At 43.3% G+C, this 142,425-nt stretch overlaps 9 protein-coding genes across 22 annotated transcripts in view; 5 read left to right on the top strand and 4 right to left on the bottom strand.

Moving 5' to 3' along the window:
- The first annotated feature begins 40,462 nt into the window (after positions 1-40,462).
- dll4 (delta-like 4 (Drosophila)) lies at positions 40,463-48,555 on the top strand. Its single transcript, XM_026999697.2, has 11 exons — positions 40,463-40,919; positions 41,059-41,316; positions 41,676-41,733; positions 42,353-42,616; positions 43,966-44,026; positions 44,541-44,671; positions 45,023-45,192; positions 45,434-45,653; positions 46,061-46,787; positions 47,208-47,316; positions 47,483-48,555. The coding sequence occupies exons 1-11, from the start codon at positions 40,866-40,868 to the stop codon at positions 47,486-47,488; spliced, it is 2,058 nt and encodes a 685-aa protein (XP_026855498.2). The 5' UTR covers positions 40,463-40,865; the 3' UTR covers positions 47,489-48,555.
- Positions 48,556-53,501: 4,946 nt separating this feature from the next.
- chac1 (ChaC, cation transport regulator homolog 1 (E. coli)) lies at positions 53,502-55,323 on the top strand. Its single transcript, XM_026997921.2, has 3 exons — positions 53,502-54,223; positions 54,332-54,367; positions 54,490-55,323. Exons 1-3 carry the CDS (start codon positions 54,053-54,055, stop codon positions 54,892-54,894), a joined length of 612 nt encoding a protein of 203 aa, XP_026853722.1. The 5' UTR covers positions 53,502-54,052; the 3' UTR covers positions 54,895-55,323.
- A 942-nt stretch (positions 55,324-56,265) lies between these two features.
- ino80 (INO80 complex ATPase subunit) lies at positions 56,266-89,547 on the bottom strand. Of its 2 annotated transcripts, none has more exons than XM_026998703.2 (37): positions 89,393-89,547; positions 86,968-87,029; positions 86,457-86,638; positions 85,084-85,265; positions 84,927-84,994; positions 84,652-84,798; positions 84,416-84,536; positions 84,133-84,335; positions 83,931-83,984; positions 81,185-81,388; positions 80,890-81,088; positions 80,716-80,783; positions 80,387-80,590; positions 80,212-80,292; positions 79,564-79,659; positions 78,895-78,954; positions 78,651-78,793; positions 77,957-78,041; positions 77,728-77,845; positions 77,487-77,572; positions 77,183-77,350; positions 76,932-77,065; positions 76,767-76,834; positions 74,798-74,891; positions 74,139-74,325; positions 71,720-71,860; positions 69,675-69,900; positions 64,936-65,063; positions 63,173-63,267; positions 62,526-62,598; positions 61,373-61,531; positions 60,770-60,872; positions 60,314-60,402; positions 60,051-60,212; positions 59,552-59,711; positions 58,190-58,408; positions 56,266-57,792 (listed from the first exon to the last, which is right to left on the bottom strand). In XM_026998703.2, exons 3-37 carry the CDS (start codon positions 86,597-86,599, stop codon positions 57,593-57,595), a joined length of 4,668 nt encoding a protein of 1,555 aa, XP_026854504.2. In that variant the 5' UTR covers positions 86,600-86,638; positions 86,968-87,029; positions 89,393-89,547; the 3' UTR covers positions 56,266-57,592. The 2 variants fall into 2 exon arrangements, with proteins under 2 accessions (XP_026854504.2, XP_026854513.2); XM_026998712.2 differs by having other exon boundaries at positions 85,096-85,265.
- A 561-nt stretch (positions 89,548-90,108) lies between these two features.
- On the bottom strand, positions 90,109-95,140 carry vps18 (VPS18 core subunit of CORVET and HOPS complexes). The gene is made up of 5 exons (XM_026999393.2): positions 94,705-95,140; positions 94,371-94,512; positions 93,915-94,006; positions 91,317-93,184; positions 90,109-91,213 (listed from the first exon to the last, which is right to left on the bottom strand). Exons 1-5 carry the CDS (start codon positions 94,805-94,807, stop codon positions 90,485-90,487), a joined length of 2,934 nt encoding a protein of 977 aa, XP_026855194.2. The 5' UTR covers positions 94,808-95,140; the 3' UTR covers positions 90,109-90,484.
- Positions 95,141-96,097: 957 nt separating this feature from the next.
- On the top strand, positions 96,098-97,286 carry rhov (ras homolog family member V). Its single transcript, XM_026999482.2, has 3 exons — positions 96,098-96,369; positions 96,534-96,592; positions 96,840-97,286. The coding sequence occupies exons 1-3, from the start codon at positions 96,171-96,173 to the stop codon at positions 97,284-97,286; spliced, it is 705 nt and encodes a 234-aa protein (XP_026855283.2). The 5' UTR covers positions 96,098-96,170.
- An 11,543-nt stretch (positions 97,287-108,829) lies between these two features.
- pigh (phosphatidylinositol glycan anchor biosynthesis, class H) lies at positions 108,830-111,452 on the bottom strand. 2 transcript variants are annotated; one of them, XM_026998989.2, is made up of 5 exons: positions 111,034-111,452; positions 110,717-110,926; positions 110,479-110,562; positions 110,220-110,307; positions 108,830-110,117 (listed from the first exon to the last, which is right to left on the bottom strand). In XM_026998989.2, exons 1-4 carry the CDS (start codon positions 111,211-111,213, stop codon positions 110,233-110,235), a joined length of 549 nt encoding a protein of 182 aa, XP_026854790.1. In that variant the 5' UTR covers positions 111,214-111,452; the 3' UTR covers positions 108,830-110,117; positions 110,220-110,232. The 2 variants fall into 2 exon arrangements, with proteins under 2 accessions (XP_026854790.1, XP_026854781.1); XM_026998980.2 differs by having other exon boundaries at positions 108,833-110,117; positions 110,226-110,307.
- A 292-nt stretch (positions 111,453-111,744) lies between these two features.
- zfyve1 (zinc finger, FYVE domain containing 1) lies at positions 111,745-118,285 on the top strand. The gene is made up of 11 exons (XM_026998431.2): positions 111,745-113,238; positions 113,332-113,836; positions 114,067-114,281; positions 114,698-114,804; positions 114,897-115,005; positions 115,115-115,212; positions 115,310-115,427; positions 115,527-115,697; positions 115,967-116,147; positions 116,335-116,451; positions 116,935-118,285. The coding sequence occupies exons 1-11, from the start codon at positions 112,756-112,758 to the stop codon at positions 117,165-117,167; spliced, it is 2,337 nt and encodes a 778-aa protein (XP_026854232.2). The 5' UTR covers positions 111,745-112,755; the 3' UTR covers positions 117,168-118,285.
- A 192-nt stretch (positions 118,286-118,477) lies between these two features.
- On the bottom strand, positions 118,478-123,393 carry wdr21 (WD repeat domain 21). Its single transcript, XM_026998446.2, has 13 exons — positions 122,648-123,393; positions 122,260-122,357; positions 121,999-122,156; positions 121,773-121,855; positions 121,522-121,624; positions 121,196-121,339; positions 121,010-121,059; positions 120,823-120,902; positions 120,584-120,676; positions 120,404-120,501; positions 119,689-119,868; positions 119,410-119,524; positions 118,478-119,274 (listed from the first exon to the last, which is right to left on the bottom strand). Exons 1-13 carry the CDS (start codon positions 122,746-122,748, stop codon positions 119,042-119,044), a joined length of 1,536 nt encoding a protein of 511 aa, XP_026854247.2. The 5' UTR covers positions 122,749-123,393; the 3' UTR covers positions 118,478-119,041.
- Positions 123,394-123,788: 395 nt separating this feature from the next.
- The window catches only part of dpf3 (D4, zinc and double PHD fingers, family 3), a 21,560-nt gene continuing 2,923 nt past the window's right edge, over positions 123,789-142,425 (top strand). For 4 of the 12 annotated variants that reach the window (XM_026998568.2, XM_035524309.1, XM_026998546.2 and 1 more), the window contains exons 1-9: positions 123,789-123,840; positions 130,664-130,824; positions 131,949-132,056; positions 134,635-134,768; positions 135,028-135,123; positions 135,348-135,420; positions 136,825-136,866; positions 138,274-138,414; positions 138,554-138,682. In XM_026998568.2, coding sequence (XP_026854369.2) covers positions 123,809-123,840; positions 130,664-130,824; positions 131,949-132,056; positions 134,635-134,768; positions 135,028-135,123; positions 135,348-135,420; positions 136,825-136,866; positions 138,274-138,414; positions 138,554-138,682 — 916 coding nt within the window. In that variant the 5' untranslated portion in view covers positions 123,789-123,808. Of the gene's footprint in view, positions 123,841-130,663; positions 130,825-131,948; positions 132,057-134,634; positions 134,769-135,027; positions 135,124-135,347; positions 135,421-136,824; positions 136,867-138,273; positions 138,415-138,553; positions 138,683-140,330; positions 141,034-142,425 lie in introns of all 12 variants that reach the window. The other 8 variants (XM_026998574.2, XM_026998528.2, XR_003409879.2 and 5 more) reach the window with 7 other exon arrangements.

The following is a 142,425-nucleotide window of genomic DNA, read 5'->3' as shown; positions in this document are numbered from 1 at the left end:
TAGACGAGCCATAAAATAGAATAGCATCATATAGAGCACCTGATGCATGCATACACACGTCATTTCATTTTTTGTCATCTTATTGATAAGAATGGTTTTCTCGGCCAGAATGATAAGTATAATGTTTTATCAGTTTGTTCCTCTCCCATACTAATGGTTGGGAGCAAATGAAAGGGTACCACACCATTCAGGCTGAATTGCTTTTATGACGGAAACTTTTACACCTTCCTCAATGCACACTGTTTTCTTGTTTTATTTCGAGCCATTACATTTTACACATTTATGACAGTGAAATGATGTTTGCTTCAGTATAGCTATAACACCTCACATGGCACTGTCTGGGCTCTGGTAGGCTAGAGTGAACATGTGTTTGTTGCTAGTATTTGTAGTTGTGCACCACATTGTTAGTAGAAGAATTTAGTTTTTTGTTGAACCAGTCTTGTGAATTACTTCAGCCACTTCCTATTTGCTTATATTTCCAATGATTTGGTTTTTCTTTAAGGTTTTGTTTTTACAGAAATAATGGAATTTTATCTTATTCACAATATAGCACCTTTCACACATGACTGTAAATGTAGCCATGAATGTAACAAGAACAGTGATATGGAGATGGGTGCAAAGCTTCTAAAATGGCATATCATATTATCTGTCCTTTAATAGTGTATGCTATAAGCTTTAACTGCTTTTTTGGTTTTCTCTGTTGTTTTTTCTCCACATAAAGCTGTGTCCTGTCTCCATTGTTTGAGCACTTCAAATGTGTAGACTTGCATTCTCCAGTCCTGGTCAGTTCCTAATATAACATTGGCCACCCAAGCGTTATCTGAAAGTCCAGCACAATGTGCAGTTAGGCATGGTCTGTGCCCTGCCAAGGCTTCAGCTCAGCAGTGTTCTGGTTCCTCTGCTCTCTGGGCCACAGACCAATGTGGTCGGCCAGATGCAGAGTTCTGATTCCAGAGACAGTGGTGGGCTATCCACAGACCTCCAGCTACCCACTGATATCGCACCAACACCAGCCAGATGTGTGTGAATATTCATTAAGGCAAGCTTCTTAGATGCAGACTTACAAGTGCCTGCGGCTATCCCAGGCTCTTTCATCTGAATGAACATACCAGGCTATTGTTCCTAATTAGTTCAAATGTACAAAGAGAGCAATATTCTAACTTTGTTATTTAATTGCTTCAAATGACAGAAATTAGGTAAGACATCGTTGCCATAACAAACGAATGCATGGACAATAAAAACAAAAAAAAACAATAAAAACAGAAGCCTTGGGACCACTGCAGAACACCTCCCTGAATAACTGGCAATGAATACACCAGAACAGATGCCACTGGGCTTGGCAGCAAGCTCTGCCCCAAAAGCATGGGGGAAGGGGAGGGTTGGGAGGGGAGGGGCTTCAGATGGCAACAAAGTTATATTGTGCCCACACTTGCTCTGGTGAAGCAAGTAATTCCCTGCCAGCAGGAGAGTGAGTGAGAGGGCATTGCCTGGAAGAGGTCTGCAGTGGCAGTGACCGGACAAATCGCTGCTTTCACAGGCACAGCACCGCTCTGAGGGACACCCTACTCCCCTCAGCCTCCCCCCACTTCTGCTGGGAGGCAGAAGGAGGCAGTTCAGGGGTGTCTTTTGCCCACTCTGGGTGATGAAATGGAGGCCAGTGATGGGGTAAGAAGAGCTCTATATTTGGAAAACAGGAGCAGATGGTCAAATGCCTGTGATCTGTACACCCCCTTTTGCTTCCTCTCTCCTCAAATTAACTGCACGAGGTGGCATCAAGCAATACAGGGTTTTAGGGAATAGATATGAAAAATTGCATGCTTAAAGTGTTGCTTTTTAAATATCCAGAATATCTCTCTTTTACTGTTTGTTTATTTTTTCTCTTTGTCTCAGTCTAGGTTGGTGAAACCATGAATCCTAATTACAGACCAGATACCACAAGTCTGATTTCAATGTGCTTTCTGTGGTCCCAAAACCCATCTTCAATCCCTGGTCTAATGTTTCCTTTTGCATGCTCAGGCAGTCATGCCGTCCAAAAACAGTCTGCTCTCCAATCCCAGCATGGCATGTGCACTGTCACAAGCCACGCCTTCCGGCCCGAAGCCGTGTGGCAAGCACCACCATCCACTGCACATTTAGGACCCCTAAGATGATCAGATGTTTAGCCCTGGTACCTTGAATAATTAACCGCCCTGTTGGGTGAGCCTGCTCAGGTTTCATGGCTGATTCGGATTACCGCCATGTGCACATGTACGCATGCGTACATACATATTTCTCAATGTGCCATGTGTTTGACAGAGAAGGGTATCAAAAGCTATTATCAGCATCAGCGTGGCTACCAGTCTGTTCTGTCTGGCAAATCAGCTGCAGCCTCAGAACAACTTAATCCTCTAGGCTGGCACTGCGTTCATAGACTGGGTATGAAAATGAAATCACCAGGTCATGTTACTCAGTGCCTTCCATCTCTGCTGGGACGATGCTCACTGCAGGTGTGAAATTTCACACCATGTCCCACTGCTGGAGCTGTTTGCTTTCCAACACTTCGAAAAAGCATTTTATATCACTGGGTGCTGGGTTGGGGACATCCCATTCCACAACATGCAAGTTCAAACAAAGTCATGCTATTACTACAAGCCAACTTGAAACTGCTGATTTAGGTATCGCTTTGAATGTTCAATCAATATATTCTATTAAAGCAATGATAAGTAATTAAATTGTTGCTTGGCACAGCAGAACTGATTGCTGCTGTAATAATGAAGGTTTGGATTTGAATCCCAGTAGCACCATGTAGGGAGCAAATGGCTGGCAGGATCTTTCACTCTTCTGTGTTGTTACATGTGCCAGGCGGTATGTATGGTAATATGACAGAGCTGTGTGCTTAGTGTTCTCCTTGTTCTCCATGATGAGATGCTAGGCAGATGCTCTGCTCCATGTAGCATGTGGGGTGAGGCCATGCAGGGACTGTTTTATATATATATATATATATATATATATATATATATATATATATAAATTTTTATTTTTATTTTTTTTTTTCCCCTTGTCGCCCACAACCAGGTAGTCTTATTCCTCCAAGCTTGGGTTCTCTTAGCTGTTCTCAGACCTGCACTCTTCTGGATGGAGATCTTGGATGTTTTTCATGGGATCTGCTGGAGCCAGTTTAGGTCAATTTGGGGGGTCACAGACTTTTCTCAGCTCTTGGTATTTCTCATTCTTTTTGTGTTCCTTGTTCCTGATGTTGCTATCACTTTGGATTGCTACATCTATCACTAAAGGCCTCTTCTGCTGTTTGTCCATCACTACTATGTCCGGTTGGTTAGCCATTTTGTCAGGTCATTCTCCTTTCATCCTTTGATGGTATATCCCATTTTGACCTTGGAAATTCCAGGCCATACTCAGCACAGATATTTCTGTATCCTATGCCTGCCACTTGATTGTGGCCTTCCACCTGCTAGAATCTTGCATCACTCTATCTGCTAGCATCTTGCATCCCATTGTTAGGTATTGGATTGTTTCTGAGGCATTTTTGCATTTTCCTGTGCTGTCATGATTGGTGCCTCCATGCTGTCTTTCAATCCAGCCTTTTCCAGCCATTGGTAGGATTTTTCCATATCAGCCACTTCCATTATATTCTGGTGGTACATACTGTGCAGAGGTTTAACCTCGCATGATGTTTACCGCCTCATTCCTATCCTCCTCAGGTTTCTGCTGTCTGAGGTATTCACTAAGCACTTCAACACTTGGTACCATCTTTTTGGTGTACTCTGGGATCTTGGCTGTTTCATGCTGAATAGTGGCTCTGATGCTCACTAGTCCTTGGCCCCCTCCCTTTCACTTAGCATACAGCCTTAGAGTGCTGGATTTGGGATGAAACCCCCCTCATTTTGAGGAGTTTCCTTGAGGACATGCCAGTGGCTTCTATCTCCTCCTTTTGCCAACTTATTATGCCAGCGGGGTATCTGATAAGTGGTAGAGAATAGATGTTGATAGCCGTGCCTCACTCTTTGTAAGCATTTGGCTGTAGCTGCTTTCCTTGTAGTCTCTTCATGACTCTCATTTGCCTGTGGAATTCCAAGGTATTTGCTTCCTTCAATATCTGTTTTGATGCCATCTGGTAGTACGAACCCCCCAGTTCTAGTTCTACCTTCCTTCTCCTTATAACCAACTGACCACATTTATGTACTGTAGTCCAAATGACATTCCAGTGTTGTTGCTGTATATCCTGGTGAGATGGATTAGTGAGTGAGTGTCTTGATCACTTCTGGCGTACATGTAGAGGAGATGGCTGATGATTGCTCCATTCCATATTCAGTATCCATAGCCACTTTGGTGATGATTGGTAGGAGTTAAGGCCTATGCAGAATAGCAGCGGGAATAGGGCATCTCCTTGGTAAATCCTGCACTTGATGGTGACTCATGCTATTGGCCTGAAGCTGGCCTCTAGGATTGTCTTCCACAGCACCATTGAGTTATTGCTGAAGACTCTTAGAGTCCTGTTGATGTCATACAGCCTCAAGCTTTCCAGCTCAGTGTTCCGACCTCCACAAGCAGCAATCTGCTTGTGCAGTTTGGTTTTAGAGGCTGTAAACTAAGAGTAGCTTTGAAGGAGTTATTGGAAGTAGCTGAAATAACTAGTCAGTGGTTGTGGAGGACAGACTAGTTGGAGAAATGCTCTATAAAGGTGGAATGGCTGAGAGTATGTTATGTCCTGGCAGTGATTGGAAGTGGATGTAATGGCTAGTACTATTTCACCATTAGCATTTACAATGGAAAGGGAGGTGATTAGGGCTTCTAAGTGGGTTGTAGGTAGGGAGAGGCTACAGGACAGTTGAAAATGGATTTGATTTGCATTGCATTTTTGCTTGGAATGACTTATAACATCCTTAGAACTCTGCAGTTGGTAGATGAAGATGAAGATGCTAGTTGTAAATTATTTGTACGCTGAGGATTGGCTTGCTAAAGTATATTTGATTAGCCTGTAAGCTTAGTCATGGACATTATACATGGAGACAAAATCAGGTTCTTACCTTATTAGCATGTTTATTCAATAATAAACACTTAGAGGTTAATGCTTTGTGTGATTTGAATGAAGCAATTAGGTTTGTGCATTAGGGGCAGTTTATTGAAGAGTGCGTGCAGACTATAAATATTGGTCGATTGGTTGAAGCACAAGATTGGAAATTGCTAGAGGATGCAGGTAATAAAAACTACAGGTGATAGTTTGTTTTATAACAATTCCATTTGAGGACGCAGTGGATGAAGCTGTTGAAAGAAAGAAGCTGAAGTACACAAATTTGATAGCTGAGGTGAGAGAACAAGGGTGTCAGCTGCATACAAGACGACTAAAGATAGGTGTTAGGGAATTTGTATCTAAGTCTGCCACATCATACTTTGTGCAGCTTGGTTTTAGAGGCTGTAAACTAAGGGTGGCTGTGAAGGAGTTATCAAACATAACTGGAAGGGCTAATCAGGGGTTGTGGATGAGGAGATCACAGACTAGCTGGGTAAATGCTGGTGGAATGGCTGAGGTATTTGGTGTTCTAGGTACATGGAGGACTGGGTAGGTGAGTGAGTTGCTGTGTTGTGTCATTGTGTAATGTGTTAGATCCAGATGAAACTTGTGGTATTGAACATGCGTTAACATAGCCAGTGAGGTTGGGTATGACCTTAGTCACCAGGGAGGCCAGGTTGGATTTATATTTAAAGAAGCGCAGCTTGGTTTAAAAGTGAACTTGGAGGGGAATGGGACTGGGATTCCAGACTTACTGTTGAGCCTTCTAGTGATGTCATGGGCTTCATTCAGTGAAACAGCAAGGAAAGGAGGTGCTTACCTGATGATCCCTGAAAAGAGCTCATGATGTTGTGGTTTCTGTTATGAATGAGTGGGCTGGGCCCTATGTGAAGTTCTAATGGTTTGATATAGGGTATTTGATATAGGTATAGGTATTGGTATAGGGTATTTGACATCTGTGTATAATTATAATTACACTTATGATTTTGGAATTGTATATTGGTTATCTGTTTTTTACAATTTTTGCATCATTAATTACCTACTGCAAATAAACTAAAATTATTTTTGCTCAGTATTTGTAGTCTAGATATAAAGACTACTGTTTATTGATCTGTTTATTTTTCTAACCCACAAAACAATACTCAATGCAATTGATGATGTAACTCTCTGGGATCAGCTGACACCATAGAGCAAACAAATACAGACTCATAGTTAATCCAACTTTTGCTAACTGGACACCCGATCCGGCTTGGCGTGAAGCAGATCATGGGGGTAGTGCATGTTTAATGCGACAGCTTGTACTTGTCCTATTACATCGATTCCAGCAGCATCCTGATAGTTAGCACTACAGGTCTGATTTACTATTTATCTCTTGCAGGCATACCGAACAGATGAAAGTAGTACTCTAGGCTTTTATCAAGCCATTATTGGGCCAGTGGGAGTGATTTTCAGTATAATATATTCATAAAGCAAAAAGAAATGTTGGTCATTTGTATAGCATGGTGGTGGCCAAGGGACTAGTCCAAAAACTGTGGTGGTTCAAAATAAATCAAAGTGGCATCAATTTGTAAATTATTTTTGGCAAATTCCAGTCAGAATTTGTAAATGTGAAAATGACTGTAACTGTAGCATTTGCGCAAACCTTTAAGATTTGCAAGTATACAATTTCCAATTATATGTTACAGATTTTACAAATCCAAACAGCAGCTGCTGATGAGTACTAGTAATTTGAACACAATTTACACATACCAATCCTCACAGCCCTCACCCTTACAGAAAAAGCAGCGTGTGCTTTCTGTTTCACTCTGAGTCATAAATTGTGACTGACTCAGAGAAAGATAGGTTCACAACATGCCTGGAAAAATGTAAATGGACTTTTCCTACAACCAAAAACCCCTTTTCAATCTGCCAAAAGTCCATCTAAAATCCTCTTTCTAAAACTCTAGTAAATAACATCATGGTAAAATACAATAAAATTGTGGCATTACTGTTAATCCTAATGGGTGAACGGTCAAAAAAGGAGACGAACCAGTGTTTATCTAATCCTCACTGTTTAATTTCCAGATGTTCAAAGACACCTTTGATGTAATGGACATACTGATCATCTATCAAGCATTGGAACACGATACATCAAAGCATCTGAAATACACTGATTAATGTAACTCATAAACAAATCTAATTTTCTGGCTTTAGGAGTTCCATCTGACAGTGTGACAGGGCAAAGTGATGTCTCATGTGCTCGAGCAGTCAAGAGAAACATGACTATATGAGAGACTCATGTCATCATTAAATATGTTTCATGATGGCTTAAACGTGTTTAAATATGGTTCTGTATTTGAATTTATTGTTGCTTTGTTTTCTTTTTGAAGAGCACCCCTGACATTATCAATGGTACAATCTGTTGCTGGATATCGGCCTTGACCAAACACCATACTAAAGGGCTCTCTGCATGAGTGACAACCAGACATCTGGGTCAAAGACATCTGGACTGTTCCTCTTCTTCTCAAATGAATTTGAGGAGAAGTCACTCGAGAGTTACCAAGAACAGACTGCCAATAATAATGCCTACTCTCTAAGTAGATGGCTATTAACAGCCCACCCATTCCAGTAAGTGTAAATTATTTCCCAGGGAAGTGAAAGGGAATTTTACTTCATAAAAAAGTGAACCTGTTTATAGATGCATAAAAAAACTTTTTGTCATGTTGCATAACTCTAGATGAAATGGTATGCAGTAAACAGTAGTCTAAGGGTCTAAGGGAACCCAAGGGGAATGTCCAAATGTTCCTTCAAAACAGCTACAGTGACAAGCGACAACAACAGGAACGCTGCTTCCCCACAAATGCAGGCCGGTTTCCTGATGCTCGAGTGTTTCCTGCTCCTCCACGCTGAGATTTCTCAGGGCTCAGGGAGGAAGAGAGGAAGGTGAGGGGGTGGAGGAGAGTCCAACACTGAGGTCTGCACGGGGGTTGGTCCATCACAGCGGCCCCCCCATGCTCATCAAAGGGGCAAAACACCAGTGCCACAAACAACAGTAGGTAGGCACTGGGGACCTACGTGGCTATGGATAACATAGGCCGGAACCTTTCATGGGGAGTGTAGGGTGAGGAGGGGGCACTAATGGAGCACAATGAGGGCTTTTAAAGGTCTTTATAGTATGACGATGCCCAGGGAGAACAGGCGGCCCTGCTGACTGACCGAAGCACTAGAGAGAACATTAGAGAGATCCTGAGCGTTTTCCAGCCGCAACACATCCCAGCCCTAATCATATAATAACATGTTTCAGTCAACAACATAGCTTTTCCCCCACCACAAGTGAAACCTAGGGTGAGTGTAATCAGAGACTTGTCAAAAAGCAGTGCAGAGTTCAGGGCCAGTGTGGCAAGGAGTCCCTGTGACATGTTCACGTGTACTTAGACTTGCCACTAGTAGGAAAATACATGAGAGTTCAAGTCACTTTTAACATTTATCTAATAATTTAATGTGTTTTCAATAATATGTGCTTGCCTAAACAATGCCAAAGAACTGTGTAAAGTGCTGAGAAATTGCAAATTTAGATTATGGCCCCTAAAATCACTTCCTATCAATATTAGTGTATATATCATTTATATATACTTTTTTTTTTCTTGTGCTCACTCTTTTTATGTAACTATATATTACTACCCTGAAGCAACGTCCTGTAACTGTTACAATGCACATCTTAAAAACACACAGGGCGTAGGCTACATTATTATTGTATACGTGACCGATCAAATATTATCATCTATAATCACCAGAAATATACACTGATCCGATTAATGGTAGGTCGCAGGTCTCCAGACATACTGAGGATGTATTAATTGGCTCCTTGAGAAATTGCTTTGACGTTTTATTCCTGCGTTGAAGCGGTCTTCGAGGCATATGCAAACTGATTAAACTGGCAGAGAGAGCGCTTGCATTAGTTAAGAAAACAAGAGGGGGAGCGTCCCGGCTTATCGGCGCTGCAAGCAGCTCTGTTAATTCATCACGAATTAGCCCTCGCGTGTGCGCTGCAATAATCAGACGCATGTTTGTTTGCTCAGGCTGGCGAGTCCTTTTATTTGACGTCCGAGCCTCTGTGCGCGTTAAAACTCTCGTCTGGATGGAAATGGTCATTTGCCAGGAAACGCCCGTATGACTGTTGAAATATACCAACCCTGACTTGGCACTCGTATCTGGGCCCCATTTAGCATCTGGTACAGCGGCTGAGTTGGGTAACCTGAGCTCCCTGTCAAATCCCTCCTCTGGTGTCTAATGGAGGTGTAACACTTGGCAGAAAGACACTAGCCACGGGCACACCTGACAGCAATTTACAGACATGATCTACCGACCTTTCCCTGTAGTTTCTCTGATTGGGGATGTAATTGTGGAATAAAGTATGTTGAGGAATTCACAAATTTATTTTGTTTTGTTTTTTTTATTGTGCAAACCAAGGTTAAAAAAAAATGTTAAATCATAACGAGCAATTTTTCTTGTTTTCAAAGTTTAAAGCATGCTGATATAATCTTTGAAGGTGTAATAACAGACTGTGACATAGCATCATATCAAAACAAATTAAATGAAATTAAAAAATAATTAGTATTTTTTTTAAAAGAATTTTAGCTAAACAAATTCTGAGAAAGAAAAAAATTGCAAAGTTTGCAAAACTTTACAGGGCATGATTGTTTTGTCTTATAATAACCTAAATATCATTTTCACTTTCCCATTTCCTCCAAATAACTCCAAATTGGGAGAATACCAACATATCTGCAGGGATGGAAGATGCATTATTATAGTGCTATACTGGTAGTCTTTGCTTCAAATGAATGTTGTACTATGTTGTATGCTTCATTTGAATGTTGTACTATGTTGTATGCTTCTTGTAAACAAACATTTAATAGAGTGAAGTGTATTCACAGGATTGATCTCATAACCTCCTCCCACGTACTGTATGAACCATCCATACATGGGTTTGCCCAGAGTTGGCCCACACGCTCTAAATCTCATTGTGGCCAAGTCTGTCATTATGAGGAGCTAGAACAATAGTGAACCTCAGTTGTGCCACATTATATGTGTCCCAAGTGAGTTGAACATAACGGTTCTCCAATACGGGAACAAGCATGCAGGCAGCACGCCACAATCGTATGAGGGCTCAATCACTTGCCCACATTGTGGTGGCCATAAATGTGGTTCCTGGACAATACCCTCGTATTTCAGTGATGAGGAAGCCATAGGGTAGGCCTAAGGCAAAACAGGTGGGGGAGTAAATAATGGTGTGGCTGAACCAAACGTGAACTCTCTGTGGTCAAAGGATGTAAAGAGCGGCACTTGGCGCTCTCCGGATCATGGCATGTCCCACATGCTTGAGTTAACAAAGGCCATGCAGTGAAGCCGCCAGTTAATTAATTTCTACAGCGTTGACTTTAGACCCCAGTAGTTAAAATAGAGTAAGTTTAACTATGTGGAAGTTAATCCAGCACTGGTGATTTTCCGGTGTAAGCGATCGCTTGTGCTCTGCTCATTCATTACTCTCGGCTTTTCCCGCGTCTCTGCCCGCTATCGGTGCAGTTAGTCTGCCCGCAGTTAGTCCACGTCTCTGCCTGCTATCGGCCCCAGCAGTGAGACAAGAGGCCTGTGACAGCAGACTCTTGAACTTGCCATTTTTTCGCTCACAGTTTGTGACCTTAGTGTTGGGGGATTTGTGTACACTCAACGGACCAGAAAACTATTGGCCACTCAATGAGCCGCATTGCAATTTTGAAATGCTTATACTCTCTCTCTCACAAGCGTGCACACACACACACATAGCCCTGAAATCCTGATAGGACCCTACTGCACCACAATTTTCAACACTGAAGAATTACTGAAGAGTTCATGCAGGCCAGCTCAGACGGAACCCGCACAGAATTCCACAGCACTAGTATGCTCTCTCTGCCCAAAGCTGTCTGATCTGCATGTTAGGGAGACATTCTGTTGTTTTTGCAACAACTCACAGGTCTGCTAAATGCCGTAAATGTAAATGTAAATGTGAGGCCATATGACAGGGAGGTCATAGAAGTATGCTAAATTACTTGCCAGTGAGACAGAAATGCAGTCGATAGAACAATGGATTACATAACATGTAACTTAATGTGAGTCTTCATCAACATCTTTCAGAATGCACTGGACATTTTGTATGCCATAAAGAAAAGTTGATGTTTTAAAAGTAGAGTCAAAGTTTTGTTTGTTTTTGGTTTTGGTGTTTTGGTTTCGGTTGGTTTTTGTATCCATTTTGGGGAGGATGTTTTTCCAAAGGGTTATATAAATTATATTTTCTACATTTTTCATATTTAGTTAGAAGATAGTTAGAAGTGGTACCTTTCTTATTTGTTCATTCTGAATTGGAGTTATGCAAAATCTGAAACAGATAGAAACTCCTCCATCCCAGCTAGTACATTCCCTATAGTCACATGCACTGTCCTCTGGGACAAGTTTTCTCATCCTCACTCTCACATTGGGCTAAAAAGTCCACACATCAGGGTAAAAACAATGCTCAGAACTTCAAATTGTTCCCATATATAATAGTGATGGTTAATATTAACAAAGGCACCAGAAGGATTACTTTCTTTATACTACTTTACATCCACTACTTATGGCTTTTTGGATGTCTTGACCTTGGCTTCTTCAAGCCTTTTTATTTTTCTTTAGGGCTCATTAAGAATATGCAGTGTTAGGCCATGCCACTTGTAGTGCATACATATATAATATATAGATCAAAAGAAGATTCCAGGTGAATATCTTTTTGCATTGCCAGTTGGTGCTATTTACACAATTAAATCAGGAAACTCAAAAAAAGAACTGATCTACAGTCTCATAATGAAAGCCATGGAATGAATGTTGCAATTTAAACATCTACTTTTTCAAACTGGTTCATTCTTTTACAAATTCAGAAGCACTTTGCTTGCACATCTGATCATCTTTTGCAGGATGGGCACTGTAGTTTAGTGAGCAACCAAATTAGATGCATTATAGATGGGAGATTAAATTCAAACCTATCTGCCAAAATATGATGCTACTATGCCATCTGAGGTTAAATTACAGACAAGGTTGGATTAAATTATAATGTCAGTACTACAAGCCTGGCTACATGCAAAATATCATGTCTCTAAGACACTCTATGTCATAGCGTTTACTTTTAGGTACTGGTCTTTAAAATGCTGCATTATGTAAATGCTGCAGTAATGCTTTGTTTATGTTTCAAATATGTTCATAATTATATACAAAAAGGTGAAGACAGTATCACAGACAGATCCTGTCAGATTAGGTAATTGCTTCCACTTACTATTTCCACTCATATCTGTAATGCATTTCAGCAATTTGACTACAAGCCTATAGCTTCAGAATCACTATGCCAAGCCCTTGTTTACCTTAAGTCATGAATCAAAACAGCATGTCATTTTTACAAAAGGGCCGACCTCACCAACAGAGTTCACAATGTATGGTATGGCCATACTGCAAGGTATGAAGTAAAACATCATCCTCATTGCCATGAAATATTTGAAAAGAATAACATTCATGTTTCTGCACAAAAAAGCACTTTTTAGTGGTATTTGGAAGATATGCTAGCTTTAATTAGACCTACGTCCAGTGAGACAACCCCATCAAATCCTATTTCTTATTGCATGCAGGTGAGAACACGTAATATAACTGACTACTTCTAAAGGTCTCCCTTAAAATGGATACAGCCAGGTGCCAGGCTTGAAGTTACATCAAAAACTGTAAAAACATTTTTCTATTGTTGCATGAGCACCTGGTTTCCATCCATATGTCTCTGAAAACAACATGCCCAATGAAGAGAATTAAATCTCAGTGCTGACTGCTGGCCCCATTAGTAGAACTTTGCTGAGCCATGTATAGTTGGAAAAGTATTGGATGTCAGGGCTTTGTTGTACCATAATGCATGTCTATAATATTCCAATAAAGAACAATTTTTCTGCGTTGTATAATGCTGTTTTATGATTTGCTAGTAGTGAGGAAATAAATACAATAAAAATATCACAACTGTTTTTCTTATTTAATATGAACTAATAAAAAATGTACTAAAGGATATGAATGTATTGCTTATGGTGTTTCATTTGGCAAATGCTCTAAAGGTCAATGGGGGGTTAATGGTGGATGGAAATATTGAAGCAGCTGTCTAAAGCTTTGCTCATGGTGAAAGTTAATCCAAGAATTAAGGGAAGTGATGTGCTTGCCCTGTGAGTTAGAAGTTCTTTTAGTGAGTTTCCATCCAAGCATGACAGACTAAGGCTACTCAAAATGCACTTCACGTAACATATGAACATTGGGACAGTAAAAGGTTAATTTCTTAAGTTAAAATTTCTTAAGCATTACCTTTTCGACTATACTGTCTCGGGCAGCTTGAAAGACCTCCTGTTGACAGACTAGGAGGTCACAGTATGCTTGAGAACAAGGAAAACAAGCTCTCATCTGTTTGGATGAGCGTCACTGTGTTGTTTATTTCCTCACTGTGTCCATGGAGTTGGTTCATGTCATCATGTTCATGTTGGTGGGTTCTGCAGCCTCATCCTCGACTGTTTCCCATAAACACAGTAGGTAGCCTTACTTACCGTAGCATATTTTATACACAGCGAAGCGTGCTTGTTATGCTTGAATGTCCTGGACGGGCACCCATGGATTCATAACACAAATGAACCAATTTGCCTCATGCAGAGAGTCACTGAGTGTAGTTATGACAACAAAATAAAAAATTCAGTGGCCCACACCTTAGCTGTCATTACCATCAACAAAAAAGGCAGGCCAACAGAGTACCAAGGGCACCTGGAGAGAGGAACTACATGTGTCATATGTCAACATGCTTTTGGCATTGTTTGGTTCACAAGCAGAAAGCATTCATAAAGCATTGGTAGATCAAAAAGACTTGGCATTGAGTTTACATTCAGCAGCTACTTTATTAGAAACACTGCTTTGTTTGAGAAACCTTGTAGAAGAACAGTTAGATTATATAGCCTTTCTGTTGCTGTGCACAATTTGTTAGAAAGATCAACAGAAATTCCGTCACTTCGTTTTTTTACCATAAAGGTTTCATTTTAAGTTTAGTCATAATCTAGAATGTAATACTCATTTGAAATGCAAATTATTGTAGGTGTCCACAAAGCTTTCAACATAATGACTGAGAGAAGGTAATAGGGAGGCATTAATGCTGTACCACATAGACTTACAGGGCTCCATGCCATCGCTGGCACTCGCTGTGTAAGCCCGCCTGGTCCCCCACCTGAGGCTAACGCCAGCCTTCTATTGTGCTTCTATTCATTTCCATTCTATTTGTGCTCTCTCTCTCTCTCTCTCACTCTCTCTCTCTCTATCTATCTATCTATCTATCTATCTATCTATCTAGCTATCTATCCGTGTGTCACTCTCTCTCCAGATTGCATCTGCAGAGATGGGCAATAAACAATCTAAAAACTTCCCAAACATACTCTGAGTACTCTGGCAACAGAATAACCCATGCCAGCTATGAAGAGAGAGATGTATAATATTAATTTGGAAATAATGCCATATAGTTGCAGACTGGTTTATATGCCGGACTGGAGGATATGTGGGGAAGAAGAATTTGAATAGACAAGCTACATATTAATGTCTGTCGTAAACAGTAATCTTTTCTGTGTTGGTGCACTGCTGGAAAAAATAAGAATGATCATTTATTTTTTTTAAATGCATATCCCATTTATTTTATGATGAATATCTTGGGTTTTAATCTGTTCATAATTTTCAACTACAACAGCAAAGGTGGTCATAGTCCCCCTTCACAGTCGCAAGGAGATGGTGATTAATGGTGAATTAGAGTGATCCACTATCACTCTGCCTTGGACACCACAGGCTGAGCCAATCCTGGCAGTAGAGGCAGACCTGTAGTGTAGATGTGAAACTCGGGGTGTACACAGTCACAGATTTATGAGCTTTCCAATGAGCAGTTCAGCGCAGTAATGACCAGAAATCTATTTGGGCCATATTGGTTAAGACTACACACAGCAGGAAAACATATGCAAAACCAGACACATGTCTGAGCCTGTACAACAGAACCATTTACAATTGCAGCTTAAGATCTCAGTATGAGAACTGCACTGCACTGTTAATGAATGACAAGAGAAAAACATATGTCAGGGCTTAAATGGCTTTTTGAGAATTTCTCTTCTTTGTCCTTGTCATTTTGGAATAATAGGACAGAATGGATCAAATCGGCTTCCGCAATGTTACATGGCGTCATCTGCACATTGTTACCTGTTACCTATCAGATGCTACTTTGTTACCTGTTACCTATAGAGGTTACCTATCCATGTAGATGTCTAAAATTCAGAGGTGACTGGGGAAATAGAGGCCATTTTAGTATGAGGGTTAGGCCAATTTTTTTTTTTTAAACTAAAAACAAATTAGTTAAGTATTTACTTATAGTACAGCTGATGATGAACATCTACTTAACCAGTAGAACAAATGTATATAAGAAGTGCTTTCTTTCTTACATATTGCTGAGTGCTCTGCATTTGTGTGAGGTCATGGCTCATGCAAAAAGCAGCCCTGTATGCTGGCCTCAGCAGATCCACCTCCTTTGTGTTCCTCTGAGCATGCCGAGAGACATTATGGCCAGCAATAATAGACACAAGCTCAAAAAGCTGTTTAAATAGAAGGCCGTATTGATCTTGAGGTTGTGCCACAGAGAGGAATGTGGAGGAAGCCTGAAGCTCTACCACACAGCAAAGGCAGTGAAGACAGATAAATAAACACCCTCTGAATCAGCAGCACAATGTTTTCTGACTCTGCAAAGAGGAGGACTCCGATAACATGGCACCTTGACGCAAGAGAAACTGCTTCTTCATCAGGTGTTTTTTGATGCTGCCGGCGTCTCGGATGAGCACATCACCGCATGCAGGCGAGGTCTTTGGGCATCCTTCCAAGCACACACCCTTGGATGGTCCAATGTCCTTTGGAAGGAGACCAAATGCAGCATGGGTTAAATTTTAAAAACGACACAGTCACACTATTGTGAGAACCGCCACCCTTGCCAAGCTGTGTCGATGTAAAGCAGTCACGTTCCCTGCCATTCCTCTGATTTAGACATTCTCATGACCCATCGATGCTGCTGTGCATATTGCCATGACAATGGGATAAAATCCTTCCTGAGGATCCTTCCATCATCTCTACCACTTCATGAGATTGAAGGGGATGAATAGTCAATGGTCAGAATGTTTGAAGACTGCAGGACAGCACTTCAGGGCAGCAGTGCAGATGTGTACACAGCACCTCTGAGGCTGCAGGCATTTCCTCCGCACGCCACCCAGTTTGCTTCTCCCGTCTACAAGTAGTTTATGCCTCAAAAACAGCACTGCATGGTATTAACAGCAGTGATGAGAACAGCAGGAGAGGCATAAGGCCTGTGTTTGGAACAAATTGAGACATCAATGCTCTGCTGTTTCTGGTTTCTGGAATAAAGCATCTGGAATAAAGGAGCTGATATCAGGGCCAAGCTAGCCTAGAGAAGAAGAGCAAGGAGAAGCAGTTTTTTGGCAGTCTTAGCTCTGTCTGTGCTGAATCATTTTAGCTCAGGTCTATATCCAAGTGGCCATATGTGCTCTCTTTCTATACCATTATGGTATGGAACATGGTGACCTGTCCCATATAAGCCTAATCACAGCAGTTCCCCACACTTCTAAAGAACTGCATGGGGTCCATGTTCCTCAGAAAACAAACACAGAAGTGACAAATTGAATGCAAATGCTCATATAATAAACCCAGAGTGACTGAGTAAATACACACAAACACTGAGACTGAATAAGAAGCATGACTGCAGCTTTTCCATGCTCCTGCTCTCCATGTCTGCCAATTTTTGCTGATTTTATTTATTTCATGTAAAGTGGGAAACACACATGCAGTACCTGCTGTGAGAGCCAGGGTTCTGTGGATCTGCATGAAGCTCGTCCCACTCTATGATGTCAGTGTGCTGTATTTCTCCCTGGGCCCTGGTCAATGTCACTGCCTCCCCTGGAGTGGGATATCCATGGGAACTATGCCCCTGTTATCAGACCCCCACAAAATGTGGCACTCACAGAAAGGAAATGAGGCAGAGGGGGAAAAAAGGCCAAGGAGGACAGGTTTAGATGGGTGGGGGAGGTGGGTTGGTGCAGAGAGAGTGTGGGGAGGGGGTCGCGGAGGGGCAGCGGGGTGGGGGGATAATGTAATGACAGGAAAGCAGCTATTGAACCAGCTCTAAGGGCACAGCATCAGAAAGCCATTCACAAAGTGCATGAACGGGGCCACCTCCCATCAGGCGGCCCTTTGTAAGGGCCACAGCTGATGGGAGTGATGGGTACATATGACAGGCCGCCCTTCCTGCAAAGGGGGTACGGCCAAGAGAAACGATGTGCGATGGATGCTCAGCATGAGCATTCACTGAGACATAATCCAAAGCTAATACTCTGCGAGCAATTAGGCATTTGGCATTGCAGAGAGCTACTCGGATAATTTAAAGGGCACATGGCCTGTGGTACAAGAGTGACAGGCCTTGGCCTTTATCCATAGAGCAGGACCATTAAAGCACAAGCCACTTACCTCAACAAAAGCCATCAAATGCATAACTATCAAACAGGAAATTATCTTGCAAATTACCCCTCTGTGTCATTACACTCGGTATGGTCTTCTTGTAGATCCAGGGCTAGGAACGGCAAAGCAAACAACTGCTGTGAGCAGACACAACAAAGTGGGAATGTTATGAGGCTTTGAAGGGAAAGAAACACCTGCTGAAAAACAAGATAGATAAAAGAGCCATTTATGGCACGGGTAATGGTAACGCTTGCAATCGTTTCCATCTGTGATGTCCCTTGTAAAACCCACTGCAACATTGCCTGCCTGGGAGTAAACATTACTCCTGATTGTTCACTCTGATAAAGCAGTGATAAGGAGAAGCAGTATGTGTTTAACATCCCCACATTATGTGATAACAGATGCTGGCAAAGGGTTGAGGTTCATGACGTAAATGCTGCATAATCTTTGGCAAGACTTTTGGAGTTGGCAGAGGGAGGCAGAGGTTGGCAGAAGGAGGCAAACCCAAGGATCACTAATAACTTAATAATAACCAAAAGTAAAAACAGGAGTGGACAAAGATGAGCATTGTTATAAACATATATGCATTAGAAAATATATTTATGTTTGACTTTGATTATTTTAAGTGACAAATGGAAGAATAAGATTTTCAGAAGGTGAAAAACCACTATCCAATAAGAAAAAAATTGCAGAGAAGTCTTTACTGAAAACAACAGGCATAATAACAATGCCTAAAGAGGTATTATACTTCTCTCCAGCATCTCTATTTACAGCAACATGATAACAGACTAAAATAAGCATTAGCATAACACCTGCTCACATCATACTTGGACTTAGTGTCAGGTTTTCTAGTTGCTTAATATTTTATTGCATATATGATTTGTTTTGTTTTAGTCTGGTTTGATTTATGGTGTTTCTTGGGGGGGTTACTATTTAGAGTGCTGGGGAAGTGGCAACTACAACCAGAAATGTGCATCATAAACAGATGTATACTCACAAATATAGAGTAATAAAGTGCACACTGCTCAGTAAACGTCAACCTGCAATTCATCACAAGGTACAGTGTGTACAATGAATGGATTTCACTCCAAATGTTAGCAGCTGAATAGGCTACTAGGTTAATGTGCCTTACTGGCATAGAGTTTAAGTGACAATAAAACTAGTCCATGAGAACCATTCACTTATTATGTAATTAAAGAAAAGCTGTGCACTCAGGACTTCACCCGTAACGAGGGCCACTTCAGTGCCACAGAGGGAGGTGCGGTAATTGAATTGCCTCACGGAGCCCATATTCCATTACTGTCTTTCAGAAAGACCCCACTGACTATTGACATGAGTGCGCTTGATGCATAAAAACAATTTCTTCAGAGAATGCTTTCCTAATCCACTAAGAAAGGGTTTTTTTCATTGTGTTTTGGGGGGGTTTTTTGGAGGGGGGAGTGATGGAAACCCTGTGGATTTTACCACACACTTCGTCTTGAGATTTTGCCTGTTCTTCGTACTGGCGCGGCCCCGGCCCCAGGCCTTCAGAGGGAGCCTAATGAAGAGCAGCCGTCTAAGGCAGCGGGGTGTATATAAATGCTGGATGTGGTGTGTTTACTGCTGCTCTGGATCCTTCATTTCATTTATGAAATGTTCTGCAGCGCATTAAACAGAGGAACAGCCTGCTTTCGAGGAGCTCGGCACCGGCCCCTCATGCTGATAAACAAGCAGGCTTGACGCTGCAGCTACTCGAGGAGGCATGTAGATAATAGATCTCCCTGAACTCTCCCCTCCCTGCCCCCTTTTCATTATCTCTCTCCAAAGGCAAGATGCATGCTGAAATTCTATTCCAGACTAAATGAAAATCAAGTTATTTGTTCCCTTCAGTTTAAGGGAAGGGACTTAATCTCTGCAAAAGGGGATAAGCAAGATTTTGTGTGTGTGTGTGTGTGTGTGTGTGTGTGTGTGTGTGTGTGTGTGTGTGTGTGTGTGTGTGTGTGTGTGTGTGTGTATGTGTGTGTGTTCAAGTTGGAGTGGGATGTGTATGTGCGTAAGAAAGACACATGGGAGATGTTCAGGGCGTAGAATTCCACTGAAGACAAACCCCACCAGACAGATCTCCAGAAGCAAACCTCCTGTCCGCCACGAAACCAGGAAGCAACAAGGCTGGCAAGATCAATGAGCATGGCGGCAGCAGGAAGAGGAGGAGCAAAAGCCGGCCAATGACAGCTAGGCCTTAGGGAGCAACGACTGACGCACACCAGGAAGCCACCTGATGTGACTGGGGTCAGATAAATGCAGCAGCGGCCGGCGTGGAAGAACAGGTGCTTCCTCTGAGCTTCGCTGCCTGTTTCAGCCATGTCAGACCCAGCTTTTCCCAGCAACCCCCACACACTGTGTGTGTGTGTGTGTGTGTGTGTGTGTGTGTGTGTGTGTGTGTGTGTGTGTGTGTGTGTGTGTGTGCGCGCACTGACGGAGCAGCATCCTCAGGCAGGCTGAGACGAAGGGGAGGGCACGCACGCAGGCTGGAGTAAACTGCGCAATATAGGATGCTTGTGTTTTCCGGTTCTCCGGTTCTCTGCTTTCGTGCACGACTTGTATGCCGACCCTGCACGGGTCGTATGGCAGCCCTGCCAATCCCACTGGCACGCTGATCCCACTGGCATGTTTCTCCCTGAAAAGCAGCTGAAAGCATTTCCAAGCCCCGCTCCCAAGTGTATGCTGCTAGTATCACTTCAGTTGCTTCCCAGTTCCGGGCCAACCGTGGTAGGGAACGCAGTGGCAGTGGAGAATGTGTCGCAGCGTCCGTACGTGCCGACCCCATCACGAGAGGAAACAATGGGATGATGAGAGGTGAGGATATCAGGCGGGAGAAAGGGGGAGGCAGAGCGGGGAAAAGGCACGTATGCAGCCCCTGCCTGGCCCTACGCGCACATTTGGAACTCGTTAAACTCCTGACCTGAGAACGGGTCTGCAAAAACTGAAGACGTCCAGGGCTGACTCCGTCATCTTTGCACAGACATTCTCCCAGGCTGACTGCTGCAAGCTGCTCTTGGGGGGGAGGGTCCTTTGCACAGATGATACAATCCGTAGAGTTCCTCATTATTTAACTACTATTATAGTACACTCATCAACTCTGGGTGAAAATGCTTAAAAGTTTTATCAGTTCTTTGAAAGTGAACAGATGTTAAGATGATGGTATATTACTGGTTAATGAAGTAAAGTTTAAATAAGAGATTCTTTGTTTTGCTAAGTCAGACACAGAGAGAGAGTGACAAACTAAGGGAAATTAGATAATGCAAAGATTTGTTTTTTTCTCATTTTGCGCACTCTCTGTATTCCTGCCCCTGTCCATCATACATTTCAGACACACACACTCATACACACACACACACACACACACACACACATCCTGTTTTTTGTCTAAACATTTGTTGTTGTTGTTGTTGTTGTTGACACAGCTTAAGAGCACAGAGAAGATACCTTCCAGCAATTCAACATTGTCATTATAGAAATACTTCAAGGTTTTTGCAGTAAGCTTGAATCCAAAAATGTAATCAGCAACCCTCCCATTGAGTTGTTTCTCAATAACATAATGCCAGTTCAGCTCTTGTTGAGTTACTGTAAGTTGATGGCAGTGTGTGTGTGTGTGTGTGTGTATGTGTGTGTGTGTGTGTGTGTGTGTGTGTGTGTGTGTGTGTGTGTGTGTGTCTGTGTCTGTGTGTGTGTCTGTGTGTGTCAGGTGGGGGGGGTGTTTGTTTTCAGTGGCTCATAAACAGTCTGCATTAACTGATAGAAAATATCCCGCTTCCCTTTTGCTCTACACGCGGCTGATTCCTCGTTCACACTCCTCAGTCCTTGCAACTCTGGGATTGTTTTGAGCTGTCCAGCGAGGAAGGAAGCCAGTGTGAGAAAGTGCCTGTTTTTTTGGAGCGGACAGGAATTAGCCTCATCGCGCGCGGTTCCTCTTTTCGCCAGCCGAAACAATGCCGTGGCGTCACACCCCTCCACTGGAGCTCAGCTTTTCACATGGAAAAATGTTCCCAGAATTCCGCTCCCAGGCTCAAAGGTAAGACTGGGAATGGAGGGGGGGAGGGAGAGAGTGAGAGGGAGAGAGACAGAAAGAGAGAGAGACAGAGAGAGAGGGAGAGAAAGATAGGCAGAGAAAGAGTTGAATTGCCAAAAGAACTGTCCACAGGTCACATGACACTATGAGTCCATGTATCCATGGAAACACCTCTATTGTACAGCCAATGACTAAGTGAGCAATTGGACCTGGAAATTTCAAGCAGGCAGGACAGGTCAGTTCATTATGTTTAAGCAATGAAATGCAAGAAGCATAATCCAAATTCCACATTACATTCAGGAGTAAAAAAGTTCACCACCCCCAACACTTTTCACTGAGCTTAAGGAACTCAGCATTTTTTTTTTTTTTATGTTTAAGAAGGTTATATTCAAGGCAGCAATGGAACAAGCCTCAATTATGTTGGCACATAAAAGTCATTTATGACAAAAAAAAAAAAAAAAAGAATGAGATCCAGGCCCACCAAGAATGTCTGGAACTGCTTAATGTGAGTTGAAGGAGGACGAGCTCGGGCGTAAGGAGCAAAGCCTTGTGGGCTCCCCGTCCAGCCCACTGCAGGGGGTGTAGTCCACACCCTTCATCTTAGCACCAGTGAGAAAAGGGCCTGGGAAGTAATCAGATCAAGCAGCCATCTGTCCAGCATCCACCTCGGCCATGCTGCGCTTGGAACATGGGGCTGGAGGGCCGATTAAGTCATCTACAATGGACAGAGGCAAGGTTCCTGGCAGAGAGGAAGTGACATCGATCAAATGAGCCAGGGAAGTGTGGCTGAAAATTCGGTTGGAAGAATCTGTTCACCCATTGAACATTTCTAAAGTTAAATTTGCAGCATTGGTTGCCTGACAAAGACAAGTCTGGACCTCAGTGCCAAAATAATGGGTGCCAGAAAGAACCACTCTTTTCATTTTCCGATGGTTATATGCACACTGAAATAGTTCCTTCTTCTGTCAATGTGCCCACCACAAACCAAGAACCACTAAGTGAAGGGCCCCTGCCAGTGGTGAAACGCTAGTGCAACCAGCCACTGCAACAGAACAGTCTTACTGACACCCAGCAGTCAATGAGTGTGGAGAGATGTGATTCTAAAAATGAATGTGTGTAAGCCAGAGTGTGTGAATCATGTGATGAGAGATGCCAGATTGCCTGGGTGTGTGCAGTGGTCTGGACAGCAAATGATGCACTCCCAAAACTCATTTCATGCCCTACGCAGCCTTGGGATGTTTACATGGTCAGACCATGGACAACACCACATGGTGTTCCATGTGTTTGTTGTATTTGTGGGGGCTTGTGTGTGCGTGTGAGTATCTATGTGTATGCTAACATATGAACATGTGTCTATGTGTATGTTTGTTTGTTTATGTGTGTGTGTGTGTGTGTGTGTGTGTGTGTGTGTGTGTGTGTGTGTGTGCATGAATGTTGAGGGAAATCTGGTTTCTAAGTGGGCACAACCGATGCTGACCTGACCAATGTTACCTGGAGGCTGAAAAACTGTGCTTCTGTAGATATTAATTCATTCATTACAAGAGGAAGTAACAGAGGACACTAAGATGTGCTGAGAGCCTGTATATTTAAGTAGAAAAAAGCAGTCCGGTTCAGAGACTGAAAATAAACCTTAAACAGCTGTTCCTGTCCACTCCCTCCCGTACTGGGAAGGGAACTAGGGTGACAGAGGCATAGCAGTTTGAAGTTTCTCAATAAAGATCATACGCAGCAGCATCAGGAAGCATCTTTTTTTGGGGGGTGGGAGGGGGGGGGGTTCCAGTTGGGCCCTATTGGTTGGGAAGAGGAAGCTGACTCAGAGTCGCAAGGAAATGAGGCAAGCAGGGAGTGGGAGGGGAGGCGGTGTCAGGCTCTCCGGTGCTGTCCATACACCTGGGTACATTTGAGACAGAGAGCAAGTTAGCCTACCACTTCAAGCAAGGGGCATGGCAGTGTTCTGTGCAACTGCAAATGCAAATTCCATAATTTAAAAAATGTGTAAAAATATACTTGATCAAAATCTCATTCTAATTCAATAATGTTATTAATCATGTTGCAAGCAGAGTGTTCCAACAGAAAAAAAGTTCAATATTTACATTTAAAGGTTTATCTTCACATATAAACATATGCACACACATGCACATACACATACACTTACACACATTATGCAAGCATAGTGAAGTACCTCTGTGTGAAACATCCTGTTTCTCTGAAAGCCTTAGGTACTTTCTATATATCTGTAACTACAGTATATATATATATATATATATATATATATATATATATATATATATATATATATATATATATATAAATCTGAAGACGAGTCTAGCTTAGTAACTGCAGTGTAGTGCACTGTAGTAAGAGATAATTAAAATTAAATATATATATATATATATATATATATATATATATATATATATATATATATATATATGAGAGAGAGAGAGAGAGAGAGAGAGAGAGAGAGAGAGAGAGAGAGAGAGCAGCATGCAAAGTGGAGGTGGAGGTTTTGCTCAAATGAATTTCCCACAGCCGTTCACCGCAGTAATGACCTGTGATGAGTAGTTGCTGGCACAGGTCCCAGGAGTTCCTGTTCATTTTCTGATCATTGATTTTTTATTAGCACTGTTAAACTTTATTTTGTTTTGGCCCATTTTTTCCCAGGAGTGTATATCTATCTATCTATAAATGCTTGGTAGAATATCCACCAGAAGCTTTGCACTTCTATTCATGTACAACAATGAAAATCAGCACTACACCACAGCATGAGGGTGATTGTGAGCCTTATCAGTATGCTTTTATCCGCTATCTGCACCTAGCATCCGTTCCTCAAATGCATTTGTGTATCTGCAGAAGGTTCTTCAGAAGCAGGCATACATACCAGTGCTAGTCATTCCTCCACACAGCTGACTGAAGATCCGTTTGACTGTGCCGGTGACAGGCACGTGCAAGTGTGTGCATGTATCTTTCTCTCTAATTGCACATCTTATGCTACATTTTCGAGGACTAAAACATCCATTCCAAAAAGAGCGACGCCAAACCAGCCTTAAGCAAAAAATGATTCAAAGCTGGAGCTGGAAACTGCTGGCATTTTTATTGCTTGAGTGGGCTTGGAAAAATGTGTTCTTGTTTCTGCTTTTAACTCTTTCATTCCTGGGTGTGGAGCAAGAAAATCTGTTGATATGCATATTACTTATGTATTTTTGGACATTATTTGTTTGTTAATGTGCTATGCAGCAGAAACAGTTTGTTCATCGAGAACAAAAACAGTGATATCAAATAAGCTAAAATTTGACACCAGCCCGCAGCAGTACGCATCATGAGAATGATTCACAATCTATGCATCATTATATATATCATACCCACAGCCAAGGCAGCAATCAGGAAGAGCATCAGACACTGGCCTCGTAAAATGTTCACCTTGAATCCAGCCATAAACAATAACGTGATGTCAAAGACGATCCTAAAGACAGGAAGGTCACAGTAAACAGGATATGTCTCAGCAGCAAGCTGCATCCCATATCTAAAAGTAAACTCGAGCTACTATTCTAAATCCAAGCTACATGATACTATACTGAGCTGACATTTACATTTAGCCTTGTAGCATTAGCAGATGCTTTTGTCCAGAGCAACTTACAGGCCTTCTTTGTTGCCTCCTTAGAGAACATTTGCTTGTGCTCACACAGCTAGACTGGAGCCAAGGATAACATCAGGCTAAAGGACTGCTGTTATGAAATACTCAAAATAAATGTAAAGTTCTGGTTGGATTTTGCAGTGAATTGAAATTTTGTTGTGAAAGTAATTCTGAAAGCATATAAAGTTCTATCATATAAAGTTCTATCTGTATCTCCCAGCCATACACTCTCTTTGTGAAAACCCAAGTATTCTGTTTTTGTACAGTTCAAATAGTCTTGTAAGTTCAATCTTGTTTTGCAGTGTTAGGTCACCCAAAAAGCTTGCTGAAGTAGGTTATACTACCTTTGTATAGTTCAAGTTAAGCTACAGACATATTGGCAGGCTACAGATGTATTGGCAGGTGGCTTCTGAACCATCGCATACCTGTTCATGTTCTCACAAAAATACCATCACACGCACACACTGAGCTTTCTGGGGACCTCAGATAAGAGGGCCATGCCTTGCAGAGGCAGGATGGGCGAAGACTGGAAGGTGGAGTCTCTGGGAGATGGACTGCAAGAGAGGCCAATCAGCTGTAAATGGACTGAAGGACAGACCAATCAGTTGTGAAATATGCAGGCTAGTCAGCATTTTGGGCATATGTTAGGCAATGACTCTCCCAGATATGTTTAATGTTCCTATTAATGCACTGCGGTGAGTAAGATGAAATGGCACTTTCCTATTGTCACTGTTTCTATGACTCTGAGTCTGACATCCTGCTGTGAACCTACTGGCTTACCATGCAGTTGTGTGTAATGGCTTATTGGGGTGAATTATATCGCTAACAATAGTGCTGATAAACTAAACAATTCCCATGCAGTACTTGAGGTGAAAAAGCAGTTTGGAAGTATAGACGGAACACCCCTTTCATTTCCCTAACAAGGCCACAATGGGAAGAGAGGCATGGCCTTCTCAGTATTGTGTTCTCTGTGTCGTTTGCTCAGACATTCTAGTCCCGATGTAGACACAGGAGGTACTTCCAGGCTGACAAAGGCCTCTAGCAGCTGAGAGCGCAAACACCACCCTGTTTACCGTAAAGGCGAAGGGGGACTTTTATCAAGCGTCAAGTCAGATGTGTCATGCAGCGTCACCGTAAAGCTTCCAACAAGTATTCAGAAAGGTCTGGGCATTCTTTTTAGCTCAGACTAGCCTAGCACTGACACAGATGGACTGAAAGGCCTAGCATGTTAGGGCAATTATTTTTATGAGCAGGTGCACCTTTGAAAGGAGATTTTAAAAAACACCTGCCAATATATGGACACAATAGTCAATCAGATACGTAACCACATACTCTTCACTCTATTCTAATCTGCCGTTGTTGCTCTGGTCAGATCAAGTGACGTGTGTTTATGAGTGAGAATGGGCAACTGAGAATCTCTGTGCCTAGCCACACCAAGATCTCCTCACAACCCCCCCCCCCCCCCCCCCCCCCATGAGAGGACAAGCAACCTGCACCATGTCTGCAGCACCCATCCCACCTGGAGCTTCCCATCAGCTCCTTGTGGCAGCTCTTACAGCATGAGTCATGTAAGACGTGTTTCACCAATGGCTAAAATAAAATCTAATTCTACCTCACATGGATTCTCACTTTTTTTTATTATTATTATGTACTGAATGAGGTCATTTTGCTCTGACTTGGTAAAGCTCCAGTTCAGAGTTTCAGATCCAAGGAACTATGAGAGAGGTTTAAGTAAAGTGAATAGCATACTGCAACATCTTAAGTTTGATCTATTGACAGGAGTGTCCTCTAACCATGAAAACTGCCCAAATGACTTTTATCCTTTAACCTCTCCAAGATCCCCTCACATAACTATTAACCCAAAGAATGCATAATTCGTGCTCTAAATTTAATATGACCTGAGAACACATCCAAGAACAAGTCTCAAAAGTTGAAAATCACCCATGACGATGAGTCGTAGAGGCCACGTAAACATTCCTCCTCTGTGATAAGCGCTTGGTGCCTGAGATTAATCACCAAGGCTGTGTAGCTCTGGTTTTCATTACAAGTGCAAATGTTCAGACAAATCTGGACGAGACAAGAAATGTATGGCCAAGAAAACAGAACTAAGCAGGAAGAGAGTTGTGAATGGTCACAATGGTCACAATCATTTAAAACAGAACAAGTGGAAGAGAGGGCACTTTTGACATCACTGTCCATGTTAATCAGTTACAGAGTCTTGCAGTGGACAAAAGGAGAAGGCTCTGAAATGTATTGGCCTATCAAACGGTACTGTGACACTGTAAAGTTGGGAGTACTTCTTACATTTTCATGCTTGTTGATGCTAATGGCAAATGGCAGGGCCAAATGTTACACAAGATTTGTGCACAGAATTTGCCTGACAAGTCTGTGATAAATATCTGAGCTCTAGCAATTTCATATACATTCCATGAGTAACTGAGATGAAAAAACAGGTGGGGGTGAAGGGGACTCAACCACAGTTAACTACAATTGAAAAGCAGAAAGGCATAAAAGCCTCCACTTACCAAACAGCTGCTGTACTGAGTTAATGTCTTTAGAAAGTTGTGAACTGTACCAGCAAACAGGAAAAACTAAGAAAATCCGCCTCGCCTTCCCATCTCCTCCGCACTCTGGGCTTCAGACGTAAACACATGGTACGTTACTTGTGTGCCTTAACCTGAAATGTACCCCACATAAATATTTACACCCCAAGTATTCCTATCTGAGACTGAAGATTAATTCCAGGCAAACCGCTGACAAGCCAAGAGATAACTTATTGTGGGATACACTATCCATGTCTGAAAATGAAGCATTTTCTCAAAAATTAATTATTGCATCCCTCAGGCCCATCAAACAAATACCTATGATATCAGCATCCCAGATAGCATTTGCAAGGACTGATTGGGTTTACTGTCCAGAGACAGACAGCTCTTATGCTTATAGTCCTCTGATGCAAGGATCAGAATAGGGATCAGCTCAAACTCCTGGAAAATGTATTAATTTATTAATTGAGTGATTGATTGGTTAATTAAAAAAGACACAACTCAGATCATCTGTCTTCCAGAAATATCTTCCAGACCGGTTTCTGTGATTCATGCAACTGTAATGTTTAGCATGGCAACTCAAGAGTGCAGTAAGATTAATGACATTCTGCAGTGAGACCAGACTGACATATTATTACTGACTATTTTGTTTTCAAGCTGCATTCCAACAGCATGTTTATAACAATGCATGCTCTTTTTAAGAATAAAAGAACAAAAACTGCTGTGCAAGGAATGTTTGAGCAGACGGCTTGCTCTGTAAACATGCAGGACAGCCTTGTGGTTTGAGCTGTTGGTGAGGCACCACAGCTCTGTTTTTATGTCAACAACATGCCTCAAGTAACGACAATGTTTCTAAACATCACAACCTTTGGCATATGGTGCTCAGTGATGGACATATTTGTTATACACACATACTTGTCTCTCCTATTCTGTTAACTGTTAGCATTGCCCAGTGACCCTATTCTGAAAGAGGACTGTCTATGGAACGTGATTACTGAATGTCAGGCATGCCTCAATAAATTCTAAAAATCTAGTCAGCATAAACTGTGGGGGTTGTCGACTTCTGTCAAACGTGCTCGCCCACCAAGGGAAACCGCCATGACGTTCTGTCAGAGTCTTCCATTAAGAGCAGGAAATGTTTCCTCAAAGGTGTATAACCATTTCAGCAGAATAATAACAACAGCTTCATTCTCTCAGCACTTTTGAGAGGATCTTTGGTAGTTTATTGGGAGAAAGAAACACTGCTCTCACTGTCCTGATTTTACAGTAATTTTCCTTCTGAGTATTCCTGCAGAAATGTGTGTGGTCATGTTTGATATATTTTTGCGTTAAATGTTGTTGACCATCAGTTTAAAAAGATTGCTTTATGACGTCACAGAGCAATACATGTGTATCAAATCAGTAACCAGACAACAGTTGTTTAATGCACAAATTAATCTATTCAATCAACACTGACCAAGTTTACTCATTTTCCGAGGATATTTCAGTGCAGAGGAACCTGTCAGCTAGGAGGAAGCTGAAGCCCATCTGCGTGAGTCGGATTAAGCTCTTCCCGCCTCTCCACCCATTCCACACACCTCCCATCAGCAGATGGGGCTGAGAAAGTAGCACTCGTGGAACTGTTGACATGCTCTCCCCAAAGTTTCTAATGGCCATATCCTCCACACCCTACGTACCCTACACACACACACACACACACACACACACACACACACACACACACACACATGCGCACGCGCAGACACACACACACACAAACTTCCTAGCAATCAGAGGCTGAGAATAGGAAGAAGGGAGAGGAAGTGACCGTGCATTCACAGGCTGGGAACAAGGGGTGAAGGGGGGTGGGATGGGGGAGCGGAACCTGGAATTTGCAAAGGAAAAAACAACAGGCTCCCAAAAATACCTCTGACCCATCCCCAACAGCAGATAAACAGAAATATTATTCCTCTGTTTCTCAAGCCATCATCTTGCACTCCGGCCCCCTCCCCACCCCTCCCCTCAGCACTAACCAGGAAACAGAGAGGTGGCTGCTAATTATTGACCTCATTAGCTTCCCGTGTAATGACAGCACAAAACTCAATCAGCATCTGAAGAGGAAGGCTGCATGCTATAGAGATGAGTGCAGGCAGTTTTTCCGTGCAAGAGAATCCTGAGTGTTTTATCCTGTCCCTTCACATGCACCTCTTTGGTTTACATTACGACTTCCTTTATACCACCCCATGACGGCTTGGCTTGGCCGCGGTCACGCGATTCATTCATGATGGCAATGGAATGCCTGATTTGCACCAGCTCCCGTGACCCAGCCTTTTTGGAAAGAGTCCCCCAGAGCATCGCCTTGTACCATCTAATGTTGGGACTTTGGTGCCATCAGCGGAGGTGACATGAAAGTAGTATGAGGTAGGCCACACACTTTGTATTGAGGAGTGAAGGTGGTGTGTATTAGGCCACACACTTTGCCCAGTGTTGCCAATCTGAGTCCTTGCCCTGAGCAATCGGGGGAGGGGGTCATGCCCTGAGGTCACTTCCTTTGACCTCAGCTTCCTAAGTGATTCAATTTTCTACTCGTTGGCCCAGCTATTAGCATTTTCTAAAAGAAAACCTCATCCTAATGTTCTAATGTCTCCTTAATTATGAAAACCTAATTTTCATTCAGAGGAAAAAATCTGATTCATAAGACATATGTTAACATATGGTGCTCGGGCATATCCAACAGCGTCGATGCAGTACTAACCCAAGTAAAACATGAGCAATAAGGAAGAGGACGTGCCTAATGACAGACAGAGTCAGCTCTGTCAGCAAGTCACAGTTCCTCCACAAGGTGAAGGAGAGTCACGCTGAACTCCTAAACTACTATCTACTGTAAACCGCTAGCTATTTAATGAGGGCAGTCCCATGATACCATTGCTACAAGGGAATCAGTCATAATACCATTGTTCCACACCCTGAACAACTTATGTGAGTTGTTACAATTTTTTAATATGAGTGATAATTGTTTAATAAGTATCTAGCATGTCTGTGACAAAGCTATTTCACATTAAAGAAGATTAGATATATTCCACAAATCATAAAGATTTACACACCCTGATTCCTTAATTGCTACCCTACAGTAACACCATGGTGTGCTTCTTGTTGTTGAGAAGTCCAGGGGTGGACCACGCGCATGTACCCGCTGGTGATTTTCCGCCAAGCGTAGCCTACAGTCATCTCGCCTTCATTCTTGACCAGGTTGTCTGTGCCAGTGGAGGTCCACTGTCATGTTTCACAGGGGGATTGATATATTTCAGACTGTGTTGACTTTCCAAACAGTGTTTCTGGTTGTGAAAACTGAATAAGCAATTAGGAGGCCACAATTGGTTTGTAAGTTTTCTAAAAGACACCATTACAGACACCATTACAGATTCTTAAGGACAAAGTAGATTACTATCTTGACCTTCACGGTAATCTATATTTACTTCAGTGTGCAATGACGGGCCCAACATAAAAGGGTGTGTAAACTTAAGACACCTTCTATTTTTGGACAAGCACTTTTTGTTTATTAAATACCATTACATGCATTTCAAGGATGATTAATGCAAATTCCCTGTCTCACACCTTAAAACACTGAGATTTCTTCTGATTGTTATTTTCCTTTCTTTTATTAAACATCAGAAGCCTGATTTTGACATTGATTATGAATTGATAATGTTACAGTAAGAGCTTACATCCCCTGTTGTTACAGCAATGACTGAAGACTGTGCATTATTAGAGTGATTTTAGATGGATCATCCTGAAACTAGTAGGCTATTAAACAGCCCCCATGTCCTTTCATTCAAGGCATTGGTTCCTAACCCATGTGCTTGGGACCTCATCATCTACACATTGTTGGGTTTTCCTAATCTGACATGTCTGACCCAGATAATTGACGATCTGATCATTAGCTAATGAGGGAAATCAAACTGAGGAAAATGCAAAGCCGTGCAGAAAATGGTGTTACCAGGACACAGATTGTGAGCCACCGGTCCAACCACGTACATCCTGTTGCATTGTGGAAGAGTTTTTCTATGCAATAATAAAACTGAAAGCCTCGATTTAGCAGCTGGTTTGTAATTGTTACAGATATACATCTTATTTCATTTTCAGTCACAGCCTGTTCAAGGTGTGTGTGAATACATGATGGTGCGCAGGTCTTATCTAACCCCTATGATCTTTTATGCATAGCCTACTGTACACAAGACAAAGATTAGTGGTAATTTATGAAAACAAAGGATGAAATTTCAAGCTTTCCCTTTACTTCATTATGATGAGAACAATCTTATTATTTTTGGATGTACCCTTGCACTTGGAGTGCTATCAACTACACCATAGTGCAAAATAATTAAGCATCATATAATAATACTGCCATTAGAAATAAAGATTCATAACTAATTTTCCTTTTTAATTTGCATAAAAAATGTGAAAATAAAGATACGGAAATGCCCAAGGTTTGAAGACTTTGTTATCCTAGAGAATAACATGGGAAGCAAAAAGAAACAATGGTAGGCTTTTTCCCTGTAACACACAGCAACCCCCCACAGCCTAATTCTGCCACTTCCCTAATTGCTTTGTTATTATATGTGGTCCAGGGGCCTTCATCAGAACTAAAGACATTTCATTAATTTTGAGTGTTTGACATGTTTTTATTTAAACACTTTATTTAAACAAGCTTTCTTGGTGTTAGGCTTAAAGCAGGGAGTATTGGGGGGGGGGGGATTTACAAATCTAAGCTTTGTTTTTTTACGACACACATGAAACGCTATGGGAGAGCACAGCGAGATGGTTAGGGTGAGAATGCCGCATGTTATATCCTGTTTGAAGTGACCTATAAGGACATGCTCTTGTCCAGAGTAAACAAACATCTAAGTCATCTGATGGATGAATCATACCAGCATGAGATAAAGGCAGGAGGGTTTCCTGAATTCAGAATGAATGGCTGAACTTGAAAGGAAACGGTATTTAGCATGAGGCTGAACTAAGAGTTAATGCACACTTTGTTGACTCATTACTGCTGTATGCTGCTCTGGACAAGAGCATCTGCTAAATGCTGTAAATGTAAAGCATTTTACATTTGATTACTGACCACAGCCACAGATGATTGACAGCGCTCTCCTCTTGCTCCCCTTGTAAAGGAACACTCAAGACATTTTTATGTCTTGCTTCAGTCACACTATCCACTGTTTAACCAATGAACATGGCTATGATACTGTAATAAACCAAAGGGTCCATTATTTACCTGCCACCCCTGTTCTGCCTCTCATCAGCCACCTTTGCTGGGTGGGTCAATATGATGCAGTGGAGACAGCTGGGATTAGTCCTTAATCCTACTGTGTTGAAGGCTTTACACAAACGCGCCCATATCTCCCATGTTCCATGGCTGTGCTCCCGACTCAGATCTGCCCTCCTGTGCCATTCATAATACATGTGGATCAGTAGCCAAAAGTTGCAGGGATGTGCATCCCACTGCAGGTGGTCCTTCTGTTCTACATTGTCGATCTCAGCCCCATGTTTTTCATAATTATCAAGCAGGGCTGAAAGCAGAGGATGGCTGCTCCTGCTATCATCATGCTATCTGGATTTATCAAGTTCATCTGCTACACTGCAGATTTGGGGAAAGCTGGCGGGGGGTGAATATGGCACTTAGAGATTAATTCAGATCTATCCTTAGTCTATAGATTGTTTCCATAGTTACCTGTGTCAAAAGATGTGGTCTCTATATAGGGAAAACCTTGAATATATCTAGGGCTCATCTGTGTCCTTGAAAGATGAGTTATGTGGTTAATTTTGTCTTTATGTTTTTTATTTTTTATGGTTAACTTACTGTTTTCTTTTCTAAGTTTCCAGTCAGCACATCCTCCACTTCTGTAAACAGTACTTGTATGGAGATTCAAAATTAATCAAAAACATAGTGACATTATTTTCCTAAAGTTAGTTTAAATAAAAATATTTCACTATTCTTGATGTTAATTTTAAACTGAAGCTTTAAATAGAACATATTCACATAGTGCATTACTCTATATTATAATCTCAAAAAATAAAACAAAAAGAAATGAAGTTATATTTGAGTAAATATTGGTGACAAAATGTTTGGCAGAATAAATTCCAACTACGTGACATATATTCATGGGTCAGTGTTTCAGTAAATAATATTGTTTCAACTGTTCCCAGTTGAGAGTGTTAGTATTAGGAGCAGGACTGAGCTGACCACAGACACACCACTGTTTGCTAAACACAAGAGGGAAAGCATGGAAGTAAATGGTCCAAGTTTTAAAACGTGCCTTTATGTAAAAGTGATACCCTCTCACACTTTTTCCAGTGTGTGTCTGTGTGTGTGTGTGTGTGTGTGTGTGTGTGTGTGTGTGTGTGTGTGTGTATGTGTGTACACGTTGTGGTGATTCTCTCTTAGAGAGACTTAATAGTTTGCCAATACATATGAGAATGTGGTTGTAGTTTGACAAATATATCATTAGGTGAGCGGGTGTCCATGGTAATGCCATTTTGTTTTACATATATAAATATACATCCATCACCCACTTTTTAGAAGGTATGAAATGTTTATTTGTATAGAAACTTTAAAACAAGCGATGTAACACCAAAGTGCTTTACACAAGGTTTGTAAGAGATCAAGTATAAAAAAAGGAATGCTCTTTTGAAATGGCAATGATCTCAGTGGTGAGATGGCTCCAGAGTCTTGGGGTTCTTGGGGCTCTCTCAGAAGATTTTAGGGTTCTTGGTCTTATAAAGATAAAACAATCAGATATACAAAAGTGATCGGGCTCATTTAGAACTTTAGAAATTGACCATAACACCTTAGATTGAATTCCGAATTGAATTGGACACTAATGCATAGATGCTAGAATTAGTATAATATAATTGGTATAATGCATATATATATACACACACACACACACACTATTAACCAATTAAGTGGTGAAGATCAAATTCCCGACATTTACTGAGAAAGTTTTGTGATTTAAAAATACAAAAGACAAAGCTTTGCCCACCACTCTAAGTACATAGAGGTCCAGCAAGCAACACTGAGATCTAACAAAACTCCAAAGTTTTTGGAAACATTAGAAACGTCTTATACAGTTGCTATGAACTATCCTCCAATTCTTCATCAGTGGTCAGTTATTGAGCAAAGGATTGCTGCGGGCCAGACCACTGACAGCACAGCTGAGAGACTGGCAGCAGTGTCCACAACAGAGACACTCACATGTGCACATGTGCTGCTGTGTCCCATACGCTGCCATGTCACTACTATGAAGGCCAATTTGAGAATGGGCCGCAACTGAAAAAACGTGGTCCTGTTATTCAAAAAACAAACTGATTTGTGATGAACAGAGGAGAGGGTGTGGCTAACAGATGGGCTAATACCCAATATAGTGACATGTACTTTCAACTTAAGTGCTTCTAATAAACTGTATAGTGAGTGTATATATAACTCACACCTTTTTGATTTTGATGAGTATGATTTTACAGGCTTTAGCAAAGCCCATTAGTTTCTGATGAATTGAAACCTCGATGTTTGGAACCCACGTGACAGGCTCTCTAAATGGTATCAGGCCTCTGCTGTAGTACACCAGCCTTCTGATCAATAGATTGAGTGTTTTACAATGGGGCTCAGGCTCACATCAAACACCGCAAAGCCAGCCGTCCATTTGTGGAGCAAATACAGTCTGTAAGTGAAATGAGTGTAACAGGTGGCTTATATTGCTCTGATATGCAGCACCTTAGCAGGGACGTATGCCAGGCGGGCAGCGGATCAGCCAAAAACAGGTTGTGGCTCGGAGATCAAATGTAGCATTAAGTAGTGCGAAACTGCCATGTTTTTAATAGTGGTGTAATTCAAGTTGACCAAGGCCATCTGCCTTCGCTGCCAGGGTGGGATAAAAAAGAAGTGTTGATGGACATTTTCCCTACTGATCTGGAGTCAGCACTTACAATCTGGGATTTGGAAACCTGTTATAGAACAGCACTCAGGGGAGCGTGCACATGGATAATAAAAAAAGCAGTTGTTGCTATGCTACAGTGATAGCCCAAAGTCTCTTTTTGTAGATATAGTAGCCAGTGTCCATATTGTGTCATACTCACACTAATTGCCAAGATAATACTGTTTGACTGGCAAAAAAATATTATTCATTGACAGCAATGGCAATTATTAACTACTATTCTTCTGTATGCTTTTAGATGACTGATCTAACAGCACTATCAGAGGCTGTTATGTAGTGCTGCAGATTACTGCTGGTTTGGTAAGAACTGTAACTCGAATACATTATGTAACATGTTTAATCTTTATGGGTTTTTGGGTCAACAAATGTATGTACCCCCCAAATAAATACACAGAGAACAAACACACACAAACCCTGGCACTTTGTTGCTGCATAATTTACATTCCAAAATTCAAAACAATGTGAATTTATGTGTCCAGTTAACTTCATTTGCACAGCCATAAAAACAACACAGTTGTTGTGAGATTGGCAGCATTCTGAGGAGAGGAGCAGAGTTGAGCGTCCCCCTGTTCCGTTTGCGTTCCTTAGCCACAGACGTCTTCTCCCTATACCGTGCCATAGAGTTAAGGGAAGTGGACTAGACACAGGAGGAAAAGCAGTTACTGATCCTATCTTCCACACTCACTATGGGGTGATGGGGGAATCACAGGAAGTTTGGTCGAAAATCCCAGTTATCCTTCTGTCACAAAGGAACACAGATCAGTTCTGGCATGTATAAGGGTTTGTATAACTCTGTCTTGTGGTTTTGGTCAAAGGAACAAATACTCTTGGCAACAAGAGCATATGGGCTGGTTTCATCTGCTTTCTTGTGTTGGAAGACTGCCTAATAATTCTGTCTCAGACAGACATAGAAGACCATTGTCTTCACTGAGGCATTGAAATAATTGTTGGGGGCAAATGAGCAAGCAACAAGCAAATGCATGGACAAGCATACAACAGATCTGAAACACATCTCACCATTCCAAATCTGCGTTCATCACTTACTTATTAAGACTTCCAAGTGTTCCACGGCAGATATAAACAAAAAGTTTTGATTACATTCTCTGTGTAAATTTAGCAGTATCCACATGTGAAATACAGCTATAAAATACATTGTTGACATGCAATTGTTGACATACGACAGCAATTGTTACTCATTTATGACATTTCAGTTAGAATAGAGACATATGGCGCAAGAATGATAAGATAAAACATATTTATCAGCGAATCCATAATCTAAGATCCTGTCATCACAATCTCTGTAGTGCAAATAATATAAAATTATACCATCTGAATGAAGACCTCCTTTAACAAATTGCAGCATGACTTTTGATACTATACACAATTCTATTTAATCAGGACAAATTAAATTTTGAAAAGCTAACAAGGGCAATGTTCTTTAAACAGGTGCACAATAGTTAGTGCAGTAGCATTTGTAATAAACTCTTTTATACATTTATTTTTAGTTTAAACTAATAGTACATAATAACTTAATCTAAACTCTTTGAGTTTACTTTGCTGGTAACAATGTGCTGTGAACACATCTAAACTATTTTCATTCTGATTCAAAACAACTCTATCTGTATTATCAGCAGGTCAAACATGTCAGAAACACTTACAGATATTTCTAATTGCTTCACTGCCAAAGACAACAGTATTCTCCAAGAGCAGAACACAGCTAAGAAAAGAGATCTGAAACAGGTTTATTATCGCAAGCAATTAAGAAAAGAGATATGAAACAGGTTTATTATCACAACCAGTTCTAGGCAAGCATCTGGAAATGCTAACCTGCATCAAGAATTTCCACAAAAGCATTCCTAAATAAAGCCCTGGAACCTTTATACAATTATGACAACTAAGTTTACTTGAAAGGGGAAAATTGCTTGCAGTTTCAGTTACAACTCTGTTTAATCTTTACTTTTCATGTAGGTGTACATTTCATGCAATACAAACTGTACTAACCATCATGTCTTTTTTATATTTTTATATCAGTAATGTTAAAAATGAATTCCATCAAAATTTTGAAAATCAAATTCACCATTCTGTAATTAAAAGGAATATTCCACAACTGGTAGTTAAATTATCTTTTTAATGTGGCTAAACCTCTTTTACATGACCTAACATAATGAAAACATATTCAAAACAAGAATTATTCGGCATTGTTTAACAGCTTAAACGGCAGTTCCTTTGTATGGTTTCGCTAAGTCTCTCTGAACTAGTATTTCCGTAACCCCTCCTCCTCCTCTGTGTTTCCTAAGAGTCTCCGTGTGTATGTGCCATGATTTACACAGGCTTTAGATCGCAGCATCTGCGCGCGTGTGATAAAAGTTACAATGGGCTGGGGTAAGATCCGTTATATCTTTGAGGAGCAGACGACTATGCAGTACAGTTTTGATGTCAGAAAGTTATGGAACGTTGGAACTGGAGGTAGAATTAATCTGCAGGTAGAATTTATTAAAGCTGTCATTTATCGCCTGACATCACCTGGTGAACTTCAAATACTAAAATGATTATCAACAAGTGTTAGGACATAGGAATGTGATAAATAAGATCATTTCGAAGAATTACAATTTAGGCAACTTATTTATTTCCTTAATGACGTAATAAGCGCTTAATGATCCGTCATGTCTATTCATAGTGGCCCATGATACATAGATGCACCTGCACTACTGTGTATCTTTAAAAGTAGTAGTTTCATAGATCAAAGTACCTAAAATTATTATCTTCTGTAACCAAAGAAACGGGGCAACAGATTATAGCGGTGAAAACAGCTCAAATGTCACTGCTCGCCACAAAGCAATTACACTTTCTTTCATAATCTCTCACCACCTGTGCCTGGGTCCAGCCTTGTCTTCTGACTGTCACATTGCCCCGCTCAAAGTGCCCTGGCGAATGAGCGCACTGGTTAGTGTAATTATACATCATTCCCCATCATTATATTGCAATTAATGTGCTTGTGTTCAGATGAGCTAATTCATTTTCAGTACAACACAAACGAAGCCAACTGGAATTTAAATTAAGTTTTAGCAGCCTACGATTTTCACCGCTCAGGCAGACGTGAGTGATAGAACACGAGCACAGTCTAGCACCAGATGGTAAGTGGAGAATCCTCGAGCGACAGGGCAGTCATATAGCACAACCAATCAAAAATCTCTGTGGATACTGGCAAACTATCGAGACCAAATTACGATTAGAAACTTAAATGAGAGAAGGAGCATGCGGTCAGACTGAACGAATTTCCCCGTCACTTGCAGTAGCCAACTATAGGAATTATTCAGTTTTACATATTATCAAGGAACACCCATATAAGTAACTGTAAAACTGCAATTAAATCTGAAATAATCCATGTATAATGATATATTATATTATATAACTCGTTGTATGTAGTCCTGAATCATAAAAAAGAAAGTGATCATGACGCCTTGGCTGGTTGTATATCATTCCTTTCCCTCACTGCACTTCTAAGATGTGTCTGACCGTGATTTAAAATAAACTACCATTCCACTATGTAGCCTACGTAAAAGACTATATGTTATCCGAGGTCACACGTCATGGCACGACAGGTAGCCTACATTGGCAGCAGAATTAAGAAAATGTATTATTTTACCTAAACTGACGCAGTTATGAAACCTGAAAACACTAAACAATTGCCATTTTACTCTGTCATTCCGAGTCGATTGCAAGGAATATTATACGAATTATGGCAGTTGTGAATTTAAATAAGTGCTCATTAACATACAGCTGAATAGTAATCTCAACCCCCATCGCTGCCACAGGCCCGCATGAAAAGCCACATGAAAGCGCCCTCAGCGCGCTTCTAACGAGAGGCACGCGACTCAACAATAAATGACACGCTGCATTCGAGATAGAAGCTGTTCGTAAGGCGTTATGCGGCACTATCGCTCACTCTCTAGGCAAAATAATCCCATTTCATTTTTTTCAGCCATTTTTATTTTATTCAGGCATACGTTGCAATCCTTTCATTCATTAGAACATACATCTAGTAAGGCAAATAAAATCGTAATTAATTCTGAATGTAAATATATTAAGATAAGACTGTTTCTGTAGCCTAACATATCTTATCTTTAATCGGTAATATTTAACACCTTATTATATGGTACGCACGGTACCAGTGCTTTATATCAGAATTCAATCACGTTATTTACCGTGAAAGGGTGAATTCATTTCGCATTAAACCGAAACTATAGGTCGGGATGTGACCCCGCTGTGGCCGTGCACACATTTAATGATGTAATCATTCATTCAAGTGACTGGACCATACTGACGAAAGTATAGTGACTAGTTTTTGTTTTGTTTTGTTTTTTTTTCCCTCCGAGGTGAGGAGTTTGTCGCTGATATTTATCCAAAACGGTGTTAAATATTTGTACGAAAGATTTGTATTAAAATGCGTCCGTTATAAATATGTCAGCAGATATGTCATTTTTGTTAATAATCACCCGCTCTCAATTGGTGGTCGGCACTGAGGTGGTGGGTATTAAGCGTGGATATCATTGTTGTTCTAGCAAAGGGGCAGTTGAATAAAGTGGGCGGTGTTTACTGATGGACAGTTTATGTAATGAGCAGCGCGGACACAAAGCCCGTATAAATACTCCGGGACGCAAGAAGTAAGAGTTCATTCACGACTTAGAAGAGAAGCGTTGGGACACCCGACGTTACAACCCTAACGCACAAAGTACCAAAACAAGACATTACCACTGACACGACATACATCAAGGAGATCATTGTGGAATACTGATCATGCACGGTGGACAAGCAAAGGATAAGAGGGAAAAGACTGGATATTGATCTTCCGTTTAACCTTCACCTTTCTGGATAACCTGGAAATTTGAATGTGCCCTTTGCGCATAGGAGGGAAGGACGAGGGGAACTCAACGAAGCTGACGTGCAGAGGAATATATTTTGTCGTTCTCGTACTTTTGTGTTTTTGTTTTTTTTAATCGAAACCTTACATTTTGGAGTAGGAGTTTTTAGGGAATATAACCGTGGGTGACGCGGCTGCCCACGAGCATCGGAAAGCATGGCAGCCTGGTTCACCTTATTCATCCCATTTTTCTCGACGCTTTTAACGCAGGTAAATAATTGCAGGTATTAGGTGGGGAGACTAGTTCTTGTCAACAGTCAGAAAAGTATCAGCTAATAACTACAGCACTGTCGTAGTTATGCAGATATTGCAGTGCAATGTTGTGATGCGTGTCATCTTTTCTCTTTAGATATTTGGAACTGGTGTATTCGAACTTGACCTCCACGAATTCAAAAATTTCAAAGGTTTGCTTGCAAATGGAAACTCGTGCAAACCTGACTGCAGGACGTTCTTCCGAGTTTGCCTTAAAAACTACCAAGCGGTCGTATCTCCAGGTGATTGTATCTTTGGAAATGCCATTACACCAGTACTTGGGACAAATTCATTCAGAATTGGAGGTGACGCTCTCAGTACACCGATTCGACTGCCACTGAACTTTGGATGGCTGGTAAGACGCAGAGAAATTGCTTTTAAGAGTAGACTTATGTACTGAAAAGTCCATAAAAGATGATGGCAACAAATGAAAACAGTTTGTAGAAGACAAAAGCAAGTATGTAGATTAGCCAATCGAAACTCATAAACTATTAAAATATTTTACTCACGGCAGAGAAAAATACCGCAAAATCATTTCTATTCCACTTTTGTTTACTTCATTGTCTTTAAGGCATAAATTCTGAAAGTTCGTGTAGTATCCTACGGATGATCCACTCGTGCATATATAAACTAGCTCTTTAATATGCTACTATATGTCATTTTGTGTTCTTTGAAGATGTAATTACAGATTGTTCTATTTTTCTTACCCCTCAGGGATCATTTTCTTTGATTATTGAGGCCTGGTATTCACCTCTTGGGAATCCACCTGTAGGTAAGTGGATCTATTTGTAGCCACTAGAGGGCAACACCACAATATATATACATATACCTTGTAGTGCGCAAAGCATCTTTCTTTTTCTTTTCTTTTTTCATTTATAGTGTAGATTGCCTTAATTAATGTGTCTTTTTAATTTTTTCTATTAAAAGCTTACTTTAATAGAAGTATTTTTTTTCAATAAGAAACGACACTTTCCTCTTGCTTCAAAACACCTTCACGTTCTCATACTCGAACACAATTGAACTTCCTGGGGTTTATTTTTGGCGTGGGAAAGCGCAGAGGACTTTGGTGAGAATACCCAACGCTTGCCAAAACCATCCGACTGCATTTTCCTGTATTTTACACCTTTCTGTGTCCCGCCCTTTGGAATGGGATAATAGCATGGGAATGTTTTGCTTTACTTAAAGGAAAAGGAAATTAATTTTACCCTATATATTTCAGGTGCCCTGAAATAAAAGGCAGTTAGCCAAATTACAAAAGGCCAAACGTTTAACATTTATTTTTAAAATGCATATAATAAAAACTAATATTTTGCGATAGTGTCTAATAAAACTTAAATGATAACACGAACTACGGTCTTAAAATGTGACTGTATGTTTTTCTTTCTCCCTAGACTCAGACAACCCCCATTTACAGATTAGTTCTTTTGCCATCCAAAGAGAGTTGGAAGTAGGGGCTGAGTGGTCTCAGGATGTTCAAACCAGGCAGCAGACGGAGCTAAGGTATTCTTACCGGTTCATCTGCAATGAAAATTACTACGGCGACAGTTGTTCGAAAATATGCACGCCCAGGGACGACCGTTTTGGCCACTACACCTGCAACCCAGATGGGCAGTTATCCTGTCTCCCTGGCTGGAAGGGAGAATACTGCGAAGAACGTAAGCAATCAGAGATCACAATCCACTGGCCTTAAGGCGACTGAGGCTTCACCTTCTGTCATCAAACAGAACAGTTGTTTTCTCATGTGCAAACATGGTCCCTGCTTTTAATAGCCTTTTATATAAATCGTTCGTCTAAGAGTCTTCTTTTAAAAAAGAAAGAAAGAAAGAAAAAACAAAAGAACGGAAAAGGGAAACCCAGTTTATTTATTTTGCATTTTATTCATATCAAGCATTTACCCTGACAATAACTGATGTTTTTCACAAATGTAGGCTAATCTATTTGGGGCATTTGACAAAGTTTAAACAGCGGTATCTTTGTAGGTCCTTGCCAATTTTGGGCGCGCACTGCTTCAGTAGTCTGGCTAGCATCCATACAATGGTGTGCCAGGCCACTTCCACGAGCCATTTGGATTGCCAAAGGTTTAGTTGTCTTGCTTAGTTTATGTTCTGCAAGTTACCAGTTATTCACAGATGTGCATTTGTCTGGACTGCACACATATTCGACCTAATTCTTTTGAAACTAGTCTATGACCAGAGATACAGTTCTTCGAGACATCGCCTGGCAATCACACTGACATACTGGTTTGTGTATACTCCACGCGCGTTCTTAGTAATTTAATCCCAGGCGAGCGGCATGGCAAGGGGGAGGCAAGCACGCGCCGGGTTAATCGCGGTATTATTATCCGCCACGCGCCACGAAATTGTAGTCCCCATTGTTGCTCTGCAGCGTAGCAGCTGCAAATATGGTTCGCACAGACTACATACAACAATAGGGGCAGCTGTCCGTTATTGAGATAGAGCATCTGTTCTGGCCTAACCAGCAGCTCAGTACGGGTCAGATACCAACTCAAAATCAATGTCACATACAGCCCAACACAAACAACAGTAAATCAACCTGCTTCCATAGCAGTTGGCCAGTTTAACAGGTTCTCCTAAATTGTGTGTACTAGCAGGGAAGGCTTTAGTCAAGCTTTTTTGTTTTGTTTTGTTGTTGTTGTTGTTGTCTTGTGTCTTGTTGAAAATAAACCTAAACCCCAGCAATACTTATACTTAGGAGCATCAGTCATGTTAATAAGCCTCAATTCACCAAGATGATATTTTGAATACTATTTAATATTATAATTTTTTAAATAACTTGTAGTACCTTGTGTAATCTGTTTCTGTGAGTGTGATTATGCAGTATGTTGCTTGGTGAACTCAATCTGAGTTAGGCTTTACTTTCAAAGCTAATCCTTTGGCCTCTTCGTTGACTGAGCTTGCAACCATCTATTTAGTCCATTTAGTACTGAAAATGCTGGCACCACTGGAGCCCCTGTACTAACAGCAGTGTCTGTTTGTTGTTGCAGCAATCTGCCTCCAGGGGTGCAGTGAGGCGAACGGCAACTGCTCTAAACCCGGAGAGTGTGTGTAAGTACGCAGTCCAGAAAAATGGGTGTGTGACACACTTTTGAATGAATTATTATTGCTCAAACATCCCTGTGTAATGCCAGGACACTAAATGGGAATCAGATGTTCGTAAAACTCCCATAGCATAATGGCTGCTTGTCAGCATGTCCAGTACGCCTGAGATTCTAGTCCTGACCTCACACCAGAAATCTGTCTCTTCGCCTCGAGTGTCAAGCTCAGGCTGTGTTCATGCTGTCATTTTATTTTCACTCTACTGGCCATTTCTGACCTATTTAGAATACAGATCCCCGCAATGGGAGTTTAGCCAAGATTATCTCATGGTGCTAGATACACAATTTATTTGCAAATCACCATTTGGTTGTGAGTGAGAATAATCCAGCAAAACTGTAATTTGGTAAATATGTGGTTATGATGATTAACATAAACATACAATTATAGCAAATTTAGTTTGAATTTTTTAAATGGGTACTTTAAAAATCCCAGTGTGCTTATGTGGAAATGTTGTGTGTTGCAGCTGCAGAGAGGGTTGGCAGGGCACACTGTGCACAGAGTGCAAGAAACACCCAGTGTGCAAGCATGGCACCTGCCAGCTGCCCTGGCAGTGCGACTGCAAGGAAGGCTGGGGGGGGCTCTTCTGTGACCAAGGTGAGCCTGAACACTGCCTTATTCCCCAAATGATGTTTAACAGCTAACTGAACATATTATTGAATACATTTGAAGATACCTGAGCAAAATGTGATGAAATAATTGAGTATAATTTTATAATTCAAACTGAACACTGTATATATAGGCTTTTTGCATGATGATGAATCGTATAGCAGCTACAGTGGGAATGGGGTAGAAGCCAAGATGGTTATTCACCTACAGTCGGTGATAAGAAGTGACAATTTAGGATTGTAACCACCAGGCACTGTAATTGTGCCAAAACAAACACTCTGAAGTGGAAAGTGGAACGTAGGTCCTATTTTAAGTGGTGTCGTTGGCGTTTGACACTAGATCTGAACTTCTGCACCCACCACAAGCCGTGCATGAATGGAGCCACGTGCATGAACACTGGCCAGGGCAGCTACACATGCACATGCCCACCGGGGTACACTGGAGTCAACTGTGAGCTGGAGGTGCGACACTGCGACAGCAGCCCCTGCCAGAACCAGGGACACTGCACTGTAAGTCAGGCCTCTGCTCAGTCACCAGCTCTGATCCTAAACCAGCACACCATTCTTATGTCTTTGCACTGCTGTTTGTAACTGCATGTACTGTGCCAGCACTGAAATGACATGCTTATCATTTGTTTCCCATGTCCTTGTCAAATTGGCTAAATGTTGTATCCAGTTTTGTATAATGCTTAACAGAACAAAAAGGGATGGAATAGTGCCCTAAAGGCCTGTGTCTTCTGTCTGCCTATAGGAGCTGGATAATGGCTACATCTGTACATGCCTGCCAGGCTTTGAGGGCACATACTGTGAACACAGCCTGCTAACCTGTGCCGACCGACCCTGCTTTCATGGGGGCAAGTGCCATGAGCGTGACAATGGCCGCAGCTACTCCTGCGACTGCCCCCGAGGTTACACTGGGCTCAACTGTGAGAAGAGAGTAGACAAATGCACAACCTGGCCCTGTACCAATGGTACGTCCCACCCCATCTCACCCAACCACTCGGCTAGACACACCAGCAGGACTTAGCTGTTCCTTATCAATTGTCCTTAGAGCTATCTGGGCTTTCCAGAAGTTAGACAGATTATATCTCTACCCAGTAGGTAGCAAACTTGATGTTTTAATGAGCATACATTTCATTACGTTCATATTATGCTAGTGTGTTTCATTATGCTTGTGACTATTACTGTAATATGAAAAGTCTGGAAGCAGAGAGGTTACTGTGGTGGTGCTTGTAGAATTTAAAGTGGAATTTATTTCAGTTCTCCAGTAATATTATCCACTCTGTTACCCCTTCTTCGATTGAATTTAAAGATCAATTAGGGCACGTTTGTGTATTTTGTGTATGTGTAATTGATGCATGCCTGTATGTTCCTGCAGGAGGCACGTGTGTGGTGCTGGCAGGTGTACACATGTGCAGCTGCCGTGCCAGCTTCACAGGCCCGCGCTGCGAGATCAACATCAACGACTGTGCATCCAACCCCTGCGTCAACGGCGGCACCTGCCATGACCGCATGGGCGACTATGTCTGCTCCTGCCCACCGGGTTACAGAGGCCGCAACTGCCACCAGCTCTCCGCCGCATGCCCCTCCCAGCTGTGCCTCAACGGTGGCTCGTGCGGCACCATGCCAGGCGGCCCGCCCGTCTGCTTCTGTCCTGCTGGCTTCACGGGGCCCCGCTGCGAGTACTTCGCCGTCACGCTGCCCATGGCGCCTGCCTCCAGCGAGCCCCAAGACGGCTTCCAGTGGGCGGCCGTCTCTCTGGCTGTGGGCCTGGTGGCCCTGCTTGTGCTCCTGTGCATGGTGGGCATCGCCCTGCGGCAGGTCCACAGGCACGCCAGCACCGAGAGGACTCACATGGACACCATGAACAATCAGTCAGACGCACAGAGGGACAACCTGATACCCACCTCGCAGCTGAAAAACACTAATAAGAGGGTGGGACTGGAGGTAGACTGTGGGTCAGAGAAATCCAATTACATACACAAGAACTACCACTTAGACTACAACTCAACGAAAGATTTCAAAGAGACCCCTTCGCAAGAGGACAAAAGTCACAACTATGAAAAGTGTTTAGAAGACAAAATACCACTGAGTAGAATGTACAGGTAAGAGAGGAGATTTGCCTGTTACGGTGGCAGTTAGAATTATATTAAAGCTTGTGCTGCTGTAGAATATAAGACATAATTTAGATAAATTCTACCATACTACGATACCCTCTGTTACCCACTGTTTTGGTTTCTAGCTGTCTAAATTTAAATGTGTATAATCTCAAAAGCCCTATCCACATTTCAGCCCCTATCCTTATTCACGTGTGTAATTTATGCAGTTGGTCTGGTTTCCATTGATGTGATTAATATAGTTAAAAGGGGATCTCAATCAGAAGCCTTTTAAAGGGGTGAAAATTAAAACTCTCATAATATTTTGAATCCCAACAGTAAATGTCCATCTACTTATAGATCACAGTTGGTTGTGGGACCCATATCCTTTTACACTGATTTAACACTGTGTGTGATTTGTTTGTGCAGTGAAAAGCCAGAGTGTAGGATATCAACGATATGTTCCCCAAGAGACTCCATGTACCAGTCTGTGTTTGTAATAGCAGAGGAGAGAAGTGAATGCGTCATAGCAACTGAGGTAAGAACGGACAGGAAATACCCATAATTCCTTAAAATGGCCATGGTGGTGGGTAATGTAATTTTCATGTTAAGTGCTGTAACTGTTGTTATTTATATAACAACCCCACTGTACATATCAAAGCATGCCTCAAACCCGTGTTCTTCTCTCATTGCTCTCTCCTCAGGTATAAATGACAGGAGGGTGTGAAGAATAGGGTGAGGAAGACACAATCAAAGCAGAACTTTCTGGATTGTTTACAAAGACTGAGAGACTGGAGATGATTAGTTTGTGAGATCCACTGCTGCTCTGAGAAACTTGAGAAACTGGAGAGAGCAGAAGCCTGCTCACTGAACACAACGTTGGTGTTCTGTTGACATGTGTTTGTGTACAAACGTGTACAGACCTGGAAAGTTTGTTTTTTTATCCCTCCTGCTACGGTATGTTTTTCCCTCACAAACTGTAAGTAAAAATGGACTTGCAAGAGGAAAAAAAAATGTCTATGGCAGAGAGAAGTGGTCCCACCCCCACATAGAGTGAGCGTTCTCTCTCTCTCTCTTTCTCTCTCTCTCTCTGTCTCTCTCTATCTTCCCCCCTCCACTCACTCTCCTTCACCCTCTCTCACTCTCTTGTGATAATCATGGACACATTGTCTGCCAACTAATCGTTAGAAGGTGCCAGGGACGTCCAACCCTTCAGCCAGCATTGCCAGCTATGCAAGAAGAGAGCGCGGGGGGGAGGGGGGTGCAATCAAAGACAGCCCACCCCAATCAGGAGAAGAAATGAATGTCTGAAAAAATAAACATGTAGAAATGTCAATCATATCAAAAATGACTGTTGTTCTAAGATTGTATACAGCCCAAATTCACGAAAAAGCCTTAAAAGAATGGGACAGGATGTTCATTTTCTTGGATTGTTTGTAAGAAGGGAAAATGCTTGTGTAAAGAACAGGGGGGAGAGCAGGATTGCAGTATATCGAGCTGTGCCGGCATCCAAGAGGAAGTGTCACTGGCTTCTTTTATGCAATATGGCCCGCAAGTACAAGACTGAAAGGACAAAAACCTGAAATCGTGACTGCTTACCACTGACTGCCTAGCATTCATTTTGAGACCAATAATGTAATTTTTAAGAAAATGATTATGTCCAGAGTTAATTTAATTATGACACACTGCTCTTTATATGTTTTATACTATTATTTTGTATATAATGCATATTTATAAGAACCAAACATCTGAAGAATAAAAATGTTAATTCCTTTGACGTATGATTTTGCTTGCTTTGGGAAACATTTAAGATACTAACATGGATTTTCTGCTTTGCAATTATCTGGATTTCTCTCCATCTAGCAGCTCCTCACAATCCTGTAAAAAACACCCTCAGCACCCCAAACACACACATACACACACACTTCCTCAGTTGTAAATTGGCTTGAAATTCAAATCCGTTGCCTCGGATACAGGCCCCTTGAGCTGGTGATGAGCGTGCGCACCATAGGAGTGGCCCCTCCTCAAAAAGCCGAAACAGATGCCCCAGGGTGCGACCCTGCGTCGCTATAAAAACAGCAGCATATGCCACCCTCTCTCTTTCCACGTGGCCGTGCACATAGCGTGCGGAGTGGCAGTAAGGCGCTCACACGCACCCACGTGTGCTCACACGCACTCACATGCGCTCACACACGAACGGGCTTCAGGCACCAGGCTACTCGGCCAGTCCTCGCCTTCAGAGATAAAGGAGAGATCTGTGCTTCTGCCTCTGCTGCTGCCCCCACCCGCAATAAACCAAAACAAAAGGGTAGGCAGATCCCATTGGCACCATATTCCTTCAGCAAAGAGGAAAAGGCTACAGGCTTTCTAGACGTCCAACTGACCAGTTGGAGCAGTCTGCTGCGAGAAGCAGTATTATTTATTGCCACTTTTCAATACAGTCAAAACAGGGTCACCTGGGGTCTCCACTTAAGGGAGGAAGGGTCAAAATGTCATCTGTCATTTACGTTGGTCATTATGTACTCAGCCAACTTTGGCCTTGACCTAAGCTGAGACTTGGTGAAAAATAAATGAGATATTTTGAAATCACTAAAGAGAAATCCCAGAGTCGGCGATATGGGACAGTTAACCACATTGTAAGACTCAGTGTCAAGCCAGTGACAAGCTCACCTCTCTGGCCAAGACTCACAGAAGCAGACCAGTCCTGCCCTTTAAATCATCACCTGGGTCAATGTCAGCCCTCACAGGACACATGCAAGAGAGGGCATATTAGAAAGCATTAAGGTAACAAAGATAACTACAGACGATGCTCCACAGTAGTCTCTCTCGCAGACACATACGAGTATGGACAGACCAAGAATATGGAAGCAAGCAAGTGATTCTCTGGACTGAGAATATTTGGACTGTACCTCACTACACAACAGGAGAGTAATGATCCAAACGTTGCTTTAAAACCTTTTAGAACGTTTTAAACAGGAACAAACAGCAATGGAAAATCGCCTGACCCACACAGTCAAAAGAATTTTACCATTCACATCGCTAATGAAACTAACATGACCATTCAGTGAGAACAGCAGGAGCTAACTGTCAGAAATGACTTCTGGAAGAACATAAAGGCTTAGAATGCCACTCCAATTACATACTTACAGAAACTTTATGAGGGTATTCTTCAACTATGTCAGACTGTAGCTGAAATATTATGGGGAGATATTTAAAATATGTCAGACTGGAGCTGAAGCCAATAAAGGATATTTTGAAGAATACAAAATTTACAAAACAAATCAACGATCAGTTGAAACCATTTTGTTGTGTGAATAAATATATTATGCTGTTGCGCAAATATAAATGTCATGTTTATTTTGACAAGGGTGCTGTTGTTTCCAAACTGCTGGCCTGTATTATATACATAGTGTCAGTCAGTGTTAGCCAGTCATGTCTTATCATGTGTCTGAGCGAAAAGGATGCCCAGATTGAAACACACACATTTCACAAGGTTAGGAGAGCGCTTCCTTTAGCAGCCTGAGTGTAAAACACACTCGTTATCACAGCAATTAGTCATGAGCCTTCCACTGAAACCTGTTCCCTAACCCTGTTCAGGAGAATGAGTGAGAGAGAGAGTGTGTATGTATGTGTGTGCCACACTCTTTGGCCTCTGGGTCTCCATCACATGGCCAGGCATTCTCATTGTGTTATAATCACAGCATCCTGTTTGTGACCTAGTGACATCATTTCCTGCTTCCTTTCTGATTAAAAAATGCAGAACATGCCGGCACTAGCCAAACGCTTTTCTCACGCATCTTTTTTTTCTGTGCTCCAGGTTTGCGTGGATATCACAGATTTCAGGACACCAATTCATAACAAACAAAAAGGAGGTCATATCAAATTAAGAATATTGTTATTTTATTTCCAGTTCCTATATATATATACATATTGTGTATAAGTGCTGTAGCAAACAAAGGTCAGTCTGACACTTGCACAATTACACTTGTCTTATTCAATGCATTACGAGCAGACAAAAATAGGTCTACAGCAAAGCTGAGTTGGAAATGGTCACCATCACTGCAAGGTTTTTAAATACAGCACACAGGTTTTCAGGTCAAATTACTTCAAATGACTCACAATTAAAAATGACTGTCAACTGATTCAAACCAGGCATCCTCCAATCTGCAGTTACTATTAATTAACACTAGGGGTCAGTAAGATGCTCACTGAGAGACTTACTGAAGGTGTCGTCGGCTCACTGATGATCATTTATTACTGTGATACAAGCTTTGGTTTATCGGATTTGAATAGGTTTTGGGCAGAGATTAAACGAGCTTCTTCCATTTGGATTCGAACTCTCTAAAATCCTATGTCCTGTTACAATTCTTTTTCATATGAATCAATGAAAGAAATAATGTGTTAGCTGTCTTGTGTTTCTAGTGCTTCTCACTTTTATTTTGTGTTTATTCACAGATTACTCTGGGAGCAAATCCCCTAGCCCAGGACCAGTACACCCCATGGAGCCCATTCTTCAGTTTGGTTGATTTTTGAAAGGGATATTTTTACTTTTCTTTCTTTTTATTTCATTTTTTATTTATTTTTTAGAGTGTTCATGTAAAACCTGGTCATGTAAAGCACACCACACCTATCAATCATGTTCACATGGCTTGGACTGAAATGTAAATAAAGAAATGAAAACCATTCTGTGGAATCCGCACGTAGGCTTTTTTCCCGTGCCACGTTTACTGTGTACACAAGGGCACACAGCAGCCTTGAATGTCGAGGCCTAAGGTTACTGGTGGAGAGTGAGTAAACAGGCTGTTCCTTGAAAGGTACAACCATGGGAGAAACACCACCCAGCCTTTCAGCAGGCAGAGAAAGCTCGTGCATCACGTAGACTTTTAAGGAGCTTACATTCGCTTGTATCTTATGATACCAGCTAATGCCTCTATTTATAGATAATCCTATTTTAACTTAAGAGGAAAGGGGACCCTGGACTAAAAACATAAGGAAGTGTTGGGAGAGGTGGGGGTGGGGTACTTTGTTTAGCAAAACCTGAAGTAGGCCAAATTAGGGGAAAGTTCACATGAAAAAAAAGAAAGGGTCAGAGACAGAGGTAAAACCTTGGGGATCTAAGGTTCTAATCTTCAGATTTTGCCCTGTTAAACTTGGGTGTTTCTCAGTAGTTCACCTATGACTATATGTAGTAGGCTTTTTAACATAAGGGTTAATTACCCATAGGGCTAGTGCATTCTGCAAATGTATCAGGCCACCATGCATGCACATGTAATAGACTTAATGATGCCATGTTTTCAGAGAACTGAACATATTTAGCCAGAGTCACCAATAGCAGAGTACAGGGCAATGATGGTGATGCGGGAAGTTTGGTCCTTGGAGAAACCCAGAGATGTTGGCAGAATCTTAAGATGTGAATTACAGTGATGCAACAAATGAACAACTGGCTTCAGTCTTACTCAGACTGTGCTTTCCAGCCCCTGTTCTTAGAGCAGGGTCTCCTAACCCAGTCCACAGTCTACATTTTGGTACATCCCAGGTCACAGCAGCCCTGTACTAGGTATTCAGTTCAGTTCTGTTCAATTCAACAATTCAAAAGACCATTTTAAGTGGTAGACATAAAACAAAATTTTAAAATGTCAGACACCCTACACCACAAAACAATCAGAAAACAATACATGATCTTTCAATAGTCTCATTCTCAGTTTGAAACCAAAGATAAATAAACTTTATTTACATGACGCTTTTATCCAAAGCAACTTACAATTACGACTGAGTACAACTTGAGCAATTGAGGGTTAAGAGCTTTGCTCAGGGGCCCAACAGTACCTTAAACACAAAGCTACCATGAACCTTAAAGGAAACCCTAAACTTTATTTAATTCAGTGTTCTTGGTCACTCAATTCAGGGATCACCAGAAGTGCAGATAAAGCAAAAAAACAAAACAAAACAAAAAAAAAAAAAAACCCATGGCGCTTCAATGGGAATCGGATTGGAAATACTGTCGGTATTTCCTTCTCCAACAAACAAATTCATCAAGAGGTTATCAAGCCTTGCATGTACTGAACCAAGCACCTGAATAAGGAAAGTACTAAATTGTAAGGAAGAAATTCTTTACTATACATCAGGTAGCTATGGCTTTATCAGCTCACTCTTGGGAAGCGATACTAGTCTAGGCCAAAGCCAAAATATTTAGTTAACATCTTTTTAATATTTATAATCTCTCTCTCTCTCTCTCTCTCTCGCTCTCTCTCTCTCTCTCTCTCTCTCTCTCTCATAAGGTATCATCCTAAAATCATAATTCGATCATAAAATTATATTCTTTCTTTCTTTTCCTTTTTCTTATTCCAAAAATACTTGATTTAATACCTAATCAAACCTACTGGTGTTCTAGGAGTGTTTACATGAAATGCTTCTGACAAGTTGCATCAGCCTTCCCGTAGTACAGATGATGCAAATATTTTAAATAGACGTTCTTTTGACGAATAAGCATACGGAGCAAATATGATTGATAGTTCTTTAACCAATAAAATAATCTAGAATGCAGGCTCAAGCTACACTTCTTGCCCAATGAAATGTTCGAATCATGATGTAATCAGGGTCGTTGCACATCTGAAAAATTGTGATTGGACAAGAGGAATTACAGCCCACCTTTTCTAATCTGTCATTGGCACAGAATTTGGGCGTAATGACGTACTCCCATGGACAACTACAGCATATATGTAGCCGTCAGTCCGACCTTCATTTCATCACCCGGCCAGGCAGAGTATCTAACTAGAGGTGGTTAATAATAAAGCTAGCTTGTTAGCTAGCCAGGACAGTATCGATAATTGGTTCTTAACGTCGTCATTACTAAACAGTCAAGTATCTAACGGCTTTTCTTTTCTTTAAGAACTCTACATAGGGCGGCTAGTGCGCTAGCCTGCCAGGCGATTTTCGTTTAGGTTTTGACTTCGCTCGAGCCGAAAAGGCGGAATGGCATTTTAAGGCATTATGCGGCAACACTAATGCGTCGGCATGCACCAGGCAAAGAAAAACGGTTTGCGAAACTCCATCTTCACGACTGCCAAGCAGTTGGGCTCCAATACCGTCCGCGGTATAGCGGTGAGCCAGCCGATACCTCTCCTCCTTGACCGAAGGAAGCTAACGCTAGGGAGTTAGCTGGCTAGCTTTTGAGCCAGCCAGCTAGAGCTAGCTGTTTTACGTCGAGTTATTCCACCAGTTATTGTGAACGTCAGTTATTGTGAACGACCAGAGAAGGTTTCTAATCTCTCGTAATGAAGCCTCAAGACATAGTCGCTGGCAAAAACAGCCTCTGGATTTTCGGGTACGGTTCGCTGGTTTGGAAACCCGATTTCAAGTACAGGAGGAGCAAGGTCGGGTATATTCAGGGCTATAAAAGACGCTTCTGGCACGGGGATAACTTCCATCGTGGAAATGATGAAACGGTGAGTTGATGTTTAGTGATGACTTTATAGTTTAAAATAATGCCTGTCTTTGAGTGCATTTGAACTCTGATGTCATGCTGAAACCTCATTTTTCTGTCGTCATGGCAGCCCGGAAGAGTGGTGACGCTCATTGAGGAGGAAGACGTAAGTGGAATTTACAGTTTGTTTTACATAATGGAGATTCAGATATAGCACAGTTAATTGAGTAAATGTCAGGGTTTGCGTTAGTAGTAGTAAGTAAGATATTTTAATTGCCTCCTACACAGGCCTGCACCTGGGGTGTAGCCTTTGAGGTGACTGGTCCTCAAGTACAAGAATCTCTCAAGTACCTGAATGTCAGGGAGGCGGTGCATGGAGGCTATGTTACACGAGTTGTCGATTTCATGCCACGCGATGAGAACCAGGTGCCCGTCCAGGCCCTGGTTTACATCGCTACAGCTGACAACCCGATTTACCTCGGGCCTGCCAGTGTGGAGGAGATCGCTGCCCAGATATCTGTGTCCAAGGGGAAGACGGGCCACAACATGGAGTACCTGCTTCGCCTGGCTGACTTCATGAGGCAGAGCTGCCCAGATGTGGATGACCCCCACCTGTTCTCCATCGAAGGAGCTTGCCTGGCCATCATTAGGCCCATACTGTTGGTGGCTCCGCTACCTGTACCTGCTCTGTAAAGCTTGGAACAGGCTGCCAACATTCGGTCTGACTCAATAACATGCTTCTGTGTTTATGCTGATTGCATCCCATGCACTACAAATGCATTAATGTGTCTTACTGTACTAAGAGAAAAGTGAGGTCCTTTTTTAATTTTTGTAACTAGTGTGCTGTTCACTGTCCATGTTTCTTAGGTCTCTACTACATAAGATGTCTATGGAGCAAGATAAAAGGATCTGTTGCATAAAAAAAAGATCTTGAGAATCTGCATAATTCCATTGCATGCATAGTGAGTTGGCAACAGATTTCTTAATGCGGTTCTCATTTGATTTGCACTCCAAAGATGACTCGGCCATCCTAATCTGTTAAATTCCCTTTGAGTCCTTTGTTGTAAAAGGTTCCTTAGTTGTCACTCAATGGTGTCCTTAAATAAAATATGTAAATGATAACTATCTAGAGTGTTTAATTATTGTGACCTCTTTTGATATTCCAGTTGAATGTTTTAGGTTCTTTGTGATATTTTTGGTAGCTTTTAACTGGAGGAAAAAAAAAAATTGTTGGTTATTATTCCCAATGGCACCTGTACATTAAAAACATCAGGTGAGCAAGTGAGATGCATTTGCAATAGTGCACCACTGCCTAGCTTTCTTGTTTCCATACAGCTGCCTAACTTGGCAGGTATTTTGGCTATGACTGCCTCCTGTATGCACAAACATCCAGGGTTATGCCAATTGGAGCAAGGAACACACTGCACTTGGAAGACCTGTGTTTACAGTGCTTTGCTCCGAAGGAGCAGGAAGCAGAGACAATGCAGATAAAGCCAGGAGTCTTGTCTTTGCTATGAACCTGCACGCATTAGGGCAAATCCTCACACTGTTCAGGCCATTACTGACAACTCTTGTCAGGAAACTGGAGTACAAGTGCAAAAAAACCCTTTCATCTTTGTGATCTCTTCCGTACATTCTATTAAAATGATTCTGTATGTCACAGAGAAATAAAATTGCACCTATTTCAGTCAGTATGATATCTTACCTGTCTTAATCATAACAAATGTGAGCATGGAATTATAGAATGACACTGTCAGTTTTGATATACCATTTAATCTTTTTTAATTTTACTATTTTTAGCATATACATTAATTTTGAAAGTTCTAAAAATAAAAAGTGGCCCTCATAATGAATGTGCTATAGGACAAACCTAGCATTAACTATCCATTGTGGACTTATGTATGTGACCATATTGAATTTGTCTAGTTAATTTGGTGTTGCTGACAGTCAAAACTTTCACCTGAGGAGATTTTATAACATGCAAATTAGCTTTATTAATTATAGTTAACTGCTTCCCCAGCCATTCTAAAGACAAACGGTGATTTAAAAAATTGGACAAATGCATTTGAAATTATTTTGATTTTTATTTTGGATTTATTCCAAGTTAGTAAAATGACCACTTTTCTCTCACCAGTATGTACACAGTGACCTATAAAAATAGACAAGCATTATGGGAAATATGGAGGGCTCTGAGCAATATCCACTGCATTATTTACAAACACTGGACAATTTTACCACATTTAGAGACAAAATAATCCCCAAAAATCACTGATCCCACAAAAATTACGAACTTTCAACATGTTTATCTTTTAAAAAATAAATGGCTTCAATACAATATACAGGTAGCACAAATTTCATAAATTACCAACTTTTAACTTAAGCTATGATACATTTTACATCCATCAGAGAAGTTGAAGTCAGAACTGACCCCACAGCAAGCAGAGTAGTGATATTTTCAAGCAGTGCTCCCCTCCACTTTTTTCACTCCCTACAAAATACCTGGAACTCTTTCTCCTTTCAGGTCAAAATATATATTAGTATTTAATGGCAAAATCTAATTTGCAGCAAATAACTTTACAAAAAGAAGGCTGTTTGGCATTTTATATAGCTAATTTTGAACCTGGAACACAATCCATGTAGCTGTCCATAATAAACGTCTTATCTTCTTCGGTTCGAGGGGCTGAAATAAATTTTACCCTACAGCTCTGCAATTTGCATGCTCCACTGCACAATGCCCTTCATAACTGGGATCAGATTAAGTGCAAGTAGAGGAGCAAAGTTTTGAATCCATATTCTACTATTACTCACTAAAACACCAGCACCTGTTTTAATGTCAAGACTGTTGAAACTGGATGGGAGAGCAAGTTGTTTACTTATACCGAAGGTTAACTGGGAGAGTGACTGAATTTACTGCTATTCCAGAAAGGGGAGAGCATGTTAGGCAGCCCTTTGTTCAGTGCATGATGGAGTTTTGCAGGGGTTCTCAAGAACATCTGATGCTGTTTTACTACCTCACAGTGCACGTAATATTTCATGTGTTACGGCTATTGGTTGTTTCTTACTCATAGTACTCAAAAATATTTTGTCCTTCACAAAACAAATATATTTAACAAACAAACTTTTTGAAATAAACAGGAATTTGCATTTTACCTCAAATTTCAAGCATTCTTGCCATTTCCAGTCTTCCCCAAATAAGATTCTCCTCTTTGATCTATGGGGTTAAGACCACTGCTAAATACCAGGGAAACGAAGCAAAGGTTCACAGTGACAGCAGGGCTGGTGAAATGTTTTGGGTTGGGTAGGAATCCCCTTAAAATGTGGGGAGCCCTGCCCCAAGACAAACATTACTGGCCAAGCTAGAAGCACAAAACAAGCCTCTCCACACACACTGCTACCGCCCCCCATGACTGCTTGGACCTTTGCCTCTCTTGGAGGGAGTGTGATGGATGTGTGAGCTGCCATGTGCCAGCATCTGCGAGCTGGGGCCCATGGTGCCCCCTTTAGCCTGGGAGGAAGAGGCACCCACAGGGATGAAGGTGGCAGCTGAGGAGCGGGCCAGAGAAGGCTGCAATGGGCCAGAAGCAGCAATACCTGAGAGAAGAGTCAAACAACACAAGGCTCTGTGTACTGCTCAGATAAACCAGTGCTGAAAGGCATGAGGAAGTATTCAAAAGAACGTCTATGACTATTCATTTAATGCAGGGGTGGTCACAGACTGGAATATGTTTAACAATGCATATTAAAGATGGCATATAAAAGGCCAATTCAAACTTCTGGTACCTTTGTAAGCATTACCTATAAGGAATGAGAAGACAATTTGAGGGACCTATTTTATGGTGATTGGCATGTACCTAAATCATTGAGCTGTGTACCTAGAGTACCTTTAAACAGCAGCAGATTGCTAGCATGCACCTTTAATGGCATAATTATAGGATAATGCACAAACATTATAAGTATGAGTGTGTGTGTACGTGCACACAGAACCCACCTTTGGACACACTGTAGCCATACGCAGCATACGCAGCAGCTGAGGCGGCCGCTGCCCCTGCCATTGCTCCAGCCATGGCTGCTGCACTGCCTGCTGTTGACTTCCTCCCGCGGCCCTTCCGGCCTGAGCACTTCCCCGCCCCTCCAGAACCTTTGGGCCGTCCACGGCTCCGGCCGGACCTCCCTCTGCCTGGGCTGGCTGTGTCTTGAGAAGAAACGCCTGAAGGAACATAGCGTGAGTTTCACTGGAAAGCCTGGCCCTAAAACCCCAACGCCATCTACCTGCCTGGCCCCAAAACCCCAACACCATCTACCTGCCTGGCCCCAAAACCCAAATGCCATCTACCAGCCTGGGCCCAAAACCCCAATGCAATCTACCAGCCTGGTCCTAAAACCTAAATGCAATAGATCTACTTGGCCCCAGAAACTAAACCCCACCTTTGGACCCAAAACCCAAATACCATCTATCTGCCTGGCCCCCAAAACTGAACCACGCCTACACACCTGGCCCAGCTCAGCTTTTTTTTTTTTTACAGCAATGAGCCAAACCCAGCAGGCTTGAGGCAATTCTGCCAGAGTGATCATTTTACGAAAGGCTTCTTGCCTTCCAGTGACTTTTTAGGAACTTAACGGGCAGGTTTCTTTCTCTCCCTCTCCTTTTCCTGCCCTCTAATCCTTATGGGTGCCAAGGCAACCCCAGCTGGTGAGAGAGCGAATCCAGCCTAGAGCCGTCATGTTTATATGGTACTTGATTGCAACCACGTGGCGCATCGAACATGTGAGAGAGACGAAAGAACAGAGCGGCTCTACAGCAAATCGAGCAGGCTTGGCAGAGTCCTTCCACAAGTGTGAGACGGTACACCAGTGGGACTGTTAGCTAGCAGACTGGATGTAGTGTCAAACATACAAATCAAGGACAAGGTCTGTGGGAAAAACAGTCCAAAGAGTTCCTCTGAAAACCACAGCAGAGAATGGTTTTATATTGCTTTGACAACCCTCGTGTTTACTTAGCTTTTTAAAGCTTTTTTATAGCTTTTTTGGTCTCTGTAAGGCCATGGGGCCCTTTATATTCGGCCGTTAACTCTCAGACACCATGGACATTTAATATTCACAGCACGAGCCACAGGACTTGCTGTCAGTGTCTCTCATTCTCTCGCACACTCTGCATTAATGATAACAATCGTTATTCGTTATGCCTTATTCACGGCACATCATCACTGATTTCTGTTTATACGGGTGAACACCAAGTTGGCTTTGTTTAACAAAATGAAGACCCAGATGGGACAAAATGTTGGTATTTTAAGAGAAGCGTGCCCAGGAGCGGTTTGATCAGCGTGCAGGCGTCGCCCGCGTTCTCACCCACCGTTCATGTTGTCCGACACGGAGCCGGTGCCAGAGGCGGGCGAGTTGGTGGCACGCGACTGCGGGGCAGAGGACGCCGGCTCATCCACGATCACCAGCATGTCACTGCTGCTCTCGTCGGCCGGGAGGGAGCCTGCCTGCAGCTCGCTGCTCAGGGAGATCTGCGGAGACACACACATGCCGCGACGTGGAGGACGGGAGAGGACGCCAGGAAGGGAAGAGTGAGGATTTTGAAAGCCATGGTGGACACAGGAGTGTGTGAGGGCCTGAGTGATCAAGTGCCAGACTGGACCATATTTGCACACATGAACACACTACACAGCTCAGCACTGGAGAGTAAATTCACTTTACTCTTGGTTTGGATAAATAGTTCAGTTGCCATGACAAAACAGCAAAATTCCAATTAACTGTTCAAACTGCACCCCCTCATGAGCGCCCCCCACAGAGCACCACAGGCTGTACCAGGCACCCAGTCAGCTCTCATCCCCGGAGCACCGCACCTCGCTGAAGGGGCTGGGCATGGCCGAGTCCATGTCCACGCTGATGAACGAGTCCTCGCCGTCTGCCGACAGGTTGGAGTTGTCGGCGGAGGGGGCATAGGGGATGACCAGGGTCCCTCCCTCCTTCCTCCTTTTCCCCTCTACATCGTCCTCCTTTTTCCGCTGCGCAGAGAGAAGCGCGGGGGGGGGGGGGGGGGGCGTTGTAAGAGCACGACCTGCAGGACGTCTTGGTGATGCAAGCGTGCACTGGTGGAGAACGTTACCTTCTCAGCGTACTTCTCCCGTTTCCTCTTGCGCTCCTTCACCTTGCTGCTCTCCTCCTGCTGCCGTTTCTCCTCCTGCCTCAGGCGCACTGCTTGCCAACACGGGCCGATCACCAAAACCACGGGCAGAGAGAAAGCCAATCAGAACAGAGCCAATCAACCTATCAGCATCAGCACGACCTCGTAGAACAAATGCATGCAACAGGAACTAGACAGGACACGAGCAGAGGTGATGAGGGGTCGGGTAGTCAGATGAATTAGAGTTCAACAACCTAGCCATTGTTGTAACATTCTGAGTCAGAAGCAGAGCGTTTTTGTAATCTGAAAGCACAGGAAGAGGCAGGTTGAAATGTGGGTTAAACAAATAAACTAACGTGCCTTTCGCCTGTGATCACTGGAAGCCACACGCCTTCCCCCACCCCCTCACTGCGCTCCTTTATCAGAACATCAACTCACGTTTCTTCTCCAACTCCTCGTCATCCAGCAGCAGACTGACCACCTCCTTGGGCTTAAGCGTGTCGGGTTTGAAGTTGCCACCTGAGATCACCATTCTTTGAATCTGAGACCCAGGAAGCAGGACAGTGATTAGCCAAAATAACACTCAGGTGAACCTTTCACTCAGGGTGATGCTCAAGTGTTAGTCTGTATAGCAGGTATTCAACCCCAGACCCTGAATTCTGGATTTTGTAATCACTGATTACAGATAGCTTTTAATGTGATTTATTCCCCTAAATACAATAATGCAAATCACTTCCCACAAAGTTCAGGCACTATAGATTTTCCATACAGACCGGTGTGATGACAAAGTGACAAATCAGTTTTACAAACTGTTTAAATAACTACCAGCGATTACATCAGTAGTAACTAATCTGTAATTACAGTGTCAGACATTGAACTACAACATTCCAATGGCAAATCAATCATAAATACACTACAATTGTAAAACGACAATGGTATGATTTAAAATAAATTCAATACAATTTTAAGGCATTCTTCAGACATACTTGGCAGACAAGAGATGTGTGAGAAAGGCTTAATTAGAGCGGGGTGTGTAGGTACCTCACTCTTCTCCTTGGCTCTCTGCAGGATACGCTCCTCAATAGTGCCCTTACATATGAGGCGGTAGACTGTGACCTGCTTGGTCTGGCCTAGCCTGTGAGCTCTGTCCATGGCCTGCTGGTCCACGGTAGGGTTCCAGTCACTGTCGTAGAAAATCACCTGCACCGGCACACACAACAGCGTGCTCACCACACACATCCTCTGACAAACTGCCTCACGTAAGCTGCTTCTATACACTACCTTGTTCTTTTTTTTTGGGGGGGGGGGGGGGGGAGATCTACAGTGTAAACGCTCACATTTTCTCTTTCTTTTATAAAAGTGTGAATGGAATTTTGATTTAGGAGCACGCGTACAACAAGACGCATATTTGGATGCTGCTGCTGCTGCTATTTTGTGTGGTGGAAATCTTCCTGGACAGGTTAGAGAAACAATATAATGATTGCAGCAATTGCTGTGCTATGAACTGACTCTGAGGCAGTGGTAAAAAAAAGAAAAAGATAGTTTATTCAAAGACTCAGCCTGAGGACGTCTCAGTTATATACACAAGCATCCGTAAGGCCCTTTCTCAGGCCAACTTTATGCTGTTCACCCATGGGGCATGACAAGAAAATTAGTCTGCGCTTTGTGCATGTCAAATAACATAAATAAAGAATCCTAGCTAACGTGAGTATCAATATGACTGCTTACAGAACCTATGTAAAACTGTTATACATATGACGTGCACACGAGCTGTAACCCGATGGGACGGTTCAATGTTGATTCAAAATTAGATTTGATTCAAGTTCTTGTACTCTAGGTGATTGTTGGTTGATTACTTCATTAGTGTAATTGGATTTGGTTTTCAGTATAGTCTGAATAAATCATTGTCATCTCACTGCATTGTGAATAAAAAGCCATGTCAAATTGATGCTCATAGATGTCTGTGTGAGGTCCTATGTCAGGAGCACCAGTGATCTTTGGCAAAAAGCTTCCCTCAGAACCTTGGCAGGTGGACCAGGGGGGTTCCAGAAGTTCACTAAAAACTACAAGCCATGTGAATTCACACACAAGGTTGGTGTGTGTGCTAATGTTCCACCTGAAGATTCCTGACTCCTGAAACACAGCCCAATTATCATCAATTAAGCCGTTATAGAGGTAAGCTCTGTAGCCTCACCGTATCTGCTGCAGTTAGGTTAATCCCAAGACCTCCCGCTCTTGTGCTGAGAAGGAAGACAAAAATATCCGTCCTGCGAAGGAGAAAGGAAGAGAGATTGAGAGAATGCGTAAAGAAAGGAGGGGCTAAACACGCTACAGCCAGCACACCAGGAGTAACAGCAAGAGACATTTCAGTGTACCACATGGACCTCTGCTAAATACAAAGCAGACCCCACTGAGTCTCCCAGATAATGCAAACCAGAGACTGAGAGGGAGGCTGGTCAGGGGAGAGTGGAGAGAGACAGAGAGACAAAGAAAAAGGCAAGGAGACAGATAGAGAGAAAGAAGGACAGAGATGGACAGAGAGAGAGAGAGAGAGAGAGAAAGAAAGAAAGAATTGTGATACAGAGAGAGGAAAAGAAACAGACAAATTCAGAGAATGAGAAGGAAGACGAGAGACAGGCTGAAATCAAACTCTTCTCGGAGGAGGAGGCACGTTGAGGCTTGGGGGTTTTAGACTCTGTGGAAAATATGCTCAAATTATCTTAAGAAGAGACAGACACTAACGTCTCCATCCGAGCCTGTGGTGAAGGACGGGTCCGAAACCTGAGGTTCACTCCGGTCCCCCCCCCCCCCCCCCACCTTCAGAGTCGACTGTTAGCTCACCGGCTCTGGAAGTCCGCTACCATGTCCCGGCGTTCCGAAATCTTGGATGAGCCATCCAGCCGCATGTAGGTATGTTTGCGGTACACCATGTACTCCTGAGGATCAGCGAGAGGCAATAAAACAAGAGGAATTAGGCTTTAGGAATGTCCTCTTTCAGCTGGCAGCACAAGTCTCATTAGGAGAATAAGCGCATTTCACAGATGACCAAAACAATTCCAGACACATCCCTGGCACGTTATCAACATCCCACCCCCACACATCACCCTCAGTGACGCCGCTACTCCATCAGGTCTACGACTCCTAGGCCGACCCGCCCAAAAGCACTTCTGGGCTGCGGGAAGCATGCGTAAGCCCTCTTGTGGACATTAACATCCTTCGATCAGGCCTTGGGTTCGGACGAAAACAACGTTGCAGCTAAAAACCCAGCCACCCTTTACAGGTCGCAAGCTAGCAGGTCGATGAAGCCATCTCCAAATATACCACAGCACAAAGAGAGTCCCCCTCCCAGCCAGCCAACTGAGCTAAATTAATACAAAGTGAGAAGACCACCATGTCCATATGTAGTCAGGGAACACATGTACACCAAAACTGAAACGGCAGAACGTGGAGTCCAAAATGGCAGGAAATGGCCATCCATGTTCTCTTTATTTCCACCATGTGATGTTGGAGTATAAAGCTAGTCAAATAGTTGTTTGTCATTACACAGATGGAAGATAAGGATGCTGCTTATTCCCAACCGGACTACTGCCCAGGTCATGTGGAACTAGGCAGTGTCAAAGCTGGGCCGGGGGGGTGTGTGTAAAATCAACAACAATAAAGCTAATGGCAACAAAGATTACAATCAGCAAAGCCTCCCCCCACCTCCCTAGAGCCAATATGGGGACTTCAAATGGACTGCAGCTGGGTCTTTTAAACCCTGGCCGAGCCAATTGAGTCAGAGGAAACTGTTCAGGGCATGGCTTCATTTACCAAACAGAACGCAGGCTTCTCAAAGAGATCATTTACAAGAACTCACTACCATCGCACCATCATAACCACAGGCTGGGCGCTAGGGCTTATCACTGTACTGTGCTATGAGAACACAGTGATATACAATGATCCTTCCAAGCGAGTGATTAGTGGAGAAACACGGGAAAAAAATGTTCCCACATCAGAGCTAATAGTCAAAGTCAGCGCATGCTTGTTTTGTCCCATGATTAATTTTTCCCATGGAGCACGTACTACACAAACAGAGGAAGCAAAGTGTGTGGAACCACCTGGTAAGCTCCTTCCAGCCTTCAAGCATGTCTGGAAAAAAAAAACCTTTAATGGAAAAGATCGGAAGGAATTCCCATGGACTCTGCAGAGGTGCTCGCAAACTACAAATGGTGTTGTGCATAAAGTCGGCAAGAAAGAACAATACTTGTAGCAGACTAAAGGCAGCCTTTGTTGGGAATGTTAGTGAAAGGTCTAGTTTTAAGTCTGCTTTACAGCTCAATAGGAGGCAAAACAATTGGCCTTCTCTGGATTCCTTCATTCTCTTTTTAAGTCTTTGTCTTTCTGCCACTGGGTTTCTTGCCAGGTCTTTTAGACCTCTCTTCCCTTCTCATTATTCTCTCCTTGCAGTGCAACAACAGAGAGCGCTACTGTGAGCTACCCAACAGCAAAGAAATATGGCCCACACATGATGAGCCCATTCAGTTCAGCGTTATTGGAGTCTCACGCTTTCCACAAAACCGCAGCGCCGTCGTTCTGGTGGATGAGATGGTTCCAGAAGCACTCACCTCCAGCAGGTCGATCATGCGGGTCATCTGTGAGTAGATGAGGACGCGGTGGCCCTGGGACTTGAGACGCGTCAGCAGCAGGTCCAGGGTGTGAAGCTTGCCACTGTCCGTGATCAGGCTCTCTTTGTCTGGAACACAAAAGGGCAAAAGTAGATTCCATATTGAAACAGGCTGTGACTAACTGGGACAGAAAGGTCCATCAGTTCATACCCTCCTATATTAGGCTAAATACCAGCAGAAACAAGACAAGATCATGAAGAGAATGTATAGGATTAAATCAATTAAGTCATATCTGGTCATCTCAAAACAACAGTCATTGGGTGCTCACTCATTACAAATGTCATAAGCTTCTTTTGAATGGCACCCATGGACAAAAACAACACAAAATGAAGAGGGGGTGAACTTTCCACAGCAGACTCACTCAACCCCCTGACCCAGTGGGTAAAGCAAGGGTTTCGGGGTTGAGTGGGGTTGACCTCTCTGGTCACGGGGCCTCAGGAAGTGATGACAGAGCTGCAGGCCCCAGGAAGGGTACGGAGGTCCCTGGAGAGGTCCAGAGGCCGTAGTCACTTCTACGCTGAACGGACAACACATGTCACAGCACTAGCAATCTGCGGCCATGCTAATGTGACCCAGGGATGAACCGTGACCTGTGATCTCATAATCTGGAGAGGTTAAGAGACATTCTTTCAAGGTTATTAGCTAAAAAGAAACAACTAGCTGTAATGGGGATTGTATAGTCAGAGACTATTGCATTCCCATCACACTTAAAGCTTATGTGCAAATGGCAATCTTCTAATCTAATCAAGCATTTGTCCTGGGAGATGGCATCCAATATTGAACAACCCTTTTTTTTTCTTTTTTAAGATTTACAGACTAAATAAGTGAGTTTGAGTAGCCAATGTGGGCCTATATCACTAGGACAGGAAACTATCTGGCAAAGAGAAGAGCTGTCTGGCAGGCAGACCAAAACCTGCATTTTAAAGATCACACATCTCTCTGAGGAGCCCATCAGTCACTGTCGGCCTGCAGACTTCACCGTTCCTTTGAGGTCAGTGCGGTTTGATGATGAGAACAGACATGTGTCACACGCTGCTCCATGAAAGAGCCTTAATTTAATGTGCTGGAGGGGCAGCAGACCCATTGGCTGCCAGACCTGCCTTTATTCGGCTCCGTAAGCAGAGGACTGTGGGCTGGAGCCGGGATGCGGTTACGCTGGCGACCTGAGCAGCCCGTCGCACTGATAGAGGGTCCCAAATCAAGCCCCATGACCACAGAGCAAGGGGGCTTAGAGGGGGCTTTCCACAGCAGGGAGGCTGTCTCATCAGGGTCTCATGGAAATACTGAACATAAAAAGCCTCAGTTTTGCTGAAAAGCTTGAGTTCAACATGGTACTTGGCGATTATTGGTCAGGAGGATTTTCTGTTACGTTTATTATACGGGAAAAGGAAAATGGAGCAAAAGCCAAATGCATCTTTATGACAGCAGAAAATTAATCAGTCCATTAATTATTGGCCCAAAAATAAAAAATAAAATAAAATCCCACAGTGTGTAGTCTAGTAGATGAGAGGAGCCCAAAAGTATCCACTGTTGTGCTCCACAATCATTACCATGATTACAGTTATCAAACCCAGACACCTGCTGGTTGTAAGCCCCCTCCTCCCAGACACCAGCAAATCCAATCCCTACTGCCCAGGCCTGGGGTCTGACCCTGGAGTGACCCCTAATGTAGGGGCTGCCAGGGAGCCCTGGTTGGGCTAATTAACCCCATAGCCTGACACTGAAATTATTTTTGTGCTCCTCACTAATTTAATTAAGGGGGGGGGGGGGAGAGAGATAGAGGGCATGGCAGATAGATCTGCAACAGCACCACCACTGGCCAGTTACAGGAATCCCAACACGTGATTAAGCTGTTATGCCTGGTAACAAGGCCTTTCAGAGACCCCCTAGTGGCCAAGAGGAAAAGCATCGTTAACTAAAAAAAAACGGTTAAAATTTTGTAGGGGGGAAATAACAAATCACTGTGTACTACAGTGCCAGCGCCCTGTGTGTCTGACCAAGCGAGCACTATACACACAAAACTAAAACAAAGCATTCATTATTCACCAGGGCCAAGAAGTTCTGTCCATCTACTCGAATGCTCTGAAGTTCTAAAGTCATTTCCCACAAAAATCAGTATTTACAAAGGAAAAAAGGCTTGAAATGTCTTTGCCTATCTTGCTGGTTAGTACATCTGCACACATTTATAAGAAGCATTATTCTCTTCAGAAATGTGACTGGTTTGTAAATGCTGATACATTACCCGAGAGGACTATGATTAAACACATTATAGCGGGAGGAAGTGGAACAGTTCAGCAGCGGGGAGTGGGAGAACTTCAGAGGAGTACTCACAAGTCACATGACCGGGCTTAGAAGGTGAAAGGGCCCAGGCTAGTCAGGTTATATGACGATTCCATGACACGCCAGGGGCTTCAGTAGGCTTGAGCAGGATCATGTATACCCGTGGGCGTGGGAGGGTGAAAAGTGAGACTAATGAGGCATGACGGCTGTCCTTATGCTGTCAAATAAATGCTGTACACAATAACTGGTCTGGAGTCAGTTAGAGTAACAGGTTAACCTGTTACTTGGCTCGGCACACAAAACAGGGCAAAGAGCTCCCCCTGCTGGTCACACTGTCAGCGGCATATGGTGTCACCACTCGATCTGGGTGCATAACCGTTCCAAATGAGACCTGTTCAACTATCACCACTGAGATTAACACTATGGATTGCACAAAAAAAAACTGCTCTTCTCTTCTCTACTCTGTGAACCATTTTGAAGGAAGAAATCTGCCCACACCTTGGTGAACTCTGGTCTTTCTTCTTAGCCGAGATAGTAGGGCCAAGGCACAGACCGCAAACAATGACGTAGACACCAATGCTCGGGACGAAAATCAAAAAAGGCCAAGAATGTTTCCGGCCATTTTGCTGGAGAGCAGGAATTCTTTGAAGGAACAGGAAGGGAAAGCAGAGTTTCCCACAGGCTGTCTGTGAACTAAGAGCAATGCCCCACCATCACCTCCACCTCCTCAACAACAGTCTGTAGCAATGCAGTTCCAAATAAAAACAAACAAACAAACAAACAAACAAACACCTCACTGTGCTACTGTGTGAAAAGACCTACAGTGTTTTCACGCTACAGTGCTTTGCCCTCTAATTAGAGAGCAGCACTCAAAACGCACTTCAGCAACATGCTACTACATATACTGTGTTTACACAACTAAGCGGGCGGCTTCGCCGCGTCAAAGATCCACCTCAGAGTCACGGTGGTGTTGGCGCAACAGAGAGGTCACGAGGAGACACACAAAAGGTCGGCAAACTGCAGGCTGCGACAGCCCTCCGGGACAGAGGCAGCCCGACACGATGCGTCCCTCGCGATCGCGGCCGAGCGCAATGCGTCCCGCCCGCGATCGCGGCCCAAGACAATGCGTTCCACGCGCTTGCAAAGAACGATTCGATGGGTCCTGCAGTACAGTGCTCCACGGCCGCCCATGGGCAAGTGTGTGCTTTGTTTTGTGATTATTTGAAATACTTCTGCCGCTTAGCTAACATGTTGATATTGCTGATTAGCAAGAATCACAAAAGGGTATTCAAGCTCTCCTCCACCGTAACTCTGGGTTCCAGGCTCCGGCTGCGAGGCCGGGGTGTGGGCAGTCGCCCTGCAGCAGCACTTCAATGAGCCTGGCTTACTGTTGTGTCACTTCCTTCCCGCGGTACAGTATGACTCTGAGAAAATGGGAAAGCGGCGAGCCTGTGAATGAGCCTTCACAGCCTCTCACACACGCGCTCGCACGCACGCCCGCAGCACTCCGCCTAACAATGTGCCGAAACGATGTCCGACAGTCCCACTTCCTTGCTTTGTCCCCTCCCCATCCCCCAGCCCTCCGCCGCGTACCCCCACTTCACTTGAGTTCACAGACCTGTGTCTCGCAAACTCCAGTGCAAGCAGTCACGCCACACAGGCCAAATCCGCAGCCCTCCGGCCCTGGTCTTCCCCCACAATCCTCCGGCCTGGTCTTCCTCCGATCCTCAGTCTACCTTTCCTGCTAATCACTGCGGTGTTAGACGGCCGCGCGTTGCTAGCGTGCAGAAGCATGCTGGGCCAAAGGGCTGACAGTGACAGAGAGGTGCAGCGCCCTGACCCTGGAGCAGCCAGGGCCCAGAGCCAGCGCGACCCCTGCGATTCTCCCACGGGTGGCCCTCCCTCCCTGGGGGTGGGGGGTCGGAGGGGGGGGCTGGCTGCCTCTCCTGCTCCCTGTGCACCATTTCCTCTGGTTCACACGCACCATGGCCTCTGGGACACAGCTGCGCTGTGGGGCCCGATGAGACTGGCCTATCGAACAAGGTCTGCCAACAGACAGAATTATGGAGTATTGGGGCGGGGCGGGGGTGGATAGGTGTAAGGGTGGGGGTCTGAAAGTGGGCGTGGGTCTGTTAGTGGGCATCGGCTCTCTGTGAAGACTGCTGCAGCCCTGACTAAGACTTGTGGGCCGTTTTTTGAGGAGATTTGTGCATGGACTCAAATGGAGGACCTATGAGAAAGTTTCTTGTCTTAAATAAAACAGTCGACACATGAACAATAGCCGGATACCACTCTGGCAAATGACATAGTGCTGTTAGCTCGCACCTTTCCACCTAAGACCACACTAACAGCCCCCACATCCCCCCACCCAGCCACCCCCTTGGCTGCAGCTCGCTTACCTGGGATCCTGATGAAGGACCAGCCGTGTCTGGGCTGGAGAGCCATCAGGCCGCCGGGGCTCTGTGCGTGGAAGGAGTGGGCGCGCGTGGCCCAGGCAACCGCCAGCTCCGGCAAGCCGTACAGGAAGCACTGTCTAGCGGGGAGACTCCCGCCGTCGCGAAGCCGCCGCCAGTCATACTCAGCGCTACGGTCCGCGCAGTAGCACTCCATGGGGACCGCCGTCACCTAGGAGACAAAGCAATAAATAAACAGACAGACAGACAGACAGACAGACAGACAGACAGACAGACAGACAGACAGACAGACAGATAGATATGGCCAGCGCACATCCTGTCGCTGGTCGCCTGTGGTCGAGGGTGTTTGGGGACTCATGGAGTCGCCTGCATCTCCACTGGGAAGGAACTGGGCAGTGTAAGCACTTTGATTTGTGAGGGGCAATTAATGACGGACTTGGCCCGAGGAAGAGGAGAGTTAGTGAGGAAGCTTTCAGTGAAGCTCCTCGGCTAGCCAGCAAAAACGCAACATGGATAGTGTCATATCCAAAGGGGGCAAACTCCAAAGACTGGAAACTACAGAGAACTTATCTTTAAGTAAACAAACACATTTAAATAAAAAGAACTAATTAAAATGAACAAAAATCAGACCTTTGCTAACAGTTCATTATCCTGAGAATACTGTCACAAGAGCAACAGAGGACACTCTATTCTTTTACTTCTATTTACCAGCAACAGTGGACAAACTGCACGGCAGCTAAGAGTTTCCCACCATTAACGAGCACATACTCGCGGAGATGCACGCGAACACATGTACGTGTGCGCACACACCCCCGCCGTTGCAACGTTGCGCTCGCACCCTGCTCTGACAGGAAAAAGAGGTCTGCAGCGCGAGCCGCACCACCAGGCCTTTGGGTAGCAGACGACCGTTTCCTGTAGTGATTCACCCCACCCTCGCGCCCCCTCCATTCTCTTCTCTCTTTTCTTTCACGTCTCCCTTTCTCGCTCTCTCTTTCAGCTCTGCCGAGAGGTTTACAACTTGCTGACAAGCGGATGATATTATCTTCCTTTCATTCTTATCGCCGCTGAAAAACAGCTCAGCTTGGCGTGGCTTCGAGCTCGGGGGGGGGAGGGGTCCACGCACATGCGACCTTAAAAGCCAACGAGGTCAAGAACCCCCCCCCCCCCGAACAGAGAAAGTGTTAATCTATCTCATCACTTTCCCACAGTGCCCATATGCCGCTGGAGCTTGCGGGCTAGTGCCAAACACTGTGCCAGCTCTCACGGGCAGCGGGTAGGGTCAGGAGTCCGTCCAGCGTCCCAGCGCGCACGCAAGCCTCACAGTGGTGACACCGCCTCCACCGCTGCACCAAATACACCAACCTTCCACGCATCATGCCCTGCTGTGTGAAATTCCATGCGAGTTGAGCACGTTATAGCGAGTGCTTCTGGCATTAATAACCTTCTAAAACGCATAACTAAATGAGGCCATGTCTAAATCGACTCCCAATTTAAAAGGTTCAGTGTGGAATGCAATTGCTGAGATTTAATCTCATTTTAGTCTATGATACAAATGTTGGACTGAAACTTCCTGAAAATGTTATTAACTCTAACAAAGTTTTTTTTTTTTTTTCTGTCTGTGACTAAAATGACTTAAAGAGCTCCAAGAGCCAGTCTGTCCGGGCTGTGCGGATCAGGTCTGTGTTGGGAGCAGCAGTTTTCGCGGCCTGCTCTCTGTCCTCCCTGGTGGCCTGGGGCTGTTTGGTTGCTCCATGGAAGGGTCAGGCCCAGCGGAGCGGCAGGTTGCCAAGGGACTCGGGCTGGGTAAATAAACTGGCCTCGGGGTCAGGGCGAGCAGTGGCTTTAGAGGTTTTATTTTGGCTGGGCCGTTTGTTTGCAGTGCAGCGGGGGGTCACTGTCGGGGGGTGGGCCACACGCGCGCCCTTCTGCAGGCTCTGGTGCCACTGCGAGGCCAGGCTGTGGAAAAGCCCGCCAACAGATGAGTGTGTGTGTGTGTGTGTGTGTGCGTGCGTGTCCGTGAGTGCCCTTACCCTGGGTGCAGCTGCAAGGAGGAACTTGGGAAGCTGGACGGGCTGGCAGGGCCTGAGAGTGGAGGTGGGCAAACGCCGGCCGTGGACCAGCACGTCTGCGTGGGAGAAGAGCCACGGCCTCTGGGCTGTGAAGACCAAGTCCTGCGCCAGAGCAGAACAGAGATTCGCACATCAAACCACAACTCTGGCCATCCAATACCGTCATGTATGCAGGACTGCAGTTGATTTGTGTGGGAGAGTGGGACAAGGAGAAATGAACTTTTCAGCATAAGCAAGACTAAGTGGATATACAGCACCCCCTAGTGTCACTTGTTGTCACTGCGGCCAGTGTCCCTTTGAGCCCCCTTTTGGACTTGACAAGTTCAGCCTTCACAAAGCAAACGTTCATCACTTGTCACAACACCTCCGCAGACAGCACAGTGTCTCCAGATTCAGAATTAGGTCTGTATTTCCAACAATTCACAAACACCAAAACCAGCGCAGAGCTCCAGCTCTCCAACGTATCCCATAAGTGTCAGCCATCAAGGACTGCTTTCCTCACTGGATACTGATGGAGGAGGTGTGAGGAGAAGGTGCGGGGAGCAGGAGGGAATGAGAGGGAGAGAGAGAGAGAAACAATGAGAGAGACAGAGAGAGAGAGAGAGAGATAGAGAGAGAGAGCGAGCGAGCAGGGGGAGCAGGAGTGCTTGTGTCTGGAGACCCGCTGTCTGGGCTATGTTCCCGACCACAAGCACGGAGGGTAGCTCTGTCTGGAAACTCTCACCATGATGAATGCAGACAGAAAAGGAGGCGTCAGCGAGGCACAGGCACCCAGATCTCCAACATTCTCTCTCTCCCTCTCTCTCTCGGAGAACGCTAAATCACGCCTTTGACTATATAATCAAAGCCATGATCAAAAATGTAAGCAGGGAGATGAACAAATAAAACAGAATCTAGCTAAGCAAACTGAGTCTGCATCGCTGTAGCAACAGCAAAGCGCAGGCTCTATGGACGCTTCCTGCTCCTGGATGTCCATGCTATGACAGTGCCAATAAATCTCTCCTCAGAAATCAAACCAGGGACACAGAAGCATGGTTATCGCTAATCTAATCTGTCCCGTGTAAGCACAGTGTAAGCACCAAAACAACTACGGAAGGCATTTTTTATGGCACCTAAACTTGAGTACTTTAACCAGAATCCAAAACATAGCTGAACTGCGCGCTCCCGGAGTTCTCCCCTTAAGCGGCGGCCGGTGTGTCCCACGCTCAATGGATCGCGGCACGCTGCTCCAACAGACAGAAAACCAAGATGCGTGCTGCTCCATGCTGGAACACACAAAGGCTTTCATGGGAGGAGGGGGGCTGGAAGGTGAAGAGTGGGGCAGCTGCTTCCTCTTTCACCCGGAGCAGAGCCAGCAGGCCGGGTGGGGGCGTGTAGGTCAGGTCGGGTAAAGGGTTCCTCCGGGCCCACGAGTGTGGTGGCGCAGGTCCCAGTCCAGGCTTGGCGTGGCGGGGCTGCGTGGTGGTGGCGGGGGGGGGGGGGGGGGGGGGGTGTCTCGCTGTGGTGTAAGGTTGCCGGCCATGCCTCGCTGAAGCTAGGAGACGCGGCGTGAGGGAGGCCCAAAGCAGCCCGGAGTAGGATGACGCCTCCGTCAGCAACTGATGAGTCAGGCTTGCCCCTGCCTGCGCTGCGCTCGCACTGGAGCCCTCTCAGGCCCAGAAGGCCCAGACCACCGGGCCGGTGTCATTTACGTCGCCACTTCAGCCCCGTCTTACGGTCCCTCCCGCCACAGAAAGCTGGAAAGGACGTGCGCCAGAGGCCATCTGCGCTCAGGCGGAGCAAGAGTGGCCCTTCACAGGCGAGACGCCTGGGAGCACGCACGATGAAACCAGACACCCGCCAGCTCGTGACTGATGAGATCCGCTAAGTGCACCCTCAGAGTGGTATTCCGTGAAGGAAACAAACCTGCTCTCCCAGTCAACCTCGAACAGCCCTGTTCACGCTCTCTCTCTCTCTCACACGCACACATATGCATGCACGCACGCACGCAAGCACGCACGCAAGCACACACCCCAACCTCAACACTAACATGCTATTTCCAGCCTGCACAGTTCTGGTCTCCTGTTCAAGGATGTACCTAGTATTCTTCATGTTGTTATTCATAAAGACACTTGTAGCATTTTAGTTATTTAACAGTAATTTAGTATTTAAGTGCACAAACATTATTCCAACAACAGTATTCTTATGCTATGGTAGAGAATCATTAGTAATATTCGTCCTCAGAGAAAGTTTCCAAGGCCTTCATTCTGCATTTAATTCCTAGGCATCCAGCCGGTATCCAAAGTAAAATCTATTAACAGTCAATTTGTCCCGCTGTGACAGCTTTATGGCACCTCTATGTCACCCTTATGAAAACTTTGATGCAGGTGCAGGAACTCACCTGCAGGGCGGCGCTGGTGTGTGTGCTGGGGAAAGACGTGGACCTATCCGGCCACAGGATGAGGTCTCGGTTCGAGAGGCAGCGGGACCCAGGGTTTGCTCCGCGCCCGCCCTCTTCGTCCTCGTCCCACAGCCGGCGGTGATGGAGCCGGTAGGCCGACTTGAAGGAGAGGTAAAGTGCTAGCCATCTGCAGAGGGCCGAGAGGAGCAGCAGCACGTCAGGGCTTGCGTGTGGGCAGTACGGGCGCTGGGAAGCCTCAGACCTCAGCTCACTCTTACCCTTCCACCCCTCTGCTGCTTTCTCATTTGGTTCCAAACGAATTAAGGGACGTCGACGCACGTGTAATGAGATTAAGCACGACCTCTTTACCCTCACGAGCTGCTGCTTGCTCGTACAAAGACATTTTGGAACTGGGCTTCACATTGCAGTGGCTCTCAGGAGGTTAACTAATGTGCTCCAGTGCCGCTCATGGAGTAATCTGTAGCATACCGACCCACAGAAACACCAGAAGAAGTGGACTCGGGGTAGGCATTAACGGAAGGGGCTGATCGGGCCCCAGATAGCGCCGTTCTCGTGGTGCTGGCGCCAGGAGCCTGAAGCGAAGCTGACGTATTGCGTGTGGATGGCCAAGAACAGGGGGGTGGGTGGGGGAAGCAGACCTGGTCAGAGTGCCGCGCTGCATGATGTTTGCCGTCTCCGCCGGCGTCACGTCGATGAAGCGGAGGAATGAGAAAGAGCTGCCCTCATCGCCACCTGAGCGTGTGTAAACGGAGAATGGCGTCAGCACCAACCCCTACGCAGTCTTCTTGGCTAAGTGTTTACATATTAAGTAGTTTAAGTTACATTAACTCTTACCCATTACGCTTTTTTATTATTGTCATTATTGCTGTTGCTGGTGGTGATGGTGCTTTGGCTACTATTATTGCTTTGGCAATGCTCGATTTTGTACAGTGCAATGAAAAATGTTATCGACCTCTTGAACGCTTTGTGCAGCAGGTTAGGATGTTACAGGCGCTTCCTCTCGTCTCTCTGACCACGACCTTGCTCACTATCTGACCCACCCAGCTTCTTGACGCTGGTGTAGGGAAGATAGATGCAGTAGGACAAAAAAACACAACCCCTAGTAGGGAGAAGCTCCTTTTTCTCACTGCTTTGGATGAACAGCATAAAGTTGGCCTGAGAAAGGGCCTTACGGCTGCTTGTGTGTGTAACTGAGACGTCCTCAGGCTGAGTCCTTGAATAAACTAACTTCAGTTCATTCAGTTCATAGCACAGCAATTGCTGCAATCATTATATTGTTTCTCTAACCTGTCCAGGAAGATTTCCACCACAAAGCTTAGCACCCCAGATGGGAGCCCGTGATTGAGGACGGCAGGGGAACCTCAGGGGGTATAGCGCACAATACCCTGGAGGCTGTAACTCCATCCGGCTGACACCAAACCGCCGAAGGACCTGGGCTCGGGTGCCGTCTCAACACCAGGGCCTCACCTTAAAAGGAAATCTCCAGGGCAGTAAGTAAACTTACATAGATCGTCTGAATTAAAATAACCTCATAAACCTGTTAATGGTCTGAGATCATGGGAATAGATTTCAGAGGAATCTAAAATATGGGGTTTTAGACACCCCAACACTTATGCTGACAAGCATTGCGCGAGTAATATCTCTAGAGCAGGGAATTAAAGACAGAATAATTGAGGGGGGAAAAAAATTAAATCAAATATAATAACCTGGACATTTCCTGCATGATCTAATCAGAGGTATAATGGGTAATAATACAAGCAAGCAAGAACAACGCCCTCACTCAAATGAAATATTTATGTTTAAGAATTATGCACAGGAATCGTTAGACCAGTTTGATTTATGGGTAAATAGATGTGGCTTCCCAGATAAGGGTAGTATTTCCATGAGACAGTTAGAAATATTTAAATACAAGTTGGCAGACCTAGACAGAAAAAGAAAGAAAAAATGAACAGGAAGGCTTATGACATGTGGGTCACTGTGGCAAAGGCATGCGAACCGTGATCCACGGGGTTAACACAAGCTTGCAGTACCCCGTGTCTGTTACAGACGCAGACCTAGATGGACGTCCCCGCCGACGCCCCTGACCCTCGGCTCTGCCCGCCCCCCCACCACCACCTCGGCGCCGGCTTCCACTAAAGACGCCAGTAGAGAAACCACAGCCGCGGGGGGGGGGAGTTTCTGCCCTCTCACTTACAGAGGCCAAGCGCCTGTCCCTTAGAGTTGCGCGCGTGTGTGTAACTGAGACGTCCTCGGGCTGATTCTTTGAATAAACTATCTTTTTATTTTTTTTACCACTGCCTCAGAGTCAGTTCATAGCACAGCAAAGACTGCAATCATTATATTGTTTCTCTAACCTGTCCAGGAAGGTTTCCATGACAGTCATGCTAATAATGCCAACCACAAACACATACATTATATATATATATATATATGAGAGAGAGAGAGAGAGAGAGAGAGAGAGAGAGAGAGAGAGAGAGAGAGACAGACAAACCTTTAAGTGCTTAGCTAGTACTGAACATGATTCAATCATTCCAATAAGTTGAGAGGAGAGAGAAGAGGAGTAAAACCTAGGGGGAGGGGCGGACTGAGAGGATGGTAGAGACTCACTTTTTCTGTGGAATAATGACTGCTGGATGTGCTGAGGTGAGAAAGGGGAGAGCAGAACCTGTAGTAGCCTGCAAGGTAAAGAGAAAGAGAAAGAGCAAGAAAGGCAACACATGAGGGGTGCATGTTCACACATGGAGCCATGCTGTCAACTGCTTGTCTACTCACTTGGTTCTTCCCTGGCTGCAGGTGTGGAGGAGGCCGTGCCGGAAGAGGAGCTTTGACATGATGAAGGGCTTCAGAGACATGTGGAAGGGCGAGCGCGTCTCCTGCCGCTCAAACAGGTCGGAGTGGTTACACACCTACACACACACACACACACACACAAATACTCTCAGCTCTGGACTCTGTGTTTGCCTTCAACCTCTCTGCACTGAAACTGCAGCTTTCCTCTTGTAGGGATCAGTGGCGCCCCCTACCTTTCGGAACTGCATGACGAGGTTCATGAGGCTGCTGGTGGTGGTGTGGGCTTGCTGGGCCGTGCCCATGGACGACTGCAGCAGGTCCTCGATGGAGATCTTATTCTTCAGAGCCTGGTAGAGCAGCCTCTGTCTGCTCGTCAGCTGGCAATACGTCAAGATCTCAATCTGGTGAAGAGAAGCGTGGGGACAGCAGGGGTTCACCACCACCACACACAAACACACACACACACACACACACACACACATCAGCAGGAAGGCCTGGATTAAACACTAGGTTGACCTAGGCAGTGTTTTGCGGTACCTTGTCAGAGAGCTCATTCTCTACGTCCTTCTTTATCCTGCGAAGCATGAACGGCTTCAGAATCATGTGTAGTCTGGACAGCTGGTCTGCCGTTCAAGAAAAGGACACAGAGTGCTTTTAACTGGAAGCCCAATCCTGGGTCAGTTTGACAACACACTAAGCAAATGTCTATCAGTTTTGCCAAGAAGATTCTAATGTGGCTTTGGCAAAAGTACTCAAAAGTAAAAACAAAAATACTCACTCTCATCTATGGCCGACTTGTTCTCGGCGTGGCTCTCGATGTCTTTGGAGAACCACTCGTTGAACTCCTCGTGAGAGTCAAACAGAGTCGGCATGATGAAGTGAAGCAAGGCCCACAACTGAGGAGGAGAACAAAGAAGTCAAACAGTGAAAATGCCTCCTCTCACTCTCCCTCTCACACTCACACACACACACACACACACATATATATGCATTTTGTGTGTGCTCACCTCAGCCATTGTGTTCTGAATGGGTGTTCCTGTCAGCAGAAGTCGATTGCGGCACTGGAACTGAAGCAGGATCTTCCACCGCACACTGTGGATCAGAACCCCACACCAAACACACTGTCAGACCATGTACTCCACCCAGACAACATCAGGACACAACCGTGGGGCAGGTCTAGCAGGACCAGAGCGCTCGAGGGGACAGCGCCAGCACCTGGCTGAGATGGTCGGCATGGTAATTAATCACACACTACCACGGGAGAAGCCACGGGTGCGCGTGAGCACCCGTAGCTGGCACACGCGACGGGGGTAGGCGAAGTCCGGAACAGTACTGGAGACTTCCCGTGAGAAACCCCACCCATGCGCAGCCTTTGAGGAGCTTAACAGATAAAAAGCCTGACATCCAGCCACCACTGGGAGACATTCGACATTTGTTTTCACTGTCTGTTTGGAGTATACCAGTCTTTGTGTTTGAGGAAAGGAAAGCAATAAAAAGAGAGCTGGTCATGAGGATTTAACATGCTTCCAAGCGCACAATGCTTCCATTCAAATCCCATCTAATAGTAGCAACTTCGCTTCTGAAACACCATTAGGTCGCCAGCATTAGAGTCTGCAGTGGCTGGCAGGGACATTTCTAGTAGAAACAAACATTTCTGAGCTGAATCTCAGAGAAGGAGGGTTGGGCCCACGGCCTCCCCACCTGGAGCTGCTCTTCAGAGCCTGGGCCTCGTCCAGAACCATGTACTGCCACTTCACCCGCTGGAAGTACTTCACGTCCTGCACCACCAGCTGGTAGCTGGTGATCACCACATGGAAGGGGGCATTCTGGGTGTAAAGGGTTTTCTGGGGAGGACACAAAAGGGGAAAACAAAAGGCGTCCTGTTTCAGCTTGGGCGAAACCCGGCGTTGTCAGTTGTCTGTTGGTTACTTCGCGGAGAGCTCACCTGACTCCAGAACTTTCGGATTACTTTGCGGTCGTGGGGGTTGCCCCAGTATGGAAGCACCTGGGGAGGAGCAGAATGGTGAGATGGCAGAGCGACAGTTAGCCTTAGGGGTACGTTCACAGTGCGTCAGCAACAAACTCAGAACTCATTCTCATAGCCTCAATTTCCAGTGCTTTGGTTGTACATAAATCATAACTCAGTCATGGTCTCCCCCTTACAAGGCCTCAGGGCATTCTACACCTTTAACAGTCAGCTTGAAGATCAAGTCAGGATCAAAATAGCTAAGATACAGCATTGGGCACTTATTTTGGTACTAATGAATCCCACCACCCATGCTCTGGATGAGTATTTCAAATGTAGACAATTTTACTTTAACTGCTGTAATAAATTATATTTTGGAGCACAGAGTTTGATTTCAACAAACACTGGCGATACAACACTGCCCCCTACAGATCAAGAACATTTATACTATTCGGCCAATAGCTGATATGGTACAGGTCTTCTAGAGGGCAAAAATAGAATTAGGTAACCTTGCCTAAGTGCTATTGTTCCTATAATAGATCCAGTTCAATGAGTTTATGAAAGAGAGATACAGAAAAAAAAAAGACAGCAGGGCATTTAAAGGATTCCACGGGACCAGGTGTCTTCCTGCACAGCTGTGACGTTCACCTTGAATTTCGGCACGAAGCGAGCAAACTCCTGGTGCCAGTTGTTGAGTGTCGAGGCCGGAGATATGATCAAGAAGGGTCCCCAAATGTTGTCCCTCTGCAGAACAGGACACACATGTACCCACACACGCGCGCACACACACGAAACACAGCAAATGAGCCTAAAACGCAGGTGCACGACGGGGAGGGGTGGGGGGTCGGCGGCGGGAAAGACCCGGTGAGGAGAGAGGGGTGAAAACAGGAAGCAACGAAGGAGAGAGGCAGCATACGAGCACGGCTTCCTGTGGGCCTGGCACTTTCATATCAAACGCCAAAACTCCCCCAAATTCCATTTCCTCCCCACTCCAGAGGCCTCGGGGGGGGCGGCCGAGCAGCGGAGGCAGCTGGAGGTCTCACGCCGATGCCAGACGACAGACGCTCGCCTTCGGGAGCATGTTTGGGAGAGAGCTGCGTGGTCGACCCAAACTCCACACAGGAAAATGGCCCCTTTTCTGCTCGTGTGTGATTTGTCTGTCGGGTTTCCCGAAAGAAAGCAAAACCCATGCTGTCCCTTTAGGAGTGCGAGTGGCGACCATCCCCGAGCCCAAGCAGGCATTTTGCACCGGCGTGCGCCGTCAAAGTTTCCCACGTTGCTGTAGAAACCGCTTACCTCCGCCAGGTGGGCGAGCAGGGCGATGCTCTGCACCGTTTTGCCGAGGCCCATCTCGTCTGCCAGGATGCCATTGATGCCCTGAGATAGGAAGAGAGCAAGTGGCATTACACACACACACACACACACACACACACACGCGCGCGCGCGCGCAAACATACAGGCACACACACACCTGTTCATAAAGGTTAGCCAGCCAGTTCATGCCTTTCAACTGATAGCCCTTAAGCTTGCCGTTGAAGATGGTGGGCTGTGGGATGTCTTCTCCAGCACTGATGGAGGGGTTGGAGAGGCTGTAGCTCTCGCCGAAGCCCGAGGCGGAGGCGGCGTGCAGCGAGGCGCAGCGGCTGTCCTTCGCCTCCTCGTCAAACTGCCTCGTCTGCAATGGCCACAGTGCAAACACGTTGCTGATGGCACAGAGAAGCCGAAGGCCAAACACTCCCCACCTCAGCCACTCTGGTGAGCGGGTGCGCGCTGCAGATGCCCTCCCTCCCGCTTACTCACCCTGGCCTGGTGGATTAGGTAGGCTTCTTTTGCATTCCTCAAGGCCTGAGATTTGTAGTATTCACTGTCTGCAGACACAGTTGACAAAGAGTTTTCAACCACAGGACAGCACAACTTGTGCCGCCACCCTCTCGCAGGGTGCAAAGCGGGCAACTGACGGTCACTGCGGCCTACCATAGTCCTCCGGACCCACGTTGACCATCACGCCTCCCCCCACATCGATCTGCCGCTGGGCTGAGCTCTCATCCAGCTGCTGCAGGATCTGCTCCTGCGTGCTGTCGCCCCCTGCCATGCTCTGCTTGCCTCCCATGAAGTGAGCATACAGCTCCGTCTGTGTGATGAGGAAGTTCAGCTTCCTCTGCTGCCTCTTGGCCTGATGGGATTGGGTCGGGGGGGGGGGTCGGTTGAGGTCCATCCTCCGTCAACATGCAAATGGCAGCACTCGGTGCGGGTGTGCATGTGCGCGTACCTCTCTCATCTCCTCGTCCAGTTTGCGCTGCTCTAGGGCCTCCTTCTCCGCACGCTTCCGGTGTTCCTTCTCCACCTTCTCGTACTTCTTCCAGTAGAGCAGCATCTCCTTGGTGAGGCGTCGTGCCCGGGGCAGTGTCTCCTTACAGTTCTTCTGGGCCTGGATAGCAGCCCGCCGCACCTCCCGCATGCACTGGTGGGCCAGCTGGACATGTGCACACACACACAGAGACAGAGACACATCCACACACACACACACAGAGACAGAGACACATCCACACACACACACACACACAGACAGAGACACATCCACACACACACACACACACACACAGAGACAGAGACACATCCACACACACACACAGAGAGACAGAGACACATCCACACACACACACAGAGAGACAGAGACACATCCACACACACACACAGAGAGACAGAGACACATCCACACACACACACACACAGAGACAGAGACACATCCACACACACACACACACAGAGACAGAGACACATCCACACACACACACACACAGAGACAGAGACACATCCACACACACACACACACAGAGACAGAGACACATCCACACACACACACACAGAGACAGAGACACATCCACACACACACACACACACACACACACAGAGACAGAGACACATCCACACACACACACACAGAGACAGAGACACATCCACACACACACACACACACACACACACACACACACACACACACACACACACACACACAGAGACACATCCACACACACACACACACAGAGACAGAGACACATCCACACACACACACACACACACACACACAGACAGAGACACATCCACACACACACACACACACACACACACAGACAGAGACACATCCACACACACACACACACACACAGAGACAGAGACACATCCACACACACACACACACACACACACAGAGACACATCCACACACACACAGAGACAGAGACACATCCACACACACAGAGACAGAGACACATCCACACACACACACACACAGAGACAGAGACACATCCACACACACACACACACACACAGAGACAGAGACACATCCACACACACACACACACACACAGAGACAGAGACACATCCACACACACACACACAGAGACAGAGACACATCCACACACACACACACAGAGACAGAGACACATCCACACACACACACACAGAGACAGAGACACATCCACACACACACACACAGAGACAGAGACACATCCACACACACACACACACACAGAGACAGAGACACATCCACACACACACACACAGAGACAGAGACACATCCACACACACAGAGACAGAGACACATCCACACACACAGAGACAGAGACACATCCACACACACACACACAGAGACAGAGACACATCCACACACACACACACAGAGACAGAGACACATCCACACACACACACACACACAGAGACAGAGACACATCCACACACACACACACACACAGACACATCCACACACACACACACACAGAGACAGAGACACATCCACACACACAGAGACAGAGACACATCCACACACACACACACACACAGAGACAGAGACACATCCACACACACACACACACAGAGACAGAGACACATCCACACACACACACACAGAGACAGAGACACATCCACACACACACACACAGAGACAGAGACACATCCACACACACACACAGAGACAGAGACACATCCACACACACACACACAGAGACAGAGACACATCCACACACACACACACAGAGACAGAGACACATCCACACACACACACACAGAGACAGAGACACATCCACACACACAGAGACAGAGACACATCCACACACACACACAGAGACAGAGACACATCCACACACACACACACAGAGACAGAGACACATCCACACACACACACACACAGAGACAGAGACACATCCACACACACACACACAGAGACAGAGACACATCCACACACACACACACACAGAGACAGAGACACATCCACACACACACACACACAGAGACAGAGACACATCCACACACACACACACAGAGACAGAGACACATCCACACACACACACACAGAGACAGAGACACATCCACACACACACACACAGAGACAGAGACACATCCACACACACACACACACAGAGACAGAGACACATCCACACACACACACAGAGACAGAGACACATCCACACACACACACACAGAGACAGAGACACATCCACACACACACACACACAGAGACACATCCACACACACACACACACAGAGACACATCCACACACACACACAGAGACAGACATCCACACACACACACACACAGACAGAGACACATCCACACACACACACACACAGAGACAGAGACACATCCACACACACAGAGACAGAGACACATCCACACACACAGAGACAGAGACACATCCACACACACACACACACACAGAGACAGAGACACATCCACACACACACACAGAGACACATCCACACACACACACACACACACACACACACACAGAGACAGAGACACATCCACACACACACACAGAGACAGAGACACATCCACACACACACACAGAGACAGAGACACATCCACACACACACACACACACACACACACACACACACACACACACACACACAGAGACATAGACACATCCACACACACACAGTCAACCTTCTCCATCGTTCTCAGCAGCAAAGGCACACACAGCAGCCTCAACCAGCAAATGTCTGTAATATCGTTACCTTTTTGGCATTGGTTGAAACAAAGTTCTTCGCTGAGGCTTTCTGTTTAAATGCCTGGAAAAAACAAAACAAACAAAACAAACAAAAAAAAAACAACCACAAAACAAAAATAAAAATGGATCGTGTGTGAGGAACATGGTGACAGCAGTGTGTCATTCACAGAGGATGGCTGTGAAGCGCAGCTCCGGAGGACGCAGCTAACCTTAGGGTTTTCTTTTTTGGCAATGGTGAGCCAGACCTTTCGCCTACGAGCATTGAATTGCTCGACTGTTAAGTGCTTCTTCTTTGTCATGGGCAGAGGTGCATCATGGGAGAACTTGGCAAATATTTTGGTGGCGTATGGCCGGCCCTCCATGGAGTAATCCTCACCTCGTTTCTTCTTCTTCTTCAACTTTTTTAACTTGGCTGTGACAAAACAGAAGATAATTATTAATGTGCATATTAATCAAACAGAAAATTGACCCACATTTTGTCTTCTGCTGTACCTTTAAACTTCTTCTCCTCCTTAATCTTCTTTTTCTTGGGCCCCAGTAGATGGCGCTGTTGCTCATAGAATGGGTCTTGGGTGGACAGAAGCCCTGTGCTGTAGAACTGATATTGTTGCAGCTGTGAACACACATCATTAACAGCCTTCACTGTTACTACCCTTGCAGTAATAGCTGCCCTTCTTTTTGTGTGTGTGTGTGTGTGTGTGTGTGTGTGTGTGTGTGTGTGTGTGTACCTCACGGTCAGCCTGAAACTTGCTCTGGTGCAACCTGGTGAACTTATGCAGCCGCAGCATGTCATGCAATTCCTCGCGGGACAGTGAAAAATCAGAATCATCCGAGTCCGTGTCCGAATCTGTGGTGTCGTCACTTAGCAAGATGGCCTGAGGGTCGCAAGAGACCGGTCACACCCCAAAACACCCGGCAGCTTTGCCTTTTGCAAGAAGCTGGACCGGGTCCAGGTCCTGAGGCCTAACAGTGCCAACACTAATCTACCATGTACTGCACATACCTTTAGCCATTTCCGGCTCTTCCTCAGCTTGGAGAAGTTGTACAGACTGCCTTTGTCAGCTTTGTGTTCTGTGGAGGAGAGTACATAATTGAGAAATGACACGACAAATGAATTACCATTGAAGCGAGCAAGTGAATGGGTGTCTATAGTAACTCGCCAGGTTCCGCACCCTGCAGCAGAGCTCCATTGATAGTTCCACACTCTGTTCCTGCTCCTCCCAAGCCCGAGCCCCTGGCACACTCCTCAGAGTCAAGCTCCTCCTTTCCCACCAGCACGGGGGCATGAGGGTTAGAGGGGGCCAGCGAAGGCCCCTCACCCAAACCATCATCACTGTCATCACTGAAACACACACACGACAACATAAACTGCTTTCCAGTATTATGAGACACACAAAAGGACATGAAACTGACATGATCCTACTGGGATCCACTAAGGAATTAAACATGCAGTGCGTGTACATGCGTGCCATGCATATATAAATATAAAACTGGAAACGAGATGAAAAGAGAAGACTTCAGGTGAGCAACTGCAGTGTACTCTAGTAAAAGATGTAAAGGCGTTCAAAATTGTAGTGATGTTCACAGTTTCCAGAGAAACAGGACATTTCTGATAGTGGTCCTTCATCAGCTGTGCAAGCAAAGTGCAGAACACGCTGATATTTTTATTATCTATCCATCACATTATATGTAGTTTATATATATATATATATATATATATATATATATATATATATAATGTGATAGATAATAAAAATATCTATACACACACACACATACACACACATGTCCAATGACCAGACTATTATTTCTCAGTCTCTCTATTAGAATACAACTAGAAAATACCCCCCCCCCCCCAAAAAAAAACACCCCCCCCCCCAACCAAGAAAAAAACAGATTTTAGATTATAGGCTACAGTGGCAAGTATTTAGTCTGACCTCCCCTTACACTTAGCAGGAACAATAAGTGAGATATAAGAGCAATAGCAGGAACCTGGCACTCTTAAACCTTAATAGAATGGAACCTGAAATGAATGGTACCAGAAGATTACATCAGAAAACTTCAGGACAGTCTCCTCAAAAGACTTCAAGATTTTCTTTAGTGCCAAGGGAGGTCACATTAAATATTGACTTTTGCCCACAGAAGGCATTTTGATCTAAAAATTGTGTTTTTTAATTTTGTGTACACATTTCTTGTACTGTCTGTATCTTAATAAAGAAACTGAAAAATAATTAAATATGGTCATTGCATACTATTGCTAAAATGACAAATCTAATGGTGGCCTAAGACTTTTGCACAGTACTGTAGGTCACAGTTTACACTAGAAGACCTGCATATCAATCTTGCTTGCGCACACACACACACACACACACACACACACACACACACACACACACACACACACACACACATGCACACACACACAGAGAGAGAGAGAACTGTCCAGGGTGGAGGACATTGACCTAATATCATTTGACATGGCCCAGACTAACCCTACTCTGCATGCAACAGCCCCAGTAGTCTGGCACCCTACCTGGATATGTCTCGATTGAACACGGCGGCGGCGTGGCGGAGGAAGGCGTCCAGCCGGAGTGAGCGCTCCAGGCGCTGCAGATGGAGCGGCTTGGCCAGCTGCGAGCGGCCCGAGTCTCCCAGGCCATCCTGCTCTGAGGCCATAGGGAGACAAAAACAGTCCAGCGCCCAACGGGGCGCTCACTGTGGAGAAGAGCAGGGAAAAACTTGAGCAGGTCCCACACATTTTTGCTAAATAATATCTGCTGGTTTGGGATTATAGCTGCTATACACCAAATAGAGACAGGGCAAAGGTTAAACTTTGACAATCCATTAAAACACCTAAATTAACAAATGCTTAAAATGTTATTCGTTGCGATATTGGCTGTCAAATATTGTACTCATAGATATGATGTATGAATACATGGTGTGGAAACCATTCCTCAATTAATTCAATTAAACCTTTGCCAGTGCTACCACTGTGTTACTCCAAAAGCATTGCCTTTGGCTTCAGCATCATACAATTCAAGTACCTTAGGAAAACAAGATGTCATCTTTGCTAGTTCCAAGATCTGGACTTCCGGAAATTGTGACACTGCAGAAGCAAAAGAAGACAGTCACAATAAAATCTGGGCTGTAAGTTGGCTATGAGCAAATCATAAATTACTTTTTTTAAAGCATGAGTTAAGTCTTAACACAACAAAAAGAACTCCAACTAAAACAAAACATGCAGAGTTTTAACATCATATTAAGAACTGACCGTTAAAGGTCATGGGAGATCTTATCTATAAGAAAAGGATATCTAGAGTTGTTAATTAGTGAAATATGTGAACCATAACAAAATGTGACTAAAATTTCATATTCAAATTTACATTCTATTACATCGCATGCAACAGAAATATTTGTGCATTTTGAATATTTGACAAGTTGGTTTTCTTCCTAGGGAGAACTAAGTAATTCAGAAATTATTTAAAATTACATTTGAATAAAACATGATGCATGATTCACAAGTGCACACTCCTATTAACCTCTGTCTCTTTAGTAATGTGTTCTAGGCTTTATATGCTATGTGCACGCAGCACGTGACAAATACAATGGAGATTTATTTCTGGATAGGTAGTATTAACTAGAACGAAACCTGGTCAGTCCCTGGTACAATATGTCAGTGGAAAACACTGAAACACCAAGCAGGATCTGTGTTTGCAGAGTATACAGTGCTGTCTAGAAAAAGAATACCTTCAGTCAGTGCTGAAGGAAGGGAATGGTTACACTGAAAATAATATGCACAAGGACATATAATTGTCACTGACATTAACACCAAGGAACTCAGACTACTTAAATTAACCCAGGGTATTATTTCCATGCAGGTCCTTGGAGCCATTTCTAATTACTAACTAATAAACAGTTAAATTATGTTTACACTGACTGAAAATGACAAGTCCAATATACTTGTTTCCAGAGGCCAAAGACTGTGAATACTCAGGGAGCGGACACAAGTAAATTCAGGCAGTAGCTTTAATTTGACGTGTATATGCAAAATCAGCTGCACTCATTTTAATACATCAAAATATTTGGGTAATTTAAACATTTGTTTGCACAGGTGATGAGTAACAAACATTTCAGACTTTATGGATATTTTACAATAATATCTGCATGTCATCTATGTTCCCTAGTTTGTAGTGACAATTATAGCTATCGTAGTCCTTTAAACTCACGCAGTACCTTCAATTGCTAATTGCATTTTTCTCTAATGTCCTTACAAATTTATCACAAGGGCAACGTTAAACCTGTAAGAAGTTAAACTCTCCCATTGTACTGATAATAGGATGGCGGTTATTCATAATAAATTCTGTATAAAAGTTATGGACTTTACAACCCAAGGGCTCCAATTTCAAATGTGTGCAGTAGATGACTCGTGCAACCTATGCTAGCTAATGTAGCTAGCATAGCTTTTCTAATATATTTTTATGCGATACCCACTGTAAAATTAGCTACATTGTCCAAAAATAGACACATAGCGGACTGTTAACGGAGACTGCTGATCATTCAATTTGATTTCGTGATACAAACTAGTTTATTTCAGATTACCAGCTTCAGCACTTCACAGCTACGACAGCTATTTCTTGCTTGCTAGATAACCTAGCTTAGTCCCTCATAAACAAAATAAACTGTCCAGGCTACCGTTAAGCGTCTAAACCGGCCTGCCAGACACATAGCTAGCTATTAAAATCTTTTAAGGTAAAGTGAATTAGCAACTACCATGCTTAATCCTAAGCATCCTTCTTATCCCAAACCGAAAACGCTAGGATGCGGTAGCTAATTTTAGCTAGCCAATTCATGAGAATCTCCATAGGCTATGTGTACATAGCTACCTAGCCAATTAGCTATATAGGTTAGCTAGCTAACTGGCTAACCGTTAGCCATCCGTCTACCTCGCATACAAAGCTATTTAGTTTGCTAACTGAGTTAGCTATGTGAGTTTAATAGCTGACACTTTGACATGCCGTTGGCTTGATCAATTTTAACGAAGGTAAAATGTTTACCGAGGTTGGGACATAAAAAAAGCACCAAGAAGCCTCGTTACAGGTAGTTTATTAACCTTGAGCAGTTAGCATTAGCTAGCTGGCTAGCTAGCAAGCTAGACTGTTTTGTCCCTTATCAGGTTTGCAAGGTTTTTAGTTTCCATTCCATAATTTTGAATAATTCAAATGGGCTCTGTCTCTTTAAGACATCCTTCAGGGAAAACTATACAAGTTAACCAGCTAGTTAGCGCCATAAATCTTAAGGCCTCTCTGCCTTAAACGCGTGGCCACGGAATCTGCCCCTTATATCTTTCCCATATCGCTTCCACTGAGTCGAGGAGGCCAGCTCTTCGATTCCCGTATTCTAATTCTTTCTCCCTCCCGGCCATCTTACCCCAATGCTCCCCCACCATGTCCCTCATAAACACTAGCTCACCTTGTCCCCCGTGTCCCCCTTTTTCGCTCTGTCTCTGCTGCTGCCGACTCTCAGCTCTCTGTCTCCAAAATGGCGGTTCTGAGCAAGGAGAGAGACTGAGGGTAGAGTCGACAACAGTAGAGAGGCGGCCACTTTCAGTAACTGAGAGAGCAGGGACACGGCGCCATGGCGAGGACAGAGTAGGGAACAGGCATACTAATCAACCCTGGAGTGGTTAAGCTAAATCTCTAATGTTTTGCACGTAATCATAAGATTTCTGTCAGCAAGAAATCAACGCCTCTCATATGTCTCTACATTTTAGTAACACGCATCATGTTTACTTTGAAAATATAGGTTTTATGAAGTTGCATATCAGTATTCATAGTTCTGATATCAATTGTTGATGTCTGAAGATTCGGAAGACTGCCGGGGTGCACATGACGTAATCAACGTCAGTTGAAAATATCGCGTGACTAAGGATGAGAAGTTGTAGGATTTTTTTTTTTACTATAAACGCACCGCTGAACACGTTAGGAAAATACGAAATGTAACTGCTTTAACAATGTCACGTGTTGCTAACAACGAAAACTAATACATTTCAACATGCGGCCAAGATATTTCATTCTTTGGTGCCGTAATGGTTTCTAGTTAAGCAAAAAATAATAATTTTTGCTAAACCCCCTGCAGTTGGTAATCCCACGGTTCTAATTCTACAGTTATACAATAATGCAACGATAACACAATGCCATAGTTTATTAGGTCCGGTTCTTTTATACACAAAGCACTTATGTACGCACACATGCACAGAGTGGTAGATAACTTTACAGACAAGTTATGTTAGAATTATTTCTCCACAAACACGTTTTATCACATTCAACAATAATGAGCCATTCATTCAGGACCACACTTTTGAATTATTAAAATATATTTTGAAAGCACTGAAATATTGATGCATGAGTGGTTACATTAGCACAGGGACTAAACAGCAACAGCATTGTTCACAAACACAAAAACTCCATAATTGCAGCTTTTACACCATAGCACAGTTGACCTTAATCAGTATGCGGAGTCCATCATGTTCATGAGTGCTTCTTTCTAACTCAAAAGTCTGTTTTAAAGCCAGCTGGACATCTCTTCCTCAAATTTCTCTGGATCAATAAAAGGCTTATCAATAGATTTGATCATCAGCTCACCACAGTAGGCACACTCAGAAGCAATGATGTCATCAATGTCTGATTTGAGCTGCTCTCGGCTACCCTGGCCTTTTCCCAGGCTGACTGTATCGTCTTCTTTGGGCCTGTGACGGGACTTGGTGGTCTGGGTGGTCCCTGTGAGTTTTTTCTGAAGTTCCTCCAGCTTACTTTGCTTGAGGGCAGATAGATGAGGAATGACTTCTTGAAAGAGACAGTCATGATGGAACATGTGCCCACACAGGAAGAGATAGAAGGGTCGGTTGAGTAATGGAAAATCACAGGTGGCACATTTCTCCTGAGATTCCACCACGCCGTATTTGTTCCTCATCTCTTGAATGTCCTCACGTATGCGCTTGGCACTTTCTGTGGCCTCTTCCATCTCGTGCTTTAGTTCCTCAATGTGCTGGTTATACTCATCCAAAGAGATGATAATGGCCTCCTTGAAGTGGTCAATTGTGACAAAGTCTGGAAAAAAGGGCAAGATGTCCTCAATCTTAAGCAAGTTGCAACTGGACAAACAGTTCATTGCCTTCTTCACATCCTTCTCCTCCTGAACCACGTGACGAGCAATTTTTAGCCACAGTTTCTTCCTCAGCTCCTCATCATCCTCTGGAAGGTCAGCACATGACTTGGCCAAATCAACATCAACCTTGCCACACACACACACAAACACACACACACACACACACTTTAGATATTGCATATATTTTATTTAAAATATACATTCCATTGATATTGCAATGCATACTTACTTGTAAGGCTAAATCCACAGCTTCCTCATAGAGCTCCATTATCTTGTAAACCAAGACACAGGCTTGAAGATTCCCATGTTCAGCACAAAGGCGTAAAGCATATTTCAGGTCATAGTGGATTTCTGAGGCATGTGTACCTGCCTGCTCAAGATACCATAGCAAAGAATCTGGCTTAGATTTGGCATAGAGAGACAGCAGGTAATTATGGATGGCCTCCTCCTTCACATTCAGCTGATAAACACAGAACTCCATATAACGTATTGTCTCGGTCTGCTGGGTGCTACCTATCTGACTGTAGTTCACCAAAGCAGGGATAAGCTTCTTGGGATCTAGTCGGTTCCCCATTTGAATCCAGGCATCTACCACTTCCTTAGGAATGTGCTGCATAAGAACTGGGGAAAACTTGTAGAAGAGTTTCTCATCACAGTGCTTGGAGAGCACCTCTAGGGCTGCACTGTAGTCATCATGCTGGCAATAATGAGAGATGACCCTCTCATAGTCCTGCATTATAACAGAGAAATAAACCATGTCCTCTACATTACCATGACTTGCCAGGAGATCATAGATGGTGCTGCGGTTGTTGAAGAAGCATTCCTTGAACCTGGTGTTGCCGAGGAAGTTACGGAACTCCTCACGAGTTTCCTGAAAGAAGGCAATCTTTGCGTTATCCAACTCTAGTTGCCCAAGCCGGTTCAAGTACAACTCAGTCAACCAGGTGACAAGCAGGGTGATCTGTGTCTTCTCAGTGGATTTCAGGTTATTTAGCTTCTTAAGAAGAAATTCTTTTAGTGCCTCCTCCTGCTTGGCCTCAATGAATTTCAGTGCAATCTCTTCAAAGTAGTTCTGAGTGAGAGCATAACACTTAGCACTCTCCAGGTACCGTTTGTTATGGAAGCAGTGTTCCGCCTCCTTGGCCAATACCATATCAATGCACTCTGGTCGATCTCTGCAATACTCTTTGGCCAGGTCAAACTTGTTCATGTTCATGTACATCTGCCAGACATCTCTTGACTCCTTCTGAATATGATAGCGAAATACAGCTTTCTCTGTGTATAGCCATACCAGCCCACCAACAGGATCTTTGATCATCTTCTTGAGTGTGCCAAACTTGTCTGGAAACACATCTTCATAGACTACTTGCCCGTTTAAAGTACAAATAGCCTTAACACGGTCAGGGAGTAGAAGGAGGAAATGAAACTGTGTGAGTACAATGGAAATAGGTTTGTTGAGGTTAAAGTCAATATCTGGTGTGTATTCCCAAACCTGTACATCACTAAGGAGAGAGTCAGGCCGCACATAGTCCAACTGTCCATACAAAACCCCATTTCCCATCATCCATGCAAAGGACTTAGGACATGAACGGAGCTTTGAGGTATAGAAAGCGATCTCACTGTAGCCCATATTTACAGGAAACTCCTGAAAGCTGGGTAGGAGATCCTGATTCTGAGCAAAGACGGAACTCAAACCCTGTTGCTCAGTACCTTCTACTAATCTGCCCACAAACTGAAAGAGACGTTTGCGAGTGGTGGCGATAATGTAATACTTCGACTCTACCCCACGTTCCACCTCAAGGCAGCACACAGGTGCTGGATTGCCATCCTCTTCCAAGGAATGAACCTGCCTAAAGTACTGGTCAGGATTAGTGTTGAACAGAGTACCCTCTGAAGCAGAGATTTCTGCCTCAAAGATTATGCCTTGGCTGGTTCCAACCAGAATTGGGCCAGTATTGGTTTCTGTGCCTAATAACTTGTTCCAGCCCACACTTTCTATTAAGTGGCCTCTCCAACGAGAGAGACTGCGAACTTTTTGGGTGTTTCTGTTCAAGTAAACACACTCATTTGTGGTTAGACTGATCACCAAGTGAGATCCTGCAACACACAAAAAAAACAGTTATTTTTAGGTGTACTACATTCATTTGAATCACTGGACGGTTCTGTTTGTATATATTTGTATTGCCATGCGCAATAACCATCCCAGACCTCAGCTGAGCATCAGCCTTTCAAAATCACAAATACTACACATAAAGGAGAACACATGAAAATGTTGATTTATTCTGCAAACTACTACAATATGATCAGAAATTGCAGATCAGAGGTGGTGCTTCTTTACGTCTTTTATATGTCTTTTATGCAGGTCATTACTAAAGAACAGGCAAGTAACTGACAGCTTGGCCTTACTTTTGTGTTGTGTATACTGTTAACTTAAATGCAGGTTTGTCTGTGACTTAAGTTTGTCACTCTAGCATTGCACAGTAGCAATTCTAAGATTATACTGATTTAGCTTTAAAAGTATCTTGAACTCCAACCTACTGTACTGGCTGGATGTATTCTACGAGTAAATGACAGAACCTTTGTAAGTCGCTCTGGATAAGAGCATCTGCCAAATGCTGTAAATGTAAATGGAAAACTTCAGATCTATTTGAAATACATTGAGACAGAGAATTTCAGAAAATGTGTAAATATTCAAGAACATTTTTTAAAAATCATTGGATTTTTGTGTAGTTCAAATCCATGCAAGCAGAAATCTAATATTGCATCCAGGGTACCATGGATGTCTAGGACTAAATATTCTCTATTAAGGCATACAACTGACAATTACCAGTTGGGTCCAAGAACAGTTTGTGTACTTTACTGTCATCCTTCCTCCCCAGTTCAATCTGGTTTGGCTGATCTGGCTTTCCAAGATCAATTCTGTAAGTAAGAATGTAAGTAAGTAAGCAAATAAATACATGCATGCATACAGACATAGACACAACACACACAAAAAAAAACTTATGTAAAATGTATTTTCACAACATGAAGAAAACTGCACAGATCACTTCCAAATCGGCACACATTTACATCTCGGAGCCAGCAAATTAGCACACTTTACAGTTAATTACAGTTCCTAGTCAGACTGCAGAACTGCTTAAATTAACATGCTACTTATAAAGCAGACAATACAAACATAAAGCATGCCAAATATAAAGCACCCCTATTAGCACTACAATATTCAGTAAAGATTAATTGGCTGTTGATAGCAAGGGTTATGTTTGGTGAGGTAAACAACATTTACCTCAAAAGAGCGTCCTTCCCCAAACTCATGCATAACTGGTTGTTGCACACTACAAAGTGATTTATCTTTTCAGGAGGTGAAAAATCGATCCGTTGCTTGTTGAAAATAGGTTTTTCTTCTTCAAGCCTTACGTTCACAAACCCTGTAAAACATGAAGTAGCTCGTGGTTTACATCGTCTCGTTATAACCTTAGTTTACTATACGTAACTTACCGATTTTTATTGTCGTTACCAAAAGCAACAATGGTGAACACACATACATAAGTCTTTATGTATTTTCCACGTCCTGTAGCATTATTTCACAGAATTCAATATTGGGCCTGCTCGCCCTTTACCTGAATGAGTTATCCCAATTATGTTAGCCGCAGACATACGATTCTGTTGCGCAAGGTTCCGGGTGATTTGCGAGTCTTCGTATTCATCGAGAATAGATGCCATTGTATCTCTATTGGTGGATCAATGTAGAATCTACGCCTTAATCGTAAATTAATTTAGTTTGCATTTCGAGATTATCCGTATTCAGAGCTAAGGTTACAAATTAGCTAGCTAGTTAGCTAAGATAGCGAGCGACGGTAGTTTGCTAACATCTGGCATTAGCCAGCTACACTTTTCAACTTCAGTGAGCAGAGAATAAATAATGTCTTATCAAAATAAAGAAAGTTTAAACAAAACACGATGCAAATGAAAGGCTAGATAGCTAGATTATGTAGCGCGCTACCTAAAACCTCGGAACTTCGAACTACTGACCAATGTTACATGCAATGGCCCTTAGTCAGATGACCAAAATCATGTGATTGAATGATTGCCTATAGGTTATGCATCTAAAACGAGAGACATCCTTTTAAACTCATCACCTAATACGAGATGTGATCCCGATAGGACCCAAGACCTAGCTAACTACATGTTTTTCTGCAGAATGCCAGAAGAATCCTCTCTTGACAATGACACCATGAATAAATTGCTAGTGCAAGACTGTATTTCTCAGCTTCACTAGTTTTTTTAACATTTTATTTTACACGATTTCATTGTTATCGATTTATGTTTTAGGTCAATTTATCATTTTTAACTAACTTTATTATTTGTAATAATAAAAATATCATGTTCTACTTGTTTGTTTTGTTTATCTGTTTGAAATGTTAAAATGTACTTTTTACAAAATTTAATTCGCAACTGTTATGTTTTTCAGTCCACAGGAGGACGCAGTTTAGCTGCCTAAGATTTAGTTTTTGAGGTCTTGTTGCATAGTAAAGAAAGCGACCTTCTTCTTGTTCTTGTTCTTCTTCTTCTTCTTCTTCTTCTTCTTCTTCTTCTTATTATTATTATTATTATTATTATTATTATTATTATTATTATTAGTGGTAGTAGTAGTATTGTTGTTGTTGTTCACAAATTAATATTGTTTTTAATATTGTTACACATTTAAGAAATCACAGGCTGGTTTTTTGCTGGTTGGTTGGTTGGTTGGTTTTGCGGGGCGTGGTAAAGTCTATATTCATTGGGTTTTAAGAATGAGGAAAATGTTTCTTCATCTGTTACAGCTAACATAAAAGAGCGGGACTAGAGACTAAAGCTTTCGGTTTGATGGAGGACTTATCAATGGGCGGGGGAGTGGCTATGCAAATGAAAATCTTTTCAAGCAGAGGGCTCATTTAGAAAGCAAAACGTCTGGTGTGATTAGTGTTGATTCAGCCTGGGAGGGATGAGGTGATTTAGTGTGGTTAACAAAGCGCCGTCTTTCAGTGATTTACTTGAGAATCCTAGTGGTTTTCGTGAAGAACCTTTCAGACTTCAGCTGTTGGACATGCCCCCTCAAATGGATTATTTCTACCAAGAACCAAGAGTTCCGTCGGTGAGCCTAGATCAAGACGACGCATTGGAACCTGTCATCAGCTGTATGCTTGTTGGGGACGGTGCGGTAGGAAAAACTAGTATGATTGTCAGCTATACCTCCAATGGATATCCCACGGATTACAAACAGACAGCCTTTGACGTTTTTTCAGGTAGGCTTATGGTAACTCTTTTTACTTTTTCTAGATAAATATTTAAACTAATCTATGCTTCGCCGAGGTTTAATAAAAAGCCTGTTTTGAGTATGTCAGTGACAGTTGTGACAACGAGTAGCATACGCTGATTAACTTTAACTGATTTAATTTCCTTTATTTAGGACAAGTGCAAGTGGATGGAACACCTGTACGGATTCAGTTGATGGACACTGCTGGACAGGTAGCTGATCCTAATTAGCTTAATAGCTCTAAAAATTGTGGGTTTTAATTTGAGTTTTAAACCTTAAGAGAATACATGTTAAATTTTGCCTTCTAAGTTTAGATTGTATGGATTCCCCCCCACCCCCCCCAAAAAAAAATTATAGTAGCCTTCTGAATAAGAACTTCTCTGTAATTTAAGACCTTTTACTGTAAAAAATAAATGCTTAGATTTTTTTTTTTTAATGTATTTGTCTTTGGAATTTCAGGAGGAGTTTGATGGCTTCCGCTCTCTGTCATACGCCCACACCGATGTCTTCCTCCTTTGCTTCAGTGTGGTCAACCCTTCTTCATTCCAGAATATCACTAAAAAATGGATCCCAGAGATCCGCTCCTGTAATCCGTCCTCCCCAATAATATTGGTAGGAACCCAGTCGGACCTGCTTTTGGATGTCAATGTTCTTATAAACTTGGATCGTTACAAGGTCAAGCCTGTGCTCAGCACACGGGCACGGAGTCTGGCCGAGAAGATCAGGGCCATCGAGTACGTAGAGTGCTCAGCCTTAACGCAAAAGAACTTGAAGGAGGCTTTCGATGCTGCCATATTTGCTGCCATCAAACACAAGGCCAGGAAGGCCAAAAAGATGAGGCTGTCGGACAGGACAGCCAAGGCTTTTTCAAAGTGCAGTTGGAAAAAATTCTTCTGCTTCATCTGACCCCATGGGTCAAAATGAGAACTGCCTATGTAATTTATTATTTATTCTGGACATTGAAGTGCAAAGTTGAATTATTTGTGCAGATCTAGTGAGTGACTATGACCAACAAGGGTAATGATCTGTTTTGTTTTTTTGTTGCTGTTGTTTTTTGGTTTAAATAACATGCAACTGTCCCGCAGTGCCAGAATCATCCCATTGCATATGTTAGGCATGTACATCAAAATGTGTACTGGTGGGATGGAGACAGTACATATAAAAGCCAGTTGGCAACCAAATCCCCAGACCCAGATTAGGCCTAGTTACAAACCAAAACCTGGATTTTCAATAGGGAATTTCTATTTCAAGTTTATTCTGGGTTTAGTCATAATTCACACTTGGCAACGTTTTAACTTAAATTACTTTATGAACAATCAACTACCATATGGAAATGTTGTGAATTTGCATTATCTGGATGGGTGCCCAAAGCTTTGTGGAGCTTCCCACATGTAGGCGTTTCTGAGAGAGTAGAATGGGAAAAGAATGGTTTACAGTCTTTCTTTTTGTCTTTAGTGGCACCTTGTCCAACAGGACCTTTTATATGCAACAGCCGAAGCTCAAGCTACAGTGTGACTTGTATTCGTAATCCTTTCTCTGTAAACTCTTAAGTCACATCTTAAGATGTCAATATTCAGTTTGTTCAACCAACCACCATCTTTTGGCAGGCCATTGTATTGCAAATGTGGGTTAGTTTGCTTGCCAGACAGCCTGGTCTTTTGCATTAGGACTTTCCTAACGCTTGTTCTCTAGTATTGTGGAATTTTGGATACACACCCTCTTTCCCTAATTGTCAGCTTTTTTCAGAAATCTTGTATATGCATCTGCAAAGCAAGATGAATGGCTGAAACTACAGACCCCAGCCCGCAGTGATTTGCTGTAGAGCCTTGGTTTGTTGATGTTGATCACAATCTTTATCTTGGGGAGAATTTATTGATTCAATGACAATAATGTATATATGATGGAGTATAAAAAATGCTGTTTTTGCTAAAACACAAATTGTTTATGCTTCTTGTAGAAGATATTAAGATCATTTTAAATGCTGTTTATTTTAAACAGTTTCAACTATTCTGTTTTAATGCTATGGGCAAGAAACATGCTTTCAACACAAAGTACTGCACAATATTCTGACAGCCATTCATTCATGTCAGCTTTGATTTTCATTTTGATCTCAGTCAAGCTGAACATCCAAACAGTGTTTAGTTTCATGCCTTTCTAATAAACTGAAGTAAAAGTGCTTAATTTGTATCTTGCATTTTTTCCATGCTACAGATGTCCAGAAGGTATAATCCTTACTCTGCAGTTATCCAAAGCTACTATATGCAACAACTCATGCCAAAGGTGCAAGACTAATTATTTATTAACAGTTTCAACTCTCCTAATGTTAGTATATGAAAAAGACAGGAAGCAAAATGTCCTAGAGGTTTCCAGAAGCAATGTAAATGTTAAGATTTAAGACTTTTACATTTATAGTAGAAAAACACGTATTGGCAATTTCAACATGAGGGAAAAAATATTTTCTTTTGCAATGTTTGTGTCAGATCAGGATGCTTTACTATGATTTGCCATTCAACCACAACGTTATACCTTATTACCTATACAAAAGTTACCATTGGTATTAGTTCAAGTGACAACACTGTTGTATGCAAAATTAAATAGAAACCTTTGGTAATGAAGACACCTATTTAATATTCCAGTTTCCAATGATCCGCTCGGATGATGCTTGATTACAAAAGTACACAGTATTATATTTACATATGTGATGTGAATGAGTGTTGTCATTAAATCCCTTTTTTTCCTGTGAGGGATTAAATGACTCACTGCTAGACAGTGGCTACAACATATTACATTTTGAATGAGAGCATTCTATGATTATGACATCATGTTTCTGTTGCAATTTTGAATTTAGAATGTGAGGTGAAAATGACTTATCTTAAAGGATAGGTGCTTTAAAAAGTTATTGATCAATAGTATAAGTAACCTAATTAGATATTCTCTCTCATTTTCCACATACACATAAATACACTTACTTTCACTTTTTTAGTAAGTCTGTTCTGACTACCATATACATATTGTGCAACAGGAACCGGACTCGACAAGTTCAGGTTCCCAGGAGTGAGGTGTTCCTCTCACTTGTGGTTGAGGGACGGTTACTCACCTCTTTGTTCGACTTCTTCCCCGCCCCCTTTCCCAGGGCTCAGGCTAAACAGACCAGCACCTTCTCTGGAATTGTGCCAGTTTCAGACTCTGAGTTTCACTGTTGTCACTCATAGCTAGATTGGCCAGGTGGAAGGCACTCTTCTCAGCATGTAGGATGGGCCTAGTCCTGGACGTGTACCTCACACCTTTATCAACACCAGCCGTCTGCCAGTAAAAGATACAATCGGTTTCCTAATGACATTGTTAATATGTCCATGAAAGAAACACAACAACAACAACAACAACAATAATAATAAATATTCCTTCAAACAGGGAATTGAGTTCAAAGTGCTTTACGAGGAATTTTTTAAAAAGAGAAGCAGAGGAAAAAATTTAAAAAATACACTGATTATTAAAAAACTTAACCTGAAATATACTGGCTGTCAAAAAGAACTGATCACATTTTGTTTGCTATATTATCACAGATGCACACCAAAAATGCAAATAGCAACTAAAAGTGTTTATCAGTATTTGAAGGTTTTTTTCCTGCCTTGATTACTGTCTCATACTGCTTTGTAGAACAGAAGGAGCTGTTTCCCATGTATTACACTCGTCTCTTTCTCTCCAGTTTACACTCCAATGTAATGAAAAATTTCTTTCTCTGCCAACATATTGATTCATACACTGATTTTAGGCTTCATTTCAGGATTAGGAGCCATTTTGTCATTTTTTTCTGCAGTACCACTAAATCATAAAGGTTTCACACACTAGCATTCCACATTCACTAACGTCAAACAGCTGTATCTTCCCACCACAGTTTAGACTTCACATAGATCCAATACGCACTCTCTGAGCATGCTCAGAATCACTCTGTGATGGTGATTGAATCAAGTTTCTTCAATCAAAGAAAGGGGTGGTTAAAGGTTTCCATCCCAAACAAGCAGGAATACACCTAATATCTACTTGTTTAATCAATACTCAGTCTTCAAACAATTGATCTGTTTTACCAAACGTGAACTAATTTGGTTGGAATGAAAACTTGCAGCTAGTCTGGCTTTTTGCAGAGGAGATTGGACAACCTGGCTTTTAAGAAAAGAGCACATTGGTCTTATGCAGTTCATGCAAAGACGCTTGCATAGCTACATACCCCAAACAAACTGTTAGAGTAAATAGATCCTTTCAAACACATCAAAACACATGCTAAACATCAGTGTATGGCATGTGTGCGGCTGAGCAACTCTTTTAGACTGCTAGTGTACTATATAAACAGAAACAAAAATCAAGTTAAATTGATAAGGAATAAAAAGCAGCACAATAGATCAACAAAAAAATGAAAAAAGAAAATAAATCATTATAAAATTAAATGTTAAAAAAAAGACATATGTTTTAGCTGCATCCTTAAAGTTCTAGCAGAAGCAGCTCTCAGATGTAATGGGGCAGGGACCTCCACAGCTACACAACCAAAGTGCAACCTTGCTACATCTTTTATGATTTATGCATTGGAGCATTCTGATAAAGGAACTTGTTCTAATTCAGTGGATGTTTGCGTGTGTGCTAACACAGATAATAAATGTCTTATTAACTGTGCAGAAACATCTACTGTGTAGACATTTAAATAACACACAGTGTAATACAGTGGGCTTCAAATACAAAAACATACAGTGGGCTCATCAGCTCGTCAACTACCTCATGAGTTAACTACATTTCTTTTGCATTAAATCAGGGAAAGCAGATCGTGGCTAGGGCCCTCTAGTTTCATGACAGAGTAGCATGTTTTATTGTGTACCAGAAGCATACAATATTTGGATAATGTTTCTTAGGCTGGGATGGACTGTGAGCAATACTGCACTATAAACTGTCAGTTTCGAGATATGACATGTACACAGCAATGTCTTACAGCTGTTATCTGTGGCTTTGCCTCCGGGCAAAAACGTTACTCACTCCAACCCCAACTGCCACGTTTCATGGTGTTATCCTTAGTTTCGATGAGCATGGTTTGTAAACTGTTATGTTGTCAGTTCACACATGCATTGTAGCAGCTCAAAACAACAGAACAGCTCTTTGTTTTGGTTTAAATGGGTGCAAAGGACTGTTCAACACCTTAATGTACCCTTTGAAATTTTGATGAAAGGTTTTAGGTAATACACCAAATAATTGTATGTTCTTTATTACTGAATTTCTCTTTTAATCAAGTGTGAATAAGCATCCCTTGTAATTATCTGTGGTTGTGTATGTGTTTGTCACTTTAGTTCTACATGGAAGCAATCAAATCATCCTGACTCCTGACCCTGAAACTGCTGTTTTTCCAGAAACCTGATGAGCTGATAATCACTTCAAAGCTTCAGTCTGAGGCTCATTACAATTATTGACAATGCTGGATTTGAGTCATTATCTTCACCATCTCATCACAGCTTGATTGGATTGGTTGTCATGAGCCTCTCAGGATGAACATTGAGCCCAGTGACTTAGTTTGTTATTCTTATCCCATCTTTTAGCTGGATTTTGTAAAATGGATTTAGCAACACAAGATTGAGTAACTGAAGACTTGGCTTGGTCAACATAACAGATGTAGTTTCATCAAATGGTACATTCTTATCCATTTTTGATCAGCAGAAAACTGGGATTCTGTTTTCTTCTCATTAGTTCCTTACACAGGTCTTTCTTTCAGTGTACTGTGTGGCATTCTGAACCATTTGAATCTTAGTAGTGATCTTTTAAGTAATGTACAATTCAAGCAAGGAGTACAATCGAAGCTTTGAAGTACTACATATTCACCTTCAGGCAGTCTCAAGCAGTGATGTCAAATCCAAATGTTACACAGCACATAGCAAACAAAGCAGATTTGCATGAAGAAATTTTGATAGGTCAAATCGCGACAGACAGGTTGCCGGAGGTGTGTCCCTGTCTGGGAATCGATGGGTGGTGCCATTCTCACACTCACTGTTTAGGGGAGGGGGGTGATGTGAATCATGGTGACTTTGGCTTTGTAGCACAGCGACAAGTGAGGACAAGATGTATAAGAGTAAGCAGAATCCCACATTTCCATATGTATTCATTGGGGGTAAAGGGAAGAGATGTTGACATAAGGACATGTTCACCCATGGAGAATGGTCTCGGCTAAATTAATCCAAAGGGCTTCCTTAAATGTGAGTGTTTAGTACCTGTCAAAGATCAGAGACTTTCCCTCCACCGCCTCACTGAAAACATGAGTAAATTGCTCCATTCGAAATGACTGAGTATTCAAACAAAGGCACTTAATATGGCATGTTAGTTTTGGGTTGTTTTTTTAATATATATTATATAATCATTTTCCTATTTTCAAAATTAAATAGCCAAAGAAAAGCCTGGTTATTTCTATCAAAAACAAGCCATTGTCATCACCTGATGAGCCAGCAACAGCATGAAAAGCTTATAACCAGTCCGATATTGTGGCGGCAGGAAGATCCCAAGACCTGGCAAGAAGATCCCAACACCTGGCAGGAACATCCCAGGACCTGGCAGGAACATCCCAAGACCTGGCAGGAACATCCCAGGACCTGGCAGGAACATCCCAAGACCTGGCAGGAACATCCAAAGACACTTCACACCTTGTCAACACTAGATAAGAATTCAAATGATGGGGAGATGTCATTGCCATAGCAACCACCAATCAATCAGTCAACTTTATTTATATAGCACTTTGCTTTGGCAAAGCTATAAAGTACACAATAAAATTATTTTTTTAAATGCAAAAAAAGAACATTAAAACAGTAAAAGACAAAATCATCAAAGCACCAAAAACTTACACATTTTAGCACGTTACTCATGACCACAACTCTTAAAATAATAAAAGTGGGTTTTGCAGAAGTTTCTAAAAGAGGATATGGAATCTGAAAGTATTGTATGAAGTGGAAAACTGTTCCACAGTTTAGGAGCCTGAACAGCAAATACACAGCCCCCCTTTGCTTCAGTTCAGTTTCAGTTTCAGACAAATGCAGGAATAGTCCTTTCCGTATCCCGAAAGGACAAACATCAGCTCATCGTAGCAACATTTCTTAGCTGGAAAAAGCAAGACTCAGCAAGTTTTTTCAAACTGTAATTGAGAATCAAAACATCAAGATTCTTATTTCTATCCCATATCTGTTACTACAAGAGTAATTCCAGCCTTGTATGGAAGTTAGACTTTTACTGTTCCATTAGTATCTATGACACCCCTCTGAACAGTATGATACTTCTGTTTTAATGGGGTTTCCTTAAGCTTTTAACCAGAGCTGCCACTTTATTACACTACTAATGTTTGATATCAAACTATTATCAAAGGTGCTAGACACTAAGCTAAAAATGGCTAGAAAAAGGCCAAACAGTCATAACTGTACAGTGTTATATACCAAAAGCCACAAAACAGCAAAAAAACCCAAAACCTTTTTGTTCAATTCATTGGCCATTTCAGACGTATTTAGCTGATCCCATTCTAAGACCTCTAAATGTAGTTCAGCTGTAAGTGCATCAGTGCATGCTCATGCATTAGTCTGAAGATGACGATTTACCTGCTTTTATTTTGGAATTTAAGAATGGAATATAACGGATTATCAACACATTCGAAAAAAGTATGCATTAATATATTTGCGAAAATAAAATCCTGTGTCTGATCTACAAATGCATTGAGGAAAATCATCCAAAAACATCAAAAAATAGATCTTAATGTATCATTTTTATTGTATATACTCTTATTTTTCCATTACTGTATACATAGTTTCCCCAGTCACACGTGTGTATTCAGTTGTTATTTCTTCCTGAACCATTTTCTAAAGAATCATTGTGTGTTCAGGGAGACCTTTTCTATTCTCCATATAGACATCACAGTGCGTCCACAGGCGATTGCTCTCAGCTGTCTGTTGCTGTCTGTGATTATAAACGTCAGACACGTATGTAATACTGAAATATGGGGCAGCTGCATGAGTTCAGCTCAGATGGTGTATGCAGCAATATGTTTTATGTTAAATGACACACTGCTGTTCAACAATGACAGAAGGAACAGGACCTGTCAGACCAAGATGATAAACAAAGGCTATGAAGCTTCTATTATAATATGTATACAAAAAGATTAACTGATGTGAAGATTAACCATACCTGTTCATTGGATTGCATTACTATCAAAAGAGAATTTTAAACATGTAACAATGAATGAAGATCATTTCAATTCCAAAAAAAAAATGTAATTCATTTCACATCCATGAATTATTAAAATCACTTCTATTTGACTTGCGATCTGACACATTGAGGATAACGTTTACTTCCTCAGGTTTCCATTGCGTTGCCCTCACAAAGCTTTAGTCCACTGAATGGCTTTTCCTTATCAATTCTTTTTTCACTGTCTACATAAAAAAGAAGTAGGCAGCAAAAAAGTGAAACACTGGTGGGTTTTGGCATGTTATCTTTTCACAATTTATAGGCACAGCTCTACCAGTCACAATCTGTAATCTGTGACAGAAAATAATCATTTAAAAGTTCTTGTTGTTTTGGTTCAAGACAGGGTAGTATAATACTGCTTAACAGAAAAGTCCTCTTAAAGCAGTCATCAAGGATAATCAGTGACAATAATCTTAAATTGAATGTGGTAGGAAACATCTTTTAGCTAAGTGCCAGGACAGCACTTACTATCACACAGGTCCAGGCATTAAACAAACCGAATGTGATTTTCCATTAACTCACGTTTCCATATCATTCTGCCCATCTCATTACTCTCATAGCTATCAAGTGACGACAGTGCACGGCCTTAACCTCAAGGTGCGTATGCGCGTGCGTGCTGCTGACAAAGAGCGGAGAGCTGTACGTGACTCGGGCTGTGCTTGTGTGCTAAGCTTGCTAAGCTTTCCTCAAAGCCTACGCTCGCCTGACCGGCTCGGCAAGCTCTTACCCTCGCACAGCCCAGCATCTCTGTCCAGCTAAGGAGCCGGTCTAACTGGATGAGCTCACAACGTCTTCACCGCCAGCATGCTCTCAGCAGCAGTGCGCTAGATGATCACACCAGCAGCCGATATGTCATACATCCCTCATCGGAAACTTCCCTCTACGCTGGAATTGTGCACTTCTGACTAATGCAGGTGTTTGGTGCTTTGCAAGAACCAGAATGTTTGAGCATATTTATATATAATAACACAACAATAAAATAATAATATTCTATATAAATAATAATTATTTATATGTCAACTTGTACTAATCCCAACGATTTTTTTCAGAATGTTACATTTAGCGCAAGTGAAATTTTTAATTTTTCCCCTTCTAATTACAACAGAAGATATGTTCTAAAAGGCAATTTTCATAAGGGGAGAGAGGTAGAGAAAGAGAAAGGAGAGAGAGAGAGAGAGAGAGAGAGAGAGAGAGAGAGAGAGAGAGAGAGAGAGAGAGAGAGAGTTTTAGGTTTACATAAGACAACTACATAAGACAACGACTGTCATGGTTGGAACTTCAACCACTGATGTTTTTTTAAAAAGTGTGGAAGATTGAGATGCATGTCTAGAACAGCTGCTTCCAAGTGTCAGCAAACTTTAGATGACCGACAAAGAAGCTATCTAGAAAGAGAGCTTGGAACCAAAATCCAAACGAAAAGTTTACCATAGGAGTTGGGGTTAGAGGCTGTCCAGCTTGAGATCCAAAATGCTTGTGTTATTCAGAGAGTCATGGGGGTGGAAGATATTTGGAAAAGCACAGCAGTGTGCCTTTATAATCCAGTTACCTCCTGAGGAGCAGCAACTGGTTCAGAAACATGAGGAGGATGTACAAGAAGCTACTCTGTAAGAGCTCTCCTATGCGTTTAGGAGAATATGCTTTACTTAAAACTTAGAACCAGAATGTGATTTTCTGTATACAGAAACAGGTCTGAGTTAATGCAACTGAAGCCTGTTACATTTGGGATTTTTGCATATCTGCAGTTATACACCACACATAATGTACAGGTTTTCTACCTAAGATAGCTGAGGATGAGATATTTACTTTAAAAATGACTGGCTGTTGGCACTTCAAATATTCTACATTGCATAATAACAAAGTCTAGTTTATAACATGCATTTCTCTAATTAAATGGCTTCACAGTTTAGGCATAGGTAGACGCATAGTTTAAGACAAAAATAGATAGTTGGGGTACAGATAACCCTCTGCACACACATCGTGATTATGATGTAGATACACAGATGGAAGAAATGGCACAAAGACTTTGGGGTAATGAGTTACACATTTTTGGGGGCATTAGACTAAATGATCTGCCACCCATAGAGGACTGCTTGAACAAGGGGACTCACAGTAGAGTATAAGAAGATGACCTGAGCATATAGCAATGGGATGAAATGTTGTATGAAGTCAGTGATGTTTTGAGGTGACCATGAAAAGTTCTGTGTTGTGAGAAGTACTGAATCTGAAAAGTAATAGGTAGCCAGTTAATAGAGAATTTGGAGGATGTAATCATTTTGTGGATACAGACTCCAGTTGTTGAATATTGGACATGTTGTAAACTACTGAAGGTTTTTTTCAGTGAGGAAGAAGTTGAAATAATCAAAGTGATGAATGCATCTCAGCAGCGTAAAGTGCATGCCATATTTAGTACAGAAACTGAAACTGTCCTGATGTTTGAGGAGCCATGAAACCATGAAGAAGCCCTGTCCCAGCACCGTGTGCTCTAACAGTTAAGAGACACACAGGGCCGGGGGTAGCTGTGCCTTGGAGCAAAGGGAGGGAAACTAGCCCACTTCCTGCACCGCAGGATTTTCCCATCAAAACACCCTAGCCTTCAGGCGTGCTTATTCTGATCCAGGTCAAGGATCAAATTGTTCTAGCTCAAATCTAACCTCAAAGGAACATTTCCTCCAGGATATCTAATAGCTAAGAATTAATTAGATTAATTATAATTATTGTTATATATCAAATGCTATATATAATTATATTTCAGTATGGCTCTATTGGCATAATCTATATAATGCTAATGGAAATTTACTACCTGACATTAGAGCTGGGTTGTTTTTTTTTGAAGGGAATATTTCTATAATTCTTAACATTTACTATTTATAACTATTTATATTTCCTATTACTTAATATTTTATTACAACATTTAAAGCCACAAGTGATCCTGATTCATTTCTGTTGTAATTTTCCTTGTAAAATCTCTTAAATTAGCAAAAGCATCTTGCTCTATATTCTCATTTGAAATGCTCATCACCTGAAAAAAATAGTCAATATACACAAACAAAACATTTAAACATACACAAACACAAAACACATCCCTGCTTTCACAGTATTTACACATACACAGGGGAGTTGACAGCGATTTGAACAGTCTAAGAAGATGAGGTTCCTGTGTGTCAACACAAGGAAGTAAAGTTTATCTGGATATTAAATAAATCAACACCCAACAGTCGTGCTGCAGTGATTACTTTGTTAAAGTCCTGGACAGGGGGACATGATGACGTTATGTGTGTGTTCTGAAGAGGCTGGAAGGTGCCAGACTCTGACAGCCCCCTGCCATCCCGGGCAGTTCCTGGGCAGTTCACGCCTCTCGTAGGGATGATTATTCTATTGGAAAGCTCTTCACAGCAGGCTAACACACCACCCTGTGAAATTTCTCCCCTCTGCTTGTTTTCACAGCATCTAAGAGAGGGGTTCATAATTGAACCACTCCAAATGGTCAGTAGTGAGGCCAAGGCACATGGGAACCAGTATTTGGAAAAAGAGGCCGGATCTTTGAACTTTGACCTTTTAGTCTATTCATGCTCAGACATGTTTTAAGGGCATGCATGAGGAACAACTGTGCAAGCTCTTAATAACTGTTGAATGATGCACTGTAGAAAAATAAAACTGAACGTTTTTGTTGGCTGAAACACTATGCAGCAAAAGTGCTAGAACCTGGACAGTAGTTCTCTCCTTTCTCACAAATAGCCAAACCTGTTTAACTATTCTGTCTTAGAAGGAAATGATTAGCAGGAAATGCTGTTGATTTATGTGCAGGTCACTTTGTACAATGCTTCACAAGAGAATGGGTGGGCTTAAGGTTGCTGTAACTCCAGGTAGGAGTTTGGAGCTCTTCGGCTCTGGAAGCCCTGAAGTCACTGACATGAGTCAGTAATGGGTTGGTGACTAAATGTCCATGTAGCACACTTCACAGCAGCTGTTCTAGAGGAGTTATGTGAAATCACTGTCACTGGAAAGCTTGTCATCTGGTACATGTACAATCAAAACAAGCAAACAGCACACAAATACACTGTTATTACAAAATACTCAAACCTGCTCCATTTTTAAGGAATTGAGGCACTGTTATTCCATAAAATGCATACAGTTTACAAATTAAATATGGATGTGAATGCTATAGAATCCCAGAAGTTATTCAAGGATCCCTAGTGCACTATAACATTGGTGTTCAAGAGTGTACTATAAACAGCACAGCTTTACCTAGAATTACCTTTAGAGATAATACATATAAACATTGTATACCATAAGACTTTAAAACTTCATTCTAGCATAATGAAGCATAAGGTGGATGACTTGCAGTTAATAATAAAAGACCAATGAAATCCAAGATGCATGAGGAAATACTGTAAAATATCAGGAAGCCCATGAGCTGATACTCAAGAGGTTGGGTCATAGAGCATGACAACAATCTAAAACATAGGACTCAGTTAACAGCAAAGCAATTCTAACTGAAGACATTTTGTATTTTACAATGGCTAAGTGCACAATCACATTTAAGTTGTTCAAACAATATTTTCTATATAAAGTAAGAGTTTTTTTGCCTTCGAAAGTATGTGCACTGACAGACCAACCTACACGCATTGTAAATAAAAATACACAGTAAGTGGAGCACAAATATTGTTGTATGAAAAACAAGCCAGGAACATAAAGTAACAAAATGCGCTAAGGAATTTATCAACACAAACACAAGAAGTCCAAAGAGGGATTTGTATCCTGTATAGTTTAATTAAGAAATATTATGTATTAAAATGCTGAAACTCATATGGAGTAAAAACACAAAGGAAATCTTTATCAATTAGTGGTTCTTTAAACCATGTATTTGAACGAATACAAGATGCTGTGCAATGACATCTGCATTGTCATTATGTATCTTTATCACCTTTATTATCACAATTTACATGCAAATCATGCAGAAATCTAGCTAATTCCAAAGGGTTTAGAAACATTTTCTTGCCATTTTAATTCCTAATCAGTACAGAAGAGGCACATGATTTCCCCCTAGTGGATATCTAAGGTTAACACTCATTTCGGTTTGTTTTGAAAATCCAAGAAACATTTCCTTACTGTACTAATTAGAATACAAGAGACTTTTACTTTATTTTCACAATTGTATTGCATTTTAATATGCCTGTAAAAATATAAAATGTATAAAGTAAAATGACACTCATAAAAATTACCCTGACATTTTCTATCAAGTGTAACATAAGAACAACATATATTTTAAAGTATTTTTAATGAAAAATAAATCTCCAGTCTCAATCTCATAGTTGGGCTAGCAAATAACTAATAATTAATTAATCCTTTTCAAGAATAAGTTATTTTTAAACTGTAGATGTCATCTGCACTGATTTAGATGTTAAAAATGGCCAGGTTCAAGAGGAATCTTGAAGGGGAGTCCTACAGCTGGTCGGTAGGAACTTTAAATGTCGAGAGCAGGGGACTGGACTGTTGGTAACAAGAAAGAGCAATAAATACATGCATGGAAATATAATGTAACTGCAAAGTCATTCTGAACATGTAGCAAAGCTAGATGTTGCAGAATTATACCTTTACCATTGTGTCATCGGGTCTGTGCAATTATCGCCTGGCAGCTTTTGTATACCTGAACCAGACAATTTAGTCTTGGCTTTGAACTCTGTGGGAAGAACGCAAAATATTATGCTCCGTTTGCGCTGTGAGGTTGTCACGCCACATGCTTATTTTCACTCATGGCTACTAACCAACTGGTCACCTTTACAACTATATGCTGAGTCGGTGTCTAAATGGTAATAAGACATTTAAAAAACCTTTTAGAAATAATATAAACCTGGAAAAGAGGGACAACGCTGGCGATTCCATTAGGGTCTCCTGAGTCCTTTATCAGAATGCACAGGTAGTATATGATACTTTGCTGGGGGAAAAATGAGACAGGTCTGTATATGTAAGACTTTAGAATCAACACAGAATAGAAGCATTTAGTTTAGCACTTCATGCATGTTTATTAAGCTTTCTACAGTGGCAGACAGCTTGCCAGTTAATTAAATATTTTAAAAATGTCTCGTTACCATGTAAACTGCCTCGTTGATAACGATGTCTTTGATCCTGCTCATTTCGATGAACGTCGTACTTTCACGCCCCGAGGCATAAGACGTCGACAACTGCACCCCCAGCGAGCCGATTATGAGGAGCGTCTCGTGCTCCACTTTGACCAGGTGAATGTGCATCATCATTCCCACCAACGTAATGATGATGGCGCTCGACAGGACGGCGGTGTTCTATACCAGAAATGACCATTTCACCATTATGAACGGAAGCCTCACCTGCCATGCCCTTTAGTTTTTCAATCCCATCTAGCTAGCTAGCTTGTTAGCTAGCTACTTACCTCTGTGACAAAAAACACGGCGTATGCGAATAACCATACGGAACAGGTGCATACAATCACCTTGCATAAAGACACCTTTGGGGAGCTAACAGTAAACTCTCTGCAAAAGGAGGAGTAATTTTGGCAATCTAATAAAATTGCTTTCCCGTTTATATCTGTGAACTCATTCTTTTCAGCCATGTTGGCAATATCAGCCTCGGCAAACGCCAGCCCGGCTGACAGGAAAATTGCAAAACTTGACAAAAGACGTGCTAAGTTAGCAGCACCGGTTCATTAGCTGTTGACGTTTGTACAAAACAAAGCATGTAGCCATAAAACAATATAATTGCAATTAAATTTCCGTTAAACTATACATACATATATAAGTGTCTATAATTAAGGCTTGTTGAACATCAGTACACATCAAGAAAATACCACTCGGTAACCTTAAAACCATTCACTGAACTATGGGAAATTGAGTTTTAAAAAGTTCTGAAAATACTGTGACTATACAGATCTGTCAAATACTCTGATGATGATGGAGTCAACGTAATCGCCTTGACTAAATAACTAATATTTAATAGAATATTATATAATTCTAATGACATGAAACGTCTTCGATGCAAACAATTTAACAAAGATCATTTATACACTACATATCCCTAATAACTTTGCGAGGCTTTCCCTTTGACCTTACACTGAAAACAAGTCGATCAGCTGATGTGACTTGGCAGCAACACTCTCCGAAATCTACCGGGGAGGGGAATAATTTTTACAAGCTGGTTGGGAAATAGTTAGATATCTTTTGAAAAACCCGTATCTTCCTCTATGAAAGAATAGTTATAGTATACGGTGTTTTATGTCAATCTGCGGCTTGTTAGGTGAAAAATGTTTAAGATATATCGTTCGATACAGGCTTGTTTTGGTATTTTGCTAGGTCAGGAAGGCTTTTGACCACTGGCTGTTTAGTGCCGTTATTTGGGTAAACATACTTTGAAGATTTTTAAAATATAATTGGCATGGAAAGCATTTAATGTATACCATATAAGATAAGCAAATATAGTGTTTATTGTCAGCTAGATGGCAGTATCCCGTTTTCCTGACACGAATGCTAACGTTGCTAGCTAGCTTGATGAACAAAAGCTCAGGACGACATTGCTCGATGCTCTATAGCGAATAGTCTGTGATTTAATTGTAGCCGTTACCAGAACCTATAAGACCATTGTGCTGTTATTGGTCATTAAATAAATTAACGACAGCTTAGTATCTCGCTTGTACGAGTATGATATGCTTGGTCACTTGAGACAGCTTGCTTTTTTTTACTAGCTGGCTAGCTAGTTAAATGGATCAATGGCATGGCAGTATGGGTGATAACTGGTCTATTTTTAGATCCGTATAGCTAAAAAACTTAAATCAGTTGATGAGCGTTAACTATTTTGGCATTACAGATGTAACCCAACGACTGTAACGACAACTTAAACTACACTGTTTCGAATGTACGATGTTTTAAATAGAGCTACGATAGAGATTTTGTCAAGAGAGATTCGATTTCAACTTGTAAACTTTTCAAATTTTTATGGCGTTGGTGATGCTATTTCTCGACGTACTCTCTGCCTTTAAAGTAACTAACCGTTTGATGGACTAATATTTGCATCTTGTTCAATTAAATTCAATGATTCTAATCCACGCCTTTGACGATTTCAGTAATTTATCAAAAATTAAACTTCCCTGGTTAGTCCTACAATGAGCGGGCAAAGTTCAACTGTAGAGAAGGGACTGAATGGCGTTTTGGTTTGTCAAGAGAGTTACGCGTGTGGCGGATCAGACGAGGCCGTTTATGAGTGTGACGAGTGCGGCAGCTTGCAGTGCGTGCGCTGCGACCTCGAGCTCCATCGGCAGGTGCGCATGAGGAACCACGATCGGATTCGAATCGCGCCGGGTCATGTGCCTTTCTGTGATTCCTGCAAAGGTTATGGTGGCCCGGCTAACGGCGGTCGATTCAGGGCAGTAGTTCGTTGTCAAGGATGCAAAATAAATTTATGTTTGGACTGTCAAAAACGAACACACAGCGGAGCCAACAAAAGAAAACACCCACTTACTCCTTATCTGCCTTCCAAACCTCCAGAACTGAATATGTGTTCTAGTGATGGAGAGTTGGACGGTGCAATGGCCCAACTCGAAAAGGTTTGCAGCTTTCTTCTAGTGGATGAAAAAGAGGAAATGCAGGTAGATGAACTAATTAGGTTGAATTAACCCTCTTGCATGCTGGACAGTGTATATGTTTTCTGTAGCTAACAGTTAGTTTTATCCTGTGAACAGGTGAAAGATGGGGATGACTTTGTAAACAGGTTGGCCTGTGCACCAGAGGAGCTTCTCAAGGTGGTGTCCATCTTTGGTAATACAGGGGAGGGCAAATCTCACACCCTCAACCATACCTTTTTCAAGGGCCGTGAGGTTTTCAAGACATCCCCCACTCAGGAGTCCTGCACTGTGGGTGTGTGGGCTGCACTGGACCCAGTCCACAAAGTAGTGGTCATAGACACAGAGGGACTACTGGGAGCAGGAACCAACCAGGGTCAGCGAACACGTCTCCTGCTCAAGGTGTTGGCTGTGTCGGACCTGGTCATATACCGCACTCATGCTGACCGCCTCCATGACGATCTTTTCAAGTTCTTGGGAGATGCCTCAGATGCTTATTTGAAGCACTTCACCAAGGAGCTGAAAGCTACCACTGCCCGCTGTGGCCTGGACGTGCCGCTGTCCACTCTTGGCCCAGCCGTTATTATATTTCACGAGACTGTCCATACCAAGTTACTAGGTTCAGGTCAGTGCACTGGGCCTGTGCTCTTTGGAGCTACCCTTCTTCAAACAATTGAATGTTTGACTGTACATAGTTAAAGACCCTGTGTTAAATGAATGCCTGCATTGTTTAATTAACTCTGAATTCATTTCTGTTTAGTTGTACAAAGAGGTGATGAGCTTAAATGCATAAGGTGAATAGCTGGTTGTCAATCGTGTTTGTCTCGGCACTGAAGCCTCAATTTCGCTTCGCAGATAAGCCATCTGAATCTGCTGAACGTCTTCTCCAGGAGCGTTTCAGGAAGCTCAACCTCTTCCCTGAAGCCTTTAGCTCGATCCACTACAGAGGCACGCGCACGTATAACCCCCCGACAGACTTCAGTGGACTGCTGCACAACGTGGAACTGCAGCTAGAGAACACCACCACGCGCTCGCCACGCTCTGCCAGCGTCATCTACAAGGCTCTTCAAGTGAGTGTGTGTCTGTCTGAACACCAAAGCCGCTCTGTGTGTAAGGGTTGCCAGAAATGTGTGTGTAAGGGTTGCCAGCTTTTTTTTGCCAAATGATCAGGGCTGTAAAGACTCCCAAAGTCTGAAGTTGGGTTTTATTCTTTTCTCAGTACTGGTTCATGGTTCATGAGCCTCTGCCCTACTATGCTGGCTTCACGTGAATCAGAAAATGCATCCCTCTGGATTGACAAATACTCAAGAAATAATTGAATAAAAATCCAATGAATTTATTTTTAATAATTTATTACAAGTCTTGATTTGATTTATGATTATTATTACATGTAATAATTATTACATGTATGTGTTATATGTATGAAACATTTGAATAATATATTCTAGACAACTAGTTATGAATAATCATACCTGTGTGGTTTCAGGCCTTGAGTGAGCGTTTCAGTGGTGAGATCCCCGATGAGCACCTGACCAGTAACTCCTTCTTCCCTGACGAGTACTTCACCTGCTCCAGTATCTGCCTGAGCTGTGGGTGAGTAAACAGAGCTGTGCGGTGGACCAAAGCCAAGTGCTGTGGAGTACAGTACATCCCTTCTAAAGCCTGCTGCATATGTGGCTTTTCAGTGCGGGCTGCAAGAACAGCATGAACCATCTCCGGGAGGAGGTGAGCCATGAGGCTAAGCATCGCTGCCGATACTCCGCCCACTATGACAACCGCATTTACACATGCAAGGTAGGGACTCATTGCAGGCACCACTGCACCCTCCCTATTGAGTTATGTAAATTGTATCCTGGTGTTTGTGATCTTTGGATGATATCTGATATGCATTTTTGGCTCCTAGGCATGTTATGAGAGTGGTAAGGAGGTGATTGTTGTTCCCAAGACAACAGCCTCCTCTGACTCACCCTGGTTTGGTTTGGCTATATATGCATGGTCTGGGTTAGTCCTGTTTTTCAGTATTGGTTATATAATTGAGCCTTTAGCTCAGTTTATGGGGCCATGTCTAGAGGCAGAAACTGTATGTTTTTCTTTGCAGGTATGTGATTGAATGTCCAAACTGTTCAGTGATCTACAGAAGCAGACAGTATTGGTATGGGAACCAGGACCCTGTTGACACTGTGGTCCGTACTGAGATCCAGCATGTTTGGCCAGGGGTAAGAGCTACCAAGAAGCCCCTTCCTGTTTTTTTTGTTTGTCCCCCATATCAGCTCTTAAGTTCAGGGTCCATCTCACTGTTTGCTTTTGTTTGAAAGTCTGATAGATTCTTGAAGGACAACAACAATGCAGCACAGAGGCTGCTGGATGGGGTGAACTATGTGGCCCAGTCCGTGTCGGAGCTGAGCGTCAAGCCCGCCAAGGCCGTCACATCCTGGCTCACAGACCAGATTGCACCGGCTTACTGGAAACCCAACTCTCTTATATTTGTAAGAGTCAGCTGCAGGCCTTACTAGACTTTCCAGAAAATCTTGATCCAGATGATGTAACTAATGCAATTTGTTCCAGTCATTGAGCTAAAACTCTGGGAAATTAGGTGTAGTAGATAAAAGTTTCGTAGTGGGTTATAACTGGAAAGGACACTATGGATTGTATGTCAACTAGACAGTTCCTTGCATGTATGTACAGTTACATGCTATTCATATGGTGTGGAAGAGTTATTGAATCCTGTATGGAATGTATTTGTGAATTGTTTCAGAATTGTTACAAGTGTGGTGAAACCTTCAAGGACAATGACACAAAGCACCACTGCCGGGCCTGTGGAGAGGGCTTCTGTGATGGCTGCTCCTCTAAGACCAGGCCTGTGCCAGAGAGAGGCTGGGGGCTGGCACCAGTCAGGGTTTGTGATTCCTGCTTTCAGAACAGAGGAATCCCGGAAGGTAAGATCTGTTATTCTAACATATACGCTAATTGCTATGTGCATGTGAAAGTCAATTGTATCATTTTCCTGATTGGAAACAGATGTCCACTTGTGGTTGTCGTCACAGGTGTTAATAATTGTCTAACCTTTTCTGAGTTTTGGTTCAGAGATTTGAACAATCTGTATTAAAATGTTTTCTTCTTCAGAGCTGTTGGATGCTGCATTGGAAGAAGAGGAGAGTGGGACTCTGATAGCCAGGAAAGTAGGAGAGGCAGTGCAAAACACTTTAGGAGCTGTGGTCACAGCCATAGACATCCCTTTGGGTATGTATTATAATATTCTTACTTTGATGGTCCATGATCATAGAAAAATAGAATCACACCCTTTATCATTCACATAAGAAATTATCACATGATTAGGATGATGACTGAAATCTCATTTGAGTTTGGTCAGATTAATTTTGGTTGTGCCTTTGGTTGGAAAGGCACAGCAAAGTTCAAAACATAATTTGTTTTCTTTGTTGCACCTAATCGATACTGCATTGTTTTCTGTGAAACTCTATTGTCATTCTAACTCCTGGAAATATACACTGTTTGTTTTAATTTTGCATGTTCAAATATAGCTCACATACAGTGGTAAAAAAAATAGATATCCTCACCTAATTTGAAAAAAATCTACATTGACTGAGTCAAGCACCTTTGTTGCAGCATTTTATGTTTTTCTTTTTTTGAAGTTTTCTCCAGTGACTGCAAAATATATTCATGAAACAGATGTCAAATAACCACATTTGTTCCCTGTACAAGCAGGCTTGGTTAAGGACGCCGCTCGACCCGCCTACTGGGTGCCCGACCATGACATCCGCTGCTGCCACCAATGCCAAAACGAGTTCAGTGCCCGTCTCTCCATTCACCACTGCCGGGCTTGTGGTCAGGGCGTGTGTGACAGCTGCTCCCCTGACCGGCGGGCCGTGCCCTCTCGGGGCTGGGACCATCCTGTGAGGGTGTGCACTGCATGCAACCAAAAACCCGGAGACCTCTAGCAGGACTGGGGCTCGCAATACGACATCATACACCCACCCCTGCTCTCAGGTCACAATGTTTCAGCCCATGTTGGGAGTGACGCGCTGCACTTTGAAGATGCTGGTCCTGTAAAACAGGAGGAGCAGCTTTGCCATTTCTTCCTAACATTCAGTGCTTTCGCAAGCTTGACACCGCTGAGTCCAGTGCACTGAAAACCAGCTCACTCTGAAAAGGAAACGGCAACTCAAACATCATGTCAATGGAAGAACACTTGATGTTATTTTGACAATACATTGCACATCATGTGACATAACCCAGATACACTGTGCCGCCACCAGGCTGATTCGGTGAACTTTAGGTCATTTTTGGCTTAATTATGTTTTTATGGTTTTAGCATTTCATGAACATGGGCTGAAAATTGACAAATCTTTGACTCTCCCCAATTAAAGTCTGCATGTATGCAGAGAATGCCTATACTGTAAGCAAAAGCAGCTCTGTGGCCATTGCAAGGAACTTGCAGAGTAGAATACAGGCTATTCATGCTATTGCACCCCTCAATTCCTAAGTCAGTTTAGGAAGCATTTCGGTCCTTAATTTAGCTTTTTATCTACTTACCCCAGGGGATATTTTTCTTTAAGCATGGCCCTAATGTAGTGCTACAGTGCATTTTTGTTTTATCCCTATAATTTGAATTTGTCTCCTTGATCATAGGTTGACGTAATTCTCATGGTATTGGGGACATCTGGGGGGGGGGGGGGTGTGCCTGTTTTAGTAATTTACTACCGCAGTGGTGAACAATCTGCATACTGCTTCTAACACTATTAGAGACTGCAGAGGAAGTATAAAATGTGGCACTGCATAGGTGGCTGTACACCTCTATGCCAATCCACTTGATTATAAATTCATATCATTCACAATGTTAATATTCATATTTCGATTTGTACAGTAGTTATCATCTAGTCCCTGGTATGAGTTATTAGGTTTATGTAAAGTGTTCCTCAGCCAAAAATAAAGCACTTGTCTGAGATTTGAGACAATAGTGACTGAATGTGTCTGAGACAGATGTACCATGAACATGAGTAATTGTCCTGTTTTATGCACCTCGTATGCTGACTCAATTAAACATGAGTACCTCTAAGATAGTTTAACTGAGTCTTCTTGAACATGCATGGCAGTGTTTGCCATTAGTGGTTCCTATGTTTTCCTAGTTTCAGTATTTTCCCAGTTCCACACATACCTCACTGATACAATCAAGTTTTGCATTTCATGCAAAACTATCCATTATTTGAGGCCACTCAGTTATGGGGAAAAGAGGAAAAAATGTCCTTCATAGAGTATAGTATCCAAGATTTTATTGAGAATTTTATCGTTTGTAAATGTTCCTACTGCAGCTATAAACTATTCATCATGGCATTGAAGCTGTGGTCTTTGGTACTGGCTCACTTAAATGGGCTGTGTTTATTTTATAGACACTGAGTAAACATTCACCTAAGAAAGAATATACAAAGCACTTTAAATGAATTTTCAAAAGTTTCATATCTAAAAGTACACAATTCACATCCTGCAGTCAGAGATTGCACTTAGGGAGGTTAAAATTCAAGTAGCTCCCAAACTAGAAAAAAATGTAACCTGTTTCTTGGGATCTTTTGTGACCCCTCAAAAATAAGTATGACCTATACATGTCAAGTAAATCAAGTATGGAAAGAGCACATTTATGAATACTCAGAAGGCCTGGATTCTAAATCACTGTCTATTCATTTGTTGGCTGCAATGATAAGTCACAACCTTTGGTATGGCAACACTGAGTGCATTTTGAGTGTGACCTAGACAGAGCTAGACAACAGAATGTGTTTTAGTGTCTTTCAATATAACAGACCAAGACTGTGAGAACCAGTTAGCCTTGTGCTTCTGATGCGAGCCCCTCCTGGTAGTCACTGTTGTAAGGGTAGTAATAGAGATCATGGCAGACGGCCATAAGAAGGCCAGGTAGTCCATTGCGGCCTCCGAGCTGAGAGGAGAAGACCACATTTGGGATGGAGTTTTTGCCTCCGGGGTGAGGGGATGGGATAGTCCTGAGGAGATGCCCATCTCTTAGACTCCACAGACGGGTGTAGCAGTCCTGGCCCACTAGAAACAATCGGATTTTAAGTCAATTATAATAGGGTAATCTAGGATTTTAAAATGTTTCTCCAAAGCCAGTGAATCAAATTAACTTGGTCAACAGAGTAAGATAAAGTCAATAAACTATAAAACGGTGTTTACCTGCTAGCAGCAGACCCTCCTGCTCATTCAGGTGAAGGGGCAAGTAGGCATACTCATTGTGGTGTCCTTCGTACTGCATTACTGACTGTCTAACACGGATATCCCACAGCTTAATCTAATGACGCCAAACCAGGATGCAAGAGGGGGTTAAAAAGCCCCAAAAAGGGGTTAAAAAGCCAAAAAAAAAAAAATATTTGGAGCATCTTTGTTTTTGAAATATTATTTGGCCCATCATGCATTGCGCCAGCACAGGTTCTGGTTGCTTCTTGGGGGGCTGACCTTTCCTAGCATGTCGGCGGCGAGGAGGTAGTTCTCATCCTGCAGGAGTCGGATGGAGGTGACGGCGGAGCCCTGGTGCAGGCGGCAGGCCTTCCAGCTCTGGTCTCGCCCTCGGCCCCGCTGCCTCAGATCAATGCTGAAGATCTCGCCCGAGCGGCAACCATTAAACAGCACTGGGTCCTGACGTGGCACAGATACAGTTACACATGGCCCAACGCCACCACCACTCAACGTAATGGGCTACAAACTGAAAGACTGCACTCCTGAAGTGATCACCACAAAGCAACGGTTTAAAACCGAAAATGTTTCTGTTATTCAACTCAGGCCTTAAATTGTGTGCCATCATTAACAGTGGCATTGCGCAACCTTTTTGAAACCTTTAGTAAGAAGAAACTTGCTTTCGGTGCAGAAATAATGAAGAGATTTGCAAAAATGCAAAATAAAGTTTGTTTGTTTTTGAGAGAACACCTGAAACATACATGACTGCAACAAGTTTCTCATTTCTCGTAAGGAGACTTGGCTGCAAAGGAGTGGCAAGTTACTCAACCCACAAACCCACAACCTTGCTACTGACGAGTGAGGTGGTAGGATCTTGACGGTATGATCATTGTCATTATGGGGAAGGTCTAGTGTGAAAAACGGCGCACCCATTCTTTAAGTTTGGGGAATGTGCAGTGATCCACTTTAACAAGCACTCGAGGCTGATGCTACTCACACGGTGTGCAAACTGCTGAGCCAGAACGTCACTGCCGGTGCTGTACATCTGCCTTCGGCCGCTCACCGCATCGGTCACGATGACATGTCGCGAAAGGCCTACATATGTAGCAAAGATGAGTCTCACATTCGGTACATGAAATACTGCATATAACACAAAACCGAAAATCACACATCTCACCAGTGCTAAAGGTGTTGTCAGCCTGTGGGTTCAGGCACCAGGCACATGACCAGGCTGTAGAGATCTTAAAACTGCATAGCATCCCAGGCTGGTCTGGTAGCAGAATAAAGGGAAGCAGGGGCACTTGTATCAGGGGCATAAACAAATGACTTATTCTAGCAATAGCAGTACAAAAGAGCAATGAGGACTATGCTAAGTGTGGATGTGGTGGGAGCAGCGGACACAGGAATCAGTCTCACCAGGATTGGAGTTACTGAACAGAGAAGCCGGCAGTAAACTGACACAGCCTGGAGTCTGAGATATACCAACCAAACACAACCTGGTGTGACGTATCAGGAAAACAATTTTATTTCTTATAATCTGCCAGCATGGCGCCAGGGAGTAATAAATCTACATAAAGAACAAATGCATCATTTAAAAGGATACAGAACATGAGAATCTGAATGAGTCACAGAAGCCCAGCATACAGAGTTCACCTGAAACAAAAGGGGAACAAAGGGTGAGTCATAGGAAACGTAGCTCCCACTTGTTATCCCGCCCTGCCCCACTCCACCCAACCGTCATGCCCAGAGTCTGTAATACACCCTCATTGGTCTAAAGCTGCTAGCACACCTTGCGATTAGTGAAGTACAGGTTATCGCACATCTCCACTGAAAGAGAGCCCTTGGTGCAGCCGCGGAAGTTCATGATGCCATACTTGCATCCTCCATGCGAGACATCATTCACCGTGAAGACGCGCTCGCAAGCCGAGTCCGCCTGCAGGAGGAGCATTTGGGGGAGAGCTTAGCAAAGCAGTCAGGAGTACAACTACAAAGAAAATCCCATCTACAACCAATCTTTGAGAGGGACAATGTTTAATCCCATTTGGGTGTTGGGCTGCAATTTTCCAATGTTCGAGAGACCCTGCGGTTTGCATGTGGACAGGGGCAGGAACCCACCACGATGAGGCAGAAGTTGTCAGTGTTGGGGCTGCTGGATTCGGAGCTCTGCACCTCAAGCTTGTGCCGCTTCATCTCACTGACCTTCACCTCGTGGACCAGCCTGTTACAGAGAACAACCTGTGCTCAACACCACTCCACCCCCAGTCCACAGAGCTACTGTATCCTAATCTGTCTGATTTGTCAAGCGGTTGGCTGCCATTTCTAGGGGGAAAGCAGGCAGGATGTATACAAGTGTACTGATACCGTACCTACAATAGGAGTTTGGTGACAGCACACCCAGATGTCTTTTCTGGTGCAGCAACATAGAGTTAAGGCCAGCCCGAGGAGCTTTCTGTGGAGGGTTACAAGATGGTCACTATCTTATCCACACCAGCAAGCTTCATGTCACTACCCACAGCTCCTACTTTTGCATGCCTGCTGTAGTAAACGTGACACTGCCAGATTGCTTGATTCACAAAAGCAATCCAAACTCACCTTTCTAGGGTGCTCGTCCTCCGCCAGCATCTGTGACCGCTTCCTCTCTTGCTCCTTCACCTTCAGCATCTCCCTCGTTAACGGATTGCAGTTGTTGTGGCCAGGCAGCAGTCGGAAATAGCGGTTTTTCTCTGGGTCGAAGTAAAAGCCCGGCAACTCTGCGGGGGGGAAAAAAAAATCAGAGAAGCGCTGCTGTGTGAGCCGTGAGGTGATTTAACAGTTAACCCTCGAGTGTATCTTTTCCCAGTGATGATAGCTGACCTGGAGCAGGAGCGGTGGCTCCAGACGAGGAGGCTGAGGTTCGACCTGAACTGCTCTCTTCTGCTCTGGGTGATGGCCCTGCCGACGGACCGTCAGACCTGCCCGTGAACGAAAGTGTTAACACAAAGGCGCACTCTCTCCAGTCGTTACGCTTTTGTTTTCTTTTGAACAAGAGATTTAGGTAACTATAACTAATTAGCCGGTCGGAAAAGACAGATGGAAAAAAGACAATCTGCTAGCTAATTTTCATACAGTAACGTGTGATGACAAATGTGCCAACATCCAAGAACCAAGATGCATAGGTTAGCTAGCTTAGTCAAGTCAGTTCGTTCAAAATTACCCTGCTGGCTAGGAAAGCGGATAGCTAGGATAAACCAAGTTGTTTTACCCATCATCGGCATTTCGGTCTGTTGAGTGAAATCTCCTCCGCCAATCCGATCGACGATGTATGTGGCGTCTGCCACTGTCTCCCCGATCTTCCCTCTTCATTTCTGCTTTGCATCGAGAGACACTGGAGAAGAGTCACATCTGCACAGCCAGCCGATCAGCTGCCAGTGCCATACAGTAGCCTGAGCTAGCTTAGCTAGGCCCTGGCCTTGGCTAGCTACGCTGACGAGCGAGTAAAGTTATCCTTGCTGCTACGCTAACGCACAGCCAGCTCCACGGCCCGGACACGTTTCGTGCTATTGATTCACGAATACCAAATGCTTCTGGACCGACGGATTCTTGCTAGTAACCACACGCGACCATCACGACAGCTTCCTCAAATGCACGAACGTCGACACTTTCTCTGCAGAACTGTCTTCCTGCTTTTAGGACACCGTTGTGTTCTCGCGTGGTTTCGTTTGCCCGCGTCTGGATCACTAATTACTGGAGTCCTCAAAATGATTCTTTGGGCATGCGATCGGATACAAGTGTTTTCAGTCACACCACAGAAAGACACGACTAAATAACAGCATGCAAATAGTGTTGTGGACGACATGCACCGTAGAGGCTAACAGGAAAGTGTACATGGAAGTAACATTGTTGGACTGTATTCTTGTCGTCCTGATCTGTGCTGTTTTCGTCATGTTGTGTTAATTGGAATAACTGAATAAAGTAAAAGTAGATGGAATTCTGCGATAACTGACATTAAATGTGTGAGAGGATTTAAAGAAGTGGTCCAAATTTAGTATGTTAAATGTCTTTAAAGAATTTGGCTCCTCACCATATCGATCGACACTGCACTACTTTTCATGTGCACAGTATTGTCCTTTTATCTTTAAGATGTGCTATCTGTGTGTGTGTGTGTGTGTGTGTGTGTGTGTGTGTGTGTGTGTAAATATATATATATTATAGCTATAGTTAGTATATATTATAGTTATACGTTACAGTCCTATTTTTTACATTATATTATAGTTTTGACAGATCTTGTAAGCCACGCCCAGGCTTTGAATCCTTGTATTGTATTGGCCAAACTGCTGGACACTGAGGTCCGTATTGGTTGTTTTTTTTCATAAGGGTCCCAAAGAACTCTGAGATTTGGAATATTGGGTTACAGTGGGGCAAAATGGCGACTGTCATTCAGAATCCACTAAAAGCGTAAGTATATATATTTGTAAAATTAATATGTCTTTTTCGAAATGTCCTTCGAAATGCAGTGCTTAGAACTAGGTTTAAAGCAGGTCTCGCAAGCAGCAATAAACGATGTGTGCATCTTTGATTTCAAAGAAATTCTGTAGTCTCCATGTATATATGTAGTTCAATCTACTTTTGTCTTTGTGTGTTTATGTAGTTGCATGATGAATGTAACAGTATGCCTAGCGGTTGCCGAATGATGATATGCAGTTCAGCTTTGCCTACATTCCGGAGTCGTAGGATGACTTGTAGGATAGCCCACCTGGATGTCTGGATGTTTTCTGAAGCCTGACTGAAATGCTCTGATCCTGATCGTACCTCACAGCAAGCCGTTACACTTTACAGTTTAGTTGATATGGGAAGTAATTTCATAATCGTAATTATGCGGACAATGTTATTGGTGGGCCCATTTATAATTTTTAGAATGTGTCATACTGATTTATGAAATAAGAAACCATAAGGAAGTATCTTCTTATGGTTGACGGAACCATCTCCTAATTGAAAGCGCTAAGTTGCGGAAAGGGCGACTGGTAAAGTCAATATTGGACGTTCGTATTTAAATTTCGACCCGAGAATTGTGTTCAACTGAAACATTATAGTATTATCCCACACATATATATATATATGGGGCAGCCCATAAACATTTAATGTATTAATAAATAGTTATTTACTAGACCATGTTACTTGATTAGGCTTATAGGTTAAATAAGTGGTCACACCATTTTTTTGTTGGTTTGTTCATATTTGTTTAAATATTGCAGTAAAAAGCTATTTGGCTTTAAATATTGTAGAATGATTATACAAAGTGTCCTCTGTGGTTTACCAAAAATCAAAGCCTCTCCTCATTTTTACACTGGTATCAACTTTACATTATATGTTAATTAGATGCTACTTCACACTCTGGATTCACAATGATAAATGATGATGCTGTCAGTAATAATAATTATTAGTTTCATGTGTTTTATTTATGTATGGTCTATTTAAACAATGGTATACATATATTGTTTTAGACTTTGGTTGTATTATAGAGCTCAAAGCAACCACAGAACACTAACCAAGATGGACTGATGTTTACTGTACACAAATATAGATTTTCAGATTTGCTTGTATACTCATTTGCATTTTGTGGTCTTCTGCAGTATTTGTACAGAGATTAATATTTTGATAGTAATTATCAATCAGTATATTGGGCAGCCTATATTTTCATGCTTGATGAGTGATGAGAGAAGCTTTCATTTTAACATTCCATAATGTTGGATTTAAGAACGAAGTTAAACCATGTATTTTAATTACATGTCTCTGAAATACATTTAACATCAGATTTAAATACATTGATGTTGATTCCGAAAGGTCCCACCTTAAAGCTGCTCTTTTATCTGGGTGACTAAAAAACAGAAGTGATGCATCTTGTCCTTGCAAAAGGACTAACTGCCCATTACATAAATCACCCAAGTTAGTAAGGATGTAATCAGACAGTAATTAGTTTAGCTACATTTGCAGAGTATATAGTCGCTGAAGCCTGAAATAAATGGGAATGCCAATGGTCTGACCCTGGATCACTTACAGTTAGGCATATGGCCTTATTAACCAGAGCTGTGCACAAGTCATTCCCTTTTTGTTTCTCCTTAGAATAAACTAGAGAGGTCACAAATCATTCATCAGACATTGCATATGCGGATTTGTCATTGTGAGCGTTGGGGATGTATTGTGGGGGCGGCACTGTCTGCTAGCACCAGGGTAGTGCAGATTAGCGGTATCCCAGGATCCTTCAAGGCCCATCTGTTCTGAGGAGCAGCCTCAGAGAGGTGTCACACTGCTAGAGAGGGAGTCCCATCTGCTCAAAGATCTGGGGTGTAGCACACACACCACATGCAATAATACACGCAGACACACACACACACACACACACACACACACACACACACACACACACACACACACACAACACTAACTTCTCAAAAAGGATGTTTGGGAGCATGGGGAGCAGCGTACATGTGTCTTTACATACTTTGTTATTTTTTCCACTGTCATTCTTCCTGCTCTCTTACACTGGACGTCGCCTGTGCACTAACAATGTAAAAAAGGAATTATGAAGTGGTTGAGGACAAAGGTGTGGCTGTCCTGGAACTGGATTTTTAGACACTTCTGTCTGTGTGAATCCCAGTGTTGTAGGAGTACGTTAACATGAAATTTTAATTAGCCTGTAGATGAGCGAGAACAACAATGTGTGTTCATTAATGGCTGTACATATTTATAGCCTATCAGTGACAATAGGAGAACAGAGTCATGTGGTGCTCATTTTTATTCCACAATGGGATGCATGTGTGCTTTTTTTTTTTCCCGGGGGGGTACGGTTAAGTTAAAGGGGGGGTGCCTGTTTGCAGGAGTCTGCTCCCCTCCCCCATTCTGCATGTGAGCATTTGATGGTGAAACTGTCTGTCTGAATTTAGTGCTTGCAGCAACGCTGCACTACAAACACACTGGAGGCTGAAGTCTTATGTGTGTCCAGGCAGACAGGGTAACTAGCGCTGGGGCCAGCCCACTGCTCCTCTCTGCTGTGCTCTTTTCCTGCACTGCCCACGGAATGTCTGCATATTCTGTGCATGATGGTAAGACTCGGTGCCCGCTCAGGCTGCACCTCTCACCCACTTGGTTTCTGTCACTTATCAGCTTTCTACTGTACTGGTCTCCCCAAGGTTCTCCAGTAATGACATACTCTCCTCTCCAAGCCTCCACAGCTTTTCCTGGGCTTTTTCCAGAGGCAAAATGAAGGCAAAAACAACAAAATGCCTCTCCTCTCCATACAAAAGTGTACCCGCCTGACCTTGTTTCTGTCCTGCTCCCTATCGCCGAAAAACAGTGTGGCATAGCCCAGGAAACGTGACCTTTGGCCTCCTCTCTCCTCCTCTTACCAAAGTGTTTCCAAAACCTCTGTGCTCCTGCTCAACTTGACCCTTACCGTGTTGTTTATTGGCTATTCCTTTATTCAAGGCAGTGGGGTTTCCGCCACATAGTGTGGATATCACAGGAGTGGTAAACTGAAAGACCTGCTTGAACTCAATGATGCCATTGTTAAAGTGTCATTGGTCTGACCTGGTCTAAAGTCCACTGACAGCCACTCACCGGGTGTTAGTAGGCATGGCCAAATGTCTTGCAAAAATAGAATTTGTTGTTGTTCTTATAGTAGGTGACACTGACACCATTATAACCAGGCTACAACAGCTCAACTTATTTGACCTTTTTATTTTGTTTGGTTATTTCATTTGATCATTTTTTAATTTGTGCTCTAGCCAGTGACAATAATAAGCATTGTAATGTTGGGTTTTTCCTGTAGACGCAGAATGTTTTCTTCAGAAGACCCTTTATGGTCTCACTACTACAAGAGTAGCTGTCTATCAAATATAAGCCCAAGCTTAATTTGAGACCACAATATAGTTTGTAGCTATGTTAAATTGTCTTTGCAAGCACTCGATTACTACTGAGGGTTGTTTGAGTATTCATCAGGTGTCATTATTTTAATTAGCAATCTTTTCGGAATCACTCGTCACAAATTAGGTAGCCGTTGCGTTCCATAAAACAGGTCACTGGCCCTAAAGCCCCAACAGCAGTGCAAATTAATTAGTTGTCAGTTGAATTAAAGAGTGTACACTAAGACTAAAGCAGGGCTGTAGTCTCCAACACCCTCAATCTCCAGTCCCACTCCACACACTCAGAGAAAGCAAAGACTCCAACGCAACTCTCTCTCTCTCACTCACTCACTCTTTTCCCATTTTTAAGGATGCAGAGTCAGTGTTCTTTTAGATGTGAAGGTGTTAAGTTTTATGTGTGTAATTCTCTGAGAGAAGAAGGTTCAGAGACTTGTGTCTATTTTTAAAGATGATTGCTGTATTTCAGACACTGTGGTGTGATGGAGTGAGGTGCGCTTGTGGATGAGATAGAAACCTCGTGTTAGCTGTATGGAGATTAGGAACACAATTTGAATTAGGGCAGGCATTAGCTAGTACTGTAGTGAGACATGGGTTTGACTCAGACAGATAAACCGTTACACAATACAATACGTGGCTGTAGAGATGAAGCGAGAAAATGGATGAACGCTTCTGCTCAACAGCTTTGCATAAGAACCCTTTTTTCCTCCCTTTCCTTGGAGATTTTCAGGCAAGTCACTGTTTCTGCATGAAAGCGTATTCATATTCCAACGTCTGGCCTAGAAGTCACGTGTTCAATTAAAATTCAGTAGCGATTATCATTGCAGAACGCATGTGGATTGCGAAAGGAGCAACAATACTTTCTGACACACCTCCCTAAGCCAATGATTATTCACAGACACTTGTCCAAAGAAGGGTCCTTCAAATCCATCCAAGACCTATTTGAATATGAAAAGCTTCACCTCTTTGGAGCAGAGGACGCCTTAGCACTGCACAGCTGAGCTGTGGCTGGATCCGTAATGGCCGCCTCAGAATGCAGCAGCAAACACTAAACATGGCACATGTAGAAGAAAATTTGCTGTGATGGCAGCAGAACAGAGGCCCCTGGCCATTTGCCCTGCACTGGGTCTTTAGATTATCACAGGTTTCCAGTACTCTGTATTATCACAGGTTTCCAGTACTCTGTATTATCACAGGTTTCCAGTACTCTGTATTATCACAGGTTTCCAGTACTCTGTATTATCACAGGTTTCCAGTATGCTGTAGGACAGCAGGCTTCAACTTTCCTGTTCATCTCACATGCTATATGGTTTTGCACTCCATGGCAAAAGTGTTCACTCTGTAAGCTGAAAATGTTCTGCTGAATTCATCAAGAAAGCTTAGGAGGACTCAGACGCTGCATTGTGATGGCAATCCTGTCAAATCTCCAGCTTCAGGCCAAGTAGGCTTTTATCATCCTGATTAGGATTTTAAATGTCGACTTTCAAATGCTGACTATCAACGCATGAAGAACTTGCCTGTACAAGCACAATCTATGATATTACAGTATGTTTCTACTTTGTTTTTCTATTTATTATTAGTATATTATAGAAAAAATAATTACAGTATACAGTATTACATTACTACATTGAGATAAAACTATATATTATTCCAGTTTTGTTGTTAGTAGTTTGATCCAAATTGTTATTTCTTAATATCAAAATGAGTTAGTTCAATACAAAATGGTAATTTATTGACGTCACATTGCACCAATTTCTTAATGTCAAATTGCTGTTACCCCAATTGGATAGACGTCGAGACTGTGATAGATGTGGTAGGTGAAGGCAGAATTACGCTTTTTTTTCCCAGCTCCTCGACTAAAGGTGACCCTTCTGGAGAGATCTGCAAATTGCTCTTCTTCATCTGTCTCCAGGATGGCACCAGAAAAAACATCATCCACCATATAGACTAGTCTGTATCTATCTTACCGAGGCCCAGTGCCAGCCCTGAGTGAAATACGAGGGTGAGAACTGCTCCCTGCGGGAGTTGGATCGCCACGGCGATCGCTGCAGCTGCGGTTTCCTCGCCCTGATGCAGTGTTGATGAGGGGACCTCTCATCTGTGCGCAGTTTGTGTTGCCTTTCATCACGTTAACCGTTAGGTTATGGTTACAGGAAAGGAATGCGAACCCAGATCGCCGCTCGGAGCAAAGCTTCGTGGGGACCCATAAAAGCGCTGCTCTGTGGCGCACGATGTCAGCAGAGCACTCTCGACGCCGGCTGAGAGCAGTTACGACTTCTGTAGTGCTTTCTGCGGTGTCCGGTCAGATAACCTTGTTGTTTCTGAGAATGAAACAACACAGGAAATCTAGACATGGGGGGATCGGGCGGGATAAGAAAAGGGAGTGTGGGGTAAAGGTATGCAAAAGTTAAGCAGGAACTATTTCATTTTCACTTTAGGACTTGGCCATTAGACACACTTAGATATATAGATGTGTGTTGTTCCATTTCGATTCGTATATAAGCAGTGGCAAATCAGAAGACATGCTAATAAGTTCGTGATAGGCACAGATTTGGGAAGTTCTCTCCTGTTTTAATTAGTCGGCTGTCACAAAACTATTCATCCTCACTTTGAAGCCCATGCTGCCTCTCCTACCTGTTTACCCAGAGTCTCCCCGCCTCTCACTCTGTCTGTCTGTCTGTGCATCTTTTTGAACACCATAGCCCTCGGTTTCGCACTCCTGGATCGGAGTAGTCATCTGCGTCTGCTCTGGCATTCCTCACATATCTGCGTGTGTCCGGCCCAGCAGAGACCCGATCCAATCAGGGTGTGAGGCAGCAGCAGAGAGCAGGGCTTCGCTGGGTATCTCACGGCTCGCAGTGGAGCCTTCCGAGTGTCGTCCTGCCTCTTACACAGGGGACAGGGATGTCACTCTGGACTTTTAACGAAGCCCGTGAGGAAAGCCTCTCCGAGCTTCTGAGTGTGATGTACTGTTCAAGAGAAGAGCCAAGGCAAAAGCCCAGACAGAAGTGATCGGCTAGTCTGCAAATGTACACCGAGGCCAAAATAATTGCGCTGGCCAACTGAACAGCTGCGTAGAGAAAGCCAGCATATCTTCTCATGAGTGAGTTTAGTGGAAGCAGTTGGTAGCCTCCTTGGAGCAGCAAGTCATGCGTTTTCACACATGTTCCATGGGAAAGCCAAACTAATTGTGGTTGAATAGGCTTCCAGGATGTTACTTGAATGCAAGAGAAGCAATCACAAGTCTTATATGGAAACGCAACTGACTGTTGAAATGTCTGTTGAGTGTCCAGCGTTCGGAGCGTCCAGGTCGGCCTTAGTTCGGCAAACCCATCACTCTCATTGCTCCTCTCCTCCCACAGGCTCGGCGACCAGTTCTACAGGGAGGCCATCGAGCACTGTCGTAGCTACAACGCCCGCCTGTGCGCCGAGCGCAGTATCCGCATGCCCTTCCTTGACTCACAGACGGGTGTCGCCCAGAACAACTGCTACATCTGGATGGAGAAGAGGCACAGGGGGCCAGGTAAGAGAACCTGAACCCGAACCCATGCAGTCATGCATCTCTAAGGTCAGGGTTAGGCCCTCTCTCAGCCAGGGGTGTGGAAGCATTGCGATTAACCGCATTACTGAGCAAAGTGCTGCTCTTATCTCAGGACTGGCTCTTTCCTCCCACCTTTGCAACTAGAAATGTTTAAACATGAACTGAACGACTACGAAAACATGTTGAAAACACTTCAAAACAAAAGATCGGCCATTGATGGAAATCACACATATTCCAGTGTTAGCCTCCACCACAGGAGAGCTTTGGCATACACCCCCATTTCAGATTTCCTTTAGAAGACAACCAAGATGGTGCCCTAGACATGTGAGGTGTTATTTAGATTTACTTGGTATTTCTTTTACACCTTTCCAAACAGGCAGAGGGGGTGGGCTCATTTTAGTGTGGCTGTCCCTAACACCTACTAGATATCTAAATAACAACAACCACATGTTATAAACCTATCCTAGTAAGCCAAGGTTCTGTGTTAAGAGTATTTAGACTAGCTGGATGTGATAGATAAGCTATAGTGCTGAATCCCATTTTTCGAGATGTTTATGTTTTTTGTGAACCATATGGACTTTTTGCGTAAGGCAGCAGTCAGGCCTGACATTCTTTCCCGTACAGCCTGGCCAGAAGGCATTTGTTGATATCAACGAGCAACAGTGTCTGCCAAAGGGCACAACGTGCTGCCGAGAGCCAGGCACAAATAGAATCAACATCTTGCATGCTAAAGGCTCGTGGACACACCCTGTACTTTGTGGTAAACCAGTGTTTATTACATGCTTTTATTTAGGGTATTTAAGGCTTATCTGTCCTCTCTTTCTTTTCCTCCACATCCACCGGTTCCGTCTGTTTCTACTGAAACCTATCTGTAGTGGAAAGTGTACTGGTGACGAATGGTCAAAATGCTCCAGGTCCCTACTGGGCGTGGTGACGTGCTTCCTACCTGTCGCTGTCTAAATGACATGAAACCTGTGTCATGTTTTGTCTGCTCATGTTTTGTACTTGTTGACCAACACACCCCTTCTAATAGCACCACGCATTTGGTGAACTGTTTTTTACTTTGTGAGTGTGCGTGTAAGCAGTGCTCATTGTATGCTGGGCAGGTTTGGCTGCGGGTCAGATGTACTCCTACCCAGCCCGCTGCTGGAGGAAGAAGAGGCAACTTCATCCCCCAATCGACCCTCAGCTCCGACTATGCGAACTCAGGCTTGGTATGAGTGTAACAGAAGGTTTCCCTGTATTTCCTACACACACACACACACACACACACACTAAGTTCCCTCCCACACTATACACCTTGGCATCATATTTCCTTTAGTCTCTCTGCTTCTCCTTCCTTTTCTTTGTGGTCGTTCACAGGCTGAAACACTGGCCCCATCTGGCTCTCATTACCCCTTCTCTCTCTCTCTCTCTCTCTCTCTCTCTCTCTCTCTCTTTTTCTCTCTCTCTCTCTCTCTCTCTCTCTCTCTCTTTCTCTTTCTCTGTGTATGTGCCCTGAAGGGGCCCCTTAAATCTCTTAGCCATGCAGCAGTAGAACCTTAGTGAGGCCTGGTGATTGTGATGGCGGTTGTTGGGAGGGGTTGTTGATAGGGGGAGCCGTAGAGCTCGAGGAGCCTGATAAGGAGTGAATCCAGGCCAGGCCCTGTCTGCAGGGAACCCACCACATTATTTTCTTAGCTCTCGCCAGCAATCCAATACTCCACAGTAAAAGGCCCGGAGAGCAACGCTCGCCAAGTGATTTCCAAATGCCTCGCTCAATTGGACATGCAATAAAAACTGTCTCAAGAAGACTAGTGAGTCAGGTGGAAGGGTGCTGTTCCTGTGCTCATCCAAGCTTGGAGAGCCATGTGCTGTGTCCCGCGCTTCGAGACGGGGACGGGGAAGGGACATGCACAGCCCTGCCATTGTAAACAGGGTTGCTGTATAGCAGAAATAGGTCCATTTTAAAACAAGACAATCGAATGTGCCGTGTTTTAAAGTCAATGGGTGCAACCTTTCTTTCTTTCACGATAGGATCAGTGACCACCTCTTGCCAGCAGCAGCTACTCGAATGGCTTCCCATGTTATAGAAACTTTAAGCATTAAGCCCTCTCAAGTAGCGATTTATTTTTGCTGTCAGTACGTGCAGCTTTTTTTTTGCTGCATTAGGGTGAATGCTGGGATTTGTATCCCACGAACTTTTATGTGTCTTTAGATCCAAAAAGTATTTCATTTTAACGCTTATGACAGCTTAAAATAACAAACTTTGCCTGAAGGCCCAAAGCTGAGAGGAAGCAATATTGTTTCTGCAGGTTTCCAGGAAAAGGCTCCGGTTCCTGGCTGTGCTTCCCAGGACTTATGGGTACTTAGCTATCACATAGCTAAAGTCTTACTTCCAACGCGGGTTCCGTGTTTTACAGCCATTAGTGTATGGCACACTTCATTACTTAATGCACTTCATTACTCGATCGTGACTTGGTCAAGGCTGAGCTGAGGTGGGTTAAGGGCCCACATTGATCAAGGAGTTTCAGTTTGCGTCCTGAGGAGAATTTAAACAAATCTGATTCTGACCTTGGAGGGTTGCCAGCATTGCTGGTGAGCCTCAACAGTGAGATGTAAGCCCTGTAGCAACAAGAGGTTAATGTAAAAAACAGGTGTGTTTTTAGTAGGCTCAGGATTTATGGTGTGTTTTTGTAGCAGGCCCAGAATCAAGGCTCACTTCAAGTACGCACAATACAAAAGAAAACATTATTTGAGAACCTGACACTTGTAAAACTGCGGGATTTTAAACGGTTGCATAGTGAGTGTGTGTGTGTGTGTGTGTGAGAGAGACAAAAATCACCCTTGTCAAACTACCATCCCCCCCCATGTGTTCCGTTTTCATCAGTTTTGTTATTTGATATCATGGGGAAAAAAACAAACAAACAAACAAACAAAAAATATATATATATGGAAACTCTGTGTACTTCATTACAATTTTGAAAAAGCTCTTTGCTTGCACAGCAAATTGCTATATTAAAGATATATGGCAAGTTAGACACGTAGCTTTACACTTTTAAACATACTGAATAACATTTGAGATAAGCTCATGGCTACAGAATCATCCCACACCAAGGTATATTTTTTGGCAATCACTGATTGGTGAATCCAATGAATCAGACAGCTCTGAACGTCAGTCCAGTGTTCCGATTGGTCTGTGCTGAAAAAGTACCTCGTCGACGGGCTGGTCGGTGCTCCCTGCCCTTGCCGCGGCATGAATGGCCTACGAGAGTGGGAGGAGGAGCTCAGCATGTGCAATCAGTCTGTGAGTGTTGGCTCCTGTCTCGCGGGACGGGAGGGTCTCCGCGGGCCAGACACAAAGAGGAGGGTGAGAGGGAGAGAGGTACGTGCAGCCTGCGGAGGTGTCAGCCACCATGACGTCCAACATGGCAGAGCCGTCTGGGGGGTGGGGTGGGGTGGGGTGGGGGGGTCGAGAACAAAGCCGGGGGCGAGCCTCCCTCCTTTCGTACTTCTCCCTGCCTTCCTCTCTCCGTTCTTTCTCGCTTCTTAATTCTGCTTTCATCCTGGGCACCTGGAGATTGTCTTCCCATGAGCTATGTCGGATCAGCCCAGTGGAATAAATGTATGAAGAGCAGGTGCATGTGAGGCGAAGCTAACCCCAATGACCACGACATGATGAGCATACACAAACCTTCGCACGCACACGCTCGCACGGGGGTTTGATGCTTTCTCTTGCTCTATGTTTTTACTTTGGCGAGAGTATTTTGTACAAAGGTGGTCTCAACTGACCATCTCACCCCTCTCTTTAAGAAGCTGAGCTGATGTCCAAGAAAGAAGCCCCACCCACTGAATCCACTGCCCTGGAAGCTTTGCTCAGAGGGGAAGGGCTTCTGGACAAAAGAAGCACAAGCTCCAAGGAGGAAGAGACCCTGCTGGAGATTCAGGTACACACAGTCACATTCCACACTCACAAACACACATAGCGGTTTGGATGCACTGATTGGCCCTGGGGAGGAGCTCACAGAGCACTCATGAGTGTCCTGTCTTCCTCTGCACGTGGCAAATCCCCCGGCACGTCCCAGCTCCCACCCCGATATCATCCAAAGCTTTCACTGAGCATCACCTTATCCAGGGAAGTGCAATAATCTGGTATCTCCTCTGATCCTTATAATATTTCTCTCAATCACCTCCTGCCATCTGTAGAGGGTGCTCGAAGCTGAGGACAATGTGGATGGTTTCCATGATGATGATGACTTTGATGTGGATACACCTAAGAGGAAGCAGCGAAACAAAGGCCGAGTGAGTGACACGGCACATCAAAGCAGGAGAACATGGTCAAACAGAGAGGCGGAGAGAACAAAAAACTAGTATGCATTTATAAAGAAAGGAGATCAAAGGAGTAGGGGAGAGAGAGACAGGAAGAGGCAGGGAGTGCGTATGTGGGAGAGACACAGAGAGACACAGAGAGAGGGAGAGGCAGGCGTGTCGGTCCGGTGTTCTAAGTGTTAGTGTGTTAACCTCAGGGCCGAGGGTCCGGCCGCAAGAGGACAGATGCAGTCGCCAGTGATGACCAGGACAAGCCCTACGTGTGTGACAGTAAGAGCAGCTCATCACACCTCACATCACTAGTGCTCCTCCATGAGTGTCACCGATTACATACAACGCGCACACGCAATCACTAGTGCTCCTCCATGAGTGTCACCGATTACATACAGCGCGCACACGCAATCACTAGTGCTCCTCCATGAGTGTCACCGATTACATACAGCGTGCACACGCAATCACTAGTGCTCCTCCATGAGTGTCACCGATTACATACAGCGTGCACACGCAATCACTAGTGCTCCTCCATGAGTGTCACCGATTACATACAGCGTGCACACGCAATCACTAGTGTTCCTCCATGAGTGTCACCAATTACATACAGCGCGCACACGCAATCACTAGTGTTCCTCCATGAGTGTCACCAATTACAGACAGTATACACACACACACGCGCACACACACACATTCACATCACTAGTGCTCCTCCATGAGTGTCACCGATTACATACAGCGCGCACACGCAATCACTAGTGTTCCTCCATGAGTGTCACCAATTACATACAGCGCGCACACGCAATCACTAGTGTTCCTCCATGAGTGTCACCAATTACAGACAGTATACACACACACGCGCACACACACACATTCACATCACTGGTGCTCCTCCATGAGTGTCACCGATTACATACAGCGCGCACACGCAATCACTAGTGTTCCTCCATGAGTGTCACCAATTACAGACAGTATACACACACACGCGCGCACACACACATTCACATCACTAGTGTTCCTCCATGAGTGTCACCAATTACAGACAGCGTGCACACGCAATCACTAGTGTTCCTCCATGAGTGTCACCAATTACAGACAGCGCGCACACGCAATCACTAGTGTTCCTCCATGAGTGTCACCAATTACAGACAGTATACACACACACACACACACACATTCACATCACTAGTGTTCCTCCATGACTGTCACTGATTACAGACAACACGCACACAGACATACACATACATACACACAGACTTGCGCACTAACACAAACGCACACCCACACACAGAGCACCATACATCACTAGTGCTACTCCATGACCTTCACCTGTCAGTAAACGTTTCTCATATGTTCCTAGTCATGTGGTATTGGTAAGGATTTCATTAACACCATTTACCCATTTTAGCTATAAATAAATTACTCAAGTTGTCAAATGCATAATTTCAAGTCATGCCATGTCCGCTCTAGTATGAACATGTCTTCTGGTGTATCTCTGAGCAATGCTGCAGCCTGTGTTTGCCATTCCAGCATGAGCCGCAGGTCTGCCTGGTCTTTGGTAGTCTCAGGAGCATGTGTCCACCTGAGTGAAAGCCTGAAGAAGATGCTCTGGCTTCCAGAAACCTTCTGTGAACCTGTTTTGTTGTTCCTGTCTCTTCTTTTGCTTTGTCTTCTCTGTTCCAGACAGATACAAACAAAAGCATAACTCAAAAACTGCTGACTCAGGTATACAGCCAAGTCTTCCTCCCGCACGGGCTTTTTGGCTGTGCGAATGAGCAGGCAGATGGAGGGCTGCATGCAGTTACCGAGGGGTTCATCCTTTACTGCAAGCCACTAACCTCTCGCTCATTAGCACACGTCGTTTCTTGCTTGCCTGGCTAAAGCTTGCATGCATGGCTAACAGCACCCTCTTTCATTTCTGCTAATAGCTATACTAAGTCCCAGATAAAGGGCAGTGACTACAAGTTGCCTCTTGCTTCATGTCTTTAACATCTTCAACATCTGTAATGCAACTTTTCTGACCCTGGATGTCGCCAAGGGGTTTTCCTTGCCATTAGAGTGCATGAACTGACTTCTCTGTTCCATGTTCTTATTCCTTTGTCCATTTTATATGATGTAATGCCTGTAGAGTTTTGTAAGAGGCAGAGAGAGAGTGGCTTGTCAGCTTCATGAAAAAATCCAGTTTCTACTGTCCATAATGAAACAGCTTGCATTAATAAGGCTCTTTTGGTTAAGCATGTGCTTAACTCTGCTAAGTTAAAGTTTCAAAAACTATACCTTAGCAGAGAAAGTTTAAGCACTCAGGTGAGAGTGTAAATTTATAATAAACATGGAGTATATAATGTGTCAAAAACATGAAATAAAACCACATACTGTCGATGTCCATATCTGCTGGTGCCTATGCTGAAATTGTAATTCCATATAGGTATGGCAATATCCAAACCCTAATGAGTCCAATTCCCCAGCTGATGTAGATTTGCTGAGTAAGTAATAGAACTCGAGTCACTGCAGTAGAAAAATTAGGTGCATTGTGATCATCCACAAACGTGCCTGTTCAGCTGAATCCTACATTCTTTACTGTATAATCCCAACAAAGGCTAATTAGGGGTGGAAAGTTGCATACTGCAAGACTAAGAGTGAATCTAGCCTTAATATACTGTACATAACAGTATTCCAAAACACCTGCATTATTCTGGAAAGCAAAAACATAAAGATACTCCACTGCTGCACAATACTGGTTAAAACTGCTGTTAATGATATTATGGTCTATATTAATAATCATAGTGCCATGTGATGTTGTATGGCAATACCACTACATCACAACAAGACCAGCACGAACCATTAATGGTTTAGTTTTAGCATGGGGTGATCTTACTTCAGAATTATATTGCTGTTTTATTTTGTTATACTTCAGCATAATCTCAGCAGCTCCTATGTGCAGTTATCCTGCAGCTTCCACGTTAGCATCTCAGGCCCAGCTGTGTGGGAGACCCCACCAGAGCATTTAGGTAGCCCTACTTGAGCATGAGGGTAGTGCTGTGCTGCTTTTAGAGCAGACCCCCCAACAACACCACCACCACCACCCATTATTTTTGTTGCCTTTCATACTGACACTGCACCTTCTCTATTTAGTTTGTGGTAAGCGTTATAAGAACCGGCCTGGTCTGAGCTACCACTACACGCACACGCATCTAGCCGAGGAGGAAGGTGAGGAGGAGCGTGAGACAGAGATCCCACAGTCGCCGCCCAACCACCACACCGAAAACCACAAGTGTGAGTTAGCTGCTAAAGTGCCTCCATCACACACTGTGATGCCGTGCAAGCCCCAACGCATTCGAGCTTGGCATTTAGAAATATGCAAAAAGTTTTTTCAAACTCTTTTGACTTCTTTGACCTCTCTTGACTACCATAGCACAAAAGGGATCTGACGGTGTGATCATCTCCAACGACTACTGTGACTTCTGCCTGGGTGACTCAGGCTCCAACAGGAAGACGGGCCTGGCTGAGGAGCTGGTGTCCTGTTCTGACTGTGGCCGATCTGGTTAGTATATTCTGGACTTCTTACACTCGTAACCTGTACCTGCTCACGTGGCCACATCATCTGCCCACCACAATGGAAAGTGCCATAACGTTAGGGAACATAAGAGTACACAGTGAACCTCTAGGTTCTACTCAGGCTTCTCTGTAAGTGCCCTCCAATGGAGCTCGTACTCATCCCAGTTTCTGTTCAATGCAGAACTTACAGGTCAGAGTGAGCCATCATTCAGACATGAAGCTCCATAAGTTTTATTCTTTTTGACATATGATCATGTTGCATATTCCATTTTTTTTTATGTATGCATACAGCGTACGATCGTTTCATATGTTGTGTGTGCAGGTGAGTGCATGTCCTTTATCTGGTCTGTTAGTGGACTTTGTTGGTTGCTCTTGACCTCTGCATAGTGTGTTTCCAAAGGTTGATGATCATCAGATTTGGAAATCCAAAAATTGGATTTCTATTTTATGTATTAATCTATTTTGTCAATTCCAGTTTATCTATTTTATTGTGTTCCAAAGTATTATAAATATAACAAATGTTGTGCTATACAAATATAACATAGATCAATGGCAAGTCTTAGAGTACATTGCAGTGCCCATAATGAATCACAATTGGAAGTGTTTTTGTAATTCAAGGGCTTGACCTTAATCTTAGCTCTTTATTCATCTCTTAGCTATTACACTGATCCAGCAGTGAGCCCTCTTATTTTACATTTTCCACATAATGAGAGTGATGTCACAGCTCACTGTCCAGGCTTTTGAGTTGAACCAAATATGTTTGTTAAGTATATTTAAGGATTATGAGTTTTGAACATGTGTTGTTTGATCCATTTGGCATCCAGCTAAACCATGAGCCATAGCCTGGGTGGAACACCCAACTTTCTTGTCATTATAAACTCACAGTTGGCCGTGCATAAACATGCATTCTCTACATGGAGGTTTATCCAAATGGAAAGTGCAAGAAGAAATGTGTTTATTCTTAAGCCTTTCCTTTGGTCTGATATTTGATTTGGTTGGGAATTTCTGTGAGTGTTTTACACTTACAGATGTTTGGACTGGCTGGTGGGTGGCCCTGAAACCTTCTTTAACAGCACTGAGTATGTTACAACCCAACACAATTTTGGAGGTTTTTTAGCAGGTGTATAGGACATCATCACTTCACATGCTCCACAAAATATACTTACTTTTGTCCTTTTCCTTTCTCATATTTTACATACTTTGTTTCTTGCTTCTAATGTCCTTTGAATATGTCACTCATTCTCAAACTATTTCCCTGCATATGGATGTGGTATAATTAGCACCGCGAGAGACAAACAAACAAGATTCTCTATGATTAAGTACCAAGATAATGATCGACACTGAGACACAGAAAAAACCTTGCACCATACACACAGTAAATAGAAGCTCAGCGGAGTCACACACTCTATTGGACAAGCCTGAGGACAGACTAATAACAGCTCACTCATGACCTCTCTCTCTCTCCAGTATGTGGAAATAGTAGGTATTTAGGAAAAAGTCATATTTAGGGCTGCATCTGTTCCTCTGTTGTATTGCCAGACCCCCAAGCTCAGGACCGTGTGAACCCTAGCTAAATACAGTGTTGCTTGTCTGTGTTTATGCTGTGATGCTGATATGTCCGTCCTGCGTGTCAGCGGGACGTGCGAGCGAGACCAGGCCCGGCGGACTGCTGGATATGTTCGGCGACACATCGGAAAGCGAGGCGTCTACCTTTCACGGCTTTGAGGAGGACGAGATAGACGGGCTCCTGTCGGACGGCAGCATCGCCCCTTCCCGGTGCACGTAGGTCCAAGCGGTGAAGCGGCAAGACCAGCCTCACGGGAAGCCTTGCCACACCTTCTCCGTCCGGGCTTCAGCGCGCCGTCCGGGGCAGCCAGAGCACTGGGTTTTTGAGCTCTTTCCCAGTGCCGGTGGAACTGGTTTCGACGGAGCTTTGGGACGGTCGCGTTCAGAGCTTTCTTGTACCAAGACAGATGCTGCCTGTGAGACAAAGTAACCCTGGCTTTGAGACTTTAACAGCAATACGGACAGTGTGGAGGGATGGTGTATAATAACAGTGTTGGCATAGATGTGTGCAGAGAGAAATCTAAAACTTGAACAGAAAATAAAGGATTACAAACTCAGCCTCTACGGTCAAGTGGGGAGGGAGGGAACGCGGCTCGTGTCCGTCGCACTGCTGGTGGAGGCAGCATGTGTACTTGCTCCTGATTCTGAATAAACACAGCTGAAGAAAAGGCTTGGCAGGCCAGGAAAGATTGGGAAGGTCTTCCCTCAGCAGCTCGGATGTGCTGACTATGCGAAGGCCAAAAGAGGCGAAGAAGGACAGTTAGCCGAGAGGTAAGAGCCAGTTGGCGTTTGCTTGTCCGTCTCTCGCCCATCAGGGCTCATCACTCCCGCCACAGGAAGTGTGACCCGTCTCAAACGCGTGCTTGGCCACCTTGCAGGGAAAAAATTGAAAGAATGAGTGGTATTCACTGGACCCATACTGTAGTGTTCAACACATCATTTTTTAAAAAAACATAAACTGGACTTTATCTTCTCAGAACAAAAGCTCAATTGAAGAGACACTAATTCAGTTTTACATGCTAGTGTTCTTTTAAGTGTTAATTACCAATACTGTTTAAATGGAGCCTACTTTGATTCTGTGATATGTAATGTGTAATAGGACCAGCTCCGGTTAGCGTCACAGAGGTCGAGATGATGCCAGCATTAAGTTCGTGTAGGGATGTTTTTACTCTGAGAATCTGAGTGTATATAATTTGACTGATTTTTGCTTGTACACTAGCAGCTGTTTTCCTCAGTCACGCTTTTATTCTGGCTTTCTTTCACAGTTTGGTAAACAATATTTTGCCTGTTTACAAAATGTCACTGACATTGAACTAAAGTCTTGTTCCTGATGTAAATTCTAGTTTGGCTGTTCCTCATGCCTCACTAAATTCCATGACATGTTATTGCATTAATGTAAAGACAGCAGAATACAAAACCTGTTATTACTGAGGTGGCAGCTGGAACTCATTTCCTTTCATATTAGTTATTCAAGCCATAGTATGGTGATAATATAGAGCTTAAATAATCATCCTTGTTATTCTTAGAATTCCTTAACATAAATTAGTTTGCTTTGGTCTAAAAAGAATGAGAGTCCTTTGCAACTGATATGCAGTTGCTCCTTTGAGTACATTGAAAGATAAATGAACAGAATGAAAAGCTACAGGTGTGCGGTGTAGATTCTGTAATTAACAAATATCTAATCTTGACAGAGCTGACAGAACAGATGTCTGTGAGAAACACAATAAGAGGTGACTTGCTAGCCAAAATCTCCAGAATTGTTTAAGTGTAATTTTAGCATAAATGACATAAACATGTATACAATTAATCTGTATACAAATGAGCACCCAAAACATAACACACAGTCACATCTGTTACCCAATACCTCTAAGTTGATTGACAGGTTAGTGTACTGGAGCGTAGTAATGTAGCGGGGGTGTGCTTCCAGAGAGAGAGAGCGCTTCGCGCACTCCACGTACATCCCGCTCTGCACGCTCTCTGGACAGAGCTGGACAGGGGGGCTTAAGCAGGCTTTCCTGGTGGCTCCAGCAACGGCAGCCACTGCTCCCGCAGCCTGGTGAAGGCAGCGAGCTGGCCAAAGAACTCCCAGCAGCACACTCATCCAGGTAGAGCAGGGGCCAGAGCCCACTTTCAGAGAGAGATATTGAGGGGAAGAGCAGCTCC

This window comes from Electrophorus electricus, chromosome 3 (genome assembly GCF_013358815.1).
Source record: "Electrophorus electricus isolate fEleEle1 chromosome 3, fEleEle1.pri, whole genome shotgun sequence".
Lineage (NCBI taxonomy): Eukaryota > Metazoa > Chordata > Actinopteri > Gymnotiformes > Gymnotidae > Electrophorus > Electrophorus electricus.
Note: the sequence above shows the minus strand (reverse complement) of the source record. Positions and strands in the feature narration are given on the sequence as shown.

Bases quoted from the DNA above. Each gene is read 5' to 3' on its own strand.
- pigh (XM_026998989.2), bottom strand. From the start codon at position 111,213: ATGGCTGAAAAGAATGAGTTCACAGATATAAACGGGAAAGCAATTTTA. The intron at 110,563-110,716 runs GTAACGAGACAT...TTTTTCCCCCAG, and splicing joins TCAACGAGGCAGTTTACATG to CAAAGTATCATATACTACCT. The intron at 110,308-110,478 runs GTTTATATTATT...TTCTTCCCACAG, and splicing joins GCGTTGTCCCTCTTTTCCAG to AGTTCAAAGCCAAGACTAAA.
- vps18 (XM_026999393.2), bottom strand. From the start codon at position 94,807: ATGGCATCTATTCTCGATGAATACGAAGACTCGCAAATCACCCGGAAC. The intron at 93,185-93,914 runs GTAATTGTCAGT...TGTGTGTTGCAG, and splicing joins ACTGTTCTTGGACCCAACTG to GATCTCACTTGGTGATCAGT. The intron at 91,214-91,316 runs GTAAGTATGCAT...GTGTGTGGCAAG, and splicing joins CTGTGGATTTAGCCTTACAA to GTTGATGTTGATTTGGCCAA.
- zfyve1 (XM_026998431.2), top strand. From the start codon at position 112,756: ATGAGCGGGCAAAGTTCAACTGTAGAGAAGGGACTGAATGGCGTTTTG. The intron at 115,428-115,526 runs GTAAGAGCTACC...TTTGTTTGAAAG, and splicing joins TCCAGCATGTTTGGCCAGGG to TCTGATAGATTCTTGAAGGA. The intron at 116,452-116,934 runs GTATGTATTATA...CTGTACAAGCAG, and splicing joins AGCCATAGACATCCCTTTGG to GCTTGGTTAAGGACGCCGCT.
- rhov (XM_026999482.2), top strand. From the start codon at position 96,171: ATGCCCCCTCAAATGGATTATTTCTACCAAGAACCAAGAGTTCCGTCG. The intron at 96,370-96,533 runs GTAGGCTTATGG...TCCTTTATTTAG, and splicing joins AGCCTTTGACGTTTTTTCAG to GACAAGTGCAAGTGGATGGA. The intron at 96,593-96,839 runs GTAGCTGATCCT...TTGGAATTTCAG, and splicing joins TGATGGACACTGCTGGACAG to GAGGAGTTTGATGGCTTCCG.
- wdr21 (XM_026998446.2), bottom strand. From the start codon at position 122,748: ATGAAGAGGGAAGATCGGGGAGACAGTGGCAGACGCCACATACATCGT. The intron at 121,856-121,998 runs GTGAGTTTGGAT...AACCCTCCACAG, and splicing joins AGGACGAGCACCCTAGAAAG to AAAGCTCCTCGGGCTGGCCT. The intron at 121,340-121,521 runs GTGGGTTCCTGC...CTCCTCCTGCAG, and splicing joins ACAACTTCTGCCTCATCGTG to GCGGACTCGGCTTGCGAGCG.
- chac1 (XM_026997921.2), top strand. From the start codon at position 54,053: ATGAAGCCTCAAGACATAGTCGCTGGCAAAAACAGCCTCTGGATTTTC. The intron at 54,224-54,331 runs GTGAGTTGATGT...TCGTCATGGCAG, and splicing joins ATCGTGGAAATGATGAAACG to CCCGGAAGAGTGGTGACGCT. The intron at 54,368-54,489 runs GTAAGTGGAATT...CCTCCTACACAG, and splicing joins CGCTCATTGAGGAGGAAGAC to GCCTGCACCTGGGGTGTAGC.
- dll4 (XM_026999697.2), top strand. From the start codon at position 40,866: ATGGCAGCCTGGTTCACCTTATTCATCCCATTTTTCTCGACGCTTTTA. The intron at 41,734-42,352 runs GTAAGTGGATCT...CTTTCTCCCTAG, and splicing joins TCTTGGGAATCCACCTGTAG to ACTCAGACAACCCCCATTTA. The intron at 45,193-45,433 runs GTAAGTCAGGCC...GTCTGCCTATAG, and splicing joins AGAACCAGGGACACTGCACT to GAGCTGGATAATGGCTACAT.
- ino80 (XM_026998703.2), bottom strand. From the start codon at position 86,599: ATGGCCTCAGAGCAGGATGGCCTGGGAGACTCGGGCCGCTCGCAGCTG. The intron at 81,389-83,930 runs GTAACGATATTA...GCACATGTCCAG, and splicing joins TTTCAACCAATGCCAAAAAG to CTGGCCCACCAGTGCATGCG. The intron at 58,409-59,551 runs GTGGGTGAGAAC...ATGTTCCTTCAG, and splicing joins CGTGTCGGACAACATGAACG to GCGTTTCTTCTCAAGACACA.